A 123,726-nucleotide genomic window follows, 5' to 3' on the forward strand; every position below is an offset into this window, starting at 1 on the left:
TCTGAAAAGTATGGCATGCATTTGTATTCAGCCCCCTTTACTCTGATACACCTAACTAAAATTTAGTGGAACCAATTGCCTTCAGACGTTATCTAATTAGTAAATAGAGTCCATCTGTGTGTAATTTAATCTCAGTATAAATAGAGCTGTTCTGTGAAGCCTGTGAACAAATAGCATCACAAAGGCCAAGGAACACACAAGACAGGTCAGGGATAAAGTTGTGAAGAAGTTTAAAGCAGTGTTGGGTTATAACAAAATATCCCAAGCTTTGCACATCTCAAAAAGCACTGTTCAATCCATCATCCAAAAATTTTAAGAGTATGGTACAACTGCAAACCTATGATGGTCGTCCACCTAAAATGACAGGCCTGGAACGGAGAGCAATAATCAGAGAAGCAGCCAAGAGGCCCATGGTAACTCTGGAGGAGCTGCAGAGATTCACACCTTAGGTGGGAGAATCTGTCCACAGGACAACTACTATATTATGCCCCGTACACACAAGTCGAAATTCGGCCGGGAATTTTCGTCCGACGACCGATCTGCCGATTTTTGGCTTGTTAGTATGATGCTTTCGACAACCGACTCCGACTTTTCGACCGAAAAAATTCTGGTGTGCAGGCTATAAAATCTTTGTCCTCCGTCAAAACACGTCCCATTTTCATGCAGTCAGTACAGATTTCGACAGGGAAAAATCTTATGGGCTTGCTCAGAGAAGAAAGAACACAAAGAAAGCAAACCAACACATGACATCACTTCTGAAGTAGAATTCTGTCGTGCGGGAAAATTCGTGTGCAGTCTAGAGCACATTCCAACCAAAAAAACACCACTCTGGACAAAAGATGGACGACCGGTCGGCGGAAATTCGTTGCATGTGTACGAGGCTTTAGTCTTGCACTCCACAAATCCGGCCTTTGAAGAGTGGCAAAAAGAAAGCCATTGTTGAGGGGATCTATGGCATAGATCCCCTTTTGGAGCAGGGTCCCTATAGATCCCCCTTTAGAGCAGGCCAGGGCAGGTCCCCCATATAGATCTCCCCCCTTACAGCAGGCCAGGGTGAGGTGAGGTCCGGACCCTGGCCTGCTGTAGGGGGGGGATCTATATGGGGGACCCCAGAGTGACCTAACCTCACCCTGGCCTGCTGTAAGGGGGGATCTATATGGGGGATCATGTCCCCCATATAGATCCCCCCTTACAGCAGGCGAGGGTGAGGTGAGGTCCCATCCCCCATTTAGATCTCCTCCCCTTACAGCAGGCCAGGTTCCCCATAAAATAGATCCCCTCTGAGGATCCTCTATGAGTAGCGCTACATAATCATATGGCTCCATCTAAATACACTCTTCTGTGCCTTTTATGTCCACCACATATAGTTGCATACTATTCTTTTCAGTTTTGTCAGTGTTCTTCTCACACACTCCTACCTTTTTTTTCACCTGTCCCGGACCCGATCACAGCAGGCTAGGTTTTCTCCTCGAGTCCTCCTAGGTTTTCCTCCTGCAGCACCGTCTGACTGTCGTCTCCACTGGCTCTCTCCTCTCTGGCCTCTCACCTGCCGCCGTTGCCGGCTTCTTCTGCTGCTGCCTGGCCTGGTGGTTCTCTCCCGCGCTAAGCGCTGCGCTGGGCGGCCGCTGCAGGGGTTAGTCCCTCCCCCAGATAGGCCAGGCGTGCAGGGACTGTCTCTCCAAACCCCCCCCCCCCCACAGTGGGCGACCCTGCGGCTCGGATCAGATTCAGGAGCCGAGATGCACAGCCACAGCCAGCACTGTGACTGCAGTGAGAGAGTGAGTAAGCCAGGGCAGAGAGCTGCGAGCGGGCGGCGGCAGCCAGCCTATAACAGTGTGAGTGACAACTGAACTGACATGACACTGCGGAGCGCCGAGCGGATCATGCCCCCCCCCCCAGATGTTGCGGCCGGCCCCCCCTGCACCCCCCACGCTACGCCACTGCTCTTTTGCAAAGAAAAATGGGCAAACATTTTACTCTCTAGATGTGCAAAGCTGGTAGAGATATACCCCAAAAGACTTGCAGCTGTAATTGCAGCGAAAAGTGAAGATTTCCTATCGAATACCATAATTTTCCTTTCCTGATGGACTCCAGGCAGCATATGTATGGATTTGCCCCGCCTCCTCTGTCCCATCAATTTGGCTCAGTGCTAGGGGCCACGTTCCAAGACTAGACTAGCCTAGCCTAGTCTAGCCAATGGGAGGGAACTCCTGCTGCCATGTAGTCCATCAGGAAAGGAAAATGATGGTAAGTATTTGAGAGGAAATTTTCAAGTTTCCTAATGGACTCCATGGCAGCATAGGTATGGGAAATAACTAGACATACACACCCAGGTGGGCAGTTGCTGGACAAAGAAAAAGCTTTAATTTGCAGTCAACAGACAGGATTCCTAAACCAAAATTAACAGATGATAAAGAGGCCAGTTCAACACAGTAATTGGCCATAAGATGTTAATCAAAGACCTAGAGGCCGCTCTACAAATCACTTCAGGGGCAACGTGCTGAAAGGCTTCCCACGATGTAGAATCACTTCTGGTTGAATAAGCAGTCACCGTCTCTGGAGGCGCCAAGCCCTTGGCTTCATACGCCCACTGAATGGACTAAACATTCCACACTGCAATGAATCTGGATGAGGCACTCAAACTCTTATTCTTTTCATGGAAGAGAACGAACAGATGGTAGGACTCACGAAAGGGAGCTGTGGCTTTTAGATACAGCTTCAGGATTTCTTCCACATCTAGTGGATGAACTTTAGAGCTTTCAGCGGACCTGAACATTGGCAGGACAATCTCCTGGTTCTCGTGAAAACAGATGACACTTTGGGTTACGAACCCAGCATAGGAATCAGCACCACATGGTCAAGGAAGAATGTTAGAAACAGCTGCTTGCACCGCAGAGCACATATTTCAGAGTCCCTTTTTACTGACGTGATGGCCAACAAGAAGGCAGCTTTGAGGGAAAGCTCTTTGATAGAAAACCGTTCTACGTGCCAGTGTAAATTTCGTCAACAAAAACGTTTTCGTCAAAATTTTCATCAGAAGCTTTTTTACAGTGACGAAAATGAAACGGAAAGTACACCACATTTGCGTCCACTGAAGAAAACTATGACGAAAATCAAATCCGTTTTCGTTAACGAACGAAAACTAAATGAAAATGTGAGGTGGGGACGTTACCCTCCTGAACTAACTTCTGGTTTTTACTGAGCTCCGCCTGCTTCCACTCTCAGTAAATGAGTTGAAATGGCTTTGTACACCGTGACAACTGCCAGAGACCAGAGCAGAACTGAGAATTACAGCCAGGCCTCCCGAGTTCTGACAAGAGTCCCACTCCCGACTCATGAGTCACGAGATGACTGCCCACATTCAGGGCAGAGACAACAGAGCACCCACTGTGAGTGTAGTGTACATTACAACTACAGTATGCCTGAGGCCTTCCCTCAGACCACTGTCCGCCCAGATCACTGTGCAGCATTACAGGCCTCTGACCACCGTCCAGATCACTGTGCAGCTTTACAGGCCTCCTCACATAACCATCCAGAGCACTATGCAGTATTACCGGCCTCACACCACTGTCCAGAGCACTATGCAGCTTTAGAGCTTGAATATTTGCCTGAGGTCCAGCTGCCATTCTGAGTCCAGTGTGGTAAGTTATCTGCCCTATGCTTCTCATGCACCTTATCGACAATTTGCTTCAATTGCACTTTATCTAAGGTCCAGCCGCCATTTCCCCATCTGGAGTTTGGCGGTATGCTGTGAGTCACGGTTACCTATTTTAACTTTGAATTTGTTTTCCGGATATTAGTTGTTTTTATATATTTTATGGTATAATAAATACTACACTATGAGTACTTTCTCTTGCGTTAGTGATTTTCCTGCCTGGTCGGTTGAGAGTTTCCTGATGGCCTCATCATAGAAGATTGTGAGATCTACTACATCCTATCGAATAACAACTAGAGAAAAGAGGAAGAAGACTAATAGTTGGAGACATTGTTGCTCTCCTAAAATTTAGAAAGCAATTGGTTCCGGTGAGTTTGTATTTCAGCTATATGGTGGAGGCAAGACATGGGTGACACCTGAGATTGTCATTTACCTGCACTTGGATTGGATTTGATATATAAAACACTTCTTCTTGTGATTTATTCACTTATCACTACTTCATGCACTTTATTGAAATATATATATTAGAGATTCATTTTCTTTATTTTTATTGGATTGCACTTACAGCACTACAATATTTCTTTATGTTATGCAGCATTACAGGCCTCCTCAGACCATCGTCTAGAGCACTATGCAGCATTACAGGCCTCTTCAGACCACCATCCAGAGCACTATGCAGCCAGGGCCGGCCTTAGGTGTTCAGACGCCCTGTGCGAGCTAATCCTGTGTCGCACCTCCCATCCTCGCCCCTCGGTCACCTAAACATGGCTGTATCTATGGAAAACTATTTAAGAGTATAATTGCTTCTAATTGACTGCAAGTGGGTGCAGCAGCAAGATAAAAACAGGGAAAAAATCTGTGCAAAATTACTAAGTATTTACCCTAAAATTTATATATAAATATATCACCCAAAACTGTTTCTGTTGTAAAAAGTGCACAGTGCTAAATTAAAAATTAAATCTGCATGGCTACTACAATATACAGTGTGACGGTGGCGGGTATCAGATGCCTGTCCTTCTCACTAACTCATGACCAAGGACCAGCCAATCTCACACCCTGCTGTCACTTACGTAACAATGCCACTCTCAGCTGCACCCTGTACAAAGATTTTCCAGCTTGCGGGGCCACAATCTAGGGGCCAGCAGGCTGAGAGCGATTTGTCCCTGGGCTAATTAAGCAATTAACTCTTTCACTGCCACCACCTCTACGTTATGAGCCCAGAGGACGCTCGTAATTTTAGAAATACCAGTTATGATTTTAGAATAATCGTCTGTAACATGCACTGTCACCACAGACAGGAATGTTCAGAGGATTTTTTTCTATACAGTAGCACTCTTCAAGAGACAGGTTCGTTGTTAGCTTGCATTTAAGAGCTTAGGGACAAGATTAACACTTTCAAAATAAGGTTTAATAATAAAAAGGTTAGAATTGGTGCAAATAAAATATTTACAGAAAAAGGTGTTTCAAAGAAATAGAGACACACCATTCAGCAATTAGAAAAATAAGATAGAATTGAGAAGTAAGGATACTTGCATTCAATGTCCTGAGTGTTACCAGAGTTCAGAGTTCAATAGCTTAGCAAGTTGTGATCGGTTCTCAAACTTGATAGATGTTCCTTCTTGATGTTACCATGAGAACTCACCATAGCAAAGTTTGAGCAAGATTTTCTCTAGGATCAAAGGGGCGTTGAGGAATACCCCTGACCATTTAAAACAGAGGGGCAATGGGCTGTCCTGGGTTTATGACAAATATCAAGACCTCCTTTGTGGACAGAGTCATTCCACTCTCAATATCTCGAAATATGTAATGGTTACATTCTTTAAACTGCTAGCTTATCATTCAGCATGTCATTTACCATCAAAAGATACTAAACATGAATACATGATCACACAGGGAAGATCTTATCGCTATCTTCTATTCTATACTGTATGTGATAGGGTGGTCATGCATGGTCTTAATTCCATCAGTATGGCATTTCTCCTCCAAATATATACTTATTGTTAATGTGTCATGTTCCTGTCTGCATTTCTGAATTGTGTATGTATTGTTACATTTTCTAATGAACAGCTTGGCTGCGTGGTATTTATGACACAGCTCTGGTCAGCCTTAATGGATTTGCTCAATTTTACGACCAGCCTGTTCTGGAAGAACAACATCTGGCCAGGTTTCCTGTCTGTGCTGAGATAAGGTTTCTTTGAAGGGCCCAGCCCCCTGCATTCTTTAAGTTAATTGAGTTAGGGATTGAGAAAAATATCACACATTTGGCCTGCTAGACTGTGTTAAAAATATCACACATTTGGCCTGCTAGACTGTGTTACTGAACAAAATGGTTGCTTGCGACAGCTTCTAGTATATCCAGTGCAGGATATCATTACATACAGTATCTCACAAAAGTGAGTACACCCCTCACATTTTTGTAAATATTTTATTATATCTTTTCATGTGACAACACTGAAGAAATGACACTTTGCTACAATGTAGAGTAGTGAGTGTACAGCTTGTATAACTGTAAATTTGCTGTTCCCTCCAAATACCTCAACACACAGCCTTTAATGTCTAAACAGCTGGGCTGGCAACAAAAGTGAGTACACCCCTAAGTGAAAATGTCCAAATTAGGCTCAATTAGCCATTTTCTCTCCCCGGTGTCATGTGGCCTTGATAGTGTTAAAGGTCTCAGGTGTGAATGGGGAGCAGGTGTGTTAAATTTGGTGTTATCGCTCTCACTCTCTTATGCTGGTCACTGAAAGTTCAACATGGCACCTCATGGCAAAGCACTCTCTGAGGATCTGAAAAAAGAATTGTTGCTCTACATAAAGATGGCCTAGGCTATAAGAAGATTGCCAATACCCTGAAACTGAGCAGCAGCATGGTGGCCAAGACCATACAGAAGTTTAACAGGACAGGTTCCACTCAGAACAGGCCTCGCCATGGTCAACCAAAGAAGTTGAGTGCACATGCTCAGCATCATATCCAGAGGTTGTCTTTGGGAAATCGACGTATGGGTGCTGCCAGCCTTGCTGCAAAGGTTGAAGGGGTAAGGGGGTCAGCCTGTCAGTGCTCAGACCATATGCCGTACACTGCATAAAATTGGTCTGCATGGCTGTGGTCCCAGAAGAAAGCCTCTTTTAAAGATGATGAACAATAAAGCCCACAAACAGTTTGCTGAAGACAAGCAGACTAAGGACATGGATTAGGAAAAAGGTCCTGTGGTCTGATGAGACCAAGATGAACTTATTTGGTTCAGATGGTGTCAAGCGTGTGTGAGGGCAACCTGGTGAGGAGTACAAACACAAGTGTGTCTTGCCTACAGTCAAGCATGGTGGTGGGAGTGTCATGGTCTGGGACTTCATGAGTGCTGCAGGCACTAGGGAGCTACAGTTCATTAAGGGAACCATGAATGCCAACATGTACTGTGACATACTGAAGCAGAGCATGATCCTCTCCCTTCGTATACTGGGTCGCAGGGCAGTAGTCCAACATGATAACGACCCCAAACACACCTCCATGACGACCCCTGCTTTGCTAAGGAAGCTGAGGGTAAAGGTGATGGACTGGCCAAGCATGTCTTCAGACCTAAACCCCATTGAGCATCTGTGGGGCATCCTCAAACGGAAGGTGGAGGAGAGCAAGGTCTCTAACATCCACCAGCTCCGTGATGCCATCATGGAGGAGTGCAAGAGGACTCCAGACGCAACCTGTGAAGCTCTGGTGAACTCAATGCCCAAGAGGGTTAAGGCAGTGCTGTAAGATAATAGTGGCCACACAAAATTTTGACACTTTGGACATTTTCACTTAGGGGTGTACTCACTTTTGAGCCAGTGGTTTAGACATTATTGGCTGTGTTCAGTCATTTTGAGGGAACAGTTAATTTACACTGTTATACAAGCTGTACACTCACTACTTTACATTGTAGCAAAGTGTCATTTCTTCAGTGTTATCACATAAAAAGATATAATAAAATATTTACAAAAATGTGAGGGGTGTACTCACTTTTGTGAGATACTGTACATATATACCACTACTAAATAAATAACAATGAAATATTCAAAACCTCTACAATGTGCAAAAAATTTATCAACATAGCGCGATTCCATAAAATACATAGGCTTTTATTTAAGTCTGGTGAATCAGTTTGGGGTGATTGGTGGAAGCAGCACATAGGGTGCTTTTTTGGTGCACACCTTCCGTTGAAGATTGATATTCCACCATAAATATTTAATTGCACTTTTTTGCACATTTTCTATGTCTATCTAAATATCTATATCTAAACTATGGTGAAAGCACTTTGCCTAGGTAAAAGCATTTGACAATGATTCTTGGCTTGCTGTTACATTAAATATATTTTACCTGTGCCCCATCAGTGCAGCAGAGGGGCCCAGGAGGTGGTTAGCAGAGAGGGACTTTTTTTTTTTAATTTCGGGGCGTAGGCTTCTTAAGCCGAAGCAGCATTTTTTAAAACCGGGTGGCCACGGCTAATGACAGCCTGTCTCTGGCGGAGTGATTCTCCCTTCCTCTCTCAGTATCTAAGGAGGTCAGAGGACGGAGCTGTAGCAGGACGATGGGAGTTGATTGAAGAGAGAAGTGTCAGAGGGCGCAGGCAGCACAGGGATCCCGATGCACAGGCAGGCTCACAATTTCTGTCCTCTGGAAGGTACAGAGACACATCCATACTATATACTGACAGGCAAACGACAGCTTCTGTACTATGTAATCATCATCATCATGATAACGATGGTGATCACATAAGCACTTTGAGATGCTAACTGTTAGGTCTTCTTTACTTTTGTGTTTGGGTGGGAGGGGGAGGCAGTAAACATGTGCAGCTGAGCCCCTCTTTTACCGTCCTCTTAACCACTCCCCCCTAGGCTGCAAAGGCACTGCTACCATAGTGCAGCTGTAATGGCAGGGTGTTGTGCAACCTGGGGGGGGGGGGAGGTAAAACAGGGGCTCAGCTGCACATTTTTACCACCCCACCCAAACACAAAAGTACACAAGACCTAACCGTTAGCATCTCACTATGTGTGTAAATCTGACAAATTGATTTGGTAGCTGTTCAGCCTCCAGAACACTTCCACACCCCCGTAAGTGCTTCCTTTCCCTCCCCCATGTGGCTTGCTATATTTCCCATCAGCGCACCTGGGACCTGCATGGTGGGTGCCTCCGAGTAGAAGGGAAGGAGATCAGCGAACGTCTGTTCATTGATCTCACCTTCCTGGTAATGACCTAGAAGGGACATGTAAAACTTAATTTCTGGGTCATGATATAACTGTCCACAGAATGGCTGGGAAATAAGCCAGTGGAGTGTAATCCGCACTCTTTTAGCTTCATTGGAGGGCAGGTGAGACATCAGGGATCTTTAAACCTCTGATGTCTCATTAAAGAGGACCTGTCACCAAACAATGCATCACATAGGGGACTTTTTGTATCCTATGTGATGAAAAAAGCTTAGAAAAAATTAAACGTTAAAAACCATGTTAAAAAAAAATGGCAGTTATACATAAGCACCTGAAATTCCCCAGCAAAACTTTTTGAGCCCCCCCACATAAGAACATAAATGCATGCGTCAAGGGTGCCTATGCAGAAAATTGTCCGTTGCACTACACATGTTACATAACACTGCGCATGCTGGAGCAATAATTCTATACCTATTATTCATAAAGTAGTTAGCTCTAAACTGATGACCTGTAGGCACTTTTAAAACATTGCCTAGGAAAAGTGTAGGGTATCGGAGTACACAGGCACACGCAATTTTAAGACTTGACATGTTGGGTATCTATTTAAGCGACACAATCTGATCTATTACATTTTACCAAAAAAATGGCTAATACATTGCTTTTATGTGCCCTATAATTAACATTATTGTATTATTTAAATGAAAATATGTGTTTCATAAACGTTGCGCTAACATTGTGTGACATAAAAAAATTTGAACTACCACCCTTTTATTCTTAAGGGTGTCTGCTTTCAGAAAATGAAATGTCACTGTACACTGACAATCATAAGTGGTTCAGGCATTTCCTTCCCACAACCGCACGTATACACAAATCATGTATACATGTGGCTGTGGAGCAGGGAATGTCTCAACCACTTATTATTGGCAGGGCACTGCAGTGGGTGGGGGGCGGGAACGTTGCGCACCGGAGAGGGGGGGGGTTTGGGGCGGGGGAGGGAACGTTGCGCACCGGGGGGGGGGGGGACCTGTCAGGAATGTTGTATGGGGCCCCATGATTTCTAACAGCAGCTCTGCATACGCCTAATGGGTCAACATAAGCAATGGTGTATGAACACCTGGCGGGGGAGGAGAGAACAGAGATGTAGTCTCTCCCAACACTCTCCGCTCGGCACTCCACACCCACCCTCATTTGAATGACTCAATAGGGGGTCGGCAGCATCACAGTCAAGCATGCATCAATTCTTCTCTAGCAACACTCAGTGGATATGCCACCCAGAAAGGGAAAACAAAGTCTCCAAAGGTGTAAAACCGTACAATGAAGGGTTTTATTAAAAGTTCGGAATACTAACAGTTCAGTCAATAAAAGCACTTTCAAATATATACTGTAAACAGCATGGGTACGTAATTGCAGACAGGACTCGATCCGACACATTTTGTCTACTTAGTCATCATCTGGGGTGTTTCGTTCACTTAGACATCACACCCCAGATTATGTCGAAGTAGACAAAACGCATCGGGTCGAGTCCTGTCTGTGCAATTGCGTAAACATAATGCTGCACAGTGCTGGATGGTGGCCTCAGGTCTAAGGGATGGCCTGTAATGCACAGTGCTCTGGCAGTCGTCATGGATGGTGCCCACCGTTCGCTTCAAATCACTTGCTTGCTGGGAGTGGAAGAAGGTGAAGCTCAATGAAAACTGGAAGTTAGTAAACGTCCCTGCCTCACATTTTTGTCATATTTTTAATCAGTGGACGAAAATGTGCTGTACTTTTCGTTTAGTTTTCGTCACTGTAAACATGCCGCTGGCGAAAACGTTTTCATTGACGAAATTGACACTGCTTGTTCACTGCATGCTATGGTGGGCTTGGTTTTAATGTATTTTGTGTTATATTGCCTGATTTCCACTCAGTCCAGCTTATTACTGGACACAGCAATAGTCTTGTCATCCATTAAATGTTATACATATACAGTACAAACTACCAAATAAAACCCAAAGAAAAATCTATACAGGCCATACCCTCAACACTTATTAAGAAGCTAATTTTGATTCCTTAGGCTTACTTTTTCCATTAAAAACATCTGACTTTGCTGAGCTGTAAATGAAATGTGTTTCTCATAAACAATCAAGGGTTAATATCTGCACTGGCACAGAGTGTGTAACTCTTGCCAATTTTTTGTCATGTCTGGCATAGTGTCAGGGTTATTAATATGATAAGAGGAAAGGTACACGAGGGGACTTAATAGAATGGTTGCAGGCTGGCTATTGGGGACCCTGTCCATGTTGTGTGCACTGCTGGATGGGGTACAAGGAGGTGAAAAATGTGGTAACCCGTTTCAGGGCCCCCGGGGCTTCAATCCACCAAGACCGAGTCAGTGTTCTCTGCGATGTGCAACTCTCACTTACTACAAGCTTCTTGCCGGAGAACAGAGAGGCAGCGTGCTGTTTACAGAAGCCACCACAAGTAGGGCAAATGCACTGTGTTTGTGTTACTGCTATATTAACTGCATGTTAATGAATAATATACAACTAAATGGTTTATTATTAGTGATGTTAGAATTTGTATGATCAGCATGAAGACATTAATCTATAGTGTATGTATTATAATGAGTCCAACATTAACTTGGCATTACCATTAAAGCACATGTGGTGCAAACGCTGTACCTGGATACCTCACAAGCCAAGTCTTGAAAGTGTATGCTGTGACCATAAAACTCCTTTAATTTTATAACATCAGCATTGTAATAGGAATACCAAAAATAGTTATTAAGTACAATGCAATATAAGCTTACTTGAAGAATCTCCATTCATGTTGTGAGTTCTGCCTGTGAGCTGCCCATCTCTCTCCACATTTCCTGGATTCCCTGCTGGCTTTGCAGCTTCAACTCTGCTGTTTACCTTAAATATCTATGGACTATATCAGTGTTTTTCAACCTTTTTTTTAACCAAGGCACCCTTTAAAATCTGTCAGAATCTCGAGGCACACCAACCAAAAATGCAGCCTGGACAGGAAGTGACTTCATGAAGTCGCACCAGGCCTCCAAGGCCATAGAGGCAATCAAAGAGGATCTACTCTTTCATCCCCTCTGGGACTAGCCAGCCGCAGCATTGGATTGTTTCTCAGGCGAGCCGGTGGGAGGGGGGGTTGCATCCCCTCCCTCTACTTCTAAAAGCGTTTCAATGGCTCATGAGCCGCTTGGTACGCTTTCATCAGAAAGCCAGCTGCTGGCTGTAAAAAAACAACACCGAGGTTATGGATCATATCTTAAGCCATAACCCATGTAAACCATTTCAAAGCCGCAATGTATATGCGGTCTTGAAGTGGAAAAAAAGAACAACCTACATAACACTTGTTACAATTGGGGCACTTTCACACTGACTCACTGCAGTTTGGCCGTAGTGCAGAGAACTGGAGAGAGTCCAGGGAAGGGCAACTAAACTAATTAGGGGATTGGAAGACCTTAATTATGAGGAGCATTTACAAGCGCTTGATTTATTCTCCCTGGAGAAGAGACGCATGAGAGGGGACATGATAGCGATTTACAAATACCTCAATGGTGATCTCAGCATAGAAAAAAACTATTCAGTCGCAAGGAATGTAAGAGGACACGAGGCCATACAATGCGATTAGAGGAGAATTGATTTAACCTCAGGCTACGCAAAGGGTTTTTTACAGTAAGGGCAATAAGATTGTGGAACTCTCTTCTACAAATGATGGCAACTGCTGGGAGTATGGCTACATTTAAAAGACTCTTGAGCGTACATTTCAAAGATCAAAACATTCAGGGGTATGGGAAATGAATACGTCCACACACACCTACACAGGTTGAACTGAATTGACTATTGTCTTTATTCAACCTCAACTACTATGTAACCTGCGGTTTTCCTGTGTGTTACCTGCGGTTTCTCATAAACTTCTTTTATGTCCTACATTTTTGGTGCATTTTCTGAAAGCAAACCAAAAATGAGGGACATAATAGAAGTCTATGGGAAACCACAGGTAACGCACGTGAAAATCGTGGGTACCCTGCGCTACACCTGCAATGTGGCCAAACTAAAGAAGAGCAATGTGCAAGTGGAATACAAAACAAAATAAGTGCAGTTACCATGAAAGAAGTTTAATGACCATTACCAATAATAATAACCCACATCTTATGTATATTTGTATTACAAAAAAAAAGCAATTACCAAGCCTAAAATTAAACTCATTACAAATACATGCTGGTAAATTACAGGTACTATTGCCGTACCTCGAGGAGCTCATGTGCAGCCAGTGAAGAGCCTCCTCCCTGTTCTTCCTCCTCTCCTCACGCTCTGCTTCACCTTCCCTCTGAGAAAAAATGTGCCAGCCAGTATCTCCTGGGACCTGCGGCTCACACATCCCAGAAAGCGGTGCGTATGCCGGACCCGCACCTAGCAACCGATGACATAATCGGTTGGCAAGACGCGGTCGGGAGGCCTGCACAGCTTCCTGAGTGCCTGTGGCATTGGAAAGTGAGCTTTAGATAGTGGACCGGCACCGCTGTAACAACAAGGCTTAACCAAATGGCCAACAGCAGTATGTTGATCAGATAGCTGCCTACGTTGAGGTCACTTTTGCCGCGGCACACCTGGGGACTCTTCAGGGCACAAAAGGGTGCCGCGGGACACAGGTTGAGAAATGCTGGACTATATATATATATCCCATGGTACCTTGCTGTCCTAAAGCAGTGATTCCTGTACTGACTGTTAGCACCTTGTAGTTCTGAAGGCAGGCTCTGTGAATTCTGTGACACAGCAGTGTCTATCAATAGGGCATAGTTAATTTGTGTTACAGAATTCAAGGAAGTACATCTGTGGGAATCTTCACAAAATAAATTTACAAACTTCAGCATAGTTCAGATTAGTAGACATAGGCTAATTACAATATCGTGATGAATATAGGATTTTTTTTTTATTTCGACTCTTGATAAGCTGTAAGTATGGTTAAAATTATGAGAATTCTACCAAACTTTCACTTGTATTAACTTCAAAGTATAAGTCTGGGAGTTCTGATCCTGTTCCTGGAAAAGTTGATGTTTTTTTTTTTTTATGCTGACTTGTACTGTTTAGTTCACTGAACACTATCAAATATAATTTAGTGATTTGGCTTATTCAATGCAACAGTTCAGGGCCGGATTAAGAGCATCATGGTCTTGGTGCTGAGGATTTTGAAGGGCCTTAAGGGCCGTGCCTTGGCATGCACCCAGAGGAGGAAGGGTGCAGCCATGCATGCCTAATTCAACATGGGATGCTGTCTCTGAAGCCCATAAACACATCCATGCATCGGCAACTGTCCCTCCTTGTCAGGCCTTTGCGCTGTGTGGGGAGGTTCTGAGGGTGCTGCCTGGGGAAGCGAGCATAGAAGCCAGACTTCTGTGTTTACAAGTGACAGAAGAGCGGTCACAGTGAATATGGCCAACCCGGGGCCTATATAAAAGGTAGGGGCCTGGAGCTGCAGCTCCAATAGCCCCTACGTTAATCTGGCCCTGCAACAGTTGTAAGGGACCATTTACATTTCAATGGTCATAATTTTAAAAAGAAAGCTGAATCTTGCTTCTATGCACTATTGTACTTTGAAACTTTTTCCATGATTAAATAAAGGCCCACATACTTGTTTTAAACCGGATCGAGGTCTATAGATGCCATAATGAAAGTAGATTGCCAAAAAAGTTCCACCAAGAGAAAAACAAACACACATACAAATGTATTTAAAGTGTAAATTAGTAAGGCCCCATTCACACTAGTGCGACTTGTCCCGCGATTTTGGACCGCAAAATCGCATGACAAGTCGTTTTCCATTATTTTCAATGAGCCCCATTCATATCAGTGCGTTTTGAAGTCGCACCGACTTCAAAGTAGTTCCTGCACTACTTTGCCACGATTTTAATGCATTTTGAGGCATATAGCCTTGCCCATGCTTTCAAAATCGCGGCAAAAATCGTGCCGCGAAATCGCGGCAAAATTGCGTTGCAATAGTGTGAAAGGGGCCTTAAGGAGCCTAGCCAAGTGGATGTCCAGGGAGCTCAACGTCCTGCAGTAAACCAAGGGGATAGGGCAATTGGTAAAGCTATGCACCTTCCTGTCATTTCACAAAGAACGATGGACTGTTCACAGATGAACAGTTGGTGTTTGCTGAGATGGGCATGGCTTCTCTAAGCTTATTGCAATTCTTGTCAATGTCAATAGAAGGGATGGGTGAGCCAAAGCTCCTACCTTGCCAGGGACTATATTCTAACTTAATCTAGAAAATGGATTACACACTTACTACATACACAGGCAGGGCCACTGATAGGGGGGACCACCAGCCCTCTTGTAGGGGGCCCGAGCACACAGGGGGGACCCACACAGAGAGGGGGATTAGTGATGGACAACAAATACAGAAATCTTCCTCCAGCACCTGAATCTGATCTCTGTCCCTCTTCCTGCTATCAGCTTTTATCTGTTGAGAAAGAGACAGTCGTCCCTCACTAATCCCCCTCCTTTGTGTGGGCCCCCCTCCCAGCACTTATCTGTGCTCAGGAGTTTATTTGTAAATTGTAACTTTGTTTTTCTCTCTCTGTCTCTCTGATCACTGAGCTCCAACTGCCCAGCCTGTATATTTTTCTCATCTCATCTTCTTTTTTATTTAACATAGTTTTTTTTTTTTAGATTTAGCAGGAATTATGCGAGTTATGTTATATTTGTGTCTGAAAATAGTGATTTTGTTGTAATTTTAGCTAAATATATCTTTAATATTTTTTTGGGGGGGCCCTGCCAGGTAGTCTGTATGGGGCCCCGCGATTTCTAACAGCAGCCCTGTACACAGGCAAAGAGGACATTCCTGAACTCTTTTTTTTCAATCTAAAAATGGTAACATTGGTTTTACTGTGCTTACTGGTTTTACTGCTCAGTAATTAGATGGTGGATCTTACATTATGCATGGCTGTCATAAAATGCAATCTCTTACAAGTTGTGTGTAATTCTGTTTGTTCTAAATCCGTTACTTTTTATTTTTCGGACAGGGTCTGAACAACACTTCTGCTGGTTCTTGTCTCAACGCTGTCAGGATGAAGAAGTTCTCGAGATGGCCTTTGTCATGGTAGATACCGACCTTCCACTCTGTCAGCTCATCATTGACCACAGTGGCTCTGGACAGCAATGCTTGAATCCAGATAGGAAAGCTCACAGGCTGCTGAGCCCATTGTGTGGTCTGAGATTCGAAGTGACCTTACCATTTCAAAAAGCACAAAATGCAGCTGAATTTTGTGTGCGACCTTTGTGTCCTGCAAGTAACCAAGAATCTTCTAACACAGGGACATCTGAACGTTGTCCCCCTTTTTTAGTCACCCTGTGGAACTAACATCCTAAACCATCTATGTGATGTATGGTGGATAAAGGATATATGTAATGTAACAATTGGAACTTTTTATCTCCAAAGCTCTGACTGCTGAAGCTAATCAGGATCAAATAAACCTAAAAAGATTGGTAAAGATGTACCCCTTAAAGACTGTTTAAAGAGGGGCGCTGTATATTAGACTTTACATAGCAAAGGTTTAATGCTTTATCTGTGGTATCTGAGCCTGGTGATGAAGGAGATGGTTTGCTTCATCTACTCTAGGCCACCACTGCTTTAATATCAGAGCATACACCAGGGCAGGCAGTAACTTGCTGATAGGTTGCAGAGATATTGCTAACTTACAAGCAGCCTGGTTTGCATCTAAACTTGCTGCTAATTGGCTGGATACATGCCCCCCGTTGTAAGTTGTTTTTGTAAAGTTTACAAGTGACCATGTTTGATATGACTTTCACATTTTACTTCAGTGTGTTTCCATACATTTTTTATGTTATTTCATATCTATTTGTAGATACTGTCCCTAATTGGTGTGCATATGGCTTACATCTGCAATTAGAACACTTGCTTGGCACAGAAACTGTTGAAACAAAACCTTTTATGGCATGAGCCAGTGGCATTGCTATAGGGGTGCAGGGGTTGTGGACCACACCAGGGTGACACCCGCCAGGCAGGGGCGTAACTACAGGGGTTGCAGGGGTTGCAATCGCTACCGGGCCCCATGCTCCAGGGGGCCCGGTAGCAAACCAGTGGGTGAACTTCCAGGATCGCAAAGGTCACACTTGTGACCGGACCCTGGCATTGCACCACTGTGGGGAGGCCCCAAGATTGCAGGAAGGGGGCCCACTGCAGAACTTGTGAAAGAATCTTGCTGCGGGACCATAATAAAAGGCCATGCAACGAGTGTAAAGAGCCCCAGGATTAGTGGGAAGAGCCCTGGGCTTGAAGGTAAGGGCCCCGGCCAGGGGTCTGGGGGGCCCTTCATGGTTTCTTGCATCAGGGCCCTGAAGGTTCTAGTTACGCCTCTGCCGCCAGGTGTCTCTGCAACACCAGGTTTCTGGGCTATGACTGGAATGAAGTGACCACACTGGAGGAGGGGCAATGACCACTGAGGAGGGTTCTCTGCCTGCCCCTCCTCCCCTCCCCCCATTGCAGGACAAATCAAGCTCACTCCTCCTCCTAGACCTAGTGAGTTATCACGTGGCATGCGCTCTCTAGTTGTCCTGATAATGGGCAGTTGTTTACTAGCCGGAGCTGGACAGAGTGATGGCTGCTGGGGGAGAGGTGAAAGACCCTCCTGCAGGAGGGGGTGCAGAGGAATTTTATGCAGTGTGAGTTTGTGGGGTGCAGGCAGTGCTGTATCTTGGCCTAGGCCAACAAGGCCCAGGCCTAGGGCAGCACTTTGCAGGGGGGCAGCAAAAAAGCTGTACCATGCACGAGAAAAAAAACAGCCTCCTCCCGGCTCGCCCACTAAAATGGGTCCCTGCTGGCTTGCGCTACACACTTTTAGTATAGTGCCAGTCTTATAGGGTGAATTGGGCTGGAGGGCAGGGTCCAGGAGGCAAATCAGTCTGGCACCCCCATAAAGCGGTCATACTGCTACCTCCTGGTATGATATGGTATGATGATGGGCACTGCTGAAGCTGACCTTATGGGAACTGATGAGGCTACACTGATGGGCACTTATAGACTGTGGTTGTGGTCTGTGGTTTACAGATGACAGGGCGGGTCATAAACAGGAAGAGGTGTGGCATTTACAGGAAGGGGTGCGTCATATTTAAATTAGGGGGTGCACCAGTTTAGTCCGGCCTAGGGCAGCACAAATCCTAAATACACCACTGGGTGCAGGGGAATGAAAATTGAAGGGAGGAGGCTGCAGAGGAATTATGAGAAGAATAAAGATGAAATAAGAATGAAATGCTGCCCTCCCACCCCCACAAAAGAAAAAAAAATCACGCCCACCAAAAGGACCCCACATTCATTATTTTATATAAATATAAAATTTAGAAAATATTATATATATTGCTATCTTCTTCCATAACTCACCACCGAACCGGTCCACCAAACACCCACGGTCTGTCCTCAGTCCTCTTGTCACTCATTTGTCTGCCATGGCCACCGCCCTAGAAAATCCAGCCTGCCCTGCGTGAGATGGAGTGCGCTGATGTCTGGCGTCATTGTACACACCACGATCACGCGAGGAACGCTGCTCATATTCATCAGTTTGTACTACGGGCGGCAGTATTAGATGGGAAAATGCTGCCCGCAATGCACCGCAAACTGATGACACACAAAACTGCTGGAAGAAAAATCTTGGGAGTCAGTTTGCTGCCCCTCTCCAAGTGCTGCCTGGTTCCAATGGACCCAGCAAGATCCATGGTAGCCCACATGGAAGAAAAATATATTTAAAAAAAATATATTTTTTATTTGTCCCAAATATATTTAAAATATATTTGAAATGCTACAATTTTGGCCATATTCAATATATTTCTAAAAAAAATTTCCCTAGATATATTGGAAATATATTTTTCTTCCATATGGGAGGGCCAGCCCTGGGGTAGGGGGAGGTACTGTTGGTTAATTATCGTAGCGGAGTGGGGAATTTATGATGGGGGGGTATGTAACTGTAATAGGGGGAAATACTCTTGGGTAATTATAGTGCGGTAATTAGAACTAGTGTGTGTGTGTGTGTGTGGGGGGGGGGGGGGGGTCAAGTAATTTGATGTAATGTGGTGTAGTTAAAGGTGTAGTTAAAATTGGGGAGGGAGCCCTGGGGTATTTATAAAGGGGGAGGGGAGGTTGCAGGGTTTTTATCATTTGGAGGGGTATTGCACAGAAATCATATGTAACAGAGAAGGATGTGTGGGGTAATTATAATGGGGGGGTTTTGGGAGATTTATAAAATGGTAAGGGGTTGTGGTGTGGGGTAAATATATTGCAGGGTGGGGTAATTATAATGTGGTGAGGGGGAACGGGTACCATGAGTTTAAGTTTAACCATTTGACCTCTGGTGGTTAAACCCCCCTGCATGACAAGGCCATTTTTTGCGATACGGCACTGCAATACTTTAATTGACAATTACACAGTCATGCAACGCTGTACCCAAATATACTTCCTTTTTTTCTCACAAATATAGCTTTCTTTTGGTGGTACTTTATCACCCCTGCGTTTTTTTGGGGTTTTTTTTCGCGCTATAACAAAAAAAGACAATTTTGAAGAAAAAACTGTATTTTTTATTTTCTGCTATAAAACCTATCCAATAAAAAAATTGAAAAAAATCGAATTTCTTTATAAATTTAGGCCAATATGTATTCTACATATTTTTGGTAACAAAAAAATCCCAATAAACGTGTATTGAGTTCCGCAAAACTTATAGCATCTACAAACTATGGGATAGATTTATTTTTATTTTTTTACTAGTAATGGCAGGGATCAGCAACTCATAGCGGGACTGCACTATTGCGGCGGACATTCTGACACTAACTGATGCTTTTGACACTTTTTGGGGACCAGTGACACTAATACAGTGATCAGTGCTAAAAATTTGCACTGTCACTGTACTAACGACATTGCTGGGTAGGAGTTAGCGTGAGGGGCGATAAAAGGGTTAACTGTGTGCCTAGCCAGTGTTTTGCTATAAAGAGATTACATTTATTCCCTGCTTTTCAGGGACACAAACTCCATCCCTTCCCTCCTGTCAGAACGGTGATCTGCCTTGTTTACATAAGTAGATCGCAGTTCTGTGTCTCTCTCTGACAATCGGCTGGTGCCGGAGGTTATTGAGTACCCTGCACTAGCCGATCCGTTTCTACTGTGTGTAATCACAATTGAAGCAAGCCACTTGCAGCGCACATGTGCGCCCCCTACCCGGAGGTGTCGGATCACATACTGTATATATATATATATATATATATATATATATATATATATATATATATATAATGTGTGTGATCAGGCACAAAGATGCCTTCCAGTAGCAGAAAAACTGCTATAGGGCTGACTTGAAGCGGTTAACGTTAGTTTTATTATTTTCATATGATATTATTTAAATGTAATAATTGCTTAATAGTTGTTAACGGCACTACTATTGCCATTATATGCAGTGTTATTTGGGAAAAAAATGATTGTGGGAGAGGGTGACACTATGTTTTACTGCACCAGGTGACACCAACCAACCAGTCTGATAGAAAAGCATTTAGTGAAGAAAACTAAAGTGAAAATAGTGTGGAGCACTAATAGGCAAGAGCCTGCTTATTGAATGTGCAAATATGGTTGCCATGTGTAGATATATTACAAAATATAATTAGATTTTTTGTACATATTTTCTTTTTTTATTATGTTCAGAGTTAAAGATAAAACTTAATTTTTTTTTGTCAAGCATATATGAAATATTACATATTAGAGACCAACTCCAGGCTATTTTTTAATAGTCCCTCAGGAGGTAAAAAAAAAAAAAAAAAAAAAAGCAACGGCTTCAATTCTCATCTTTTCTTTGGTTGTGTCACCTCTAGCGACAAGAGGTTCTAGTCTTCTTGGTTGAATTATGCCTGGTGAGGACATTATGTACACGCAGGGAATTTATTGACCTAGACGTCATCACAGCACCCTGCACTTACAGTGTATTGATGCATTATAATATGATGCATCCTCACATCAACAAATATCTTTGCTTCATCTAGGACTGCCTTAGAGAATCCTCTGTATCACATCACCTGCCTGAAATCATCTGGAAAAGGTACGTATAAAACAAAACATAAAATAAACATGGAGGTGGCCTAAAGGGGAAGGGGGTCCCCACTGGTGGGGGAGTCTAGAGTTGGCCTTCAATTTTGTGCATTCTTTTTGTGAACCAGCATGTGGAGCTTGAGGATCATTTTCCCACACATGTATCAATTACAGGTCCCTCTCAAAAAATTAGCATATTGTGATAAAGTTCATTATTTTCTGTAATGTACTGATAAACATTAGACTTTCATATATTTTAGATTCATTACACACAACTGAAGTAGTGCAAGCCTTTTATTGTTTTAATATTGATGATTTTGGCATACAGCTCATGAAAACCCCAAATTCCTATCTCAAAAAATTAGCATATTTCATCCAACCAATAAAAGAAAAGTGTTTTTAATACAAAAAAAAGTCAACCTTCAAAAAATTATGTTCAGTTATGCACTCAATACTTGGTCGGGAATCCTTTTGCAGAAATGACTGCTTCAATGCGGCGTGGCAAGGAGGCAATCAGCCTGTGGCACTGCTGAGGTGTTATGGAGGCCCAGGATGCTTCGATAGCGGCCTTGAGCTCATCCAGAGTGTTGGGTCTTGCGTCTCTCAACTTTCTCTTCACAACATCCCACAGATTCTCTATGGGGTTCAGGTCAGGAGAGTTGGCAGGCCAATTGAGCACAGTAATACCATGGTCAGTAAACCATTTACCAGTGGTTTTTGGCACTGTGAGCAGGTGCCAGGTCATGCTGAAAAATGAAATCTTCATCTCCCTAAAGCTTTTCAGCAGATGGAAGCATGAAGTGCTCCAAAATCTCCTGATAGCTAGCTGCATTGACCCTGCCCTTGATAAAAACACAGTGGACCAACACCAGCAGCTGACATGGCACCCCAGACCATCACTGACTGTGGGTACTTGACACTGGACTTCAGGCATTTTGGCATTTCCCTCTCCCCAGTCTTCCTCAGGGTCCGGTCACCTCTTCTCGTTGTGCAGCGTTTTCTGCCACACTTTTTCCTTCCCACAGACTTCCCACTGAGGTGCCTTGATACAGCACTCTGGGAACAGCCTATTCGTTCAGAAATTTCTTTCTGTGTCTTACCCTCTTGCTTGAGGGTGTCAATGATGGCCTTCTGGACAGCAGTCAGGTCGGCAGTCTTACCTATGATTGCGGTTTTGAGTAATGAACCAGGCTGGGAGTTTTTAAAAGCCTCAGGAATCTTTTGCAGGTGTTTACAGTTAATTAGTTGATTCAGATGATTAGGTTAATAGCTCGTTTAGAGAACCTTTTCATGATATGCTAATTTTTTGAGATAGGAATTTTGGGTTTTCATGAGCTGTATGCCAAAATCATCAATATTAAAACAATAAAAGGCTTGCACTACTTCAGTTGTGTGTAATGAATCTAAAATATATGAAAGTCTAATGTTTATCAGTACATTAAAGAAAAAAATGAACTTTATCACAATATGCTAATTTTTTTAGAGGGACCTGTATATGTATATTAACAAAAATGAATATTTGAAACATTCCTTTTACAATTATTAAACTACCATTCTTATCAGTGGTGTCCAATGGATCTCACATCACCTTTTTATTTTTTTTACTACTGGAGGTCTACTGCTAATACTAGATAACTTTAGTTATATGGGGAGTTGTATAGGGAATTTGAAATATGTATGTTATTGGTATTGTATTTCATACTATATGTTATCAATCTCAGATAAACAATATTATAAACATTCACATTATGAGTATGTTATTTTTTCTGTATAAGAGCTGTCAATTGTTTGTTGTGGGTTTAATATCAAGGCCCCATGCACACAGGGCGTTTCTGCAGCTGCTTTTAGGAGCGTCAGACATTTTTTTTTTCAGCTTAAAAACGCCCCTCCATATTATTCTATGGCCTAATGCACACACAGGCTTTTAGGAGCTCCAAGCGGCATAGGTGTTTTAGTTCAATCTTTGTTTATTAGAGGAAAGAAAGAAGGTATACATTTTATAATACAAGGCAGAGGTCAGGAATAAAGAATACAAGCAGATATGGCAATTACAGCATACATCAGAAGTCATCAACAATAGTGCGTCTTCCGAGAAAACCCCCAGGCCCATAGGGACCCAAGCGAAGTGAGGCAGCACATGAAAAGACCAGTCATATCCCAGGAGGTTACTTGGCGGCTATAACAGACAAGCAATAAAAGAAGAAACAGTGATACAACTCAGTGCAGCAGGTATCTAAACTAGAGACGCTATCAAGTGTTGAGGTCAGAGAGCCATGGCAAGGCACTGTGTCGGGTAATGTGGAAGAGTAATAGATGAGAACAGAGGAGAGATCACAATCTTGGTCAATGACATATCTGTAAGGCCAGAGAAAAACAAGAGCAAGGGGCATCAGAAGCAGAAAGAGAGGCGAGGAAGGACCAGCAAGTACAGGTAAAGAAGAGAGGTTAGAGAGGGGGAGGGGTGCTGCGCACATCCCACTACGTTCCACCGGCTCCCGGTAACATTGTGGCATCAATCCAGGACTTGAAAGCATCCGAACACCGGAACATGTCCCAGGACATCCAGAGAAACGCTCCTCTCTGCCCCCCTCCCGTGCCAACAAATTTTCCATGTCCCTAATGGCATCCAATTCCAGGGTCCACTCCAGCCTAGTGGGTATACGGGTGGTTTTCCAATGTCTGGGGATCACAGCCCTGACAGCAGCCAAGAAGAACCTGAGAACATCTCTCTTAATGGAGTGGAAGGAACCAGGCACCAGAGACAACAAGGCCAGTTCCGGTGTGGCAGAGATCGTGGTCGCCCATAGCTGGCAGTACAGAGCAAAGACGTCGGCCCATAGTCGGTGGATCTGAGGGCATTCCCACCAAATATGCAAAATCGTGCCTCTAGACGACATACACCTCCAACAAACATCGGATTGGAGGGGGTCGACGTATTTGGTAGAAGAAGGGCACCGGTACCATCGTGTCAGGAGCTTGTAACCCTTCTCCTGGACGCGGGTATCGGGGGACAGTGAGTGAGTCATAGCGAAGCATTTACGCCAATCAATAACCGAGAGAACTCGACCCAAGTCTCTGTCCCAAGCGGCGGTGTAGTTTGGAAGATCAGGACGGAGAGTATTTAGAAGCAGGGAGTACAGTAGGGACACCGTGTGCGTGGGAGGATCGTCTTGGAGCAGGAGGGCGTCAAATGCCGACGGATCCCCTCGCACCTCATCCAGCGAAGACAAGGAACGTACATAGGAGAAGGCCTGTTGCCGCTGCAACCAGCCAGCAGAATCGCCAGCCCCTGCGGTGGAGTTGAGGGGGTGCAACAAGGAAGGGTCTGTTCGCAAGAGTTGGGACACACAGCGATGATTTGTCGCATTCCAAGGCCCAAACGTTGAACAGGAGGCCGCCGGGGGAAACGCCGGAGAACCGAAAAAGGGCGTCATGGGACCCTGGGGGCTCGAGATTTGGCCCGTCCCGTTGAGACAATCCCAAACCCGCAGGGTCTGGGAAGTCAGGCTACCCTGTGTGGGTACCAATCCACGAAGGTGTAAGGTGGTCCATGGAAGCGCCCTAAGGTCCACGGGGGTGAGGAGTTGCTCAATCTGTACCCACAGAGGGGTCACGGATCTGGGTGATAAAGGTAGAAGGGGTCCGTGGATAGAGGGCGGCAGCGAGTGGGCGGCCTCATTTATCCTGAAACTTATACCTGTGAAGGGCAAGTTTTTGGTCATATGTGCAGGCCGAGGCCACATAGAGGTCTCGAAGTTGGGACCTGGCTGCAGATAAGTCAGCGAGGGCAGCATCAGTAGGATTCTGTTTATGGGCCGTCTCAAGCGTGCGAAGCCGAAGAGTCGCATCCGCTATAGAGGCCAACCTGGCTCTCTTAAGCCGTGTGCCGAGTTGGATAAAGGTACCTCGCAGGACCGCCTCTAGTGCCTCCCATTGTAGAGGGGGGGACGTAGGGTCGTCAGCGTGATCCAAAAAAAAGTTTTTGATGGCAGTGAAAATCGCGTCAACACAATCGGGGGCTGTCAACAGGGAGTCGTTAAGTCTCCAGGTCCACTCCCGAACCGGTGCAGCCGGGGGGTAGAGCGTGAGAAAAATCGGAAAGTGATCAGACCAAACCAACGTCCCAACGTCAGTTTCTGGGGACCAGTCTAAGCAGCCATGGTCTACGAAGAAGTAGTCAATCCTACTATAGGGCCGATGTGCGGAGGAGAAATGAGTGTATTCCCAGGCCATCGGGTGGAGAACTCTCCAAACGTCGACTAGGTGCATGTCATGAAGGGCACGCTTCAGGGCCCTCAGCTTCGTGTAGGAGAGAGACGATCGGGAGGAAGAGGTGTCCAAACCAGGGTCAAGGGGGAGATTAAAATCCCCGCCTAGGATGACCTTTCCTTCTGCGAACCCGGCAAGAAGTTCTAGGTATTGCAGGGCCAGGGTGACCTGATCAGTATTGGGCAGGTAGAAATTGGCAACTGTATACTTCAAACCCCAGAGAGAAAACTTAACCAGTACGTACCTGCCATGTGGGTCTACAACATGGTCGATCAGGATAATGGGTAAAGACTTATGGAATGCAACGGATACCCCTTTGGACTTCTGGAGTGGATTAGAGCTGTGGAACCATCTATTAAAGTACCTGTTGGAGCAAGAGGGGACAGAATTGGAGCAAAAATGTGTCTCCTGTAAAAGCAGCACATTACCATGGCGTTTGTGCATGTGGTAGAGAACCTGGCCCCTTTTGGAAGCATTGTTGAGACCCTGAACATTATAGAAGCCTAAGGTAAGCCTGGGGATGGATACTCACCGTGTGGGCCATAGTCAGATGCACGCAGAGAGATGGGGAGCGGAGGGAGAGAAAAAAAAAAAAAAGGGGGAGAAAAACACACCAAAGGAAAGGAAACAAGGGAGGAGCGGAAAAAAAACAGACAGGGGGGGCTCCCTATTGAGGAGCCAAGAAAGCTAAGGTGCCTGAAACAGGGCACAGTGGGAGATACTCTTTACAAGCACGGTCTGTGCTCAGCCTATGGGGGGTATAGAAACGGAGGAGGAGCCAGGAATGCATAGGTGGGTTCGGCTACTCAGCAGACCTGAGAGAATAACAAATGTATACACCTGAATAAGACAAGTATGGTAAATCAGAGCTCAAAATACACATACCAGAAACAGCGTAGAAATGCAACTGCAAACATAGGAAAGTAACAAAAATATACAATTTAAATGTAGAACCTTAAACGCAAAAAGCCGATATGCCCGGAGTCAACGGTGACGATAAGTGGTGATTGACCTCCCCGAACCCCAGCTGAGCAGAACTACAGCGAAGGGCAGGGGTAAGTCCGGTGAGATACATAGGCATTGTGAGCTGTAGAGAAAAACAGATTAAGACACATAGGATCAAGAGGAGGTCCATAGACAGGACTCGGGCACATCAGGACAGGAAGCATGGGAGGTAGATGCATAGGCCTCCGGGGACTGGGGTCGATGAGGGCCACGCCCATGGGAAGCGGGTCTGGAGCTGGAACGGGGGCGACGGCTTCTCTGAGGGAGAGGGCCCGGGAGCTGGGGCCGCAGGCGATCCTCAGGGGGGTCCAGCCAGTTCGGAATATCCACAGGAGCATGTCCCAAGAAGGAGAAGAAGTCCGGCAACTGGTCAGGATCCGCCAGCACAAATTTCCATGAATTAAAAGTCACCTTGACGCTAAAGGGGTGCCCCCACGTGTAGGTAGCTCCAATTTGGTGCAGCAGGTCCAGTATTGGGTGGACCACCCGTCGCATATAAAGGGTATGGCGGGAAAGGTCAGGGTAGAGGTGGATGGAGGAGCCATCAAAGTCCACGGGTCCCAGTCGCCATGCCCTCCTCATGATGTCTTCTTTTAGGGTATAATAGTGAACCCTGCATAACACGTCACGGGCGGCCATCACCTCCCCCACCTGGGCCCCCCACCCTATGCACTCTGTCCAGTTCAATGGGGGTGGTCGGTGGTCTTTCCAGGACCTGGTTGAGGATAGCCAGCACTGTAGGTTTAAGGTCTGCAGTAGAGGTGGCTTTGGGGAGCCCCTGGATCCTGATGTTGTTCCTACGGCTCCTGTTCTCCCCATCATCAATGCGGAGTTGCTGTTGGCGCAGGCGGTGGAGATGGTCCCGGGAAGCGGTTTCCAGTGCAATTATGCGGGTTTCATGGATCGCTTGGGTAGCGGTCACGGAGGCCACTGCGGAGTCCGTGTTGGAGATTTGCTGACGGACTGCGTTTAGTTCCGCATGCAGTGAGAGTTCCATCTTGGAGGCCCAGGAGTCAAAATCAGAGCGAAAAGCCGACAAGAGAGAGGTCGTTTCCGACCTGGGGAGATCTCCACCGGCATGCTGTTCCGGCTCTCCACGGGAGGTAGAGGGGCAAGATAAGACGGGTGCTGAAGGCATAGTGTCAGGGCAAGGAGGTGGCCCGTTGCAAATTGAGTCCCCGTCCAGGGAGGAGGGCAGGGAAGCCGGAGGTGAAGGCTTAGTCTTGACCCCTGTGCGTCCAGGAGCCATCTTGTCCGGCTTGGGAGACCGGGGTTCCGTAGGCGCTGTGCGTAGTAAATAGCGTTGCATGGAGCTCTGTTGGAGTTCTGGTGAGTCAGCGGTTTGGGAATTGCCCGCCGACATATGGAATGCAGGTGTAACTAGGCTGAGAGGTCAGCTGCTGGAGCCGGGCGGTCCCATGGCTCAGCACGGCATGGTCGCTGTTTTCAAATCAGGGATACATAAATCCACAGAGACATTAAGGGTCAAGCAGAAACAGCAGCAGTTATTAAAGTTGGCAGCAACACACACAACCACTCTAAGGATCAAAAAACTGCAGGGATAGAGAGAGCTGGAAGTGAAAGCTGAAGAGATATCACAGAGGGCTGTGTGCAATACTCTGCAGAGCAGCGCTGGGTGTCACCAAGAGTTCAGCTGCATCTAGCCGCCCGAGGTCACCAGAGTTCCGGGCAAGGGTGCACCTCATCGTGGGGATCAAAGTGGGGCACAGTATTGCAAGAACCCTGTAAACAGCTTACGGTGGACTCCTGTGTGCCAGGGCCAGAGTGTTAGGCAGCCAGCAACATGGATAGAAGCGCACTGCAACACAAGAAAACAATCTGCGAATGCACAGGGGGAATAAGTAGAGTGCTTGACAGTACTTGGAAGGAGGCTGGAGATGAAAGTCTGACTGAGTTTGCTGAATTGCACACTACATTCAGTAGCAGGGTGATCTTTGTTGTAGCCTGTCTGCATTAACTGGCCTCAGTCGAGGTACCCAAGTGGAGGGGGGCTGCTGACTTTAAGAGGATAGTACCCGGTGCGCTGGAATGTATAGTAGGGCTTACCAGATGTCCCTGGCGGGATCGCCGCGTTATGCAGGCAAGTCCGCGGCTTCCGGCCGCGAGTAGGCTTCGCACTTCATACAGGAAGAATCCTCCCTTATCTCCCCTGAAGTGGATGGCTGTCAGCCTGGTCTAGCAGGGCTCTCGTCGGGGGGATGACAGATGATGCAGGGGAGCGGGCCTTTGCGATCGTGTAGGCGGACGGCCGCTTCAGGAAAGGCCGCGGCTTCCGCCTATAGGTAGGCCGCAACGGCTCCCGGGTGCCGATCGGGCCGCTGGAAACAGCAAAAGTTCCCCTGAAGTGCTGGGCAGGAGCCGTAGGGCAAGGTGATGTACTTCAACAGCACAGGGTAGCTTCAAGGGTGAAGGATGGCTGTTGATTAGATTCGGGAAGACGGAGCTCTCGTTCCCGGCGTCCTCCCACATCGGCTTCCGGTTACGCCCCCTCTGCATAGGTGTTTTTAAGCTGCAAATAAAAACCCAGGGCCCGTGCGTTCTGATGACCAGCGTCAGAGCTGTAAAAACGGCTGGCGCTGCTAAAGGCTGATTAACGATGCTTATACAGCGTTAAGCCACGTTATACGTTTTTTTAATGTGAAAATCAATGTTTCCCTATGGGAGCCTATTGATTTGAATGGAAGTCGCATTAAAAGTCGGATCAGGATGATTGGACTTGTGATGTGACTCAGGCTCTGAGGATCATGAGGGGGAACTCCACGCCAAAATGGGAAAAAAACGGCGTGGGGGTCCCCCCCAAGATCCATACCAGGCCCTTATCCGAGCATGCAGCCTGGCAGGTCAGGAAGGGGGAGGGGATGAGCAAGCGGCCCCACTCCACAGACCATACCAGGCCACAAGCCCCTCAACATGGGGGGGTGGGTGCTTTGGGGCAGGGGGAGCTCTGCACCTCCCAACTCCAAAGCACCTTGTCCCCATGTTGATGAGGACAAGGGCCTCTTCCCGACAACCCTGGGCGGTTGTTGCGGGGGTCTGCAGGAAGGGGGCTTATCGGAATCTGGAGGCCCCCTGTAACAAGGGGGCCCCCCAGATCCTGGACCCCCTCCCTACGTGAATGGGTATGGGGTACATTGTACCCCTACCCATTCACCCCATAAAATGCAGTGTATGAAAATAATGACAGGAGACATTTTGAGAAGTTCTTTATTAAAAATCTTCCTCCGGTCTTCTCCCCTCTGGTCTTCTTCCTCCGTTCTTCTCCCCTCTGGTCTTCTCCCCTCTGGTCTTCTCCCCTCTGGTCTTCTTCTTCCTCCGGTCCTCCGACGACGATGTCTCCGGTGATTATGCTGACTCTGGTCTATGCAGCTTGTTATATAGCCATTAGGGGCGTGGCCTCATGGTGACGTCACCCAGAGACCCCGTCCCTTATGTCATCATCTTCAAACAATTCCTAAAAAGAAGATGCGGATGAGGATGATCTATATGCAGGTTTTTGTACCTCCTGTTTGTAAGGCTGTTAGGATGTTTAAAATGTAAGATCCTGCAGAGGTACCTCCAATGCAAGTATTTTAGCACTTCTAAAGGAGTGTGTTGCCTTTTTTTACCCTATGATGTTTAAGCTAGAAGCTCATTCTAGAAGAGTGGTGCAAATTGAACAGAAGGACAGAGCAGCAGAATGTCTTAGTGGTCAGAACCTTGCACATTGCAGCACTGGGTTGCTCATTTCAAACCCCAACCAGAACACTTCTAGCTGCACTGCAGGATGTCAGATTAGGCACTTATGAGGAAGAGGTTTTCCAGCATAATGAGTCACCTACTTGGTTGACATGGCCTTCATGAGCTTAGCCGTATGCATGCAGTTGCCATTGGAGAATGCTGTGTCCTTCAGGTGTATACTCGATCATGATGATTAGGTGTGTCCTTGGGGGGGTTCAGCGTCTTTTGTGTTGGTATTGTCCTTAGGGGGTATATCTGTCTGCAGTTGCAGCCTGTGAACCTGCCTTAACCCTTGCCTCTCTTCCAATGCAATGGAAGTTGGGATGAAGAATATTAATTCTATCCTAAATTATAATTATGACAAGTGGGACATATTTGTCTGCATTGTGAGAGTTTAAACTGTCACCTTCAAGGGCTAGCTTCATTTGATAGCAAAGATCTGGGATTGCGTATAGTTTGGCCTCCTGCTTCTAGGTAAATGTCTGCCGAATGAAAGAAAACTGCAGTTCAAGAGTCGGTGTCCAACTCCAAAGAGGTTTGCTTCTATAGTTCCGGCTTGGAGTCCAGAAAGAATTGAAGAGTCATCAATCAAGAAGTCAGCAAAGAGCCCCACTTCTGTGGGAAAGGTTGCTTACTGGTCCTTTTTAGATTGTGCCACCCATACATATCTTATGGGCACCTGGCTTTTCTTCTGACAAGAGGGTACAGCTTTGGTCTTGGACACTTGGACCCTCAGGCACTTCTGGCCATGTTGGACAATCAGTCACCTTCAAGCATCTAACTGTGCCAGGAGTAATCCTTTGCTCCAGCAACAATAGACATGTTCTGCTAACCAACATCATTCTCACTGTCTCTAGGAGTAGGAAGGGCAAATCCAGCAGATGTGATTTTAAGATGAGTACTATTGCTCCTCAGAGGGATGCCTATTTCCAGCTCCCAAAGCTGTCTTCTCTGACATACCTCTGGTCCTACATGTGTCAAGACTAGGGATGAGCTTCGCGTTCGAGTCGAAGGCACAGTAAATTCGACTCGAACATCACTCGTTCCATCGTTCGTCGAATGACGAACAAATGTGCTTCTTCGCGGGAAATTCAAGTTTCCCATAATGCACTGCATGCGCACCGAGCGTGCAGCGTGTTATGTGATTGGCCAAAGCATGCACCCTGACCTCATGCTTTGGCCAATCAAATGATCTCTGCCATGATTGGACTAAAGGCAGGCTGCCTTTAGCCAATCATGGCTCAGGGGTCAAGTACACGCCCCACACTACATAAAGGCTGCTTGCGCAGCTGCAGCGTGTAGTGTCATTGTGCGGGCGATGAGACAGGGACAGGCGCGCAATTGAGGCAGGGAGAGAGTAGTTTTTTTTGGAGTTTGTAAGACAGTGCAGAGACATTGCTAGCAGTGTACGGAGGGCCAGGTACATGTGTGAGGTAGGGAGAGATTTATTTCTTTACATCATATCAGACAGTGCAGCGCCAGTGAGTGAGTAGCAGTGTAGGGAGGGCCAGGTACGTGTGTGAGGTAGGGAGAGATTTCTTTGTTTACATTAGATACCAGTCAGAGTATAGTTCATCGGTCAGTTGTGGAACATTCTATATTATTCACAGACCTATTTGATTATAGATCACTTCAGATATCATTCAGAGTATTCATTGGTCAGTTGTGGAACATTCTATAATATTCACAGACCTATTTGATTATAGATCACTTCAGATATCATTCAGAGTATTCATTGGTCTGTTGTGGAACATTCTATAATATTCACAGACCTATTTGATTATAGATCACTTCAGATATCAGTCAGAGTATTCATTGGTCAGTTGTGGAACATTCTATAATATTCACAGACCTATAGGGTTATAGATCACTTCAGATATCAGTCAGAGTATTCATTGGTCAGTTGTGGAACATTCTAGAATATTCACAGACCTATTTGATTATAGATCACTTCAGAAATCAGTCAGAGTATTCATTGGTCAGTTGTGGAACATTCTATAAGCATCACAAATCATCCATCTATAGGATTATAGATTACATCAGATATCAGTGAGAGTATTGTTAATCGGTCACTTGCGTATCTATAACCACTACAGTTCATCTATAGCGCTATCAATTACATCATATCAGGTCATTGAGTATATATTGGTCAGTTGCGTATACCCTATATTGATCTGTATCAACATCATGTCCGAAAGGCCGACAAGGACAGGCTGACACTCACAGGCCACAAAAAGAGGGCAAGCAGCCTCTGTGTCCATTGTGAAAAGTGGTGGTCACAGTCGACATAGTGCATCCTCTGCAGGCGGGGCATGCCCGTCTTTTATTTCCGGTGCTGTCCGTGCTATTCATCCACAACATGTGGAAGAGTTGGTGGAGTGGATCAACAAGCCGTCCTCATCCTCCTCTTCCTCTGACACCCACACTCCCAGTAGTTTGCCTTCCACCGCAGCTGCCAAAGCAGCCTGTTCCACAGGTTCCTTCTCCACAGCTACTCCTTCAGTCACCCCACCATCATGCACGGAGGAGTCACCTGAACTATTCGATCATAGTGTCAGTGACATGCTCCTGGAGGATGCACAGCAATTTGAAAGCTGTGATGTTGGTTCCCTGGTTGATGAAGGGAATAACGTGAGCCTGGAGAGAGGGGGTGACAATGACGGATAAGAAACCAGCAGTTATGTTGCCACAGCTGAAGCATATTGCCAAGTTTGCTTCAGTGACAAGGAGGGAGGGGATGATGAGGTCACTGACTGTACTTTGGTGCCTGAAAGGATAGAGGAGGAGGGGGAGGATGAGGAGGACGCACAACTCCAACGAGGCAGGATGTGCTCCAGGCGCTGCCATAGCCGTAGCCAACCTATTGCGTCACAGCACAGAGCTCCACAGGTGCAGGGTGCTGCAAAATCCCAGCGGACTCCAAAAAGTTCATTAGTGTAGGCTTTTTTCAGCATCTGTGCAGTAGACCGCAGCGTTGCTGTTTTCAACATCTGTCTAAAGTGGATCAAGCGTGGCCAGAACACGCTCCTCATCTGCCATCTCTAACACTACTAAACCTCATGCCTTCTCAAATACCAGCATTGAGAGGGATGATGGTATAGCAATGAGTGGCACAGAGAGTTGCACCCAATCTGCTAGCAGTACACCACAAATTTCACTTCCCCAGTAATTGAACCATAGGAAGGTGCACATTACTGCTGACTCTTGGTCCAGCAGGCATGGACAGGGACATTGCATTTCCTTCACGGTGCACTGGGTAACTCTGCTGGCGGCTGGGAAGGATGCAGGACAGGGTTTGGTGTTGCAGCTCGTTTTGCCACTACGCCTCCAAAAAGCTGGTGCTTGTTCTGCCACATCTGGTTACTCCACCACCTCCTCCTCCATGTCCTCCCCCTCCATATCCTCTTCTGCTCCATTCTCCTCTGCAGCAGCAGTGCTCCCTAAGCGTTCAAGGGGGTACGCAAGCAGTCAGGTTAAAAGATGCCATGCTGTGCTTCAGTTGGTCTGTCTAGGGGATAGGAGTCACCAGGGGCGTACCTAGAGCATTTGGCACCCGGGGCGGATCCTATATCTGGCACCCCCCCCCCCCCCCCAGGCGACGAACTGCCCATTGACGTGTCACGTGTAAAATGTATGGAGATCCACTTTTACATTACACAGCCCCCTTACCCCTGGACCCCTTTACATTACACAGCCCCCGTACCCCTGGACCCCTTTACATTACACAGCCCCCTTACCCCTGGACCCCTTTACATTACACAGCCCCCGTACCCCTGGACCCCTTTACATTACACAGCCCCCGTACCCCTGGACCCCTTTACATTACACAGCCCCCTTACCCCTGGACCCCTTTACATTACACAGCCCCCCATTGGAACCCTTTACATTACACAGCCCCCATCCCCCCATGGAACCCTTTACATTACACAGCTCCCACCCCCCATGGAACCCTTTACATTACACAGCCCCCCAATAGAACCCATTACATTACACAGCCCCATCCCCAATACAACCCTTTACATTACACAGCCCCCCAATAGAACCCTTTACATTACACTGCCCCATCCCCCATACAACCCTTTACATTACACAGTCCCCCAATATAACCCCTTTACAATACACAGCCCCATCCCCTGACAGCCCCCCAATATAACCCCTTTACAATACACAGCCCCATCCCCTGACAGCCCCCCCAATATAACCCCTTTACAATACACAGCCCCATCCCCCATACAACCCTTTACATTACACAGCCCCCCAATATAACCCCTTTACAATACAACCCCCCCCCCTACCTCCCTACCTTCCTACCTTTTTAGGAGGAGAGCGGAGGAGGAGGAACTGTTTAAAGCAGAGGATGTGAGAGACTCACTGTCACTCCCGAGCCCTGAATACACAGCGGTCGGCGCCTCGGCGGGAACTTCAGAAGTTACTGTGCTAGTTAATGAGCAGGTGATTGGTTGATAGGCGGTCCTAGCAACCAATCGCATTCTCATTAACTGGCACAATTAACTCCGGCAGTGCCCGCTGATCGCTGTGTATTCAGGGCTCATAAGTGACAGTGAGTCTCTCACATCCTCTGCTTTAAACAGTTCCTCCTCCTCCGCGGCGGAAGCAGTCTGGCCGCCGGCCCCGGGTGTCACCCTGGTCTTCCCTGACACCCCCCTAATGTGTGGCACCCGGGGCGGACCGCCCCCCCTATTGGTACGCCACTGGGAGTCACACCGGTGCAGAGATTCTGTCAGCTCTGCAGGGGCAGGCTCAGAGATGGTTGATGCCATGACAGCTTGAGCCAGGCATGGTTGTATGCGATAATGGCATCAACCTTCTCTCCGCCCTCCGACAGGGACACTTGACACATGTTCCATGCTTGGCACATGTTATGAATCTGGTGGTGCAGCATTTCTTGAGCAGATACCCGGGCTTCCAAGATCTCAGGCCAGGAAAGTCTGTGGCCATTTCCACCGTTCGTTCAATGCCAGTGCTTGCTTATCTGACATTCAACGGGAATTCAACCTGCCCACCAACCGCCTCATTTGTGACATGCCCACCAGGTGGAACTCAACGTTGGCAATGCTGCAGCGGCTGCACATGCAGCAGAGGGCCTTCAATGAGTACCTGTGTGAGTATGGCACAAGGACAGGGTCAGGGGAGCTTGTTTTTTTTTCGCCAGGCCAGTAGATTTTGATTAGGGATGCATGCATCGTCCTGTCACCATTTGAGGAGGCCACAAGGATGGTGAGCCGGGTCGATGCATGCATCAGTGACCTTATCCTGCTAGTCTACCTGCTGGAGCACACGCTGCATGGAATCATGGACAGGGCACTTGAGGCAGAACAGCGGCAGGAAGAGGAGGACTTCCTTTCCTCACAAGGCCCCCTTTATGCAGATATCATTCCTGCAGGGCCACAAAACACACAGGAGGAAGAGGAGGAGGAGGATTTCAGCAGCATGGATGTAGAGGAAGAGGAATAGTATACAGCAGTCTTCAAGGGATGGTTTTGATTCCCCAGAAACCACAGGAGTTGTACATGGTTGGGGAGAGGTTGCTCCTGCTGACAATGTTATCCTTAGTGACCCAGAGGACTCAGAAGCTCATGCCTCCTCCAGCTTACATTGTATGGGCTCCCTTTTTCTGCAAAGCCTGCGAAAGGACCCGAGGATTTGTGCTAACAAGGAGAGGGATAATTACTGGTTGGCAACCCTTCTTGAGGCATCGTTCAGCCAAAGAGGAGCGGTGGAGAAGGTGGCCGGCTGACCGATGCCTTTAAACAGTTCTTTTGTCCTCCGCAACACCCAGGGCTGTTAGGTTTAAGCAACCATCGCCAGCGTCTCCATCATATGGTGCATGATTATCTAGGCGCAAGAGCAGACTTGGAGACCTTTCCAGCTGCGCATCCACTGGCTTACTGGGTCTTGAGGATGGACCACTGGCCAGAACTTGCTCAATATGCAATGGAGTTACTGGCCTGTCCTGCTTCCAGCGTGCTTTCTGAACGGATGTTCAGTGCTGCTGGAGGTTTTGTGATGGACAAAAAAGTGCGTCTGTCCACAGACTCTGTTGACCAGCTGACTTTTATTTAAATGTCGTATGTAATTTTTAACGGCAGGCCCTGTCCCTGTGCCCTCCTAACTGTGAGGGTTTACAGTGTTCAGGCACCACCAACACCAAAGGCCCAATTTTTGGCACCTGAGTAGTACATGCAATTTCAAATTTTTATGCAATTCTTACCAGCAGGTCCCATTCCTACTCCCAGCAAGAGTAACTGCGAGGGCTTGGTTACGGTGTTCAGGGACCACCTACGGCAAAGGCCCAATTTTTGGCACTTGTATAGCACATGCAATTTCAAATTTGTATGGAATTCTTACCAGTAGGTCCCGTTCCTGCTCCCAGCATGAGTAACTGTGAGGCCTTGGTTATGGTGTTCAGGCACCACCTACGGCAAAGGCCCAATTTTTGGCACTTGTATAGCACATGCAATTTCAAATTTTTATGCAATTCTTACCAGCAGGTCCCATTCCTACTCCCAGCAAGAGTAACTGCGAGGGCTTGGTTACGGTGTTCAGGGACCACCTACGGCAAAGGCCCAATTTTTGGCACTTGTATAGCACATGCAATTTCAAATTTGTATGGAATTCTTACCAGCAGGTCCCGTTCCTTCTCCCAGCATGAGTAACTGTGAGGCCTTGGTTACGGTGTTCAGGCACCACCAACAGCAAAGGCCCAATTTTTGGCACCTGTATGAAAGTACATGCAATTTCAAATCTGTATGTATTTTTAAGCAGCAGGGCCCGTTCCTGCTTCCAGCAAGAGTAACTGCGAGGGGTTACGGTTTTCAGGCACCACCAACAAACAAGGCCCAATTTTTCTGCACCCGTATGACAAGTACATGCGATTTGAAATTTGTATGTATATTTGTATATGACATTTTTTGCTTTAGAAATGGCAGTATTGCTGCAGCAGGCTACATACATCATAGAGATGCACTACTTTACAGGCACATTCAGGGGACCCCCCAGGCACGATATTTGAAGTAATTTTTTCATTTTTATAGTTTCACTTTAAGCCTCATTAAATCAGTAAATCAGTGCTCCTTTAAAAACGATCGTGTTTTTAAAAACTTTTTTTTTCATTGCTACATGTTCCCCAGGTCAGGACCCGGACCCCCATACACTTTTTTGGGGCAATAACTTGCATTTAAGCCTTCAAAATGAGGCCGTTGGATTTTTGAGGTTCGAGTCCCATAGACTTCAATGGGTTTCGTTTGTTCGAACAAACTTATCCTCTGTTCGCGATGTTCTGGTGCGAACCGAATCGGGGGGTGTTCGGCTCATCACTAGTCAAGACATTATGCAGCATACATGTCTGCTGGTTGGATTCTCAATCCACTCCTACTCTAGACAGGGATTCTTGTAAAAAATACAGAGGGAGTTATCAGAACCCTGCATGAGATTGGCTGGCTAGTCTTTCAAAGAGGGTCATCTGACTCCTACACAATCCCATGTGTATCTGAGAGCTTACAATTATCACAGTTCTGGATACATTGTTCTTGCCACTAGAGCATACTGGTGGTAGGATGCTGGGTAATTCCTCCCCTCTTCACCTGTCAGTGTCTTGATGCCTGATAATCAAGACCATGGTCTCTCCTATCCCTATATTGAGATGGACTCAATGGAAAAGGCTTCCTGTCCTGAAAGTGTTTTTTTCTCCAATGTTGATCATGCACCCAACTATTCATGTCTCGCAAACAGGCAGATTAAGCCTTGGGTGCTGGCACTGTAAATCTTCTGTGCTGCAGAGCTACATTCTGGTTTTCTGGCCAGCTCTTTTATGCTCTCTTCGCCTTTCGTCAACTGACAGCAGGCTATTTAGTCTCCAATGAGACTGAACAATATCACAGTGGTGTCCTACATCAGGGGGAAGGTCAGAACCTGCAGGGTTATTCCACTGAAAAAGGTAGAGATGACTGTAAACTAGGTAGATTTCATTGAGTCTACATTCAGAACCTCGGGGGAAGAATCCATATTTTGTGGCCCAATTGGGCAACAAGTGGTTCCTACGTCCAGGTTCCTTTAGGTGGATTTAATCTTCGGACAAGATTTCAGAGTTAGATCTGCTAGCATCTCCTTACTATTACAAGCTAGAAAGCCTAGGGCCAAGCCCTGGGTGCGGATGGTGTGTCAGATCAGGAAAAGTCTCAAGCCATATGCTTTCCTTCCAATCCGATCCATATACAGTGTTTTGGGGTCTGTTGCTAAAGACCATGGCAATTATTGCAGTAATTCCCCATTGGCCAAACAGGTCTTGGTTCCTGCTTTTGACACCTGGTTATCAGATTAAAGTCCTTTCTCTCTGAGAAGATCTTTTGTCACAGAGTGTAATACTCCACCCTTGTTCATCTTTTCCAGTTTCTTGTCCTGGAAGAAAGAAACTGATTAGGTTTGGCTGTTTTTTCTCTAAGCTAATATCTATAAATCCTACAAAAAGTTTTGAATAAAGCTTGTTCAAATTGGACTGCTTTGTTTTCTTTTGCTTCAGTCCTCTGGTCAGTTACATTCTGGACTTCAATTGATCTTAAGCTCTCTTAGAGTGCAGATCTCTGCAGTCCCTGTCATATCCGATGTCTCATTGGTGGACTATCCCTTACTTATCCAATACTTTGATGGGTGCTTCATCTAAGACTCGAGGGAGAGCCAAGACTCTCTAGGTGGAACTTACTACTTGCTCTGGACTTTCTTGCCAGCTCCTGATGAGATCTCTTTTCAGTACAGCTTGAGTAAAGACTGAACTATGAAGACATGCATTCTAAGAGCTATCTCCTCAGCCAGGACATTTGCCAAGATAAAAGCTTTAGGCTCAGAAGGATCTTTGGTGACTTACAGCTCCAGTTGGGATCACCTCCAGTCCAGATGGAATTAAGATTGAGCCATGATGTCAATCTCTCTAAGGGCGACATTCTCAGTAGGTTTGCCAGAATCAGGGCCTTTAGGACCCTTTGGCAGCTTGCTACTCCAGATGGGATCTCTTTCAGTCCAGTTTTGAGTCAAGGCTCGATTATAAAGGCAGCTTCTCTAATGGTTCTTTTTTCCTCGGTCAGGAGGTTTGCCAGGATCTGGGCCTTAGGCCCTGAAGGATCCTTGTTGGCATTCTGCCTAGTATGAGTAGTGTTTATATTCATATTGGGTTGCAAACTGAGGTGGCTTTGGCATCCTATGATAATAAAAGATTTGTTCCTTCCATATGCAGGACCACTAAAGATAACTGATTCCATGCCGTGGGTATTGGGATACTTCAAGCATGCTCACAAGCTACAGCTTTGCTCAGAGTTTTAGGACATCTTTGTCACTCTCTCTAGTAGAACCAGTGGGACAGAGATATCATCATGAATCATCGTTGGATGGGTCATTTCAGCTAGCCAACAGGCTTATAAAGTTTAGGGCTTAGTTCCTACGGAAGTAGTGACAACGCATTCAACCAGGAGTGTGTAGACATCGTGAGCTCCCTGTGAAAAGGCACCAGGAATATTTGTAGGGGAATGACATGTCTTCCATTAAGGCTGTTCTGGCTCATTGTGGGGTGTAGCTAACTTCCTTATACTGTTAATATCTATCCATAAGGTTTCTGTTGGCTAAGTGCCTTTGTTTAAAACACTACTTTTTTTGGGCATCCCACCCTTGTTTCTTTGGGCTAGTTAGTTCCCAAATGTATTCTGTCAAGGAGTTGATCAAATACTTACCTCAATGTTTTGTTTCTGATGGACTCCATGGCAGCAGGAGTTCCCTCCCAGTGTCATTAGTAGGCTAGTTATGGAACGAGGGCTCTGGCTCAGTCTGAAAATTTATGGGAGTGGGGTCCTATGGGGTAGGAGCGAGGGCGGGGCTACCCAAACTTATGATGCCGTAGAGTCCATCAGGAAAGGGAAATTACAGTAAGTATTTATTAGGAAATTTTCCGTTGTATGCCCAAAAGGTCTTGTATGCACGAGGCCTTATTGGAGATGTATAGGTTACTAAAAAAAAACAAACATACATACTCACCTCTATGCTGAAGCATCATTGTGATGCTGCAGCTGTCTCCTTCCAGCTCTAAGACCGAGAACTGAGCAATCACATGACCACTGATGGCTCAACTCTGTCTTCTCAGAGCGGAGAACGGTGACGATCAGTCACCACTCTGCTCTGCCCCTCCAGCACTCAGGAGAGGGCCGGGCTGGAGAGGGGCAGCATAGCTAGCTTTGACTCTTATGCTGAGAGCCGGAGCTAGCTGCCGGATGGATCCCAACAATATGGTCAGGATCTATACAGAGCCCAGAGCAGGTCTGTGATGTCAGCCAAGAAGAGGCTTTACCCCGCTGTCAGCTGATTCTGTGTCACAGGAGTGCAAAATTAAGTCCCCTTCTGTGACCCACAATGGACCAGAAGATGCATAGAACCCTTCTGCAAACCACTCCACAGCCACCCCGGAGCTGTGTGAACCAGCTCCATTGAGATTTGGTTACAGTCTCCTGACATGCAGGTTTTTTCTTTTTTGCTTTTAAGTGCAGATGTGAGATCTTGACCCTAGATCTCAAATTAAAGAGGACCTGTCCTGCTTATTTCTATTACAACACACCTACACAGGTTGAACTGGATGGACTATTGTCTTTATTCAACCTCACCTACTATGTAACTATGTAACAAGGGATGTTTACATTCCTTGTAATAGGAATAAAAGTGATCAAAAAAAATTTTTATTTTAAAGGGACAGTGTAAAAATGAAAAATGCAAGGTAAAAATAAATAAGAAAAAAAAAATTTAAAGCCCCCGTCCCTCCGAGCAGAAGCGAACGCAAACACAAGTCGCGCCCACATATGCAAATAGTGTTCAAACCACACATGTGAGGTATCGCCCCGATCCTTAGAGCAAGAGCAATAATTCTAACCCTAGATCTCCTCTGTAACTCTAAACTGGTAACCTGAGGAAGTTTTTAAATCGTCGCCTATGGAGATTTTTAAGTACCAATGTTTGTCGCCATTCCACAAGCGTGTGCAATTTTGAAGCATGACATGTTGGGTATCTATTGACTTGGCGTAACATTATCTTTCACATTATAGAAATAAATTGGGCTAACTTTACTGTTTTTTTTTTTTATTCAAAAAAGTGTATTTTTTCCAAAAAATTGCGTTTGTATTTAAAATTGCGACCTCTGATACGGTGTAACATAAAGTATTGCAATGATCTCCATTTTATTCTCTGGGGTCTCTGCTAAAAAAAAATATATAATGTTTGGGGGTTCTAAGTAATCTAGCACAAAATACTGATTTTAACTACTTAAAATACTGATCTTAACTAATTTAACTGGACCTTAAGTGGTTAAAAGATAAAACTTTATCCAGAAGAGCTGAGCTACAGAAAGACTGTTGAAAACTGCAATAACACAGCATAGGATTCCACTGTATATATATTTATAAGAAGATACTTTAATCAAATTAATGTTACATGTCCTAGTAACATAATAAAAAAAACACAATTAGGGCTCTTTCACACGGTCCGCCTCCGCAGGCGGATCCGTGTTGCTCAGCGGGGATTGATCCGCGATCCCCGCTGAGCCGGGCGGATGACAGCTCCGTCTCCGCTTGCAGAGTGGAGAGGGAGGTGTCTCAGCACCCGCTGCCCTCTATGGGGGTTCGGATGAGAGCGGACCGCTTGTCCGCTCTCATCAGATCCGCTCCGCTCCGATTACTGAACGGATGGAAAAATAGGGTTTCCATCCGTCCAGATTTCAGCACAGGATCGGATGCGGATGGCAGCGGGTGTCAGCGGAGGTGACCTCCGCTGACACCCGCTGCCCCATAGAGCTGCATGGAGGATCCGATCAGATCCGCCTAAAAAACTGACAGGCGGATCTGATCGGACCGCCCGTGTGAAAGAGCCCTAAAAGAGAAAAGGGAATGACTTGTTTTTTTATACAAATTGGAAAATGTCTGTATGATATCAAATGCTTTGAGAGAGGGACTTCTAGGTATACTGAATTGCCAAGGCAGGGATGAGGGAGTAATATTTTAATGGACATGGACATTGGGACTCCAGAGCAAGAGATAGGAGAAATATTTTGCTACTTCACCTTATGGAGTGTGATATTTCCTGGGGGGTGATATGTTCAGTTACACTTCAATTTTGAATTAGTTATGGATATGAGGCTATTTATGGAAATATTTAATTCCTTAACTAGGGATGAAGTACAGTAGTATAGCTGTGAATATTTTCAGGACACTGAGGTGAAGACACACGCACACTTCCAGGGACTCTAGTGATAAGCTGGGGAGGGGGGTCTGCTGAGTCAAGGACAGGATACATTTTGCTGCTGAACCACTTAAAGCGGTTGTAAACCCGAAAATGAAAAAAAAAAAAAAACCTGCAAGACAAAGCCATAATGAGCTAGTATGCATCGCATACTAGCTCATTATGCATTACTTACCTTAGAACAAAGCCCCGACGCGGACCCCCGGCCATCGCTGCGGGCGCCGCCATGATCCCTCGGCGTCTCTTCCGGGTTTGGCGGCTCCGGCGCTGTGATTGGCCGGAGCCGCGATGACGTCACTCCCGCGCATGCGCCCGGGAGTGATTTTACGGCAAGCTGCCGGCTAGGAAAACTGAAGGTCCCCCGGACCTTCAGAGTGCATGCGCCGCTCGCGGGAGCGGCTGCATGCACTGCAAATATCTCCTAAACCGTGCCGGTTTAGGAGATATTAATTATACCTACAGGTAAGCCTTATTATAGGCTTACCTGTAGGTAAAAGTGTCAAAAAGCGGGATACTACCACTTTAAGCCCCAGCCCTATTTCGGACACTTTTTGTTCACAAGTTAAAACCAGTATTTTTTCCTAGAAAACTACTTAGAAACCCCAAACATTATATATATATATATTTTTTAGCAAAGACTCTGGAGAATAAAATGTCGGTCATTGCAATATTTGTTGTCACGCGGTATTTGCGCAGCGGTCTTTAAAACGCCATTTTTTTGGAATAATTTTGAAAAATCACATTTCACTGCATTTAAAAAATACTAAACAGTAAAGGTAGCCCATTTTTTTTGTATATTGTGAAAGATGATGTCACGCCGAGTAAATAGATACCCAACATGTTACGGTTTAAAATTGCGCCCCCCGTGGGATGGCGACAAGCTACGGTCAATTGAGATCTCAATAGGCAACGCTTTAAATTTATTTAACGGTTACCAGTTTAGAATTAGAGTCTAGCTCTTTTTTTTTTTAATTATTGCTCATGCTCTGGCGATCGCGGCGATACCTCACATGTGTGGTTTGAACAGCGATTTCATTTGCGGCTCGACTTCCGTATACCTTTTTTTTTGTGCGCGAGCTAACGGTGACGGGGGCGGCTAAATTGTTTTTTCCCCATTTATTTTATTTTTTTTTTTTAACTTTATTACAGTTTTAAAAAAAAAAAAAAAAATCTGATCACTTTTATTGCTGTCACAAGCAATGTAAACATCCCTTGTGACACCAATATGTAGTGACAGGTACACTTTATGGAGGGATCGAGGGTCTAAAAGACCCTAGACCCCTCCACTACACTACCCTGTATGCAAAACGCCGAAAACGGCTTTTTTGCATACAGCCGTTTTTCAAATTTGCCGCCTTTTGCAGCACAGTAACCCGAAAGTGACGTCATGGACGCCGCCTCCGGGTTACGTCATCGGAGACCCGATCGAAGCCGTTTCCGGCATTGATCGGGACTCCATCCAGCTGGCGGACGTGCCGGCTGGGTGCTCGGGGCTCCCGGTGGGATTGGAGCCCCGGTAAAAGCCACCGAAGGGAGGGGGGGGATACGTCACCTCCCGCCCCCCCGGGTAACGATCGAGCGGCTCCCGAGCCGCATCGGTCGGTACCGACGGAAGGCCAACCGTCGGCTCTAAGCCACGGTACCGGAATGATGCCTCTAGCTAGAGGCATCATCCCGGTACACTACCGCAAAGTTTACCGACGTACCCCTACGTTAGTATGTGGTAAGTGGTTAAATGGGGGTAAAGGACCGTTTCCAAACAAATTGTGGTGCTAAATGGGAAAATGCAGTGCTAGTTTCTGGGTTATTGGAGCTGAGAATTGAAGTATAACATAAGAACACTTTACCATGTCACCTGGAGTAGTCTCGCCAGAGAGCCACTTCCAAGCTTATTGGTGATCGACTTTCATATTGGCTATCAGTCTGACTGCATTAGGAAGACCCTAAATGTGGGATCCTTTCTAGCTCTAGGTTTATTTGGTACATTGATTTCCAAAAAACATCAATATCTCTCCTGCGCTCGAGTGGTATGCGGGAAGGTGAATCTTCTAGGCGGTTTTATGACACAAATTAAGTGGTCTTGCTGCCCCCCCCCCCCCCCCCTCAGGAACAAGGGTATCCATAAGGCACTACAAGAAAACAACAAGAGAAGGGCGCACCGACCTTGTGCTTTACCACTTAAAAGTTTATTAAAATCAAAGAAGGGTAGCGTACAATATACTCACAAACGTAGCATATGAACAAGCATATAGGAAATGGGCACCGCTCGCTTCTGGGACACTTCTCTACTGCTGGATAGCGTGATGGCGTCCTCAAAACCTGATGTGGCTTATGCGTTTCGAGGGAGGACCCTCTTCCTCAGAGCCAAAATCGCCAGGTGCTTGAACATGTCTATGCGGCTGCAGGCATGGAGTCAGTGTGGGCACTGCAGTGATATGCTGATGATTTTGATTGACAGCAGCGGGAGCTAATCGCGCCACACTGCTGTCTCAACCAATGAGGAGGGGAGTCCCAGGCAGCCTAGACACTCCTGCAACATCGCTGGATAAAGATGGGCCCAGGTGAGTATTAGGGGGCTGCTGCACACAGGTTTCTCTTATAAAGCATTAAGATAACAAAAAATCTTCTGCCTTTACAGTCCCTGAAAAACTTGCACCTTGCTCAGTGGCAAGTAGGGTTGCCACCCCATTCCTTTAAACCAGGACACACATTAGTTACACAGGTTCTGTGGCTGATTAAGAACTTCTAGACTAGAAGATTACTTTAAATGACAGTTGCGCGGTCGTGGGACACTGTACCTAAATAAAACGGATGTCCTTTTTTACCCACAAATAGAGCTTTCTTTTGGTGGTATTTGATCACCTATGCGATTTTTATTTGTTGTGATATAAACAAGAAAAGAGCGACAATTCTGGAAAAAAGAAAAAAACAATATTTTTCACTTTCTGCTATATAATATTCCCCAAAAAAAATCTTATTTTTTTTCATCATTTTAGGCCAATTTGCATTCTGCTACATATTTTTAGTAAAAAAAATCCCAATAGGAGTATTTAGATTGGTTTGCTCACAAGTTTGCATCTACAAACTAGGGGAAAGATTTGTCATTTTTTTTTTTTACTAGTAATGGCAGCGAGCAGCGATTTTTAGCAGGACTGCGACATTGTGGTGGACAGATCGGACCCCTGACTGACATTTTTGACACTTTTGGGGGGACTAGTAACATTACTACAGTAATCAGTGCTAAAAAATATGCACTGTTACTGTAATAATGACACTGGCAGGAGAGGGGTTAACCCAGGGGCAATCAAAGGGTTAAATGTGAGCCTAGGGGTTTTTTTTTCTAACTGTGGGAGGGGGAGTTGGGCTTTTGAAATCAACACAGAGACCTGTGTTCCTAAATAGGAGGATCAGAGGAGCTCTGTGTTGATAGCTGAGAGAACAACGGTCTGCTGTGTTTACAAACGCCGTTCTTTCTTTACAAGGAGCGATCGCGGGTGCCCGGCGGCAATCGCGGCCGCCGCCCATGTGGATTGGCTTCCCTGCTGCTCGAGTGGGCGCACCCAGGATCACTCCCGCAAATCGCCATACAGGTATGGCGATTCGTGGGAATCTGCCGCTGTATATAGGCTGCGGCTGGTTGGCAAGTGGTTATGTGGTAATTCAACTCACTCAGTGCCTTATATCAGCCACAGAACCTGTGTAACTCATATGCCCTGGTTTATAGGGATGAGGTGGCAAGAAACTGCAGCAACACATGTGAGAAGCAAATTAAAGTGTGGGAAAGTCTGGGTAGATAACATGGCACAGACTGGAAAGCAGGAAGGATAAGGATAACCAATCAGAGTGTATGTAAGAAGCGGGTACAGCCGCACAATCTGCACTACACTGAGGAACGCCAACCACACTTTACTGCTCAGTTCATCTACAACACCAGATCACGTGAGCTCCGCGTTCCCTGTTCACCCAGTCATGTGACTGCGACGTCATCGGGCCCTGATCGCTGGCATGGTGGTAAACATGGCGGCGCCGGCACGGAACCACGTGTGGGTTGGTACTGAGACCGGGATTCTTAAAGGTAAGTGGTCCTGTCTGTAGGTTCTAATCCCCGGCTAAGTAAAAGAACTGCTGGGACGAGTGATTAGGCTGCTGCCTGTGAAGTGTGCTAGGAAGCACAGTATATTGTCAGTGGAGGGATCACAGTGCTGTGCTCTCTTTATTCCCCCAAAACTTATATATATATATATATATAAGATAGATAGATAGAAGAGCCATCTAATTATGCCATATTTTCAGGCCAGCCTATGTGAGTGTTTCATTATAGATCTGTATATGCAAAACACATGTATCTTCGTTTTCTGTCTCCATCATCCTGATACTTTGTATACTGTTGGCAAGAGGAATAGAATACTGATAGGGGTGTCAGTTGTGTGACTAAGTTGCTGCTTCCCACAGATTCCTATTGTAAGCACTAGGCTATTCCCCTGCAGTTGCCCCAAGGGTAGGGTCACCACCTCATCCCTTTAAACCCGATCACATATTGTTCACCGGTTCTGAGGTTACTTTAAAGCAGACAAGTGAGTTTAATTAAGGACCGGAAAGGTTTTGCCCCCTTAATGACCAGGCCATTCATTGAGAAACCGCACTGCATTACTTTAACTGACAATTGCGTGGTCGTGCAACGCTGTACCCAAATAAAATTGATGCCCCCCCCCAAATAGAGCTTTCTTTTGGTGGTATTTGATCACCTCTGCGGTTTTTATTTTTTGAGCTATAAAGAAAAAAAGCGCCAATCCTGAAGAAAAAAAAAAAAATATATATATATATATATAATATATATATATATATATATATATATATATATATATATATATATATATATATAATATAAATTCATTTCTGCTATAAAACATATCCAATAAAAAAAATATTTAAAAATCTAATTTTTTTTTTCACCAGTTTAGGCCAATATGTATTCTGCCTCATATTTTTGATTGAAAACAATCCCAATAAGTGTATATTGATTGGTTTGCGCAAAAGTTATTGCATCTACAAACTAGGGGATAGATTTGTCGTTTTTTATTTTTTACTAGTAATGGCGGCAATCAACACTTTTTAGCGTTACTGCCGCAGACAGATCAGACACTTACTGATGCTTTTGAGGGGGACCAGTGACATTACTACAGTAATCAGTGCTAAAAATAGGCACTGTTACTGTAAAAAAAGACACTGCCAGGGTGGGGTTAACACCAGGGGCGATCAAAGGTTTAAGTGTGCTCCTAGGGAGTGCTTCTAAGTGTGTGTGGGATGTATTCAATAGATGAACACAGAGGCCTTGGTTCCTAAATGGTAAGAACACAGGATCCCTGTGTTCGTCTGTGACAGAACGGCGGTCTGCCTTGTTTACATAGGCAGACTGCTGTTCTGTCTCCATGGGGAGCGATCGCAGGTGGCCGACGGACATCGCATCCACCGGACCCATTGATTGACTCCCCCCCCCTCCCTCCGGCCAATCGGCAGCGTGCGTGCGTGCTTCCACTATCTATTACAGGAAGCGTAGTACAGGTACCTTGTTTCGCATAATAGAGCCGACCTGCCGCAGTTAAACTACGGCGGCTGATCAGCAAGTGGTTAATTACCCCCTTACTCAGCCACAGAACCTGTGTAATTATTGTGTTTGGTTTTTAAGGGATGACATTGAGACCCTACCCAAGGGGTTGGAAATGGTTAAAGTCCTAGTTAAAAAAAAAAAAAACATGAATTAACACTGTACACCGTATACTGATTGATTCGCTCTGGTCTGTCTTGGAAGCGATGCAAAGAAAAGAAGGAGAAGAGCGGGAATTTCAAGTCCCTGGACCGGCTGTGTGGGCACTGACAGCTTAAAGTGGGAGTAAACTCCCTTGCAAAATTTTGTACCTATAGGTAAGGCTTACCTATAGATACTGTAAATATCTCCTAAACATTCACCGTTTAGGATATATTTACTGTACATGCTGTTGGTTTCATCACCGGTGCATGCACTCTTAGGCTAAGTTCACATGTAGGCATTTTGGGGCGTTTTTCTGCTTTAGGATCAGCTCAAAAAACGCCCAACAAGACAAATCCTATTAATTTCAATGGCCCCTGTTCACATCTGAGCGATTTGACGTTTTAAGCAAAACGCCCAACGCTCAAAAAAGTACACGAGCTTCTTTTTGGGCAGATTACAGGCATTTTTATTTTTTCTATTGGTAACTTGTCAACCTAAAAACGCCTGCACAAAAACGCCTGTAAAAATGCCTGTAAATAGCAACGCCAAGATGTGAATGTAGCCTAAAGGAACGGCCATCCGAGCTGTTCCTTCACAGTCCTGTGCCGTAAAATGACAGCTCACGCGGGAGTGACGTCATCTCAATTTCAGCCATTCACACAGCTGGACCCCAAGAACATTGAATGAAGAGGGAAGAAGATGGAAGCCTTGTCACCGCTGACAGCTCCCTGCTGGAATGGCTTCGTTCTACGGTAAGTTTCACAAAATGTGTTAGTATGTGATGCATACTAGCACATCATAGCTTTACCTTGCAGGTTCCAGAAAAAAAAAATGCACAGCAGTTGATTACCGCTTTAACACCCATGGAGATAGGTTCAGCAGGGATTGGGGTGGGAAGAGGGTGTATGGTGTTTACCTTTTCATTTTTGTTGAAAAGGTGAACACTTTAACGGGTTAAGGACCGCCCGCCGCAGTATAACTGCGGCGGGCGGGAGCCCCTCCTGCGGGAACCGATGCAGGTATATTTTGGTCGCGTGCCTGCAGCTAGAGGGCGAGCGTGCGCCGCCGGCGGCGCGCTCCCGCCCCCAATTGGCAGCGGGGACTCGGATGCATGTGGCAGGGGGTTCCGATTGCCGCCTGATGCCCACAATAGTTCCCTGTTGAGAGAGAATGGTCAGCTGTTGTAAACACCGCTGACCGTTCTTCTCTGGAATGATCACAGAGCCCCTGTGATCCTGCTGTATAGGATCACATGTCTCTGTGATCATTTCACAAGCCACGTCCCCCCCCCCCACCGTTAGAATCACTCCCCTAGGCTCACATTTAACCCCTTGATCACCCACAGTATTAACCCCTTCCCTGCCACTGTCATTATTAAAGCAACAGTGCTTATTTTTAGGACTGATTACTGTAGTAATGTCACTGGTCCCCCCCCCAAAGTGTCAAAAATGTCTGTTAGGAGTCTGATCTGTCCGCCGCAATGTCGTAATCCTGCCAAAAATGTACATGTATAAATATGTAGCAAAAAACAAATTGGCCTAAAATGTTAAAAAAAATTAGATTTTTACTTTTTTTTTTTTGGGGGAATGTTATATAGCAGAAAGTGAAAAATATTGTTTTTTTTCCAGAATTGTTGCTTTTTTTTTTTGTTTATAGTGCAAATAATAAAAATCGCAGAGGTGAACTAATACCACCAAAAGAAAGCTCTAGTTGTGGGAAAAAAAGGACATCTATTTTATTTGGGTACAGCATCGCACAGCCGCACAATTGTCCGTTAAAATAATGCAGTGCTGAATCGCAAAAAAAGGCCTGGTCATTAAGGGGCAAATCCTTCCGTTCCAGAAGTGGTTAAAGTAAAACTACAGACAAAACTTTTTCAATGCTGGATAGCGTAAGGAAGGGTTGCATATCCTGACATTTCTTTTTTTTTTTTTTCCATATTTTTCACAGTGGGGGAGGGTTCCCTTCACTTCCTGCCTCATAGCCACAACAGGAAGTGAGGGAAATCACTGGTTGTCACCAAAAGAAATGACTCCATGGTAAGGATGCCCACTATGCCTGTTCTGGTGACCACTTACCGCTTTGGTCACATGATCTCCCCTCTGTCAGCCAGCACTGTAGAATGTAGAATTCTGGGATAAATCTAACTGAATGATAAGTTCACTTTTAAAATAAATAAATGCACATTTTTTTCAGGTGAAAAATGTGCATTTACTTTTTGTTGTAGGAGCCTGGAAAGCATTGCACCAGCAGGTGCCATACAGGACATTGCAGACTCTCAGTGAAAGCTGTCTGCCTTTTCGTCGTACGAGCAGGCAGTTTAAAACTGAGAACTATGAGGCAGCATCCGCAAAGAATTCTGTTGAATGACCTGGTTGTGTGGGCGTAGCCCTGCACAGCTGCGCTCTTTTCAAAAAGTGACAGCTGATACGGGGACCTTCTCCCAGTACTGCTGTCACAGGAAGAGAGGGGATCTGTGAGAGACTTCAGCAGTGGGAACTTGTTCCACCCTAGAAAGGGGTGGAACATTTAAAATGTTCCCAAAGGTGAACTTAGCCTTAACACTTTGTCCAAAAGTAAAAAAATTTGACTTATAACTTGAGTGGAAATTCACAGATGTAACTGTTTCTGAAAACAGTTACATGCAAAAGCATGCCTTGAATCACAACTGTTACTAATAAGAGCCTGCCGGCTTGCATTACATTTTTCAGTTTAATTCTGATTTTAATAAACAATGTTTGTTTTTTTAATTCCCATACCCATGAGTAAAGGAAATTTCAAAATGATGCCTTGCATATGATTGGGTGAGAGAGGTAATGATATAGTTTAGAAGTTTATATGCTTTGCCTATATCTACAACTTCAGAGTATATTTTCTTCTTTAAAATCATTGCATTCAATAAATCCAAATTGACATTGCAGGCATTGATCTGGTGAAGAAACAAGCCATCAACTACACAGAAGTTTCCTCTCTGGACAAGGGACAGGAGGTGAATGTCATGTGCTTTGGAGATCCACAGGAATCAGAGGTGAGAGGAGTCCCTGTTCCGCCCATTAGCTAAAGCCAACTCTTAGGGTCCTATCACACAGGCTTTCCACCCAGCGGACTCAGTTTTGCTCAGCAGGGATCGATCCACCGATCCCTGCTGAGCAGGCGCATGACAGGACCGTCTCCGCTTACTTTGCAGAGACAGACCTGTCTGATCCCCGCTCTCCTCTATGAGAGATCGGATGAAAACAGACCGCCTGTCCGTTTTCATCCGATCCTCTAGACCAGTGGTCCTCAACTCCGGTCCTCAGGGTCCACTAACAGGCCAGAGTTTAAGTATTACCTTGGGGAGATGCAGAATAGAGTACTGCAATCAATGAGCAGCAAATTATATCACCTGGGATGTATTTCAGTTATCTTGCAAAACTGGCCTGTTAGTGTTCCCTGAGGACTAGGGTTGAGGACCACTGCTCTAGACAGATGGAAAATAGGGTTTTCATCCGTCTGGATTTCACGGACAGGATCGGACTGAATAGCAGCGGGTGTAAGTGGGCATGTCACCGTTGACATCTGCTGCTCCATAGGGGTGCATGAAGCATCCGATCCGGTCCGCCTGAAAAACTGACAGGCTGACCTGATCGGAAAGCCCTTGTGAAAGGGGCCTTACAAGGTCCACAGGCCAATCCCGGCCACACCTGAAACAACCAGTTGGATCCATTCTGCAGCTGCCAAATTATGCAGACAGTCTTCTGTAATGGTGATCCTAACTATTCACCACTTCAGCTCCGGAAGATTTTACCCCCTTCTTGATCAGGCCATTTTTTGCTCTTCGGCACTGTGTTAATCTAACTGGCGATTGCACGGTCATGCAACGCTGTACCCATACAAAATTTGTATCATTTTTTTCACACCAATAGAGGGCTCTTTTGGTGGTATTTTTACCACTGGGTTTTTTTATTTTTTGTAATAATAAATGAAATATACAGTGGGTACGGAAAGTATTCAGACCCCCTTAAATTTTTCACTCTTTGTTATATTGCAGCCATTTGCTAAAATCATTTAAGTTCATTCTTCTTCCTCATGAATGTACACATAGCACCCCATACTGACAGAAAAACACAGAATTGTTGACATTGTTGCAGATTTATTAAAAATGAAAAACTGAAATATCACATGGTCCTAAGTATTCAGACCCTTTGCTGTGACACTCATATATTTAACTCAGGTGCTTTCCATTTCTTCTGATCATCCTTGAGATGGTTCTACACCTTCATTTGAGTCCAGCTGTGTTTGATTATACTGATTGAACTTGATTAGGAAAGCCACACACCTGTCTATATAAGACCTTCCAGATCACAATGCATGTCAGAGCAAATGAGAATCATGAGGTCAAAGGAACTGCCTGAAGAGCTCAGAGACAGAATTGTGGCAAGGCACAGATCTGGCCAAGGTTACAAAAAGATTTCTGCTGCACTTAAGGTTCCTAAGAGCACAGTGGCCTCCATAATCCTCAAATGGAAGACGTTTGGGACGACCAGAACCCTTCCTAGAGCTGGCCGTCCGGCCAAACTGAGCTATCGGGGGAGAAGAGCCTTGGTGAGAGAGGTAAAGAAGAACCCAAAGATCACTGTGGCTGAGCTCCAGAGATGCAGTCAGGAGATGGGAGAAAGTTGTAGAAAGTCAACCATCACTGCAGCCCTCCACCAGTCGGGGCTTTATGGCAGAGTGGCCCGACGGAAGCCTCTCCTCAGTGTAAGACACATGAAAGCCCGCATGGAGTTTGCTAAAAAACACCTGAAGGACTCCAAGATGGTAAGATAAGATTCTCTGGTCTGATGAGACCAAAATAGAACTTTTTGGCCTTAATTCTAAGCGGTATGTGTGGAGAAAACCAGGCACTGCTCATCACCTGTCCAATACAGTCCCAACAGTGAAGCATGGTGGTGGCAGCATCATGCTGTGGGGGTGTTTTTCAGCTGCAGGGACAGGACGACTGGTTGCAATCGAGGGAAAGATGAATGCGGCCAAGTACAGGGATATCCTGGACAAAAACCTTCTCCAGAGTGCTCTGGACCTCAGACTGGGCCGAAGGTTTACCTTCCAACAAGACAATGACCCTAAGCACACAGCTAAAATAACGAAGGAGTGGCTTCACAACAACTCCGTGACTGTTCTTGAATGGCCCAGCCAGAGCCCTGACTTAAACCCAATTGAGCATCTCTGGAGAGACCTAAAAATGGCTGTCCACCAACGTTTACCATCCAACCTGACAGAACTGGAGAGGATCTGCAAGGAGGAATGGCAGAGGATCCCCAAATCCAGGTGTGAAAGACTTGTTGCATCTTTCCCAAAAAGACTCCTGGCTGTATTAGATCAAAAGGGGGCTTCCACTAAATACTGAGCAAAGGGTCTGAATACTTAGGACCATGTGATATTTCAGTTTTTCTTTTTTAATAAATCTGCAACAATGTCAACAATTCTGTGTTTTTCTGTCAGTATGGGGTGCTATGTGTACATTCATGAGAAAGAAGAATGAACTTAAATGATTTTATCAAATGGCTGCAATATAACAAAGAGTGAAAAATTTAAGGGGGTCTGAATACTTTCCGTACCCACTGTATATCGTCTAAAAATTATAGTCTATTTACTGGAATTTTTATTTATTTTTTTATACTAATGGCGGTGATCAGCAACTTTATAATGGGACTGTGATACTGCAGTGGGCAATCTGACACTGACACCGGGGAGAACTGACTAAATGCCACTGACATCACCAGTAACATTAATACCGTTATCAGTGCTAATAATATGCACTGTCACTGTACTAATGGGAAGATAAAAAAACAGCAAGATTTCCTGTCAGTGCACCGAGATCTGTAATGTTTACAATCTCAGAACTCTGTTCCGTGAATTACTGAGCCAATCAGCAGGATCCGGTGGCCAATCATTGGCTGAGACTCGCAAATCGTCTTGTACAGTGATGAATCACAGCACAGGCAGGCCAGCGAGCATGCCCCCCCCCCCCCCCACCCGGGCGCAGATCACGTACTAGGTACGTGATCCATCTCAGAGAAGCGGCTTTGCCACCGCACGTACGTTAGGCGGTCGCGGAAAGCGGTTAACTTTTTGTGCTCTTGTAAATAAAGCAAAACCTAAGGATCCTTTCATACCATGCTGCAGTAATACACATTTGCATGCATTTTTGTGCGTGATGCATTTTGTTTCATTATTTTGTTTTGCAATGTGAAAAGGGCACAAAGAAAACCATTTTTTTCTATGTGCCCCTCCAGTGACCTGCATTTATCCCGTACAAAAATATGCAGGACATGGTGGGAACGAGTCCTAAAAGAGATACACATGACATTGCCTGATGTCCATTTTAAAACTTTTTTTTTTTTTTTCTTTTTTCCCTCAGGTCTTAGTGGGCAGCCAGGACGGAATAGTGAAAGTTTTCAACTGTGAAAAATCTAAATTTACAGAATTTCACGAATGTAGAGGAGGAGAGGGAGTGTTCAAAGGACTTGGTATCCTAGACAAGTAAGTCATCAGTATGACAGGGGAACTACCTTTTTATCTTTATATCTGAAGGAACAAGTGCATGTGTGTTACATAACAGCAGGCTGGTCCTGCTATTGCAGTTCCTTGGCCTCCTATAGGGGAACGTTGGCTATCATAAATAACATCTATCTTGACAGGTTGCTTTGAGGAGTAAAGGACTTTGCACTAATGGGAAGTAATTAAACTAAATTATTCTTGCATAGTAAAGGGTTAATACTTATTCCTTCTTTCACCTGTGCCATTGATCTCTGCTGTCTTCTTGAGATTCGCCAGCTGAAGAATCCCCAACATCTGACACGCTTTCAGGAGTGTCGGATGCTTGGTCCCTTGCTTTGGGACTGACATTGTGGTTTGATTTTTCTAGCTTCCCACTGGGATGATTCACTAGATCGGCATCACTGTATGTATGCTCATTAATACCTTCTTTATTAAGGGTTCCACAAGAATACACAACCTTGCATGCGTTTCAGCCCTAATGTGGAACCTTTAATACAGAAGATATTAATGAGCATACATACAGTGATGCCGGTCTATTCAATTGGAATATTTCTGTGACAGTTGTGCAGCTGCAGATCTGGCACTCATTTGCTCCAGCGTGTTACACTTATGTAAGTTTGAAGGTTTGTAGCACCACATTGATTCATTGTTTACTTTGGGAATATTCACTCTCTTTGCCCTTGTAGCCATTGTCACTGTAACAGGAAGTGAAAGAATATCCAGAAATGTAAAGCTTACCATGGCTGCTGAGCTCTGACACTGATCCGTAGCTCTCCTCTGTCCTCCTCTTCCCCCTCCTCTGCCTGTCAGTTCGTGACAGTGTCTCCCCCCCCCCCCCCCGCTGCTAAAATTACAATTTGAATTTCAATACAATCTTCTCTGTTTTATAATAATAGGTGCCCCAGTGTGTGCTTAATAAAAAAAAAAAAAAAGAAATGCAGCTATATACTTTATTTTAGAGCGCCACTTGGCACTCGCGTAACTGGTTGCCTCTCTCTACTCCTGACTGACGTCTGCAGGAATTTCTGTGCCCCTCACACTGTAGCTGTCAGATCGAGGGAGAGGAGCGCAAAGCGGCTCTCTGAAATAAGGTATATAGCAGCATTTTTTTTTTTTTTTTAAAGCACACACACTGGGGCACCTATCATTCTAAAACAGAGAGAATTGTATGAAGTTATTACAGTGGTTTAACAACCACTTAAAGTTAAGTTGGGGTGTAGGGGGCAAAAAGGATAAATGCACATTATCTTTAAGAATACCGTTTCTTATGCATGATATTTTAAGGAGGTTTTGCAAAGTATGAAATGATTGACCTTATTATCTTTTCCATTGCAGTGGGATCATTACTTGTGTAGAGTCTGGACTTCTGAAAGTATGGAAAGAAGGATCATCTGAAAATGTGAGTGGGACTTGCTGGTATATTGGGTTGAGAACGTTTAAAACTGAGCACTAGACAAACTGCTAAATACACTGATGAAATGCATACAATATAGCTGTTTACATGCCAGAGAATTTGCATTTTTTGTACATCCAGCCCAGAGATTTACCCAAATCTGCCACATAGAACAACCTTGTCTGGCAGGGCAGAAGACCCAGTTTTTCTCTTGAAGCTCTTGTCCTTTCCCCAGCTTTTCACTGTTCAGTTTCAAGGAAAGTGATAGACTTAAACCCCGTACACACGTACCGATCGTCGGCCGAGCGATCGGCCGTCTTTTGTCCGAGGGCTGTCGTGTCTGTTGAAAACTGCAAAGACTGCACACAAATTTTGTCGGCCAACAACAGCCGACTGCAGAAGTGATGTCATGTGATGGTTAACTTTCCTTGTCTTTTTTCTTTTCTGAGCATGCCCAGTCTTGCAAATCTGCTGTCTGTCGGCCGAAATCTGTACTGACTGGCGAACAATCGGCCGTTCTGGTGTTGGCCAACAAAAATTTTAATGCCTGCACGACAGATTCTGTTTGGCCGAAAATGCGCTGTCGGAAGCATCATACTAACAAGCCTACAATCGGCCGATCGTCGTCGGCCGAATATTTACGGCCGACAATCGGTATGTGTATACGGGGCTTTACTCCGCTGTCAGCATGCTTCTTGTTAGCACATGAGCATTGCAGCACAGCTGACTGGCTCCTGGTGCTGCTCTTCCCTCTACTGGTCTGAGTTCGGCTTTACAGGGACTGCAAGAGGCTGATAGACAAAACCAGAGAAAATTCCCAGCTCAACTCACCAACCAGTCTGCTTACCAACTAAATTAAGCTGTCCAACAGTATAAAAAACGGGGCTTTAGTTAGCACACGTTTGCAAATGCATGCGTAAGCTGCAAGGCTACTTCACAGCGCGCTGTATTACTTGCAGTCCTAACTCCTGTAGATTTATGAGAGCCTCCACAGTGGGAGTACAACTGGCTGATACCAAGTAAAAAATCACATACTTTAAGAAGAAAATTATAATCGTATTTTGAAACTAGGGGAAAGATATGTAATTTTTATTTTACATTTTTTGTTTTTACTAGTAATGGCAGCGATCTGCGATTTTTAGCGGGGCTACGACATTGCGGGGAACAGATTGGACCCCTAACTGACATTTTTGACACTTTTGGGGGGGACCAGTGACCTTACTACAGTAATCGGTGCAAAAAATATGCACTGTTACTGTAATAACACTGGCAGGGAAGGGGTTAACCAAGGGGTGATCAAAGGGTTAAGTGTGAGCCTAGGGGAGTGTTTTCTAACTGTATGGGGGAGGGACTTGTGAAATGATCATAGATACCTGTGATCCTATGTAGGAGGATCACAGGCACTCTCTGATAATTTCAGAGAGAACAATGGTCTGCTGTGTTTACAACAGCAGACCGTCATACTCTCCCAGCTGGTGCCCAGTGGCAATCGTGGCCGCTGGCCCCGTGGATCGGCATCCCTACTGCTAGTGGGGGCGAGGGCGCGTGCCTCCGGCGGCATTTGCTCGCCCCCCAGGAGCGCTCCCGCAAACCGCTGTAGAGGTACGGTGTTTCGCTCAGCCAGCCTGGCACAGTATATATGCGGTGGGCGGTCGGCAAGTGGGACCAGCCAAGGTTTGAACCATGTATGGGCAGACTAAATGTACCGAAGGTGGTTCAATTGATAAACTTGGGTACAACCAGCCTATCGGATTTTACATGGGATTATTGTTAGTATCTATTATAACCACTAGCAGTAATCCCTGTTTCCCCGGCAGGTAAGCCAGCCCCCCTCACCTTCCCCGGAAGAACACAACTGCTCAGCAGGAGGGATTCCCTCATCAACACTGACTTTGCTGATGGGGGAATCAATCGATGTTCTTTTCCTCAACCCGTGGTTGCAGTAAAGAAAATCTTTCCATCTATGGCCGGCTTTAGTTCTCTTTTTTTTGGTACATTTAGCCTAAGTTGGTGAAGCTGCCTAATTGTCATCCTCAGTATAAAGTGTGAAGCACTTTAAGCCACACCCTTCTTCAATAAACCATTCCATATCACTTGGTTTAGTGCTGTAAAACGTGTATAGAAATAAAAGGCAGGAATACAGACTTGCCTCATATTTTTGCACACTGTGCTGCACTATATCACCTGGCCAAGGTGCTGATCCAACACGCGGTCTACAGCAGAGGTTTTCCAAATTGACATTTATTGGTTGTAAGTGCAATATTGTTCATGAATGGTAAGTAAGAGTAAATGTATTTGTTTTAGCTTGAGGTGCAGGTTGGTCCTGGAGTTGCAAAGATGCGTCAGTGTGATGTTCAACGTAACAAAGTTGGGACTGGAGGAAAAGAGAATGACTTGAAAATCTGGGATTTGGAAAGAGCAGAGGAGCCTATCTTTAAAGCCAAAAATGTAAGTTAGCGAACGTATAACCGCTATAAAACTATTGTTATGTAGAATGTTAACTGTGTGTTTCAATTACATTCTCCCTACATAGTTTGCACTAAATACAAATTACAAATGGAGAGAATTAAAGGATGCCTACCAGTCAGCCTGCTTTTTGATTAGAACAGATGACCTAAATGACTCTTTATGAACATCCTATAGTCATAATTTTTGCTTGTATTGACCGGATTTGGGCTTGTTAATAACAACGATTTGAGATGCTTCAGAATTTTTTTACCAGCTGCATGCACACTGCTTTAATTGGGTTTTATTTATCGACACAGGCTTTTAAATGTACAATTTTGTAAGAATATTTGTACTGTAGCTAGAAAGTGCTTCCCTGGTTTGGTCTGAAATCACGCTCAGATAACTCATAAATGACTGCTTTCTTTTGCTTTGCAAACTTGACACGTGAAGCTTATTTATTAAAGGATGATAGAATATTCACATAGAAAATTGGGTGAAGATTAATTTCAATTATCCAATTAATTGAAAAGAAAATCTCTATTTACTTATTTCATATCCCTAGTTACATATTTTCCTATGTATCAAATTCATCCAGACTTTTTAGGCTAAAAAAAAAAAAAAAAAAAAAAAAAAATTCAAGTAGAGTGTATGCTTTCTTAACACAATTTTTTTGTTTAATTAGAAAACGACTAGCCCATGTGATAATGCTGACTAAGCTTGCTTGTTAAACCATGACTTTCCTTAATGCAGTAATTTGAACGCAGAAGCTTCTATTGCAAACATTCAAATGTTGCTTTATTTTTTTTCGTTTTCAGGTGAGGAACGATTGGCTAGATCTCCGTGTACCTGTGTGGATTCGTGACTTGGATTTTATCCCAGAGACAGACAAAATCGTCACCTGTACAAGCTATCATCAAGTGAGTGCTAAACCTGTCAGATTTTATTTGGTGACCATAATTAAAATATTTAATTGTGTTGTTTGTGATGACTGCATAGGGTCCTTTTTTAGAAAAGCCTTTCAAATAGGCTAGTACAGCCACTGCTGTTCCATTCACTTTTATAGGGTGCCAGTATGCAGCTTCACACTACTCCAAAAAGATAAACAAATGGCTCTTCAGACTGTATGGGGCTCTGTGCCCAAGCAAATGGAGCCTTAATGATTATGCATGCAGGCTTTATAACCGACATATGCCAGAAAACTGTCCCTCCATGGCTGTCCATGGCAGCCAAGCATTACTAGACTGGGTCCTAAAATTAATAAAGCATAGCCCTTGCACTTCAAGGTTGTACATGTCGGTGTGCATAGAGTAAGACTAGAGCGTACTTAAATCTGAAGTCCAGGCAGAAACCTTTTCATGTAAATGTGTTCCTTAATGGCTACAAAGGTTTAACATCCACTTTGTGTACACCCAGGGCTTTCTTTCTCAGGGAATAGGCACAGCAACTCCCTCTTTCTGAGACACCCCTTGTCTCCACCCCCTACCCACCCCCGAGCATTTGTACTTGGTTCCACCCCATACCCACCTCCCAGTACCACCCCTTTTAGAGAATACAGAGATATGTATCATTTAGTGATGCTAAATAATTTGCATGGAACAAGAAAAGCAGTAAAATAGATCCCCTGCAGCCAGCAACAATGGACCCCCCCCCCAGCTACAACAGATCCCTCCATACAACAATGGACCCTCCTCACAACAAAATACCACCCCAGCAACAATAGACCCCCCTGCAGCTACAACAGATCTCCCAGCAGCCAGTATCAATCGACCCTCTTGCAGCCAGCAAAAATGGACCTCTGCCCAAACAATTGACCCCCTCTCCATAGCAACAATAGATCCCGCAGCAGCCATCATCGATAAGACCCTCCAGCACTCTTGCCATTACATACATTCAGTGGTGGAGGTGCCGGAACTGCGTTTCCCCCACATTCCTGCTGGAAAAAAAGACCTGTGTATAACTAATTTATTTGCAAACACGCGCATATAGCCGGTGTGGACAGCAGAGCTGGGGGAGGGGCACACCAGGACCAATCGCCCTACACAAGGAGATAGCAGCGGTAACTGGCCTTTTATTATGGAAAGTTTTGGCACAAAGGCAAAATGCAGGAGGAGTTTTGTGCTGGATTGCTGTACAGATCTGGAAGAAGTACATAAAGGATACCCATGATTCAAGTAAAAATACACATAGCTTTTGTATTTGGACAAAATTGGTTTAGCATAAAGTTCATCTTTATGCAGTGCTTTTACTGATATGATCTTTCCACCAGGTTAGGGTATATGACCCCAATACTCCACAAAGGAGGCCAGTTTTGGAGGCTTTATTTGGTGAGGATCCACTGACAGCATTGAGCATTACTCCGGATGGCAGGTACTTTTTTTTTTATTTTTTTTTAATAAGCTTTGTTTTCCTGCAGCATGTTTCCCTGTATGCCCATATTGTAATAAAGACTGTAATGCATTTCGTGGCCCTGGAGAAACTGAACATTATTTGCAAGCCCGAAAGAAGAAAAACCAGTTAAAGGCTAAGTCCACCCTAAAACTATAATCCCTGCATCTATCGCCACGATCCTAACACTAACCTATCTAGCCCGGTAAATAAGAAATCAGTATATTTACCTTTTATCTTTTAAGTGGAACGATGTAATTATTGTAGTTTAGAAAATTAAGGATGAAATTGACTTCTCGCACCAAAACATTAATTAAAATTAAATTAATTAAAATTCCTAAATTTAAAGTCTGTGTAGTAATGAGGTATTTGAAAGTAGATTCCTATATTAGAAACCCTCCTATAAATGATCACTCGTGTGTTCGGTCCTCTCTGTGAGCATATCCTTATGAACAGGGCTCAACAAACCCCCGGCGCTGGGTCGCCATGGCGACAAGAATGCTCCCCACCCCCCCCCCTCCCCTTCTAGTTATTGATGCAGAAGTAACGTCTGGCATCACTCCTGGGTCCCAGTTGACAGTTTCCCCGGCCATCAAGAATGTAATGCAGACCCTGAGTTGTAAGGCTCATCATCAAATTGACAGAGTATATAAATTGGTTAGTGACAATTATTCAGTTATTTTAATTTAGATTAGGTCACTGCTGATAATCTTTGTTGGAACTGTGCTGTCAGGTGTGTTATGCTAATGTGTTATGCTGCATACCCTTTAATAAAGAATTAAAAAAAAAAATGTAATGCAGTGTGATGTGCATTGCATTACATTCAGTGGAGCACAAGGGAGGCATGCAGGGTCCTGCATGAGACCATTAATGTCTCAATAAAGAGAACCTGTCACCAGAAAAAAAAAAAAATTGAATAGGAAGCCTATTCCTGAAAACGTTGATTGCGACGCACGTTGCATATCGCCGTGCACGCTGGAATGAGAGCAATATTTTTAGCATCAGACCTCCTTCGCAATGCTAAACTGAAGACCTATGGGACTTTTAAAGTGTCGCCTATGGAAAATTTAGGGTACTGAAATGTTTTAAGGTTTCACATGTATGGTATCTATTTATTGGATGCCACCTCATCTTTTAAATTTTACCAAACAATTGGGTAATTCTTTGCGTTTTTTGTGTCCCCTAAAAGTAAGCTGTGGATATTTACCTCGCTCAGAACTGTTATAATATGCTTCTAGGTAGTTGTTCTCGGGTTGCTTTTCTCATTGGCTTCTTACATGTCTTGGAAAGTGCAGCAGTGAGCTTATTCACAACCCTGGCTGCTTATCACAGAGTCTACTCCTCCTCTTGTTACAGTCGCGCTTTTACTGTTTTCTTCTTAATTATGTAATATAACAGATAGTGCAAGGTGTCAGCATCTTCCCTGACCCTTTAATTTATTTGCATGTTTAAAATCGCTTAACTTGGAACACTTTGCTTCCTTGTATAGGTCTGTAGTGGTTGGAAATTCTCATGGTAACATGGGTGTAATTGACTTGAGGAAAGGTAAGCATTTTTTAATTATGTAACAAGCGTACTCTTAGAATATCAAAGATAAATACATCAAACCAAATCAAGTTAGTTTTCAAATAATATAGTCTGTTTTCTTTCGTCTGCTGCTCCCTGAAAACTCAACTGGAAACCCACCTGTCCAGGCAGGTTCGATTTCCTGGATATTGGCCATTAAAGGGAGGCCTGCAGACCCTTTAAAATGTGTGTAGAGCTGCACGATTAATTGTTAAAAAATCTCAATTTAACCCCCCTCACGATCTTAATCTGGCATTTCCCTGATTCATACAGCTCACTCAAAGCTGTCAAAAATTCCTTAGCGCTTAGAGATCACTATAAGCATGTTTAACAATGTATCATGTTTTTACAATGTATCATTTGGTTCCTTTAGATCAAAGGGTTGAACTTTGTCTGTACGGGTCCTTTCACACAAACGATCCGATCAGATCCACCTGTCAGTTTTTCAGGTGGACCTGATTAGATGCTCCATGCATCCCTATGGGGCAGCGGATCTCAGCGGAGATTCCGCTGACACCCGCTCCTATCCGCTTCCGATCCTATCCGTGAAATCCGGACGGATGGAAACCCTATTTTCCATCCGTCCAGCGGATCTCATCCGATTCCCCCATAGAGGACAGCAAGGATATGACAGCTCCGTCTCCGCACAAAGAGCTGCTCAGTGGAGATCGGCGGATTGATCTCCGCTGAGCAGAGAACGGACCTCGTCGGACGGCGCATCGTGTGAAAGGAGCCTAATGCATTGCACCCGACTCGCAGGCAGTTCACACTGCCTATGCAAACCGCTGGGAGTGTCAGTACAAAGTTAATGACACCCCCAGATCAGTTCGCATATCGCAGTGTAAACTGTGAATTCGGACAGGAATCGGATCGCATGGATGTTCACATCCAAGCGATCCTATTCTGGTGCTGCTCAAAAAAGGATCCTGCACGAGTTTGGTCCGAATGCGATGCGAATTCAGCCATACAGACATCGCATTTGTGATTTGCACAACAGTGCAGGGTGAATCACATGTGATGTCTGGCATTGCTACAGTGGGAACGGGCCCTAAATGATGTCCGTTTTAATAGCTTAAAGACCAGGCCTTTTTCTGACACTTGTTGCTTACAAGTTAAAATCAGTATTTCTCTAGCGCTCATCGACAGACGTAGTCCTCGGTGATACACCACCTTCGGGTTATGTTACCTCCGCAGGAGCAGGACTAGACAGGAAATTAAAAAACTCTGGCCACACCCTAGGGGCAGTCCCAGAGGGTATATCCTCTCTCTCTCTGCCTCAGCAAATCAGTTATTTTCTGTCTAGTTAGGAGTAAGGACCTAGACACCTTGCTGGGATCTTAGGTCCTGGCAAGAATTTTTTCTTAAAGGATTTTTTTTAGACAGCTTTTTTCTCCAGTGTTCCTGTGAGATCTTCAAGCAAGAAAGCTGATCTGGGCGACGGGCTGGATGTTGAGATCCGGTGGTCACCCCAGTTCAGCCTACGAGCGCGTGCAGGCCATAGCTCCGCGCTGGGTCGGCCGCGACAAAGTCCCATTAAAGGACTGTCCACGCGAGTTAAACGTCTCGCCGAAACGCCAAAGACCATGAGTCACGGCGTCCGTATCGGTCGACAGCCCTCCCGCCCCGGTGGAGAGGGGTACTGTCAGGAGTTGGTGCCCGCCTGGTTCCGGTATGGTGAGTAGTATGTTCCCCCTTTTTCCCTGACGGGTTTTGTGGTGAACGCGGGCCCCTCTCTGTATGGTAAGAAAGAGTCCTTTCTATCCTATAACATGTCACAAATCCTCCTACTTTGAGTGTGATTTATGTGTGCAAAAGCCAGGAGGCTTGGCTTGGGAGCTAACAATCTATTGTATACATGTTTTAAAGATGTAATCTGTGGCTTTCTGGGAATCTTATGGGTTAAGTATAAGCTACCTACCATTCAGAAGCCACGGACATGTAGACTGCCTTCCAAATCAGATCTCCAGCTATTAGCAGGCCTCCCGAACGGCCACGCGGTCCGCCAGGGCCGGTACCGCCAACCACGCCATATCCCCATGCAGAGAGAGTGTTGTGTGCCCTGCAGCACACCGCTATTCAGTTTAGGCCGCCGCCATTTTTTTTGCTGGATCGCACGAGCCGCCATTTTGGCGTAGCCTCGTGTCTCCAGCATGGGGGCGGCCATGTTTGAGGTGATCCTACACCTCGTGGAGCTTGGGGGAGGCGCCGGAAGGCGTGCAGAGGGGCGGAGCCGCCTCCTTTCTTCCTGGGCAGCCAGCCAAAAGACTTCCTGTTTGTCAAGACAGCGCTGTAAGCTGTTGCAGTTTAACTCTGAGCATCAAGTGGTGAGCCTGGGGGTCTATCTCTCTCTCTCTCGATCGATAGGGATCCCTAAGCAGGTAACACTAAGGGGCTTTTTTGTGGCGCTGGGGGTCAGAAAAGAAAAAAAAAAAAAAAAAAAAAGTTTTTTTCTTTACTTTTGAATTATATTATCCAGGAAGTAACTGGAGTTATTATGGACCCTGCCACACATATTCCCCCACCTGTTTCCCTCGAGGGGGCCTCGGGACCCGCCGGTGCACAGAGTATAGAGTCATTTACAGCAATTTTGGAGTCTATGGTGGCTCGGGTGGAGGCGGCCTGTCAGGGACGGGGGTCAAGGAAGCGACCCCCGCCTACCCCTATACCATCTGACACCTCTGACTCAGATTCAGAGATGGTCACGGCAGTTGCAGGTTCCTCTGCAAGGGCTGTTATCCCAGGTAAAGCCCCCTCAGACAGTGAGGAGGACGCTTCTTCTCTTGCTATAATTCAGGAAGAAGCATTGGTGGACGCACTAGTTGTGGCAGTGCAAGAAACCTTAAAACTTGAGGCTTTACCGGCAGAGGCAACTGAAACAGAGAGGCCTTTTGGGACTAATAAGCCCATCAAGACGGCGAAGGCTTTTCCTGTACCTAAATGTTTTGGTAATCAGATTAAAGGAGAATGGGAGCATTCTAAACGTACCTTTACTATTTCCAAGCGTATTGCTAGACGCTATCCGTTTGAGGAATCCATCATTAAGAAATGGACGGTACCACCAGTCGTAGATCCGCCTATTTCCAGGCTGAATAAAGCCACGGTTATTCCAGTGGAGGACACTTCGTCCTTTAAGGATCCGGTGGATCGAAAGATAAAAGCTAAGGGACCTCGCAACAAGCGAGGACCTTTCTTTACCGCCCATAAAGGGCGCCCGGCTGGTACTAGCGGGAAAGGCAAGACTCCTCCAGGAGGGTTCAAGAAGGGGACCAACCCAGCCAAACCCGAAGCAAAGGAGTACACAGCCTGAAGGTGCGCCCCCACCCGGTTTCAGGGTGGGGGGACGTTTTCACCGGTATTCAGGACATTAGATCGAGCATCAACCACTACTACCGGTGCGATTCTTCCCTTCCAACATTTAAGTACCACAGGAAGCGGTAGTTACCGTTCCCTGAAAAGATCTTTTCCTTTACCTTTTCCTAAGATTAGTCCCGATACCTCACAGGAATCGGATCTGGTTGACCAGATAGGCCAAGTAGCCTCTAGTCGGGTGACTTCGGTCCCTGAGGTTCAACCAGAAAAGATCACCTTTCCTGATAACTATCAGGTATCTGATAAATGTGTGGGAACAGAAAACGACCAGACTTTCTCGGATGGTCGGGGCCAGATAGCTCTAGGGACGCCTGGTTCAGATCCAATCAGCGCCAGTGGTCCTAGAAATTCTAGGCTGGCCTCCTCAAGCCGGCCTGGCCGACTTGGACATGTTAGTCGCAGACGTTCCGTGGGAACTTCGTCTCAGGGAGTGTCTGTGGTCTCAAGGACCAATTTACCTTCGTGCTTTACAGTCGCTGGTTTTAATGGCCTGGCCATTGAGACCCAAGTACTGAAGGACAGAGGTTTGTCTACTTCAGTCATTCCTACCCTTATTAAAGCAAGGAAAGCGACTTCCAGCAAAGTCTATTATCACACATGGAAGACTTATATTGCGTGGTGCGAATCTTTAGGATTTCCTCCACGTACCTATTCGGTGACTCGAATATTGGCTTTTTTGCAACAAGGGGTTGAGCAGAAGCTAGCCTTGAGCACCATCAAGGGTCAAGTTTCAGCATTAGCAATCTTCTTTCAGAAGCCTTTAGCTACCAAATCCTTGGTGCGGAATTTCATCCAGGGGGTGCGGCACCTGGCTCCTCCAGTCCGCGCGCCCTTACCGCCCTGGGATCTTAATTTGGTTTTGTCGGTTCTACAGAAACCTCCCTTTGAAAACATCAGGGAGATTCCCTTGCTTACTCTATCCCAGAAGGTGGCCTTCTTGGTGGCTATTACTTCTGCTCGCAGGGTGTCAGAACTGGCTGCATTATCATGCCAGTCACCATACCTAGTGATTCATAGGGATAAGGTAGTACTTCATCCTAAGCCATCTTTTCTTCCCAAGGTGGTTTCAGATTTTCATCTGAATGAAGATATTGTACTACCTTCCTTGTGTCCTCAGCCCAAGCATCATCGGGAACATGCGTTGCATTCCTTAGATGTGGTTCGGGCAATCGGGGGATACCTGAAAGCTACGGAATCTTTCCGTAAGACGGATTCACTTTTTGTGATCACGGATGGCCCCAGAAAGGGTTTGCCTGCATCTGCCGCGACCATTGCCAAATGGATTAGACAAACGGTGGTACAGGCTTATTCTATTAAGGGTCAGAGTCCTCCGTTCCCTGTTAGGGCGCACTCCACTCGAGCGCTCAGTACTTCCTGGGCCTTTCGCCATCAGGCGTCAGTGGTCCAGGTATGTAAGGCGGCCACCTGGTCGTCGGTACATACCTTTACAAAATTCTATAAAATTGATGTGACGGCATCGGCGGATGCCTCATTTGGCCGCAAGGTTTTGCAGGCCGCAATTTGAGGAGACCGGTGGTCTACCTCGAGGGTTTTTTTCTGTTTGAAAAAAAAAAAAAAAAAAAAAAATTGTTTTCTCTTTTTTTGGTTGAGTCTCATCATTAAGGATGAGCATTGTAAACTTCTAGTTGGCACCGGTTGGGCCTTCTAGATTGGGATTTGATTTCCATTTTCCCACCCCTCAGTTGTGATACTGCTCTGGGACGTCCCGAAGGTGGTGTATCACCGAGGACTACGTCTGTCGATGAGCGCTAGAGAAAAATGGATTTTTGTAAAATCTTACCGTAAAATCCTTTTCTCTTAGCTCATCGACAGACGTAGTCCCCGCCCCTCTGTTTTGGAGTTGGGTTGGGTTAAATTCTCTAAGCACTGCTTTTTCGCATAACTGATTTGCTGAGGCAGAGAGAGAGAGGATATACCCTCTGGGACTGCCCCTAGGGTGTGGCCAGAGTTTTTTAATTTCCTGTCTAGTCCTGCTCCTGCGGAGGTAACATAACCCGAAGGTGGTGTATCACCGAGGACTACGTCTGTCGATGAGCTAAGAGAAAAGGATTTTACGGTAAGATTTTACAAAAATCCATTTTTTTTGCTAGAAAACTACTTAGAACTCCCAATATATATATATATATATATATATATATATATATATATATATATATATATATATATATATATATATATATATATATATATATATATATATATATATATATAATAATTTTTAGCAGAGACCCCAGAGAATAAAATGTTGGTTGTTGCAATATTTTGTGTCGAACTGTAATTTGCCCAGCAGTCTTTCAAGCACAATTTTTTGTGAAAAAAATAAATTTTAATGAATAAAAAAAAAAGTAGTTAGCCTAATTTTTTACTTTTTTTTTTTTTTTTTTTTTTTTTTTGTATATTGTAAAAGATGATGTTACGCTGGGAATTGTGATCTTTATTCTAAGCAAAAAACAATTGCGATTCTCATTTTATCCAGAATCGTGCAGCTTTAGATGTGTGCTTAAAACAGACATTATCCATAGTATTCCGCTAGATGCGCATTATTATATCTCCCGAGTCTCCTGCCTGTAGTGGTGACTAGTAAGCAAACACAGTGAACAGATATTCAGAGTTGTCCCCATATACAACAAAATGCAAGCTTCTTGCGTCTCCATCCCTTCTGTCTGTGGATTTCTCTACTGAATAACTGCAGCGATGTTGGCTACTGCTGTGTATAGGGGAGAGTTTGATCATAAATTCTGTGCCAGGATCCATTGTCGGAAAAGTCTCTTAACTGAATGATTTGTATTTTTTCACTTTTAGGTCAGCTTTTATGTTCCCTGAAGGGCAGTGCTGGTTCTGTGCGCTCCATTCAGTGTCACAAGTCTATGCCTGTTGTTGCTTCCTGTGGTCTAGACAGGTTTATGCGGCTCCATAGCCTCAGTGACAAGAAACTTCTACACAAGGTAATTATAAATTTTATGACCGAACATAGTTCGCAATGGCAGCCGATATTTTGATTAGAAAATGTGCACATTATCAGAAACCTGATGAGAAATATGTAGGCTACGCCTGTTGAGCTTTCTCTTTCTAAAATTATGGTTGTGTTTTAGCAATCTGCCATACCAGAAACGTGCTAAGAGAATGTATGTATCCTGCGGTTTCTGACCTTTTTTCTTTGCAAGATTCTAGTCTTTCACGCTGATCTACTGGCTTCAATACTTTGTCACTGACCCAGGACTACTATGCTGATTAAGAGGTCTGCCTTCATTTGTTACATGCTTGTTTTGTGGCAGAAACTCCATTTTAGCCACTGGATCATTCCAACAGATGGGCAGCTAGCTTTTTAGAAGGAGAGATCAGCAGTGGTATTATAGATTTATATTTCTTCCACCACTGGTTTGATCATATTGCAATCAAATTTGTTTCAAATTTTTTTTTTTATTAACCACTTAAGCCCAGGAAGATTTTACCCCCTTCCTGACCAGGGGGTTTTTTGCGAATTTTTTTTTTTTTTTTTATTTATTTTTTTTTTTTCTGCGTGACTTTAACGGACAATTGCGCGGTCGTGCGACGCTGTACCTAAACGAATTTCATGTCCTTTTTTTCCCACAAACAGAGCTTTCTTTTGGTGGTATTTGATCACCTGTGCGATTTTTTTTTTTTTTTTTTTTTTTTTTTTTTTTTATCATGTGCCATAAACAAAAAAAGAGCGTAAATTTTGCAAAAATAACAATATTTTTTTTTCACTTTTTTTATATGAAATTCCCCCCAAAAAAAATGTAAAAATCAAAATTTTTTTAACATTTTCGGCCAATTTGTTTTATGCTACATATGTTTGGTAAAAAAAAATCGCAAAAAGCGTATTTTGATTGGTTTACGCAAAAGTTATCGCGTTTACTAACAAAGGGAAAGATTTTTGGTGTTTTTTTTTTTTTTTTAACGAGTAATGGCGGCGATCTGCGATTTTTTGCGATATTGCGGCGGACAGATCGGACCCTTGACTGACATTTTTGACACTTTTGGGGGTACCAGTGACATTACTGCAGTAATCAGTGCTATACATATGCACTGTTACTGTAAAAATGACACTGGCAGGGAAGGGGTTAACTGTATTGGACAAGGAGGGGTTAAGTGTGTCCTAGGGGCGTGATTCTAACTGTAGTGGGACATGGCTACTAGTGTAAAAACAGAGATCAACGGTCCTACATAGTAGAACCGTCTGATCTCCATTTTTACACAGGGGAGAATGACAGGCGGCTTGTTTACATAAGCCGCTCCGCCTTTCTCCCGCTCTACCGACGATCGTAGTGTGACCGGCGGACATCGGGTCCGCCGGTCACACACCCACACTCCTCCGTGAATGAGCCTCAGCAGGCGCGCGCCTCAGCGGGCGCGCGTTCGCCCGCTATTGGCTCAAAACCCAGTGACAGGCGAGCGACGTAGACCTACGTCACTCTGCCTGGCCGGGGCTGACTGCCGCAGTAAATATACTGTGCGCAGTCGGCAACCGGTTAAAGTATTTCACAATAACAAAGAATACAATGATACAACAAAGAGTACATGTCTTCCACAGGTGTCCAACATATAATAACGGACTAAAAAGCGCAATCAAATTTCTTGTAAGAGAGCACTTGACAGCAAAACTGACAGTGTGTACAGCCAGTAAATGATTGTCTGTGGCTATAAAGCCCAAACAGTTCACTCTTAAGGAACCAATATACAAGATGGAACCAATATACAAGATGGTATCCGCCTAGGTTCAGTTGTATTTCAGTCCTTGAATATCTTATAAAAGAAAACCATTCGTTAAACATATTAAATGAAAGAGAATATTTTTGGCAGTTACCTGCTATGTATTGTATTTTATATTCTTTGATAAAACGGGTTTTTTGATCATTCCAGTTCACTTGGTGGAGCTTCCTTGCTTTTTGGTTGCATCACTATAGAGTAGGGCTACATGAATACCTCTGTGTTTCTTGTTCTGTAGTTGTATTGCAGTATGTTTTAGACAAATGTTACACTAATTATGGTTCCCTATAGTTGTGTTTTGCTGCACACTGCATCGTACCAAAAATGCAAACACCTTTATTTTGGAGTGCTGCATTAAAAAATATTCTGTTTCCTACATCATTGGTGTGGAATCACTTTGCACAGGAATAAATAGTAGTGTATAAAAAATGCATGCAAGACACATCTAAAATGAATTATGTTGCAACTGCATTGCGTGAAAACTGCATAGTTACTGCATAGAATGAATAGTTATGACAATCTTATACTATGCATAGTATACATTATGGATGTATACTATGCATAGTATAAGATTGTCTCTTGTTGACAGATCTGTCCTTGCTAATGCTCCACTTTTTATTTACTTTTTCTTTATTAAAGAACTCCTTACATAACACACATTTATTACATATTGAAGGAACTCCAGTAAAGCTATATTATTTCCCAGGGTAATATGTAAATATAGTGAAATGTGTGATAGTAAAGAGGTTATCTTGCAGTCGACTATCTGACTAACAAACTTTCTTTTTGTGCCTTTTACAGGTGTACCTAAAATCACGGTTAAATTGTCTTCTGTTGACATCACGTGACAAGTGGGAGGTAAGCTGGAAGCATGCTGATGCGGCCTAATAAGAATTTACTTTAAAAAGTGTGTGTAGTGGATGTCATAGACCCTGAAACACAAGACAACAAGAGCACATTGGCAATTTAAAGTGTTTGCATAACCTTTTTCCTTCAGCTGAAGATTAGAACTCCTGTCATGTTTTTATTACTACACAAATGTATATAAAAAAAGATACATCTTCCTTAAAGTGGTTCTAAAGGCAGATGGTTTTTTACTTTAATGCATTCTATGCATTCTATGCATTATAGTAAGCTGTTGGCTCAGGCTGCTGTCAATCACAGCCAAAGAGGAGAAAGGGGGGGGGGGTTTGAGGCCTAGCCACGCTCTCCTTGTGAATGGACAATGTCCATTTACAGGAGCGCAGCTCGGGAGCGAGTCTGCTTGATTGCCACACAGCAAGAGGCTTGCTATTGTGGGCACCCGGCGGGGGGGAGCAGACAGGACTGCTGGCAGGGGACCTAAAAAGATCGAGCTGTAATTTTTATGTCACTGTTGTGCCATATTTTCTCCACTTGGTGATGATGACGGTCTTCATTGTGTTCCATAGTATATCTAATGTCTTGGAAATTCTTTTGTACCCTTCTCCTGAGTGATACCTTTTTACCAACGAGATTCCTCTGATGCTTTGGAAGCTCTCTGCTGGCTATGGCTTTTGCTGTAAGGATGCGACTAAGAAAATGTCAGGAAAGACCTACTAGAACAGCTGAACTTTATTTGGGGTTAATTAGAGGCACTTTAAAGTGGAGTTCCACCCTATTTTTATACTTACCTCCATCTTCTCGCTCCGGGTCACCTGAAAAAGAAATGGATAATCGCATATTTTTTTTTTTTTTATTTACCTCGTAGCGAAGAAAAAATACTTACCTTACTTCCTTCTTCCTCCTTCCTCGGCCGCGGCCCGTCGTCACTTCCTGGCTCTGCAATGATTCCTGGGAGCTGAACGTCATAGCTCCCAGGAATCATTGCGCCTGCACCGGCCCCGACGTCAGTTCCGGGTCGCGCGCGTCATCCCCTTCTAAACAGCTTCTGGGCATGCCCAGAAGCTGTAGAGGGATGACGCGCGCGACCCGGAAGTGACGTCGGGGCCGGCGCAGAGCATCGTGGGACCAAAGAAGGCGGAAGAAGACTCCGAAGGGGATCTCGCTGGCTTCAAGCTGCCCACATCTGAGATGGCAGCGCTGGACAAGACGTTTGCAAGGTAAGTATTTGTCTTAACAGGTAAGTGCAACCCGGGACAGATCAGAGGCTAGCCATTGTGGAATGTACTAGCCCTGACTGTCCCGGGGGTATTAAAAAAAAAAAAAAAAAAAAAAAAAAATCCAGGGTGGAACTCCGCTTTAAATGAAGGCAGATGTGTACTGACTAATTTAAACATGAGTTTGAATGTGATTGCTTAATTCGAAACATAGCTACATCCCCAGTTCTAAGAGGGTGTGCACACTCATGCAGCCACATTATTTTACCCCCCTAAAAGATTTCAGTTTGTTTTTAAATTGAGTTTACAGTTTTTATAGGTCACATTAAAGGTGGAAACATTTCTGAAATGATTGATCCTTGTTTAATTTTTGCATCACAGAAACCTGACCTTTTTAACGGGGGTGTGTAGACTCTCTTTATATCCACTGTATCTGTAGTTTATATACTTGTGTAGAAAGTATTTTGAAGGTGGAGCTCAGAACGCTGCTCCATTTGTTGTTGATCCCTTTGACATTGAATTGATTGTGAAATCTCCTTCCCATCATGGCTGCTCTCCCCACACCACAGAGGGGTATTTATTATCTGGCTTATAAGCTAGTATGGGAAACGGTCAGAATGCGTGGGGATTGGGTATAGAAAGCGTCCCAATGCTAGTGGGAATAAACCATATCCCATCATTGGTGTGATTGGGAGAAAATGTGCCCCATTGTTGGTGTCTTTGTGCCCCATTAATTGTGTCATTGGGAGCAATTGTGCCCCATTATTGGTGTCATTTGGAGGAATTCTGCCATTTCAATGCTTTTGGGGGGAAGGGGGATTATGCCCCATTGTTGGTATTAGTGGATGAAAATAGTGCCCTAAGGGCTGGATAAAAGCAAGCAGAGTAAGGGAGGGTTATAACCCCTGTTAATATTTTCTTTACCATCTATGCCCTATTAGGGAGATTTCCTTTCACTACCTGTCCCACAGCCAAAATGGGAAGTGAGAGAAAATCCTTCCAAGTAGGGGAGGTCATGTTTGTCACCAGAACTAGTATCCTCATTAGAAGATTTCCCCTCTATACCTCCTCTGATGACGACCCAGCAGTCTTTTCGATCAATCCTCCAGAGGGATCGTGCTCAATCAGGGGGAATCCTACCCAGAAAATGCTCTCCACACAGAGCCAAAAAAAGCAGTATACAGTGTAGTATATTAATTGGGATATATGGCACCCTAAAACAGATAGTAAAACATTCCAGATGGTGTATACCACAGTATAAAACAAACGGCTGGACTTGCAGTAGTGGCCACCGATCCGAACCTTGGATACGTCAGTGTGGTGTCAGCATGTAAGGCCCTTCCCAGTGAGGGGCCTTACGTGCTGACATCACGCTGCCGTGTTTGAGGGAGGGGCCTTGCGTGCTAAAGTCACGCTGCCGTATTCGAGGTTCAGTTTTGTGGCCACTGCAGTAAGTCCAGCCGTTTGTTTTATACTGTGGTGTACACCATATGGAATGTTTTACTAGCCGTTTTAAATTGCCATATATCCCAATAAATATACTACACTATATACCGCTTTTTTTGGGCTCCATGGGGGAGCATTTCATTTTCTGGCTAGGATTCCCCCTGGTTGAGCACTATCTCTCTGGTGGATTAATCGAAAAGACTCCTGGGATTTTCTCTTATTTTGGATTGACATTTAATGCTGTTTATCAGTGGCATTATGGTGAGTGCATATTGGTGAAGGAAGAGCACTGAAGTCAACTTTTAGTGAATGAGCACTAAAGTCACTTTACATGTTTATATTGTTACACTGCGAAGTGTCACCTTCAGAGGACTTTCTAATTTGTGCTTTATTTCCTGCATTTTGTGGACTTTGTAATACATTCTTTCACGTTTGTGGACTTTTTGGATCTTTTATGAGATTCTATAAGATCACAATATTAATACATACATGATCTGTGTTAAGAGATTTAATTTTTTTCTTTGTGTTTATTTTTTGTTACATGATTGCTAAATCTTTTAGCACTGCACTTTTGAGTTTTATTAGTACTGTAATATCCATTGGTTGGAGTGTTCAGATTTATGCCTAACGAGAGGGAAAATAGTCATGACCAGATTTCTATCTTCTGTAATTGCTTAGTCCTCACAGTAAGTTTTGTGTTCTATCTTTTTTTATTGAGGAGATTTTTTTAATATAAAAAGTGCAGGAGTACAGCATGGAGCATAATTTATATGATAAAACAAGATAGACCACTTCGTGACTCATGCTGTTGATTTGCTATACTATAGGTCTTTGGACTCATACCATTGCAATTATTTGGCATAAAGAGTGAAGGAGGAGAGGATAAGGGGGCCAGGGGCTGAGGCTAGTGTGAGGAAAGGGTGGTCCAGGGGATCCAGGTTAGTCCAGTGAGCTGCTTGGAGGTTTTGTGTTACGTGTTACGGGTCAAGGAGGCGCCTATCAAAATCTGCAGGCAGGAAATGGGTAACCCAGGTTTCAGAATTGGGATCTGGAGCCCTGAAGTTTGGCTGTAAGCTTTTTTTCATTAGGGGTTAGTTTAATCTAGAATTAATCTCAAAAATATAAGGTGTCCTAGAAAGCCACAGTTTTACAATAGCTTGTCACGGTTATTAGGCCATGAGTCATAAGTATAAATTGGTGCCTTGTAATGTCCTCATTCTTTAGTTTTAAGAGTGCTTTGCAGAAGCTTGTAGGGAGTGATTTGTTTAGGAAGACACGTAGCTGAAAACCTGAAACCTGAACACCTTAGTGAATGGGCAGGTTCAATAAATATGGCAAAATGTGGCTACAGAAACCGTTTTGGAGAGTGACCTGGGAGCACATGGGCTACGTGAAGGCAAACTACATATCGATGTGAGCAGGGCTTTATATTTAGTCTCTGCTGCTGAGACATTCTGGGAGCAAGATTTGGTTGTGCTCCATATTTTGGCCAGTCAATGTATCCAAGGTCAACTTCCAGATCTGCCTCCCAGCTCTGTTCATAATTGTTGAATGTCAGGACAAAATTGGACATGTAGTATAAAGTATCTATATCATTCCTGGTAAGTGTAAATCGTCTTGGCATCGGAATTCAAATGGCGTAAGCAAAAACCTGGCATTTTAGAGGTAGGCAGTAGAGGAAATGTAATGTTTGACTTGTAAATACAAAAAATATCTGCGTTTGGTAGATGATACTTAGAATGTAAAATGGGGTCATGTTAGCAGTGCTAGGACCAGGTCACCCAGCATTCAGTGCAAAGATGGCAAACTGCAATCCCCCTTGATGATGTATGAGATTCAGAGGATTGTACTCCTGCTTGTCTCCAAATTGCTGCTCACCTCTGGATCTGCCAATTGGGTTTCATGTAGACCTGGACATTCACAGTGAGGTTGTGAGACCTTCCTGCTATATTCTCTGCTTCTGCTGGTCTCCTTGTTTCAGAGCCAAAAACAAAAGGCAGAGCATGCATCCCAGTCACAGAGTATGTAGTTGCACGGAATAGGTAGAAGCAATAGGTTGTTTGTCAGATCACCTAACTATGAAGAATTTAGTAACTAATAGGTTATGGCAGGGGTGGGGAACCTACGGCCCGAGGGCCGTATGCGGCCCACGAAGTCATCTGGTCCGGCCCCCTGTGTAGCTGAGTCTGTGTCTCTCAGCTGATCTGTCAGAATGAAGCCGATGCTTCCTGAATAGTTCTGGCTCCGTTCTGACAGTCTGGGTGAGTCAGTTGGAGTTATATCAAATGCACTCCAGCTGTGACCAATACAGGAAACATCGCCTCTTCCTCCAGCGCGGTGCCGATACACTTCTCCTAGCCAGCATTTCGCGCCAGCAGCACACACAGCAGTACCAGCCAGAGCCAGCAGTACTCACAGCAGTACCAGCCAGAACCAGCCATACTCACAGCAGTACCAGCCAGAGCCAGCAGTACTCACAGCGGTACCAGCCAGAGCCAGCGGTACCAGCCAGAGCCAGCAGTACCCACAGCAGTACCAACCAGAGCCAGCGGTACCAGCCAGAGCCAGCAGTACCCACAGCAGTACCAACCAGAGCCAGCAGTACCAGCCAGAGCCAGCAGTACCCACAGCAGAACTAGCACTACCCACAGCAGTACTAGCCAGAGTCAGTAGTACCCACAGCAGTACCAGCCAGCAGTACTAGCCAGTAGTAATAGCCTGAGTCAGCAGTACCTACAGCACAGTACCAGCCTAAGTCAGCAGTACCCACAGCAGTACCAGCCTGAGCCAACAGTACCCACAGCAGTACTAGCCAGCAGTACCCGCAGCAGTACCATGCAGCAGTACCCACAGCACAGTACAAGCCAGCAGTACCAGCCTGAGCCAGCAGTACCAGCCTGAGCCAGCAGTACCAGCCAGCTGTACCCACCAGCTGTACCAGCCAGCAGTTCTTTTAAAACTTACCATCACAAAGAGCAGTGACATCATCAATATCTGCTAACATCACACACCTCACCAATGTAAAGCAGTTGCAGCCATCGCATTAGGGGTGAGTTAATTAAATGTTTGACCAAATATAACAGGCACATTTTTAAGTTTTATAATTTTGTACGGCCCCCAAATGATTTTAAAAATACCCAAATGGCCCTTGGCAGAAAAAAGGTTCCCCACCCCTGGGTTATGGAGAAAGGGGTGGAAGAAAGCAACTTTTGCAGGTTTAAAACTAGGCACATGCTTGTGTTGATGTCCCTTTAAATTTTAAAAGTTGCAATTTGGACTTAATATTTTTTTTTTTTTTTTTTTTTTTATAGCTTAAATAATAAAATAAGTGTAGATTCACACAAGGTGCAGTAGGACTGCATTGGACAGCTTTATTCACGGGATCCACGGCATTGGATGATGAACTAAATTAAGCACTTCTTTCACGGAACTGTGCAATATTTATCATTTTTTGGACTTCCATGAGATATATATTTATTGAAACATTTATTTGTATTTTTATGTATTTATATAGTATTTGCGCTGCTTGGTGTTCTTATTTTAAGTGGTGTGTTCGCTATTTTGATACATGTGTATATCAATAACTGGGTGTAGTGCTGCTCTGTGATAACATGCTTATTACAAAACCTCACATGTGAAATAATGAAATATACTATGAACGAACAAAAACATTCTTGAATAAATAACGATAATAACACCACCCTAGTGTTAATAATACTCCCAAAATGATAAACCAATGGTAAACGTAATCACATAATGTAAAATACAATGAAATTGTAACACCATCAGTGTTCACAATCCAAATATTGAAAGTCCATAAATCCAAGTCCTTAAAGAGTCCACTTCATTTGTGCAGGCCTCTCTGCCCTTATATTACCGGGCCCACATAGCTGTGAGTCACCGGTGTTCCACCTCTGTTTGCCTTACATGCTCACGTTTGGTATTCGACCCATATGATTTACTTAGTATAGGTCACATGAACTTGTTATCTCTAACCGTGGATCAGAAATTAAGTCTTCCTCTCTTCCTCCCAGGGAACAATCCTTTAGTGGGGGGTAATGATGGACAGGTCCCTTTTAGAGAATCCAGCTCATGTCTCTATAGTGAAAGTTATCACACCCAGAGAAAAAGAAATATCACTAATAGTGCTATATTGTTAAAAGAAATACACTCTTTTATTCAAATAATATGCAGATTAAAAACCTCTTATCCAGCATAGTACAAACACACAGTATCCGTCAGGGAACTTGCAGTTCACAGTTTCACCAGCTTCGGGTTTCGATCCATAGCAGAAGTGACATCACCTGGCCCCACCCCTTTAGTTGGTTTATAGTATATTTTATTATTTCATGTGTGAGGTTTTTGCAATTAGCAAGTTATCACGGAGCAAGACTACACCCAGTTATTAAAATACCAATAACTGGTCAGAGTGCCAGCCTCCTTACTTTGCAGGAAACCTTTAAAGATACAAATATGGAAGCTGGCTTGCTTTTGAAGGTACATGCTTTTGGGTCATGGTTTTCAAAAAGTGTTTAATAAAAAAAATAAAATATATATTTATATATATTCTCACAAAAGTGAGTACACCCCTCACATTTTTGTAAATATTTATTTCTATCTTTTTATGTGACAACACTGAAAAAAATGACACTTTGCTACAATGTAAAGTAGTGAGTGTACAGCTTGTATACCAGTGCAAATTTGCTGTCCCCTCAAAATAACTCAACACACAGCCATTAATATCTAAACAGCTGGCAACAAAAGTGATTACACCGCGAAGTCAAAATGTCCAAATTGGGCCCAATTAGCCATTTTCCCTCCCCGGTATCATGCGACTCGTTAGTGTTACAAGGTCTCAGGTGTGAATGGGGAGCAGGTGTGCTAAATTTAGTGTTATCGCTCTCACTCTCTCATACTGGTCGTTGGAAGTTCAACATAGCACCTCATGGCAAAGAACTCTGAGGATCTGAAAAAAAAAAAAAGAATTGTTGCTCTACATAAAGATAGCCTAGGCCATGGGTGTCCAACCTTTTGGCTTCTCTGGGCCACATTGAGTGTAGAGAAATTTTCTCGGGCCACATATAAAATATATACTATAGTTAAGGTATGTAATAAAATGCTGCTGCGCCCTTCCCGCTCCGCCGCACCCCCCGCACTAATTTAACACAACTAGAGGATGATCAAATGAAATGGAATCAGTATACAGAGGTTTACGTCTTCTGAGAGATAATAAAGGAACACTCTAACCACCATGACCACTTCAGTGATTTGAAGTGGTCATGGTGATAGGAGTCATGGTGATAGGAAACACTGCACATGCTCGCCCCCCCCCCCCCCTCCGAGGCAGCCTCTGCCTACCATTAGTTGGAAGCTGCTGTGGCTGTGCCCCGGACCCAACTTCCTTCCTCCCCAGCAAAAAAAAATTTTCAGGGGGCAGTGGGCCGCATTGCCTGCGGCTCTGGGCCGCAGGTTGGACATGCCTGGCCTAGGCTATAAGAAGATTGCCAAGACCCTGAAACTGAGCTGCAGCACAGTGGCCAAGACAATACAGCGGTTTAACAGGGCAGGTTTCACTGAGAATAGGCCTTGTTATGGTCGACCAAAGACGTTGAGTGCACGTGCTCCGCGTCATATCCGGACCCCAAACACACCTCCAAGATGACCACTGCCTCGCTAAAGAAGCGAAGGGTAAAAGTGATGAACTGGCCAAGCATGTCTCCAGACCTAAACCCTATTGAGCCTCTGTGGGGCATCCTCAAATGGAAGGTGGAGTGGTGCAAGGTCTCTAACATCCACCAGCTCCATGATGTCGTCATGGAGGAGTGGAGGAGGACTCCAGTGGCAACCTGTGAAGCTCTGGTGAACTCCATGCCCAGGAGGGTTAAGGCAGTGCTGGAAAATAATAGTGACCACACAAAGTATTGACACTTTGGGCCCAATTTTAGACATTTTGACTTAGGGGTGTACTCACTTTTGCTGCCAGCAGTTGAGACATGAATGGCTGTGTGTTGAGTCATTTTGAGGGAGCAGTAAATTTACACTGTTATACAAGCTGTACACTCACTACTTTACATTGTAGCAAAGTGTCATTTCTTCAGTGTTGTCACATGAAAAGATATAATAAAATATTTACAAAAATGTGAGGGGTGTACTTTTGTGAGATAATGTATATATTCACTAATGCACACTTTTTTTTTTTTTTTTATCAAAATGTTATAAAGCACTTATACTATTTAGAATACTGCTGTGTTTTATACGGTTATGTTTGAAAAACAAAAAAAAAAACTACGGTAAATACTACCTCTAAGGCTCCATGTACACGGGACGCTGGAAATGGCCGTTTAGGAGCAGTTGGGCGTTTTTTTCAGAAGCCCCTGAACCCATCTACATTTTATCTAATCTGTTCATGTACACCAGGTCGTTTACAGTCATTTGCAGGTGGTTGCGTTCAGGGACTGTTTTTAGAACGCAATTATTTGCGTTCGAACGTGTGTTTCCCGGCGTTTCAAACGCACAAACGCGTCTGAACGCGATGACCCGCGTTTAGCGTTCGCGTTTTTCCATTTTAAAGGGGAATAATTTTTTTGACCTCCTAGGAGCGCTTCTAAACGCAAACACTGCTAAACGCCCGCACAAACGCGACCGAACGGACGTTTCAAACGTCCAAAAAATTCCAGCATTCAAAGGGACTTTTAACAACGTCCCGTGTACATGGAGCCTAAGAGATCATGTTGCTTTGAAAAATAGAACCCGAAACACATGGATTTGCCACTCAGTCTTAGTTTGTTTGAGTACGTCTGCCATAGTGACGTCTTTAACAAATCTGTATTCACTGGTGACATGCCAGACTCCCTGCCTTGTGTTTTCCAATTGGAAAGGGACCTGGGTAATCCTAATCAGTCAGTCAATCAATAGTCCTAAATATGGTATGATTTTTGTTCATGGGTGATATATTCTCCCTTTCTGGAGACAAGCTTCTACTTCTTGGATAGCAAAATTTGTGCAGGATGCCTCGGATCTTTGGGGCAGCAGTATGCCTGGTATGTTGGTACATGTGTGGTGGGATTGTCCAACGATTAAACGCCTTTGAACAAGGATGTACCCTTTAATGTATACAGTCCTAAGGAAAAGCATTCCACTTATAAGTCCTTGCTCAAATTAAAGCCCAAACACGCTTTGGCTAGGGCTCGGAAGTCGGGAGTCCTGACCATAGCACAGGTCAAACATAAAATGTCATGGTATTTAATGATTGAGAAACTGACTGCCACTTTATGTGATAAAAAAATAAAAATAGATTTGGAACCCCTGGATCTTAAATTGTTTAAGGACTCGTTTTCCACCATACATAGTGGTGTGCATTTCGTATTTACTCTTGAGATTTAGCTATGCATGCATGGAGAGTTGCTACTTATTGTACCTCACTATGAACCATACCCACATGAGGGCTTTATGTTACTGTATTGTTTACTGTGTACAAAACCATTATTTATTGAAAAATGAGATCATGTTACAACATAGTAAATGTTTGGTTATGGGTGGAGCAGTTCTTGGGACTTGGGGTGGAGCAGTTCTTGGGACTTGGGGTGGAGCAGTTCTTGGGACTTGGGGTGGAGCAGTTCTTGGGTCATACAGGTAAATAGTTATTAATAATTATGCATTAAGTTTTATTATTTGACTCCTCTTCAGGAAGAAGAGTTGACTCCACTTCCTGCACAGGATGTGAAGGATGAGGAAGATGATGAAGTCTGGGGTAACATGGAAACTGTGATGTGTAAAACCTCTACCAAGAAACAAGGAGGGAAAAGAGGGAGTGCGGCAGAGGATATAGCAACTGCAAATACTCCTAAAAAGAAGAAGGAAAAGAAGGGACTATGAATTGTGGAAAATGTTAAAAACGCCCTGGAAGACTGGTTCTCTTTCTTACAAGCAGTGACAAGACAGCACACTGCACCTATTGAGTTCCACTGAACTTTATCTACCCTTCATAGTTTTATGGTTCCATGTACTATAAGACATGGTTGGACAGCAGTTAAATTACACCGATTTGAAGAATCTGTTATAGATTTTAAAAAAAGCATATGTTTGTGTATTTGATATTTTTATATATGTATATGAACATAATTGCTAAGATTATATTGTAAATTTATCTTATGTCTTCTGAAATGTCATGAACTTCATAAAGTGCTCTTTGGGTGTTTACAGTTGCTGAACTCCAACAACAAACTTCTTTTATCTGCTTACTTTTTTGTAAAGAATTTTTTATATTGTATCTATTTGAGAAGTACAAAGAAATGTCTGCTAGTGCCCATTCACACTACCGCAACTTGTCAGCCTGACAAGTCGCGGTCCATGCAGTGCTATGGGAACCGTTCTAATAGGAGCGACTCAAGTCGCTATGACTTAGAAAGTAGTTCCTGTACTACTTCGGGGCGACATCGGAGCGACTTGCATTGACATTCATTATATGAAGTCCGTGCAAGTTGCGCCGAAGTCGCGGTGCACGCGACTTCACAGATCGCCCCCGAAGTCGTGCCGCGGTAGTGTGAACCGGAACTTAATCTTACCAGAAATCTTGTTAGCTGATAATTTCCTGTGCTCTCTGTTTACTGTTATCAGTTATCAGTGTTTCGGCTCTGTCTTTGGACTGCATAACACCTCCCTCCCCCTGTTATGGAGAGGGAGTTGTTTTGTAGGCCTAAAACACTTCTGTACTAGGGTGATTGCACTGTTTCTCCATAGATATATTTGAGTCAGTGAGTGTTGTCGCCCTAGTACAGTGAAGGCGAACCTTGGCACCCCAAATGTATTGGAATTACATTTCCCATAAAGCTAAACTACACTGCAGAGTGCATGAGCGTCATTGGAAATGTAGTTCCAAAACATCTGGGGTGCCAAGGTTCGCCATCCCTGCTGAAGAAGGAAAAAAAAAAAAGAAAGCTGCAGCCATCACATTGAAGGACTGCCAAGCTGCCGTATGTTGCATTTTTGTTCTTGGATGGTTGGCTTATTGTTCCTCTAATGCTTAGCTAAATCCACTTTGGCTTATGTACAAGTCCTACTGATGCTATATATGTAAAGTTTAAATACGAGAAATTAATTGATACCGTGTTTCCCCAAAAGTAAGGCCTACCCCGAAAATAAGACCTAGTCTGATTATCCGGGAGGGCTGCAATATAAGCCCTAGTTTAAAGTGTTTGGAAATCATAGAATCCACACTTACTGTTTATAAAATGTCCAATGTGTGTGTTATTGTGTTGTATTGTATTTGTGTTAAATACCTTCGGTATCGGCCCTCAGCTGATCTCCTGCTGCTCTCCTCCTCTTCTCCCTGCTGTCAGCGGGGGATCTCAGCCCCTCCCCTCTGTAGTGCATAGAGCAGGGTTTCTTAAATGCGGTCCTCAGGGCACATTAACAGGCCAGATTTTAAGTATTACCTTGGGAAGATGCAGACTAGAATACTGCAATCACTGAGCAGCAAATGATATCACCTTGCAAACCTGGCTTGTTAGTGTGCCCTGAGGACCAGAGTTGAAAAACTCTGACTTGGAGCATACGGAAGCGACGAGTGGCGATGTGACTAAGATATTTGACACAAAAATAATACAGGAAATGCAGACATTGGTCATGATATACTTGGAGAAGAGAGCTCTGGGGGGGGGGGGGTTCACGGAAGCACAGGAACACACACATTGGACATTGTATACTAGTAATAGAGTGGATTCTAGGATTTTACAAACACTTTCCTTGGTTCACACAGGGGATTCCTGACAGGCAGGGAAAGAGAGGGGGCGAGAGAAGAAAGCACATTATATGTTAAGACCTACCCCGAAAATAAGCCCTACTGTGTTTTTTAGCGCCAAAATTAATATAAGACCCGGTCTTATTTTCGGGGGAAACACGGTAATATTGTAGAATAAGCTCTGACTATAGCGCCTGCATTTTGCTACAAAGGTTTTCTGTACCACAGTCCCACCGAGGGACCATACCCCTTGCAGACTAAACTCTTGGACACAAGAAAATCTTTTGTTTTCAGTAAAACCCATTTATTCCATTCTTTAACCAGTTCTGGAGCGGAAGGATTTTCCCCCTTAATGACCAGCCATTTGTTTGCGTTTCGGCACTGCGTTACTTTAACGGAAAATTACGAAAATTCTGAATAAAAACAATATTTTTCACATTCTGTTATATAACATTCCCCCCCCCAAAAAAATGAACAATTTTTTCATCCTTTTAGGCCAATTTGTATTCTGCTACATATTTTTGTTAAAAAAAATCGCAATAAGTGTATTTTGATTGGTTTGCGCAAAAGTTATCGCGTCTACAATCTAGGGGAAAGATTTGTCTTATTTTTTATTTATTTATTTTTTTTACTAGTAAGAGCGGCGATCTGGGTTTTTTAGCGGGACTGAAACATTGCAGCGGACAGATTGGACCCCTAACTGAAATTTTTGACACTTTTGGGGGGGTGGTTAACATAGGGGTGAACAAAGGGTTAATTGTGAGCCTAGGGGAGTGTTTTCTAATGGGGGAGGGGGGAGGGACTTGTGCAATGATCATAGAGACCTGTGATCCTAAATAAAAGGATCACAGGCGCTCTGTGATCATTTCAGAGAGAACAACATTCAGCTGTGTTTACAACAGCTGCCCGTCCTTTTCTCTCAGCAGGGGGCAATCGCGGCCACTGGTCCCATGATCGGCATCCCCGCTGCCTAGTTGCCCCACGTTCGCTCCCTCCCCCAGCACCACTCCCGCGACTGACTTACCCCCTACGTCATTTCACGCAGCCAAGCCCGCCTGCTGAAGGAAAACTGCGGCGGGCGGGCGGCAAGTGGTTAAGCATCTTGGAAAGTTAACATGTATTTTTAATTTCAAGTCTACAAGTCTGTTTCTTGTTTCCTTTCCCCCCCCCCCCTCCCCTCCCCTTCCTGCCTCTGATGTGTCTGTTTCTGCAGCCTTCTGGGATATTGAGATATCCCCATTACATATTGCAGGAACAGGGACACACAGCACCTGGATGGCAGATCTGATAACCTAGGCCTCAAAGTGCAGCAAGAGCTGGTTGATCACAACTGTACAAAGCTGATCTCGGGGGGTGGATATATTTTTCTTTATCGTACATCACGGGACCCACAGTGTCTCTATATTCATTATGCATATGGCTATGCTGCCACCTGCAGGTGACTTGACCCTGGCAAAAGAACAAGACAGGAAGTCCCCTCCCAGGCAATGCCCCGCCCTGTTAGGCAAGGCTTCAGTTTGTTGCTAGCGTCTGAAGGACTTTGTCTGCACAAAAATAGCTAGCTTCTCAGCAGTTCCATTTGGGATTTGGAGACATTTTTTTCTGGATGCATATTCTACCGCTTGGCAATGCTTGGAGGAAGGGTACCCAGTCCCGCAGTGGATGATGCAGGGATGCATTGCAACTTTGCCAGTTGGCATTGGCCCCCTGCGCAATGATGGTGATGCCTTGTGGACTTGTAGGGTGCTATACAGGCCCAGGGCAGAGTCCCTGAAGGCCCATGTGGCACAGCCCATTGTTATGGATGCAGATTGGACATCCTGGGCTGATGAGCAACCTGGGATAGTTCCTGCTGGTGCTTTCTACTAGTGGCCCTGGAAACCCTCCCCTTTCTGGACACAGGACAGGGAAGTGGGCCTCAGGAGTTATTTGATGTATTTATTTCCTCATTTTACTATTGCTTCCCGGAGTGCCCTGGGTGCTATATAGTGGAGTTTAGGGATGGTCTAGAAGACTAAATGCAGGAGGCAGAGAGCTCTCTGCATTCACTTAGTATGTTTGGGACTGCATAGTGCAGCCGTGAGTGGGGTGAATAAATGGCCATATATCATCCATTAAGGTGGGGGGGAATCACTAACCGATTTTAGTAGAAAATCTCATGGGTTACCTTACTGGTGCATCTTAGCTCAATGCCTTATTGTCTGGCTTAGACTGCTTTTCCCAGCAAGGGTCCCTATAAGCTCATCAGCAGGCCACTGTCTTTCTGATAGCAGGAGGGGTTGCAAATACTTTCTTCAGGTATGGAGGAACCTGGGTGCAGCTCCCTATGCAATGCATCCCCAGAGGGTCTGTTAGTTTTTGTGCAATTCTGCTTTTCCCCAGCTATTTGGTATCACCCTGCTCCTGTGCCACTTTTTTCCTCCAGTTCCTTTGTGACAATGGAGGAATTCTCATCTGCTATCGCAGTGATTCAGCAGCAGATGAATACTTGTGGTTTGGAGCAGTTTTTGTTACAAATGAATGTGTTCCCCTTCTCCTTCCCTCTCCTGATCAGAGGAGGAATCAATTGAGAAGATTGTGGAGAAAAACAAGCCTTTTCTGGTTGACGAAAATGCCAAAGTATCCTCATCAGTGGAATATTCTGCAGAAGAACCTTAGGGTCAGAGGTATCTCAGACCTGAAAAAGGCCTGTGTGAACTCTCTCATGGAAGTTGTCCAGACTAATTAAGTATCTGCTTTCTAAATCTTTCACTTCAAAGGTTACAGGATTGGGATCACAACATTCACCACAGCATCCCAACTCCTTCCCTTCACATCCTCATTGAAAGGATGTTTTGTGCATGCACTGAGCTCACGCTAACAAGGTGTTTATTCTGCCAAAAAGGTTCCCTCAGCAATGCCCCATAGAAAGTGAGTTAAATATGAAATGGAGTATGTCTTTGGTAGAACCAGCAGTGTCCTGTATCATCAAGACCCTCATGTCCCCAATGGATGAGGTCCCAGTATTTAATTATGCCCTGGATACAATTCTGGTGGCTTCATGGTAACAGAGATCCTACCCCTCTTTCTTTGCAGTTCATGGTTTGCTACAAAAACTGAAGCCTTGCCTAATGGGGGAGGGGTTATGCCTGGGAGTGGACTTCCTGTCTGTGTTTTTTTTTTTTTTTTTTTTTGTCAGTGTCAAATCACCTGAAGGTGGCAGCATAACCCTATTTATATTTAATCTAAAGATGCTCTATGTCCCAGTTTGTACTCCAAGAAAACCCTAGTTTTTCTTTTAAACAGTACAAAAAGAGCGCATGCAAAAAAGAGGTATACTATGGGGAAGGAGTTTTCTCCTAATGCATGTATTTAAAGATGCATCTCAAATATACATTTAGAGTGCACTTTAAGAGTAACTCCACTCTTGTTGAGAAACATTCCTCTGGGTGACCTATGTACATTGCACCTGTACTTTTCTTATTCTGAAGAAACAGCGGTTTGTTTGCCTGTGTCCATGTGCAAAATGAATATGAATGGGAGTGATAATATAATTATCAATCAGCTACTGCACTTTCAAGGTTCTAATGAAAATTGTTCTGCATCTCTTTAGACGTGCTTTCCCTTTGGGAGTATCTCACCAAAAATGACATTTTTTGTTGCAGAGGATGCAAATCACACAAGCGGCAAATTACGTTTCTGGGGGGGGTATTCTGTATGCCATCTGTGTACAGAATTCCTATTGGTTGCCATATTACATTGAATTTTAGAGAAAATTACAGTGGTGCGGATTGAAAAGGAAAGGTCATTTTTAAATACCATTAAATTACGTCCCAATTGTCTATGCTATATTATTTTATTTCTATGTGCTATTTTTTTTCCCAAAAAAGTGGAGTTACCCTTTGTCTGAACTAGCAACTAAAACACTGCATGCATTGTCTTCCCAACCATGATGGTAAAAATATAATAGTTTTTAAAACACAACTATGGAAGCTGTTTGGTTTTGCGGTTCCTGAAATTAGGCCTGTAATTAGGATTCCCATTTTAGATGCGGCAGTAGATTTTGTTTTTTTTACTTATGGCAAGAAAGAGGTATTCATGCCAATGATGACAAATATGCCTTATTCCCTTATGAAAATCTTTAATTATAGGTCTATTTCCAGGAAACTCAAAACCAAATAAACTGTTTCCTTACACAAATAAAATTGCATTCTTAGTTATTTATTGGAGAGATAGATAGATACTATATGGTACCTCCCAAGAGAGTCATAGTACTTTAAAGATTCTTGCTCAAAAGCATAACCTCTTTATTGTCAGTACATTCATCTGTACAACATTTTTGAGCCTAGTCAGGTGCAGTAGCATATACAGTGGTGTTAAACCCAAGAGCAACATTTATTACATTGCAGCTTGTTCATTACTAGATATGATGGCTGCATTTGTTTTCTTCATCGCTTAACAAGCAAAAACCCATTGTTTTTAATAGCCCTTGTTCACATCTGAGCATCCTATCGCTTGCAGCATAACGCCTGTTGCTTATAAAGTACATGAACTACTTTTCAGGAAGAATTGAGCATTTTTGTCCCCATAGATTTCAATAGAAACGCCTGAAAAATGTGACATGAGCGTTTTTTTCAAGTATTTTTTTGCACATTTTCTGCTTAAACTGCAGCGCTCCACCCTTTTTACTTGAAAAGGATTGCAGGATCTGGAACTGCCTCCTCCCAGCCATGTACTACTCCCAAGGGTTCTGGGGATAAAAAAAAAAAACATCTGTTAAGGGTTGACTTATGTCTTGCTCTGCTTCAATGTCTGCCAGAATCCTCCTCCTCCCTCTCCTCTTGTGTGTTCTGTAGCATAGGAAGAATGGTGTCTATCCATAAAATGGGCCTTGAGAAGGAAAGGAAGTCGTCCTATTCCTCCCACTGCTCAGTCCATAATGCTACACAGAGTCTGCTCCAGCAGGAACGCAACAGGGATTGTGTCACTGATGCATGCGTTGTCATGGCTCACCATCCAAATGGTGACAGTAAAGTGCATGCATCCTTTATCAACAGACATTGGCGTGGGGAAAAAAAGCAGAGCCGGCCTGAGCCTGTCGTTGTGCCATATTCACACATGTGCAGCCGCTGCAGCATTGCCAACGTCAGGTTCCATCTTGTGGGCATGTCACAAATCAGGCGGTTTGCGGGCAGATGGAATTCCCACTGAATTTCAGCCAACCGAGCACTGGCTGTGTATGACCGCCTGAAATGGCTACAGATTTTTCTGGCCTGCTTCAGCAGATCTTCCGATCCTGGGTATCTGTTTAAAAAATGCTGTACCACTAAATTGAGTACCTGTGCCAGGCATGGCACGTGTCAACTTTCCCTGTCTAAGGGCGGACAGGAGATTTGTGCCATTATCGTACACCACCATTCCTGGCTCCAGCTGGTGTGGCGTGAACCACATCTGGTCCTGCCGCTGCAGAGCTGTCAGAATCGTTGCTCCAGTGTGGCTCCTGTCTCCTAGACAGATCAGCTGAAGTACTGCACGGCACCTTTCAGCCTGACTCATTGAATAGCCTCTTGAACGCTTAGGGGGGTACTTGTAGTTCATTAGACAATTCAGCAAAGGAGGGCATGGAGGAGGAGGGGGTGGAGCTGACAAATCCTGCATCATCACCACTAGCTGTATGGAGACGTGGCAGCACAACAAGCTGCAGCACTGAGCCCTGTCCTGCATTTTTTCGAGTTGGAAGCAGAGTTACCCAGAGTACTGTGAACAAAATATATCATCCTTGACCATGCTTGCTGGCCCATGTGTCAGCAATAACGTAAACCTTGCGGCTGGATGCCTTGCCTAATGATGCCATAACATTGCCTTCCACGTGATGGTAGACAGCTGGAATGGCCTTACATGAAAAGAAATAGAGCAACTGGGAACCTGCTATTGTGGTACAGCACATTTTGCAAATTCATGGAAGGGGGCAGAATCCACCAGATGGAAAGGCAGGCGTTGAAGAGCCAGCAGATTTGACAAGCTTGAATTTAGATGCTGGGTATGTGGGTGGCAGCGACTGTATTTTTTCACTGCAGCAGATAGGGCAGAGAAATTTGCCTGCTGTAGTATACAGTACAGCTGATGGTGTGCTACTGGCAGTTGTGCTGCAAAGACCTGGGACACCCTGCGCTATACCACCATCCCTGTTCCTGGAGGCTGCTGAAAGGTCATGAGGTATAGCAGGGTTAGACTGGAAATGTATGGAGTGAGGAGGAGCAGAATTGTGTCCTTTTTGTGTGGCTTTCAGGTGCTTTTGCCAACGGGCTGAGTGGTGGGAGGTTAAATGCCTTGCCAAGCATGTGGTACCCAAATAGCTGGTGTTTTTGCTACGCTTGATGTGCTTGAGGAAAAGTTTGCAAATTGCAACAGTGTGATCGGCTGCACATGTGCTAAAAAGAGGCCCAGACAGCTGAGCTGTGGAAAGTGGGCTGGGAGAAAACAGCTCCACAATCTGGTGAAATAGGGTGGCTGCTCTCTACTCTTCCACGATGGCTGCCTCTTTGGGGTTGTGCCTCACTCTCCCTTTCCTCCTCTGCTCTATTCGGCACCCAATTTGCGTCAGTGCCATCGTCATCATCATCCCCTCAATCCTCATCACTGGAGACAACTTGGCAATATGCTGCGGCTGGGGGAACATGACTGCCAATTTGTTGTTTATCAGTGTTCTACCCTCTCTGTAGGCTCATGTTCCTACCTTCTTCAACCTCAGAACCAAGATCTAAATCAAGCAATGGTTGTGCATTGTCAAGGAGCAGGTAGCTGATGCTGTGTTCAAATATGTCAGTTGTCTCCTCCATGCTTGATGCTGGGGCTATGGCAGGAGTAGCTGTGGACGAGGCAGAATAAGCCACTCTGGCGGCAGCAGCAGTGGACTGCTCACTAGTCTCTGCTTGGGTGACGAAGGATGAGGAGGATGATGATGGTTTACTAAGCCAGTCCACCACCTCCTCTGCATGCTGTGGCTGGATGACACAGGCAACATTACTAAACAGTGGAAATGATGCCCTGCCTGAGGACGAACCACGTCCACCTTTCCCTGTGGACACATGCGCTGCTGGCCCCCTCACAGTGCCATGAGAATGTCTACCTCTCCTTGTTGGCCTCCCAGACATGATGGGGGGGGGGGTGATTATTAACAAACTGTAATAAAGATGTGGAAATGTGTACGTGGATGCACTTTAATCAATGGAAAGTGTTGTGAGGTGCACTTTAACTTGAGTACTCACTACACAGACATATTCCACTGACACACTACCGTATACTGCAATAAAACTGCACTGACACACTGCAATATACTGTGGTAAACGTGCACTAACACACTGAAATATACTGCATTAAACATGCAGTAATGCACTGATATATACTGCGTTAAACGTGCAGTAACGCGCTGATATATACTGCGTTAAACGTGCAGTAACGCGCTGATATATACTGCGTTAAACGTGCAGTAACGCACGGATGTATACTAGGTTAAACATGCAGTAATGCACTGATATATACTGCATTAAACGTGCAGAAACGCACTGATATTTACTGCATTAAAGGTACAGTAAGGCACTGATATATACTGCGTTAAACATGCAGTAATGCACAGATACTGCGTTAAACGTGCAGTAATGCACTGAAATGTACAAAAGAGTAAAAATGAATGGTTACACTACACTCACAAAACTGACACTAAAGTAAAATTAATTGTCACACTACACTGACAGTGAAACATCACTAGATTCACAGTAAACTGATATTCTACACTGACAATAGAAGCACAACAGCATACTAACTAGTAGCACTGAACAGAGCCCTGTTCTATCTCTCTCCACAACAATATCACACTGCAAATGGCCGCTATCGGGAGAATATTTTTATAGTGTGGAGTGGGACTAAGCACAATGATTGGATAGAGTCATCATTACATTCTCTAATCATGGCTCTTACAGTGCTCTGTGCCTTGATTGGGCAAATCTTTCATTGCTTCAGCCAATCAGGGCTTCCAATGCACTGTAAGGTGGCACAGTGCATTGTTGTCATTCGGCAAGCCGAACAAATGGTTGAACACCTTGATAATTTGGGTGTTCATCGATCGGTTCGCCCAACTCTAATTGTGTGTGGTTGTTCTATCCTGTATGGTTTTGATAAAGCATGTCCATCGTGTGAAACGTGTCAACCTCTTCCTCCCCTGCCTGTATGCCATTGTGCTATACTTTTATTTATCTTAATAAAGTTAATTGCATCGTTTGTGGGATTGCAGTCATCCAATTTGTGAGTTTATCCTTTGGCTTTTTGGTTTCCCAGTGCATCCTGGGATATCTCATATCTGCAATACCTCCAAAACAAAGTGAAGCTTAAGCTGAATAAAAGTCTCTCAAAACCTGAAGGTGCTGCTAGTGAGCTTTGTCATAGTCTTCTTTGGAGGCTTTGGAGATACTTTGAAGTGCCAAGAAAGCAACACTTTGATGTCCAAGAAAGTGACATGGGTTGTATTTTTTTAAGCAAAGGCGATGTGTAAACAGGATTGTAAGCTAAACATTTTATTTAACCACTTGCCGACCGCTGCAAGTACATATACTGTGGCGGTCAGCCCCTCAAAGGCAAAGTGACGTATCGGTACTCTCCCGCGCGGTCACGGACCCCCCTGCGCGTGTGAGCGGCGGACCCGATGTCCGCCGCTCACTCACGATCGTCCGTGACAGCGGGAGAAAGGCAGGCGGCTAGTGTAAACAAGCCGTCTGTCATTCTCCCCTGTGTAGAAACAGTGATCATACGGTTCTACTATGTAGGACCGTTGATCATTGTTCCTACACTTCAAGCCACAGCCAATCACAGTTAGAATCACGCCCCTAGGGACACACACAGCCCCTCCCTCTCAAATAAAGTTAACCCCTTCACTACCAGTGTATTTTTACAGTAACAGTGCATATGTATAGCACTGATTACTGCAGTAATGTCACTGGTAACCCCAAAAGTGTCAAAAATGTCAGTCAAGGGTCCGATCTGTCCGCCCCAATGTCGCAGTACCGCAAAAAAAATCGCAGATCGCCGCCATTACGCGTTAAAAAAAAAACAACAAAAATTAGAAAAATCTCTCCCTTTGTTAGTAAACGCGATAGCTTTTGTGCAAACCAATCAAAATATGCTTTTTGCGATTTTTTTTACCAAACATATGTAGCATAAAACAAATTGGCCAAAAATGTTAAAAAATTTAGATTTTTACATTTTTTTGGGGGGAATTTCATATAAAAAAAATGTGAAAAATATTGTTATTTTTGCAAAATTGACGCTCTTTTTTTGTTTATAGCGCATGATCAAAAAATCGCACAGGTGATCAAATACCACCAAAAGAAAGCTCTGTTTGTGGGAAAAAAAGGACGTCAAATTCGTTTAGGTACAGCATCGCACGGCCGCGCAATTGTCCGTTAAACTCACGCAGTGCCGAATCGCAAAATACCCCCTGGTCAGGAAGGGGGTAAAATCTTCCGGGGCTTAAGTGGTTAAAGACAGGTGCTTTGATTGGCATTCAGAGTGCTTTAAAAAAAAGTGTGTCCAATGCCACATTTTGAAGCAGCCCTTAGGGTGCGAATTCATGCCCATAATTCATTTTTAGACACTTCAACTTCCGAGAAATAGACAACAGGGCTAGACTGCTAGGATACCCTCATGACGTGATCATAATCTTCTCTCTGAAGCTCAAGACTAGTAGCAGTCACGCCTCCTTGCCTTCCTATACATTTCTTTCTATTAGCTTTAATTGTGCTAAATTCCTCTATTCAACCCTTGCTTAGATGACTGCACATTTTGCATACACAACAAAGGTTATTTAGGGTTACCTTCTCGTCCCTTTTATACCTGGCACCTATGAATTACACAGGTTCTGTAGATGATTATAACAGATACTTACTGATTAAGTATCCCCAAACACTGATCTGATTTTTTTTTAAGGTTTAAGAGTGACTCAGTGGCATAATAGTGTCCCGATTTAGGGCATGTCAGCTACATGTTAACTTCATTATTAAGGATTTATAATTTAATTGTGTAAATGCACCCCCAATTTTTACATACACAAATTTTAAACATGCCCCTTTACAATTTATTTTTATTCCTTTTTACTGTTCACCAGGTTGGCACACTTGCATGCCTTCTGATAAAGCAGTGACAAAGTACAAAGTGTAGTAACCAATAGGAAATGAGCAGAGAGCAGATACTGAAATCAGAGATTCATTATCATTGGCTATTATTGTTTACTACATTGTTCTGGCCTATTGAAAATGTGTTTAAATGTTCTAGAGAATTAAGCATTGTCTATTATCACTTGCCTTTGTATATTATCTGTGGATTATACTCAGCATCGGTGAGTAGAGTGTGTTGAACTCTGGGGTGGTGTGTAGAGACAGGTGGCGTGTAATTAAATGCATGCTGAGTAAGCAACTCCTCTTAATCTGGTTATTGTTAGATCACTCTGATAACCATTGTATGTGTACATTTATTTATAGACCTGGATCCTTGCTTGACCAAAGATTTCTGTTAAACTACAGCCTTCAAATGTGACTCACTAATAATATAAAGAGCTTAAGCAGAAGTGTGCTTGCTCAATCAATGTACAAAACAAAAAAAAGATAAAAATGAATTTTGCCTGTTTTTTTTTTTTTTTGCCTTTTCTGCATATTTCTGGTTTAGGTTTAAAATGTTTCTGAATATTCCATTTTAACCCCACCCCTGTCTCAGCAGCACACTATACCTGGAAAATCTGTATGTATCACCATCCCTGGCTTAGCAACACACCGTACATGGAAAGTGTCTGTGCACCCCATCCCTGACTCAGCAACATACCGTACCTACAAAGTTTTGGTGCATCCTATCCATGGCTCATCAACACACTGTACCTGGAATGTATCCCCCTAGTGGCTCAGGAGCACACTACACCTGCAAAATCTCTATGTACCCTCATCCCTGACTCAGAAGCACATTGTACCTGTAAATTCTCTATGTACTCTCATCCCTGACTCAGAAGCACATTGTACCTGTAAATTCTCTATGTACCTACATCCCTGGCTCGGCAGCACATTGTACCTGTAAATTCTCTATATACACCTACATCACTGGCTCAGAAGCACATTGTACCTGTAAATTCTCTGTGTACTCACATCCCTGGCTCAGAAGTACATTGTACCTGTAAATTCTCTATGTACTCTCATCCCTGACTCAGAAGTACATTGTACCTGTAAATTCTCTATGTGCTCTCATCCCTGGCTCAGAAGCACATTGTACCTGTAAATTCTCTATGTACCCTCCCTCATCCCTGGCTCAGAAGCACATTGTACCTGTAAATTCTCTATGTACTCTCATTCCTGGCTCAGAAGTACATTGTACCTGTAAATTCTCTATGTACTCTCATCCCTGGCTCAGAAGCATATTTTACCTGTAAATTCTCTATGTACTCTCATCCCTGGCTCAGAAGCACATTGTACCTGTAAATTCTCTATGTACTCTCATCCCTGGCTCAGAAGCACATTGTATCTGTAAATTCTCTATGTACTCTCATCCCTGGCTCAGAAGCACATTGTACCTGTAAATTCTCTATGTACTCTCATCCCTGGCTCAGAAGCACATTGTACCTGTAAATTCTCTATGTACTCGCATCCCTGGCTCAGAAGCACATTGTACCTGTAAATTCTCTATGTACTCTCATCCCTGGCTCAGAAGTACACTGTACTTGTAAATTCTCTATGTACTCTCATCCCTGGCTCAGAAGCACATTGTACTTGTAAATTCTCCATGTATTCTCATCCCTGGCTCAGAAGCACATTGTACCTGTAAATTCTCTATGTACTCTCATCCCTGACTCAGAAGCACATTGTACATGTAAATTCGCTATGTACTCTCAACCCTGGCTCAGAAGCATATTGTACCTGTAAATTCTCTATGTACCCCCATCCCTGGTTCAGAAGCACATTGTACCTGTAAATTCTCTATGTACTCTCATCCCTGGCTCAGAAGCATATTTTACCTGTAAATTCTCTATGTACTCTCATCCCTGGCTCAGAAGCACATTGTACCTGTAAATTCTCTGTGTACTCACATCCCTGGCTCAGAAGTACATTGCACATGCAAATTCTCTATGTACTCTCATCCCTGGCTCAGAAGCATATTTTACCTGTAAATTCTCTATGTACTCTCATCCCTGGCTCAGAAGCACATTGTACCTGTAAATTCTCTATGTACTCTCATCCCTGGCTCAGAAGCACATTGTATCTGTAAATTCTCTATGTACTCTCATCCCTGGCTCAGAAGCACATTGTACCTGTAAATTCTCTATGTACTCTCATCCCTGGATCAGAAGCACATTGTACCTGTAAATTCTCTATGTACTCACATCCCTGGCTCAGAAGCACATTGTACCTGTAAATTCTCTATGTACTCTCATCCCTGGATCAGAAGCACATTGTACCTGTAAATTCTCTATGTACTCTCATCCCTGGCTCAGAAGCACATTGTACCTGTAAATTCTCTATGTACTCGCATCCCTGGCTCAGAAGCACATTGTACCTGTAAATTCTCTATGTACTCTCATCCCTGGCTCAGAAGTACACTGTACTTGTAAATTCTCTATGTACTCTCATCCCTGGCTCAGAAGCACATTGTACTTGTAAATTCTCCATGTATTCTCATCCCTGGCTCAGAAGCACATTGTACCTGTAAATTCTCTATGTACTCTCATCCCTGGCTCAGAAGCACATTGTACCTGTAAATTCTCTTTGTACTCACATCCATGGCTCAGAAGCACATTGTACCTGTAAATTCTCTATGTACTCTCATCCCTGGATCAGAAGCACATTGTACCTGTAAATTCTCTATGTACTCTCATCCCTGGCTCAGAAGCACATTGTACCTGTAAATTCTCTATGTACTCACATCCCTGGCTCAGAAGCACATTGTACCTGTAAATTCTCTATGTACTCTCATCCCTGGATCAGAAGCACATTGTACCTGTAAATTCTCTATGTACTCTCATCCCTGGCTCAGAAGCACATTGTACCTGTAAATTCTCTATGTACCCTCCCTCATCCCTGGCTCAGAAGCACATTGTACCTGTAAATTCTCTGTGTACTCACATCCCTGGCTCAGAAGTACATTGTACCTGTAAATTCTCTATGTACTCTCATCCCTGGTTCAAAAGCACATTTTACCTGTAAATTCTCTATGTACTCTCATCCCTGGCTCAGAAGCACATTGTACCTGTAAATTCTCTATGTACTCACATCCCTGGCTCAGAAGCACATTGTACCTGTAAATTCTCTATGTACTCTCATCCCTGGCTCAGAAGCACATTGTACCTGTAAATTCTCTATGTACCCTCCCTCATCCCTGGCTCAGAAGCACATTGTACATGTAAATTCTCTATGTACTCTCATCCCTGGCTCAGAAGCACATTGTACATGTAAATTCTCTATGTACTCTCATCCCTGGCTCAGAAGCATATTGTACCTGTAAATTCTCTATGTACTCTCATCCCTGGTTCAGAAGCACATTTTACCTGTAAATTCTCTATGTACTCACATCCCTGGCTCAGAAGCACATTGTACCTGTAAATTCTCTATGTACTCTCATCCCTGGCTCAGAAGCACATTGTACCTGTAAATTCTCTATGTACCCCCATCCCTGGCTCAGAAGCACATTGTACCTGTAAATTCTCTATGTACCCCCATCCCTGGCTCAGAAGCACATTTTACCTGTAAATTCTCTATGTACTCTCATCCTTGGCTCAGAAGCACATTGTACCTGTAAATTCTTTATGTACTCACATCCCTGGCTCAGAAGCACATTGTACCTGTACATTTTCTATGTTATCTCATCCCTGGCTCAGAAGCACATTGTACCTGTAAATTTTCTATGAACTCACATCCCTGGCTCAGAAGCACATTGTACCTGTAAATTCTCTTTGTACTCACATCCATGGCTCAGAAGCACATTGTACCTGTAAATTCTCTATGTACTCTCATCCCTGGCTCAGAAGCACATTGTACCTGTAAATTCTCTTTGTACTCACATCCATGGCTCAGAAGCACATTGTATCTGTAAATTCTCTATGTACTCTCATCCCTGGCTCAGAAGCATATTTTACCTGTAAATTCTCTATGTACTCTCATCCCTGGCTCAGAAGCACATTGTACCTGTAAATTCTCTATGTACTCTCATCCCTGGCTCAGAAGTACACTGTACTTGTAAATTCTCTATGTACTCTCATCCCTGGCTCAGAAGCACATTGTACTTGTAAATTCTCCATGTATTCTCATCCCTGGCTCAGAAGCACATTGTACCTGTAAATTCTCTATGTACTCACATCCCTGGCTCAGAAGCACATTGTACCTGTAAATTCTCTTTGTACTCACATCCATGGCTCAGAAGCACATTGCACCTATAAATTCTCTATGTACTCTCATCCCTGGCTCAGAAGCACATTGTATCTGTAAATTCTCTATGTACTCTCATCCCTGGCTCAGAAGCATATTTTACCTGTAAATTCTCTATGTACTCTCATCCCTGGCTCAGAAGCACATTGTACCTGTAAATTCTCTATGTACCCTCCCTTATCCCTGGCTCAGAAGCACATTGTACCTGTAAATTCTCTGTGTACTCACATCCCTGGCTCAGAAGTACATTGCACATGCAAATTCTCTATGTACTCTCATCCCTGGCTCAGAAGCATATTTTACCTGTAAATTCTCTATGTACTCTCATCCCTGGCTCAGAAGCACATTGTACCTGTAAATTCTCTATGTACTCTCATCCCTGGCTCAGAAGCACATTGTATCTGTAAATTCTCTATGTACTCTCATCCCTGGCTCAGAAGCACATTGTACCTGTAAATTCTCTGTGTACTCACATCCCTGGCTCAGAAGTACATTGTACCTGTAAATTCTCTATGTACTCTCATCCCTGACTCAGAAGCACATTGTACATGTAAATTCTCTATGTACTCTCATCCCTGGCTCAGAAGCATATTGTACCTGTAAATTCTCTATGTACCCCCATCCCTGGTTCAGAAGCACATTTTACCTGTAAATTCTCTATGTACTCTCATCCCTGGCTCAGAAGCACATTGTACCTGTAAATTCTCTATGTACCCCCATCCCTGGCTCAGAAGCACATTGTACCTGTAAATTCTCTATGTACCCCCATCCCTGGCTCAGAAGCACATTTTACCTGTAAATTCTCTATGTACTCTCATCCTTGGCTCAGAAGCACATTGTACCTGTAAATTCTTTATGTACTCACATCCCTGGCTCAGAAGCACATTGTACCTGTACATTTTCTATGTTATCTCATCCCTGGCTCAGAAGCACATTGTACCTGTAAATTCTCTATGTACTCTCATCCCTGGATCAGAAGCACATTATACTCAGAAGCACATTGTACCTGTAAATTTTCTATGAACTCACATCCCTGGCTCAGAAGCACATTGTACCTGTAAATTTTCTATGAACTCACATCCCTGGTTTAGAAGCACATTGTACCTGTAAATTCTCTTTGTACTCACATCCATGGCTCAGAAGCACATTGTACCTGTAAATTCTCTATGTACTCTCATCCCTGGCTCAGAAGCACATTGTATCTGTAAATTCTCTATGTACTCTCATCCCTGGCACAGAAGCACATTGTACCTGTAAATTCTCTATGTACCCTCCCTTATCCCTGGCTCAGAAGCACATTGTACCTGTAAATTCTCTATGTACTCTCATCCCTGGCTCAGAAGTACACTGTACTTGTAAATTCTCTATGTACTCTCATCCCTGGCTCAGAAGCACATTGTACTTGTAAATTCTCCATGTATTCTCATCCCTGGCTCAGAAGCACATTGTACCTGTAAATTCTCTATGTACTCTCATCCCTGGCTCAGAAGCACATTGTACCTGTAAATTCTCTTTGTACTCTCATGCCTGGCTCAGAAGTACATTGTACCTGTAAATTCTCTATGTACTCTCATCCCTGGCTCAGAAGCACATTGTATCTGTAAATTCTCTATGTACTCTCATCCCTGGCTCAGAAGCATATTTTACCTGTAAATTCTCTATGTACTCTCATCCCTGGCTCAGAAGCACATTGTATCTGTAAATTCTCTATGTACTCTCATCCCTGGCTCAGAAGCACATTGTACCTGTAAATTCTCTATGTACTCTCATCCCTGGCTCAGAAGCACATTGTACCTGTAAATTCTCTATGTACTCTCATCCCTGGCTCAGAAGTACACTGTACTTGTAAATTCTCTATGTACTCTCATCCCTGGCTCAGAAGCACATTGTACTTGTAAATTCTCCATGTATTCTCATCCCTGGCTCAGAAGCACATTGTACCTGTAAATTCTCTATGTACTCTCATCCCTGGCTCAGAAGCATATTGTACCTGTAAATTCTCTATGTACTCTCATCCCTGGCTCAGAAGCACATTGTACCTGTAAATTCTCTATGTACTCTCATCCCTGGCTCAGAAGCACATTGTACCTGTAAATTCTCTATGTACTCACATCCATGGCTCAGAAGCACATTGTACCTGTAAATTCTCTATGTACTCTCATCCCTGGCTCAGAAGCACATTGTACCTGTAAATTCTCTATGTACTCACATCCCTGGCTCAGAAGCACATTGTACCTGTAAATTCTCTATGTACTCTCATCCCTGGATCAGAAGCACATTGTACCTGTAAATTCTCTATGTACTCTCATCCCTGGCTCAGAAGCACATTGTACCTGTAAATTCTCTATGTACTCACATCCCTGGCTCAGAAGCACATTGTACCTGTAAATTCTCTATGTACCCTCCCTCATCCCTGGCTCAGAAACACATTGTACCTGTAAATTCTCTGTGTACTCACATCCCTGGCTCAGAAGTACATTGTACCTGTAAATTCTCTATGTACTCTCATCCCTGGCTCAGAAGCACATTGTACCTGTAAATTCTCTATGTACTCTCAACCCTGGCTCAGAAGCATATTGTACATGTAAATTCTCTATGTACTCTCATCCCTGGTTCAAAAGCACATTTTACCTGTAAATTCTCTATGTACTCTCATCCCTGGCTCAGAAGCACATTGTACCTGTAAATTCTCTATGTACCCTCCCTCATCCCTGGCTCAGAAGCACATTGTACCTGTAAATTCTCTGTGTACTCACATCCCTGGCTCAGAAGTACATTGTACCTGTAAATTCTCTGTGTACTCACATCCCTGGCTCAGAAGTACATTGTACCTGTAAATTCTCTATGTACTCTCATCCCTGGCTCAGAAGCACATTGTACCTGTAAATTCTCTATGTACTCTCAACCCTGGCTCAGAAGCATATTGTACATGTAAATTCTCTATGTACTCTCATCCCTGGTTCAAAAGCACATTTTACCTGTAAATTCTCTATGTACTCTCATCCCTGGCTCAGAAGCACATTGTACCTGTAAATTCTCTATGTACCCTCCCTCATCCCTGGCTCAGAAGCACATTGTACCTGTAAATTCTCTATGTACTCACATCCCTGGCTCAGAAGCACATTGTACCTGTAAATTCTCTATGTACTCTCATCCCTGGATCAGAAGCACATTGTACCTGTAAATTCTCTATGTACTCTCATCCCTGGCTCAGAAGCACATTGTACCTGTAAATTCTCTATGTACTCACATCCCTGGCTCAGAAGCACATTGTACCTGTAAATTCTCTATGTACCCTCCCTCATCCCTGGCTCAGAAGCACATTGTACCTGTAAATTCTCTGTGTACTCACATCCCTGGCTCAGAAGTACATTGTACCTGTAAATTCTCTATGTACTCTCATCCCTGGCTCAGAAGCACATTGTACCTGTAAATTCTCTATGTACTCTCAACCCTGGCTCAGAAGCATATTGTACATGTAAATTCTCTATGTACTCTCATCCCTGGTTCAAAAGCACATTTTACCTGTAAATTCTCTATGTACTCTCATCCCTGGCTCAGAAGCACATTGTACCTGTAAATTCTCTATGTACCCTCCCTCATCCCTGGCTCAGAAGCACATTGTACCTGTAAATTCTCTGTGTACTCACATCCCTGGCTCAGAAGTACATTGTACCTGTAAATTCTCTATGTACTCTCATCCCTGACTCAGAAGCACATTGTACATGTAAATTCTTTATGTACTCACATCCCTGGCTCAGAAGCACATTGTACCTGTACATTTTCTATGTTATCTCATCCCTGGCTCAGAAGCACATTGTACCTGTAAATTCTCTATGTACTCTCATCCCTGGATCAGAAGCACATTGTACCTGTAAATTCTCTATGTACTCTCATCCCTGGATCAGAAGCACATTATACCTGTAAATTTTCTATGAACTCACATCCCTGGCTCAGAAGCACATTGTACCTGTAAATTCTCTATGTACTCTCATCCCTGGCTCAGAAGCACATTGTACCTGTAAATTCTCTATGTACTCACATCCCTGGCTCAGAAGCACATTGTACCTGTAAATTCTCTATGTACTCACATCCCTGGCTCAGAAGCACACTGTACCTGTAAATTCTCTATGTACTCTCATCCCTGGCTCAGAAGCACATTGTACCTGTAGATTCTCCATGAACTCTAACCCCTGGCTCAGAAGCATATTGTACCTGTAAAATGTCTATCTACCCCCATCCCTGGTTCAGAAGCATAATGTACCTGTAAAATCTCTTTCCTGGCCCTACCTCACATCAGCACTCAATGGATTAACGCCTCCTCTGGAACCCACAGAACCCCCTCTTCCTAGCTAAATAAAAGACAGCCCCTCCCCCACTGAAGTGTTTTTTTATTTGGTCATGCTCCAGGCCACCTGTTGATTGCAGTTGGTAAGTACTTTGGTTGCTGCAAGTATATACCCCCTACCACACCACCCCTCCATGTTCAGCCTTTTATGGAGTTGGAAGACCCAGAATGCTGGATGGTAAACTTTCCTGAAACTGGGTGCCGGGCCACAGGCAATGTTGCCTAAACAGTACAAATATTCTACAGGTGTGGTATTAGTAAGCTTTGCAATGTCACCATTGGCCTCTTCCTTGGGGTTTTCCTGTCCTGTATAGGCAACGTGCCACACTGCTCTCCTGGCTTTGTTGATGATGTCGTAGAGGACAGGGAGATGCGGCAAGTAAGGGTGGTTACCAGTAGAAGCAGCAGCAGCTTAAACAGTCTTAGAGCCGGCAGGGGGACTGGTTTCTCTTCCTCGCTGCCAGTTTTCTCTTGTGAGGTAAAGACTTGTTGCTGTGTGTTCCTGGGGGTTAGACAATCTGACTGGTTTTGTCTCAGTATCTGTGTCTCCTGTCTGCCTCTGGAAGGGCTTCCTGACCTCACCTGCTGCTGCTTCTGAAGCATGTGGATGAAAGCAGATGGGTCTTAAAGGGACAGTGTACCTGCTTTTTCTTGGTATAAGAGTTACAATTTTTTTTCTGTATTTTTTTTGTATGCGCTCACCACACCTGTCAGTGGCACAGAAGACTTGCAAAAGGTATGAGGGGGCAGCGTGGGGATCCTGTTTCCGGTCAAACAAGATCTTTTATGTCAATGGCAACACCCAAATCCAGTGAGACCCTTTTGAGGCCTGGCTATTGAATCGGCTGGACTAGAGGTGCATGGATTCTCTTCCAAGGTGGTTCAGAGCTTGGTGAAGACCACAAGACCATGAACGCTACACATATGGGTGGATATGAAGGAAAGAGGCTATCTCTACAAATTTATAACAGATACAAAGCACCACGTCCCTAGTAAATATTATAACGTGAAAGATTTTTTGGGGGTGCCACAAGGGGGGACTTTTCAATTGGGGTGCTTAAGTATTTCCTTGATATATAAAGTAAGACTAGAGAAAATTTATTTTTAGTAAAAAAAACATGAAAAAAATTTTATTCTGAAACAACAGTAAAAAGTATACTGTAATTGAAAGGATTACAATATACTGTACAAAACTGAATTGTATTAAAAACATATACAGTAAACAGCCATACAGTATCATACAAATATATATATACTCTCCTAACACAAGGGTAGATGGTATATATGCTTTATACCCAGTTGCATCCACAATGGATGGTCTTTGTGCAGGAGGCGTAGTGGCCCACAGCCATTAACCCAACATGTTTCGCGGCACTGCCGCCGCTTCTTCACTAGATGGCCGTATATGGAACTGAAAATATATCTTTTTACTTTGAATTTCCAGACCTCATCTCTCTTCAGCCGTACTTTTTGTGCCCTATTTGTGGTCGGTCTCCCGTGTCCGCCCCCCGGGGGTCTCCCCCCTGTGCCTTGTGGTCGTATTTCCCATTGCAGCGTGCTGTACTGCATGTTTAACAGGTATGATGATGTGTATTATTCTCGCTGCCTCTCTATCATGGACACCATGCAATATTTGTTTACTATAGATATGACTTCTATATGTTGTAATAGTATATCATTAATTGCATAAGTCACTGTAAACATACGTTTGATGATTTTGTATTGATTTCTCTTTTCTTTTTTTTTTCTTTTTATTTTTATTTTTCCTCATTTAAGTCGTTATTTTCATGACAAATATATCTATGTGATACCCTCAAAGATACCCCTGAAGAAGCGGCGGCAGTGCCGCGAAACATGTTGGGTTAATGGCTGTGGGCCACTACGCCTCCTGCACAAAGACCATCCATTGTGGATGCAACTGGGTATAAAGCATATATACCATCTACCCTTGTGTTAGGAGAGTATATATATATTTGTATGATACTGTATGGCTGTTTACTGTATATGTTTTTAATACAATTCAGTTTTGTACAGTATATTGTAATCCTTTCAATTACAGTATACTTTTTACTGTTGTTTCAGAATAAAATTTTTTTCATGTTTTTTTTACTAAAAATAAATTTTCTCTAGTCTTACTTTATATATCAAGGAAATACTTAAGCACCCCAATTGAAAAGTCCCCCCTTGTGGCACCCCCAAAAAATCTTTCACGTGGATATGAAGGAAGTTTGTTTGGTTTGCTTACCAAAGTTTTCTCTCCTGTGTCCCCACAATATCCTGGACACTTTTACAATCAGCGCTTAAGATTAGTCTGGCATATAACTTAGTTAAAGTACAGGTCTCTGCCTTTATCCTTTTTTTCAGGCTGCAGATGGGTAGAAGAGCTATTGAACAAATGCTTCATGGAGGCAGTAGTCCATATATGACCACCAAGGAAATTCTTGTTCCCTTCATGGGACTTAAGCTTGGTTCTGAAAGCACTAGTACAGGCATCCTTTTCTCCAATAGCTTCATTTCCATTGCGAATCCTGGTGGTAAAACTAGTTCCTCAGACAGCAGTTGCTTCAGACAGAAGGATTTTAAAGATTGCAGTACTTTCCTGCAAAGATGCCTTTTGTGTCCTTTTACCAGAAATTGTGATACTACGTCCATCTCCAAAGTTCAAATCTAAAGTGGTATCCAGTTTTCAGGAGAACTGGGAGCAGTCCCTCCGAGCATTCACACAGAGTCACTGAGTACACAACAGGAAGACTTCAGTTCCTTACACATGGACAAGTTGCTAATTGTGGACATGCAAGGGTCAAAAGACGTGAGAAAAGTGGACAATCTTTTCATTTCATTCCTTCGACCTGAGGGGTGGCAGCCTTTGGGGCGGCAGCCTTTGGGGCAGGTATACCAGGATTTCAGTGAAGGTTAAATGAGACAGCTAGCCCTTCATTCGACTTTACAAGCTAGGCGTGCAGTCAGCAAATTCTGCAAAGTTTGGGACAAGACATATAAATTATTTTTGTCCTTGGCAGCTTATTTTTAATTGTCAATGTTTCTTTTCATGTGTTCTCTCTCGCCCATTTATTCAGCTAGTTATATCCCATTGTGTGCAAAAGTGAGGTAGGGCCAGGAAAACTGAAAATGATCAAATACTTACCATTATTTTGCCTTTCCTGGCCTATCCTCACGTCAGCATAGGACTCCCTCCCTAGTGGCCTGTCTCAGGCTAGGTTATCGAACACTTCAGTGGGGAAGGAGCTGTCTTTCTTTTAGCTAGGAAGAGGAGGTCCTCTGGGTTCCAGAAGAGGTGTTACCCATTGTGTGCTGATGTGAGGATAGGCCAGGAAAGGAAACTACGGTAAGTATTTAACAACAATTTTCTGTTATGTAGCCTCATCCCTGGCTCAGCAGCACATTATATCCAGAAAATATCTATGTACCCTTATTCCTGGCTCAGCAGCTCACCACAGCTGGAAAGTTTCCCTGTGCCTGATAAGGAGATGGATATAAGCCAAAACGGATTAAAAGTGAGGTTGCTGGGTGGTAAAACCCCATTGTTGAGCATGGCACAACTGCAAACTTACCAAGACATGGCCGTCCACCTAAACTAACAGGCTGGGCAAGAAGAGCATTAATTAGAGAAGCAGCCAAGAGGTCCATGGTAACTCTGGAGGAGCTGCAGAGATCCACAGCTCAGATGGGAGAATCTGTCCACAGGACAACTATTAGTTGTGCACTCCACAAATCTGTCCTTTATGTAAGAGTGCCAAGAAGAAAGCCATTGTTAAAAGAAAGCCATAAAAAGTCCTGTTTGCAGTTTGTGAGAAACCCTGTGGAGGACACAGCAAACATGTGCAAGAAGGTGTTCTGATAAGCTAAGACCAAAATTTAACTTTTTGGCCTAAAAGCAAAACGCTATGTGTGGCAAGTCTGCAAAAGACTTGAGACTGGGGCGGAGGTTCACCTTCCAGCAGGACAATGACCCTAAACATACAGCCAGAGCTACAATGGAATAGTTTAGATCAAAGCATATTCATGAGTTAGAATGGCCCAGTCAAAGTCCAGACCTATAACCAATAGAGAATCTGTGGCAAGACTTGAAAATTGCTGTTTACAAATGCTCTCCATCCAATCTGACAGAGCTTGAGCTATTTTGCAAAAAATAATGGGCAAAAATGTCACTCTCTAGATGTGCAAAGCTGGTAGAGACATACCCAAAAATACTTGCAGCTGTAATTGCAGCGAAAGGTGGTTCTACAAAATATTGCCTCGGGGGGATGAATACAAATGCACGCCACACTTTTCACAAATTTTTAAAACATTTTGTAAACTAATTATAATTTTCCTTCCACTTCACAATTATGTGCCACTTTGTGTTGGTTCACATAAAATCTCAATAAAATAAATGTATGTTTTTGGTTGTAACATGACAAAATGTTGAGGGGTATGAATACTTTTCAAGGCACTGTATTTCAAATGCGGCGTTATGAGTGATCTTCCTCTTCCGCTGTCAAAAGTATAAGTAATGTCTAGATTGTGACAGGATACGCCCCCTGACAACGTAGTCTTGCTACGAAACATGTGGGTGGAGCTACCCTGCACCAGACGTCACACGCCAGAAGAGGTCCACCGCTTTCATAGCGGCTCCGGTGTTATGTTTGATCTTTTGGCTTTCATATATTTCGCTTTTGGTGAGTGTAACCTTTTTTAAATAAATATTGTGTGCCAAACATTCTTCACTATCAGCCTCTCTCTTGTCCCATATATACTTCTAGCTTCTCTGGAGTTTCCAGACACTTACACTGGGAAAAGAATATCCTGTCTTTTTGCTGCATATTGGGAGTAGTTCATTGGAGTTCCACGTGGTACTTACCCAGGTCCCATACACAAAAAGGCCTTATTGATCACCCTCTTGATGGTGATCCACGGCTTCTGGTAAGAGGCTTATCGTCTATGTGGTGGAGGTGTAGGCTGTTATTATTCACCAAGTGACAAGTCTGAGAGCTGAATGCATTTTTTTTAGCAACAGTATATAAACACAGTCCTAACTTGTTATAACAGTCCTAGTTTTATCCCACAGGCCAGTGATTGATTACAAAAAAAATGTTGACTGGCAAAGTTGGAAAGCACAAAAGTTACCAGCAGACAACATATGAACTTGTACAATGTTAGTCTAATATCAGACCCCGAGCCCCCTCTTCTGGATCTCAAGACACATGCTTTGGTTCAGTTTAAATCCTCTGACAAGAAAAGAGTTGCTGTGATTTCCATCTTTCAATCCTGCTGAGTCAGTCCCTCTTTTCCTTCCTTGCAAGCCTTGAAAGTGCTCTTTTTTCAGTACAGTCTGATTACACACCCTCCCAGGGAGAATTTTTGCAGTTTTTGAGATAAGGTCCTGCGCAATGAGCAGTCTCTTTGCTTCTCTCAGGTCCCATCTGTTTGTGGTCAGCTATGGCAGGCTTCAGTTTAGTCAACGGCCCAGTCTTATTCCAACACCCATGCTACCCTTTTTGACTGTTCCCTCCTTTGCCCTCAGCAGCCTCCAGACACACATCCTTTGCTTTCTTGCATCAGCCAAATACCGTCCTCCAGGATCAATCCAGACCCAGCCAAGATGGCTGCCACCTGCACTAGAAACACTCCATCAATTTAACAGTTTTCAAAAAACGCGTGACAGGAATTTACCTGGCACAATTTCTTGTGCTCTCAACCTAACTGTCAAACCATCAAATGGCTGGTGTTATAACTGATCACATGCACAGCACCATGGTAGTTGCAGATGAAACTAGAGCTAAGATAGCAGCTTCCATGGCTGAAAAGAATAGTGGGGGTTAGTTCCGCTTTAACTCTAAACCGGTAACCTGTAAAGGTTTTTATAGCATCTCCTATGGTCAATTTTAGGTACTGCAATTTGTTTCCATTTCACAGGCGTGCATAATTTTCATTTCCAATGTTTTTATTAAAGTTTTGTTGATAAAAGGTACAGAAATACAACAGGCCATCAACTGCTCACACTTTTAAACAAGTGCTTGATAACAGAGAGACACAGTGGCAATAACATTGAGTTGGGAGCTGAGGCTGAAGTCTGTCAAAACATAAGCTAACAGATATGGAAGGTCTACTGACGCCATTGTTACACCATATAGTACCGATCAGGAATCAAGAGAAAAGTACAAATATAGTACACCAGGGCTTGACAAATTTGCTTTGAATTTATGAGCCAGCTAAAAAAAAGTTAGCCAGTTTTATCTATTTTTTTTTGACTGGTAGGGCTTTGTTTTAGACGAAAGAGATGGCGAACCGTTGATCTCTAAAGAGGGTTGCTGGTAAAAGGGGACTCTAATATAATGGGGGAGGTCTCTAAGAGGGATGCTACTATAAAGGGACTCTGATCCTATTGGGGGTCTCCAATGGGGGTGCTAACATAAAGGGACTCTGATCTCTATGCTGCAGTCCTAAAATTGCAGGACACATCAGGCAGGGAACACTTATTGCTGGGACCATGTGGTCAGAGTCATACATTCCTGCCATTTTCCTGGCAGGCTAATCAGAGAAGCTGATATCCCCAGCTCACCTTCTGACTGGGGGAGTGTTAAAAGGGGGCAGAAAGCTCCAGCCAGTTGAGAGGCTGGCAGGCTGCCCAATCATCGTTCCCTCTCGCAAGGTAGACATGTGATACGCGTCCATTGGAGATGAGGCGGGGAGGAGCTCGGTGGGCGGATGCCCGAGGATTTGCTCGCTCGTGCCACTTCCAGCAGGGGATGGGCTGGTGGGGGCACGGGGATCCAATTTCGGCTCGCCTTGGTGACCTAGCGCCTGGGCTTTGTCAAGCCCTGTAGAATAGAACCCTAAGCAGCCATTTGTTAACTGAGAAGATTCCCTAAATATTCACAGAGACAAAGAAAAGAGAGGAGAAAAGAAGGGTAGTAGTAGCAAGCACCCTCACTGGTCCCAGTAAATGTCTTTTCTAGGTTACATACAGCTGCAAGAAAAAGTATATGAACCCTTTGGAATGCTATGGATTTCTGCACAAATGTAAGATTCTGGTACCTTTGGTACCCTTATTGCCCATTTTCCTTTTCATATTGAGTCCCACCTTTTTAGTTAGGTGGAACGCATATACCTTTAAGCTGTATGACATCATCACTGAGTGCCGCTCTGAGCGGCTATTTCAATCGCCGGCTTTCTCTCTCAGGTTGTTCGTTCAAACCGCATGCTTACAAGCCTTGTCTTATGCTGCCGGAGCCTCCAGCTATTCTCTTTACCTGGAACAGACCGGAACCTCAATACTGATCCCGTATCTCGCTACCGGATCACTCTCTCACTACCGGACCCCTCTACTTACTACCTTACTAGTGATAAGTACCCCACAGGGGATTCCTCCATAACAAACTTACACTATCTACTTCTGCACATTAAGGACTGTTTCTATCTATGCATTACTAATTCTATCATCTGCACTGTTACATAGATTGCTAGCTCTTGAGTCTACTACCATCTATCCTTGTACTGGGTTAGTCTCTCCTGTATATCATCTGCTGTCCTTACCACCTATTACCATACATGATTACTAACCTATCTGCATCCTACCTATTACCGTCTACTACTCTCCTGAACATTACTATCAAGTGCTTATCATTGCTATCACTGCTCACCCCTGTCCCTTCAGCACATCACCTCTATACTGTCATATACATCCTATCACTCCAGGAACATCTTATTGAGTGTGTGTATATCTGTATGCTGAAGCAGGCGGGTCCACAGTGATGAGTCTGGAGAGTTGGATCTGGTAATTCAACACATCTCTACATGACTACTGAGTGGAGATTCTGCAGCTGCAAATCCAGCTTACTATAAAAACGCAGGAGCGTTAAAGATTGAACGAACCAGAAAAATGGATTCAGCAGAATTACCCACTCAAGTGATACAATTAACACAAAAAGTAAATGCATTAGTACTTGCTCTTACTGAAGTAAAAGATGAAAATCAGACTCTGAGACAGCAGATAACCCGTCTTTCACAGCTTACTGCTGCTCAGCCCCCTGAACCTAAAATAAACCCTCCTCTAGTGTTTACAGGTGATCGGAAAAAATTTCGTGAATTCAAAAACGCATGTCAATTGCTTTTTTTGCTAAAACCTCGTACTTACCCTACTGATCAAATTAAAGTCTGTACCACTATCTCATATTTAACGGGTGATCCACGGGCCTGGGCAGACTCTCTCTTTGAGAAAGATGATCCTCTTCTCAACTCCTATCCCTTATTCCTAGCGGAACTCGCTAGCTTATATGAAGACCCCAATAGGCAGAGTACTGCTGATATCCAATTGAGGGCTTTAAAACAAGGAAGGAGACCTGTTGAAGACTTTGTAGCAGAGTTCAAAAGATGGACCCTTGATTCAGGGTGGAATGATACATCTCTGCGAACTCAGTTCAGGCTCGGGTTGTCAGAAGCCGTTAAAGACGAGCTCGCCCGAGCGGATTTACCTGGCACTTTAGATGCCTTAATACAACTTAGTATCAACATTGACAGGCGACTGCGAGAAAGAAAGGCTGAGAAAATGGGAATGCCATTGTCCAGTCCTTCTCGGATTTCGGCCGTTGACCCTACTCCTATGGAGGTAGGAACCATACGCCCACCTTTATCGACCACTGAACGAGCCAGGAGAAGATCCAGAAATCTCTGCATGTACTGCGCATCCCCGGATCATTTGATAAGCGTCTGTCCCCTTGTCCGCAAAAAAGAGGGTGAGTGTTCACATGTCTTACTAGGGGGATTAACGACTTCCTTTTCTAATCCCTACCTCTTTGTTCATTTGACATTGCAGTGGGACCAGACTAGGATCACCACCAAGGCTATGATCGACACAGGATCTTGTGGGAACTATATCGATACACGTTTTGTTACTTTAAATAAAATACCTATTATTTCAAAACCTAAACCTGTCTCTGTTAGTTTCATTAACGGTATTCCGTTATCTTCTGGTCCAATCACCAATCAGACACAAGCACTCCTTGTCACTGCTAACGAGTCTCATATGGAGACCACCACTTTTGATGTACTACCTTCACCACATTTTCCCATTATTTTGGGACTTCCCTGGTTACACATACATCAACCAACCATAGATTGGAAAACACGGACTCTAACCTTCCCTTCTCACTATTGCGAGATCACGTGTAACCTCCCATCTTATGTAAAGATCCTGTCTGTGGTGTCAGATGAGATTACACCACTATGCTATCAGGATCTGTCCGAAGTCTTCCTTGAGAAAAATGCTCAAGTGTTGCCTCCCCATAGGGACTATGATTGTTCTATCGATCTACTCCCTAATAGCAAATTGCCTTTCGGCCATGTTTATCCTCTTTCACAGGATGAACTTTCTCATCTCAAGGAATACTTGGATGAGAATTTGGCGAAAGGGTTCATCAGACCCTCTACTTCTTCCACAGCTGCAGGACTTTTCTTTGTCCGCAATAAGGATTCAAGTCTTAGGCCTATTATTGACTATAGGCAACTAAATACCATTACGATAACGGATCGTTATCCTTTACCGCTCATTCCTGAACTCATTGAACAAGTGCGCGGGGCTACTTACTTTTCTAAATTGGACCTAAAAGGGGCATACAACCTAATCCGAATCCGTGACGGAGATGAGTGGAAGACAGCATTCAGAACCAGATACGGATTATTCTAATATCTTGTGATGCCTTTCGGGTTGTGTAATGCTCCCGCAGCTTTTCAAAGATTCATAAATGACATCTTCAGAGACTTACTTGATGTCTGTGTTGTGGTATATCTGGACGATATACTTATCTATTCTCGATCTTTGTCTGAACATATAAAACATGTAAGACTTGTGTTATCCAGATTACTCGCACACAACCTATACGTGAAATTAAAAAAATGCCTATTTCATAAAGAAGAAACTCTATTCCTGGGATACATCATATCTAAAACCGGAATAAAGATGGATATGAGCAAGATATCGTGTATTATGGATTGGCCTATACCAACAACTCGTAAGGCATTACAGCGATTCCTCGGATTTTCAAACTTCTATAGGAAGTTCATCAAGAACTTCTCTGCTATTGTGAGACCTCTCACACAACTTACAAGTATAAGGAAACCATTCAAATGGTCAGAAGAAGCAAATGGAGCTTTCCGCTTGTTAAAATCAAGCTTTACTTCTGCTCCCATACTACGCCATCCAGACCCATCCCTCCAATATATTCTGGAGGTGGATGCGTCAAACATGGCAGTAGGAGCAGTTCTCTCCCAACGACCAACTAATACTTCACCACTCCACCCAGTTGCTTTTTTCTCTAAATCACTAAGCAGCCCAGAGGTGAATTACCCAGTGGGTGAAAAAGAGTTGCTTGCCATAAAACTGGCACTAGAGAATTGGCGACATTTACTTGAAGGTACCCGATTACCAATACTCATATATACAGATCATAAAAATCTTCAATACCTTCAGACTAACAAAACTCTTTCCCACCGGCAGGTACGATGGTCATTATTCTTCCTAAGATTCAACTTCCTAGTGACCTACACACCTGCAGACAAAAACAAAAAAGCGGATGCGCTATCAAGATTAACCGAAGATAACTGTGCTGAAGTTCCTTCTATTCCTATAATACCCTATGAACGTATTATTGGTGTTGTTCGTTCCCTGAAGGAAGAGATTTTGCACAGTATAGGATTGGATTCACCTCCACCACAACTAACTACTGATGCAGAAGGCTTCCTCTACTACAACGACAAACTCTACATACCCCCTACTATGCGCACCAAGATCTTGGAATTGTCACATGATGTGCATATGGCAGGACATATGGGTATGACTAAGACCCTTAATTTGCTTACCAGGCAGTTTTGGTGGCCTGATATGAAGACGTCTGTACAAAAATTTGTTTCTTCATGTGACATCTGTGCAAGGTCCAAAATTGACACTACAAAACCATCTGGTCTACTCTGCAGTCTACCAATACCCCAGGTTCCATGGGAAGTTGTGTCCTTAGACTTTATAGTAGAACTACCACCTTCCAAAGGATTTAATACCATTCTAGTGTCAGTGGACCATCTGACAAAGATGGCACATTTCATTTCTATTCGCAGACTACCTTCATCTAAGCAAACAGCGGAATTACTAATGAAACATGTGTTTAAGTTACATGGAATTCCAAAGACTCTTTTATCCGACCGTGGTTCACAGTTCATCTCCAAGTTTTGGCAAGCTCTATGTCACATACTACGGATTGAGCGAAAGCTCACTTCTCCTTACCACCCTCAGACCAACGGACAGACTGAAAGAGTCAACCAGTGCATCGAACAATATCTACGTTGCTACACCTCATACCTACAGGATGATTGGGTGGATCTCCTCCCTCTGGCGGAATTTGCTTATAACAACGCAACCCACAGTACTACTAAGCAAAGTCTGTTCTACTTAAACTATGGGTTTCATCCCACACTTCTTCCACCACGCATCCTACCATCAAGTAACCCAGTAGCCTCGGATTATCTTACCCAAATAAAAGACTCTCTGGGTTTACTTAATACCACCATCTCACACGCTCATAGTCAACAAAAAAGGTACTACCACCTTCGTAGAAGACCTTCTCCTCAATATGCTATTGGGGACCTCGTTTGGCTATCGACGAAAAATTTAAGGTTAAAGATCCCTAGCAAAAAGCTTGGACCTCTATTTCTGGGAACCTTCCCAATTAAGAAACTCATTGGAAAAGCTGCAGTACAACTCACTTTACCGGCAAATCTCAGAATACATCCCATCTTTCATGTGTCGCTACTGAAACCACATGTTCCTAACCAAGGAATAAGGCCTACCATCTTGCCTCCACCTCCAATACAAGTTGAAGGCGGAGAAGAATTTGAGATTAGGGAGATTTTGGATTCTCGTATCCACAGAGGAAGACTCCAATATCTCATAAGATGGAAGAACTATGGACCCCAAGACGACACCTGGTTGGATACTTCTGATGTTCACGCACCTAGGCTTATACGAAGGTTTCATTCTAAATACCCGGAGAAACCAGTGCTATAGGCCTTCCGGAGCCGGCCTTAAAGGGGGGGTACTGTAAGATTCTGGTACCTTTGGTACCCTTATTGCCCATTTTCCTTTTCATATTGCGTCCCACCTTTTTAGTTAGGTGGAACGCATATACCTTTAAGCCGTATGACATCATCACTGAGCGCCGCTCTGAGCGGCTATTTCAATCGCTGGCTTTCTCTCTCAGGTTGTTCGTTCAAACCGCATGCTTACAAGCCTTGTCTTATGCTGCCGGAGCCTCCAGCTATTCTCTTTACCTGGAACAGACCGGAACCTCGATACTGATCCCGTATCTCGCTACCGGATCACTCCCTCGCTACCGGACCCCTCTACTTACTACCTTACTAGTGATAAGTACCCCACAGGGGATTCCTCCATAACAAACTTACACTATCTACTTCTGCACATTAAGGACTGTTTCTATCTATGCATTACTAATTCTATCATCTGCACTGTTACATAGATTGCTAGCTCTTGAGTCTACTACCATCTATCCTTGCACTGGGTTAGTCTCTCCTGTATATCATCTGCTGTCCTTACCACCTATTACCATACATGATTACTAACCTATCTGCATCCTACCTATTACCGTCTACTACTCTCCTGAACATTACTATCAAGTGCTTATCATTGCTATCACTGCTCACCCCTGTCCCTTCAGCACATCACCTCTATACTGTCATATACATCCTATCACTCCAGGAACATCTTATTGAGTGTGTGTATATCTGTATGCTGAAGCAGGCGGGTCCACAGTGATGAGTCTGGAGAGTTGGATCTGGTAATTCAACACATCTCTACATGACTACTGAGTGGAGATTCTGCAGCTGCAAATCCAGCTTACTATAAAAACGCAGGAGCGTTACAACAAATTGGTCATAAAATGTGATCTGATCATCATCTAAGTCACAACAATAGACAATCACAGTCTGCTTAAACTAATAACACACAAAGAATGAAATGTTGCCATGTTTTTATTGAACACACCATGTAAACATTCACAGTGCAGGTGGAAAAAGTATGTGAACCCCTAGACCAGGGGTCTTCAAACTATGGCCCTCCAGATGTTCAGGAAGTACAATTCCCATCATGTCTGTTAATGTCAGAGTTTTACAATGCCTCATGGGATGTGTAGTTCCGCAACAGCTGGAGGGCCGTAGTTTGAGGATCCCTGCCCTAGACTAATGACATCTCCAAGAGCTAATTGGAGTGAGATGTCAGCCAACTGGAGTCCAATCAATGAGATGAGATTGGAGGAGTTGGTTACAGCTACCCTGCCCTATAAAAAACACACACCAGTTCTGGCTTTGCTTTTCAAGAAGCATTGCCTGATGTGAATGATGCCTCGTACAAAAGAGCTCTCAGAAGACCTAAGAATAAGAATTGTTGACTTGCATAAAGCTGGAAAGGGTTATAAAAGTATCTCCAAAAGTCTTGCTGTTCATCAGTCCACGGTAAGACAAATTGTCTATGAATGGAGAAAGTTCAGCACTGCTGTTACTCTCCCTAGGAGTGGCCGTCCTGTAAAGATGACTGCAAGAGCACAGCGCAGACTGCTTAATGAGGTGAAGAAGAATCCTAGAGTGTCAGCTAAGGACTTACAAAAGTCACTGGCAATTGCTAACATCCCTGTTAGCGAATCTACAATACGTAAAACACTAAACAAGAATGGATTTCATGGGAGGATACCACAGAGGAAGCCACTGCTGTCCAAACAAAACATTGCTGCACATTTACAGTTTGCACAAGAGCAAGTGGATGTTCCACAGCAGTACTGGCAAAATATTCTGTGGACAGATGAAACCAAAATGTAGTTGTCTGGAAGAAACACACAACACTATGTGTGGCGAAAAAGAGGCACAGCACACCAACATCAAAACCTCATCCCAACTGTGAAGTATGGTGGTGGGGGCATCATGGTTTGGGGCTGCTTTGCTGCGTCGGGGCCTGGACGGATTGCTATCATCAAAGGAAAAATTAATTCCCAAGTTTATCAAGACATTTTGCAGGAGAACTTAAAGCGGAGTTCCGGCCCATTTTGCAACTTTAGTGATTCCTGGAGTGCTTGCTATGCTGATCAACAATTGGGCATTTTCAATTTTTTTTCGGGGGTCCCTTACCTTATTTTCAGGGCTTTTTTGATTGTACTTCCTCCTTCTTCCTCCTCTGTGGCCACGGCCACGGACATCACTTCCGCCTTTGCATTGCATCCTGGGAGCTGTTTGTCATCACTCCCAGGAGGCTGGAATCAGGAAGAACTCCCAGAACACTCCCTGGAATCAGGAAGAAGGACACAGCAGATAACACTGCGGCTTCAGATGCCCACGTCTAAGATGGCCGCGCCCAGACAGCGTTTTTAAAAGTAAGATTTTGACTAAAATCCAATACTGTACACCTTGTAAGTATGGGAAAAGCGGTTCTGTAAAGGGCGATGGATTAGTATTATAGGGGTATTTTTAGTTAAAAAGGTATTTGAGGCCGGAACTCCGCTTTAAGGCCATCTGTCTACCAGCTGAAGCTTAACAGAAGATGGGTGTTGCAACAGGACAATGATCCAAAGCATAGAAGTAAATCAACAACAGAATGGCTTAAACAGAAGAAATACACCTTCTGAAGTGGCCCAGTCAGAGTCCTGACCTCAACCCGATTGAGATGCTGTGGCATGACCTCAAGAAAGTGATTCACACCAGACATCCCAAGAATATTTCTGAACTGAAACAGTTCTGTAAAGAGGAATAGTCAAGGATTACTCCTGACCGTTGTGTACGTCTGATCTGCCACTACAGGAAACATTTGGTTGAAGTTATTGCTGCCAAAGGAGGTTCAACCAGTTATTAAATCCAAGGGTTCACATACTTTTTCCACCTGCTCTGTTAATGTTTACATGGTGTGTTCAATAAAAACATGGCAACATTTCATTCTTTGTGTGTTATTAGTTTAAGCAGACTGTGATTGTCTATTGTTGTGACTTAGATGATGATCAGATCACATTTTATGACCAATTTGTGCAGAAATCCATATCATTCCAAAGGATTCACATACTTTTTCTTGCAGCTGTATTTTATCCAAGGGTCCTATGCTTTTTCCAACAAAGGCATTTTATCTTGCAATAGTGCCAAAAGGCTTTCACTCATCATGATCCAAGGCTTCTTCGCATTTAGTAATTCAAACTGGATCATAGGGGATTTCCATGATCTAGCTATGGTGATTCTTGCAGCTACAAAGACAAATTATATCAATCTTCTTGTTGATTTTGAGGCTCCCACAACTGAGTGGCTGAGTTTTGCCTGTTGTGGAGACTTAATAAGGTTGACACTAGTAAGAGAGAAAATAAAAGTATGGATGTGAATCCAAAATCTTTTGAGTTTTGGACATGTCCACCAAAGGTGAAAAGCTATATTCTCCTGACCACAACCTCTGAGGCGTGTACAACTTTAACCACTTCAGCTCCAAAAGAGTTTACCCCCTTCATGAGGAATACAAATGAAAAAGAGCGCTGTACCATAGCAGAGCCATAAATCCAATCTTGAATGAATAAAAACATGTATATTTATTACCACTCCAAGGCACAGAGTGGACAAGGAACATCCAGTAAACAGCAGCATGGCTGACCCAAGTGTGTTACCTGGAGGTAAATGCTGAATGAGCGACCGGATGATGCTGAGATGATAGCTAGCTGGGGACAGGCTGACCTGTAAGACGGAGTGCATACAGCGGGGCTCCAAGGGGGTGGGGGGGGGGAGGGTTTGTCGCTGTCCAGCTAAATGGATGGAGGGAACCAAGGTGGGGTTCCTGCAGCAGTGGAGGAGCCAGCCAGGCACCCTAGTGTGGATGAGAGTGGCCGAGGTGCCTGGGAATGATGGTCGCTCCACGGGGGAAGCCATGACCGTCAGTGATGTCACAAAAGTGCTCTTTATGGGCACTTTATGAACCGAAGAAGGGGCCACGCCCCAAAACATGTAGTCTGTAGCTGCTGGCTTGTTCCTGTCTTATACTTCTTTGGCTTTAGTGTGTCCCAGATCACCCAGCAATCCCAACGCTGCCCACCGTCCGAGGCCCACCACCTACCACTTCTGCCAGTTTGTGACATCACTTCCGGGGCAATGGGCGCAGCTTCCTCTGTGGAGCGACCATCATTCCCAGGTGCCCCAGCCTATCTTATCCACGTGAAGTCCCTGGCTGGCTCCTCCACTGCTGCAGGAACTCCACCTCGATTCCCTCTATTCATTTAGCTGGGCAATGACAAACTGTCGTTTCCCCCCCGGAGCCCTGCTCTATGCACTCCATCTGACAACTCAACCTGTCCCCAGCCAGCTATAACCCCAGCATCATCTGGTCACTGGTTTTATGGCTCTGCTATAGTACAGCGCTCTTTCCCATTTGTGTTCCTTCTTTTAATCTCATTGTTCTATGAATTTGAAATAGCAGCAACCTATGAAGACTGCATTCCTCCCAGCTAGGTGGTGGCATATGCGCGTAGACACTTGTGTTGTACCCCCTTCATGAGCAGGCCATTTTTTCCTATTCGGCACTGCACTACTATACCTGATAATTACGCGGTCATGCAATGCTGTAATCAAATGACGTTTATTTACTTTTTTTTTCATACAAATAAAGCTTTATTTTGGTTGTATTTTATCACCATTGTTTTTTTTTTTTTTTTTGCGATATAAATGAAAAAGAGACTGAGAATTTTGAAAGAAAATAGTTTTTACTTGCTGCTATAAAACACATCCATTACAAAAATAAAAAAGATCTAATTTATTCATAAAATTTGGCCAAAATGTATTCTGCTATGTTTCTTGATAAAAAAAAAAATCCCAATAAGTGTATATTGATTGGTTTGCGTGACAGTTATAGCATCTACAAACTATGGTATATACACTGGAATCTTTTTTTTTTTTTTTTTTTATACTACTAATGGCAGCAATCAACAACCTATAATGGGACTGCAATAGTGCAGTGTACTATCTGACGTGGGGGAAGAACTGACACTGACATTACCAGTGATACTAATAAAGTGATCATACAATACTATTGTATGATCTGTACTAATGACACTGGCTGGGAAGTGATTAACATCTAGGTTGATGCCGCTTCTTCAGGAGCATAACTCACCACTGAACTTGGTAAAGGCTGGTAGATAAGGATGGTCGGTGCGTACAGTGTGGATTAGGGCTGAACGATAGTCGATGTGATATCGACTATCGTGCTGCGGGCGTGGGCGATAGTCACATCACCGAAGATACGATAGTAAGGCATAGGCATTAGGCAGGGAGAAGTCGGGACTCGGGAGGGCTCACAGTGGTTGTAGCAGAACACAGCCCAACATCCGTCCCACACGTTCAAGTCTGCCTACCTGCAGCTAGCCTAGTTCTCCTGACTGAGCGGTGAGCAGCGCGTCGTGACCAGCTGCACAGCTAACCAATCACGCTTGCCTGCACACCTGATTGGTTTGCTGTGCCGCTACTCATGACGTGATTGGTTCGCTGTGCCGCGCTCACCGCTCCGTCAAGAGAACTAGCTGCGGGGCAGACTGAACATGTGGGATGGATGTCAGGCTGTATTCTTCTACCTTAGGTAAGTCTCTCTGCATTGAAGGGGACATGGCATGCTGGTCACTACATTGATGGGGGGGCACGCTGGTCACTACATTGATGGGGGGGCACTCTGGTCACTACATTGATGGGGGGGGCACGCTGGTCACTACATTAATGGGGGGCATGCTGGTCACTGCATTGATGGGGGGCATGCTGGTCACTGCATTGATGGGGGGCACGCTGGTCACTGCATTGAAGGGGACACGGCACGCTAGTCATTGTATTGATGGGGGGCACGCTGGTCACTGCATTGATGGGGGGCACGCTGGTCACTGCACTGAATGGGGGCATGCTGTAGTAACTCTGCATCGAATGGGGGCACACTGTAGTAACTCTGCACTACTAAAAATGCACGACGAAGAGGATCCACCGCAAAAAAATATAGCAATATATATAGTTGGGAAAAAAATATCGCAATGTGATTTTTTTTTTAACATCGTGCAGCCCTAGTGTGGATACGCCAAAGAAAAGGTATGGTCAGCAGAACTGACAACTGTGTCATGAATTATTAAATATAGTGCTCGGGTACAGAAACAAAGTGCCCACCCCTAGTAAGTGGACCTGTAATATTTTAATTTAATATATAGGTTGGTCCTTGGAAGGGGAATAATCCAGATAAATCTCAGAGGTATCAGAAATGATTATTTATTTATGAAGACTTCTCGATAGCAATGATCTCCACAAACGTCAGAAGTAGTGATCTTAGTATTCCAAGGAAAGTCACAGTGTAGAAGGGTATTAGATCCATAGGGTAGTAGTTTGAATCTGATGGTAGATCCACAGAGCGCCTGCAATCCGATACTATGGCAGCCGCTCCCCCGTGACTTTCCTTGGAATACTAAGATCCCTACTTCTGACGTTTGTGGAGATCATTGCTATCGAGAAGCCTTCATCAAGAAATAATCATTTCTGATACCTCTGAGATTTATTGGGATTATTTCCCTTCCAAGGACCACCCTGTATATCTTAAATTAAATATTACAGGTCCACTTACTAGGGGAGGGTACTTTGTTTCTGTACCCCAGTACCATATCCAATAATATTTCATGACACAGTTGTCAGCTCTGCTGGCCATACCTTTTCTTTGGCGGGTCCACACTGTAGACCAGGGATCCTCAAACTACGGCCCTCCAGCTGTTTTGCGGAACTACACGTCCCATGAGGCATTGTAACACTCTGTCATTCACAGATATGATTGAAATTATAGTTCCTTAACAACTGGAGGGCCATAGTTTGAAGACCGCTGCTGTAGACCATCCTTATCTACCAGCCTTTACCAGGAGTTATGCTCCTGAAGAAGCGGCATCGCGAAACATGTCGCGCTAATACTCCTATGACCCCCGTATAGCATCACAGTCACGCCGAGATCCCCTGAGGGGTTTTGGTATTTATCACTATCCCCTTAGGGGATTAGGCTAGGGTGACCAGATGTCCCCAGGGACAGTCCCCGGACTGAGGACACTGTCCCCGGACCAAGTCTGTCCCGGGTTTTGTTGCAGGATTCAGTCCTGTGCCCAGAGCTGAGTGTATTATGCAGTCCTGTGCCCAGCACTGTGTGTAGTATGCACTCCTGTGCCCAGCACTCTGTGTAATATGTAGTCTTGTGCCCAGAGCTTTGTGTATTATGAAGTCCTGTGCTCAGCGCTGTGTGTAGTATGCACTTCTGTGCCCAGCGCTCTGTGTATTATGCAGTCCTGTGCCCAGCGCTCTGTGTATTATGTAGTCATGTGCCCAGCGCTCTGTGTATTATGTAGTCCTGTGCCCAGTGCTCTGTGTAATATGTAGTCTTGTGCCCAGAGTGTATTATGCAGTCCTGTGCTCAGCGCTGAGGACACTGTCCCCGGACCAAGTCTGTCCCGGGTTTTGTTGCAGGATTCAGTCCTGTGCCCAGAGCTGAGTGTATTATGCAGTCCTGTGCCCAGCACTGTGTGTAGTATGCACTCCTGTGCCCAGCACTCTGTGTAATATGTAGTCTTGTGCCCAGAGCTTTGTGTATTATGAAGTCCTGTGCTCAGCGCTGTGTGTAGTATGCACTTCTGTGCCCAGCGCTCTGTGTATTATGCAGTCCTGTGCCCAGCGCTCTGTGTATTATGTAGTCATGTGCCCAGCGCTCTGTGTATTATGTAGTCCTGTGCCCAGTGCTCTGTGTAATATGTAGTCTTGTGCCCAGAGTGTATTATGCAGTCCTGTGCTCAGCGCTGAGGACACTGTCCCCGGACCAAGTCTGTCCCGGGTTTTGTTGCCGGATTCAGTCCTGTGCCCAGAGCTGAGTGTATTATGCAGTCCCGTGCCCAGCACTGTGTGTAGTATGCACTCCTGTGCACAGCGCTCTGTGTATTATGCACTCCTGTGCACAGCACTCTGTGTAATATGTAGTCTTGTGCCCAGCGCTCTGTGTATTATGCAGTCCTGTGCCCATCGCTCTGTGTATTATGCAGTCCTGTGCCCATTGCTCTGTGTATTATGCAGTCCTGTGCCCAGCACTGTGTATTAGGTAGTACTGTGCCCAGCGCTCTGTGTATTATGCAGTCCTGTGCCCATCGCTCTGTGTATTATGCAGTCCTGTGCCCGGCGCTCTGTGTATTATGTAGTCCTGTGCCCAGCGCTCTGTGTATTATGCAGTCCTGTGCCCAGCGCTCTGTGTATTATGCAGTCCTGTGCCCGGCGCTCTGTGTATTATGTACTCCTGTGCCCAGCGCTGTGTATTATGCAGTCCTGTGCCCAGCACTCTGTGTATTATGCAGTCCTATGCCCAGCGCTCTGTGTATTATGCAGTCCTGTGCCCAGCGCTGTGTATTATGTAGCCCTGTGCCCAGCGCTCTGTGTATTATGCAGTCCTGTGCCCATCGCTCTGTGTATTATGCAGTCCTGTGCCCAGCACTGTGTATTAGGTAGTACTGTGCCCAGCGCTCTGTGTATTATGCAGTCCTGTGCCCATCGCTCTGTGTATTATGCAGTCCTGTGCCCGGCGCTCTGTGTATTATGTAGTCCTGTGCCCAGCGCTCTGTGTATTATGCAGTCCTGTGCCCAGCGCTCTGTGTATTATGCAGTCCTGTGCCCGGCGCTCTGTGTATTATGTACTCCTGTGCCCAGCGCTGTGTATTATGCAGTCCTGTGCCCAGCACTCTGTGTATTATGCAGTCCTATGCCCAGCTCTGTGTATTATGTAGCCCTGTGCCCAGCGCTCTGTGTATTATGCAGTCCTGGGCCCAGCGCTCTGTGTATTATGCACTCCTGTGCCCAGCGCTGTGTATTATGTAGTATTGTGCCCAGCGCTGTGTATTATGCACTCCTGTGCCCAGCGCTGTGTATTAGGTAGTACTGTGTCATTTGCCAATAAAAAAAAAAATATGTCCCCGGATTTGATTTTAAAAATCTGGTCACCTTAGATTAGGGGCAGGCTATATGACCGTAGTTACTATTAGAGTCTATGGTTTTTACATTATGATCATGTAACTATTGCTAATGTCTTCCTCTTTTTTAAATTGTATGTAAAATGTCCTTTATTTGCATGAATACATTTTGATATTTTTCATATATGTGCCTATAAAGTCAATATTTTCACTCCCAGTTCCAATATTCTCCATTAGGATGTGGCACATTTTTTACCTTATGCATTCAGGTTGCC

The 123,726-nt window shown here is 44.3% G+C and overlaps 1 protein-coding gene across 1 annotated transcript; it reads left to right on the plus strand.

Moving 5' to 3' along the window:
• The first annotated feature begins 1,584 nt into the window (after positions 1-1,584).
• On the plus strand, positions 1,585-82,049 carry WDR74 (WD repeat domain 74). The gene is made up of 12 exons (XM_082269583.1): positions 1,585-1,589; positions 46,206-46,270; positions 50,866-50,972; positions 54,348-54,469; positions 55,823-55,886; positions 58,185-58,328; positions 59,144-59,245; positions 60,595-60,695; positions 62,203-62,258; positions 68,472-68,614; positions 71,202-71,258; positions 81,611-82,049. Exons 2-12 carry the CDS (start codon positions 46,213-46,215, stop codon positions 81,797-81,799), a joined length of 1,143 nt encoding a protein of 380 aa, XP_082125709.1. The 5' UTR covers positions 1,585-1,589; positions 46,206-46,212; the 3' UTR covers positions 81,800-82,049.
• Positions 82,050-123,726: the final 41,677 nt, after the last annotated feature.

This window comes from Pelophylax lessonae (assembly GCF_965119305.1).
Source record: "Pelophylax lessonae genome assembly, chromosome: 10".
In the NCBI taxonomy this organism is placed as follows: Eukaryota; Metazoa; Chordata; class Amphibia; order Anura; family Ranidae; genus Pelophylax; species Pelophylax lessonae.

What these genes read in the sequence shown, in the direction of transcription:
- WDR74 (XM_082269583.1), top strand. Translation starts at nt 46,213, where the DNA reads ATGGCGGCGCCGGCACGGAACCACGTGTGGGTTGGTACTGAGACCGGG. An exon ending in CTATCTTTAAAGCCAAAAAT is followed by an intron (nt 58,329 to 59,143) that starts GTAAGTTAGCGA and finishes TTTCGTTTTCAG; the next exon opens with GTGAGGAACGATTGGCTAGA. An exon ending in CCTGTACAAGCTATCATCAA is followed by an intron (nt 59,246 to 60,594) that starts GTGAGTGCTAAA and finishes TCTTTCCACCAG; the next exon opens with GTTAGGGTATATGACCCCAA.